The 112,968-nt window shown below is 41.0% G+C and overlaps 6 protein-coding genes and 1 long non-coding RNA gene across 25 annotated transcripts in view; 3 read left to right on the plus strand and 4 right to left on the minus strand.

The window, feature by feature from the left end:
• eva1a (eva-1 homolog A (C. elegans)) overlaps positions 1 to 4,506 on the minus strand; it is an 11,839-nt gene extending 7,333 nt beyond the window's left edge. For both annotated transcript variants that reach the window (XM_057025770.1, XM_057025769.1), the window contains exons 1-3: positions 4,364 to 4,506; positions 913 to 1,091; positions 481 to 846 (exon numbers count right to left, since the gene is read on the minus strand). In XM_057025770.1, coding sequence (XP_056881750.1) covers positions 481 to 846; positions 913 to 1,003 — 457 coding nt within the window. In that variant the 5' untranslated portion in view covers positions 1,004 to 1,091; positions 4,364 to 4,506. The remainder of the gene's footprint in view (positions 1 to 480; positions 847 to 912; positions 1,092 to 4,363) is intronic.
• Positions 4,507 to 8,882: 4,376 nt separating this feature from the next.
• Positions 8,883 to 52,222, minus strand: LOC130516242 (intersectin-2-like). 8 transcript variants are annotated; one of them, XR_008947402.1, is made up of 42 exons: positions 51,932 to 52,222; positions 48,580 to 48,646; positions 48,108 to 48,200; positions 47,934 to 47,997; positions 47,655 to 47,842; positions 47,273 to 47,533; positions 46,903 to 46,972; positions 46,614 to 46,750; positions 45,782 to 45,845; positions 45,501 to 45,638; positions 45,258 to 45,334; positions 40,136 to 40,398; positions 39,885 to 40,034; positions 39,661 to 39,801; positions 39,492 to 39,579; positions 39,208 to 39,347; positions 38,313 to 38,516; positions 29,230 to 29,384; positions 28,271 to 29,127; positions 27,952 to 28,073; positions 27,630 to 27,884; positions 27,316 to 27,500; positions 21,225 to 21,280; positions 20,915 to 21,081; positions 20,787 to 20,817; positions 20,581 to 20,702; positions 20,108 to 20,204; positions 19,834 to 20,028; positions 17,440 to 17,561; positions 17,245 to 17,351; positions 16,934 to 17,117; positions 16,450 to 16,548; positions 16,253 to 16,336; positions 16,088 to 16,171; positions 15,908 to 15,970; positions 15,471 to 15,620; positions 15,264 to 15,382; positions 14,943 to 15,025; positions 14,782 to 14,865; positions 14,497 to 14,670; positions 11,162 to 14,363; positions 8,883 to 10,928 (listed from the first exon to the last, which is right to left on the minus strand). XR_008947402.1 is itself a non-coding variant. In XM_057017171.1 (41 exons), the coding sequence occupies exons 2-41, from the start codon at positions 48,584 to 48,586 to the stop codon at positions 14,215 to 14,217; spliced, it is 5,727 nt and encodes a 1,908-aa protein (XP_056873151.1). In that variant the 5' UTR covers positions 48,587 to 48,646; positions 51,932 to 52,222; the 3' UTR covers positions 8,883 to 14,214. The 8 variants fall into 8 exon arrangements, 5 of the variants coding, with proteins under 5 accessions (XP_056873151.1, XP_056873131.1, XP_056873166.1 ...); XR_008947401.1 differs by having other exon boundaries at positions 8,883 to 10,305; positions 10,670 to 14,363; XR_008947400.1 differs by having other exon boundaries at positions 8,883 to 9,437; positions 10,113 to 14,363.
• On the minus strand, positions 23,622 to 27,309 carry LOC130516322 (uncharacterized). The gene is made up of 2 exons (XR_008947416.1): positions 25,012 to 27,309; positions 23,622 to 24,785 (listed from the first exon to the last, which is right to left on the minus strand). It is a non-coding gene; the product is annotated as an uncharacterized LOC130516322 (long non-coding RNA).
• Positions 52,223 to 60,080: 7,858 nt separating the features above from the next.
• Positions 60,081 to 67,362, plus strand: gcfc2 (GC-rich sequence DNA-binding factor 2). 8 transcript variants are annotated; one of them, XM_057017220.1, is made up of 19 exons: positions 60,081 to 60,556; positions 60,844 to 60,945; positions 61,123 to 61,317; positions 61,389 to 61,634; positions 61,705 to 61,805; positions 61,905 to 62,068; positions 63,203 to 63,386; positions 63,572 to 63,695; positions 63,794 to 63,845; positions 63,951 to 64,048; positions 64,159 to 64,358; positions 64,437 to 64,581; positions 64,701 to 64,822; positions 65,062 to 65,138; positions 65,323 to 65,389; positions 65,580 to 65,726; positions 65,820 to 65,956; positions 66,284 to 66,448; positions 66,614 to 67,362. In XM_057017220.1, the coding sequence occupies exons 1-18, from the start codon at positions 60,235 to 60,237 to the stop codon at positions 66,414 to 66,416; spliced, it is 2,616 nt and encodes an 871-aa protein (XP_056873200.1). In that variant the 5' UTR covers positions 60,081 to 60,234; the 3' UTR covers positions 66,417 to 66,448; positions 66,614 to 67,362. The 8 variants fall into 8 exon arrangements, with proteins under 8 accessions (XP_056873200.1, XP_056873191.1, XP_056873218.1 ...); XM_057017211.1 differs by lacking the exon at positions 66,614 to 67,362 and having other exon boundaries at positions 66,284 to 66,606; XM_057017238.1 differs by lacking the exon at positions 66,614 to 67,362 and having other exon boundaries at positions 61,123 to 61,302; positions 66,284 to 66,606.
• A 304-nt stretch (positions 67,363 to 67,666) lies between these two features.
• LOC130516315 (saccharopine dehydrogenase-like oxidoreductase) lies at positions 67,667 to 76,775 on the minus strand. Its single transcript, XM_057017344.1, has 12 exons — positions 76,229 to 76,775; positions 75,347 to 75,459; positions 75,019 to 75,099; positions 74,562 to 74,691; positions 74,383 to 74,432; positions 74,085 to 74,215; positions 73,718 to 73,835; positions 73,520 to 73,639; positions 69,839 to 69,895; positions 69,629 to 69,740; positions 68,217 to 68,298; positions 67,667 to 68,125 (listed from the first exon to the last, which is right to left on the minus strand). The coding sequence occupies exons 1-12, from the start codon at positions 76,425 to 76,427 to the stop codon at positions 68,035 to 68,037; spliced, it is 1,284 nt and encodes a 427-aa protein (XP_056873324.1). The 5' UTR covers positions 76,428 to 76,775; the 3' UTR covers positions 67,667 to 68,034.
• A 267-nt stretch (positions 76,776 to 77,042) lies between these two features.
• On the plus strand, positions 77,043 to 80,929 carry tfb2m (transcription factor B2, mitochondrial). The gene is made up of 10 exons (XM_057017331.1): positions 77,043 to 77,201; positions 77,647 to 77,979; positions 78,180 to 78,360; positions 78,484 to 78,575; positions 78,750 to 78,903; positions 79,064 to 79,212; positions 79,288 to 79,377; positions 79,892 to 79,951; positions 80,039 to 80,187; positions 80,307 to 80,929. The coding sequence occupies exons 2-10, from the start codon at positions 77,704 to 77,706 to the stop codon at positions 80,494 to 80,496; spliced, it is 1,341 nt and encodes a 446-aa protein (XP_056873311.1). The 5' UTR covers positions 77,043 to 77,201; positions 77,647 to 77,703; the 3' UTR covers positions 80,497 to 80,929.
• A 136-nt stretch (positions 80,930 to 81,065) lies between these two features.
• On the plus strand, positions 81,066 to 99,122 carry LOC130516295 (consortin-like). 4 transcript variants are annotated; one of them, XM_057017288.1, is made up of 13 exons: positions 81,066 to 81,217; positions 83,874 to 83,933; positions 84,037 to 84,432; positions 84,907 to 85,550; positions 87,623 to 87,653; positions 88,276 to 88,362; positions 89,143 to 89,224; positions 89,659 to 89,680; positions 89,829 to 89,913; positions 90,174 to 90,688; positions 91,100 to 91,258; positions 92,305 to 92,446; positions 92,610 to 99,122. In XM_057017288.1, exons 2-13 carry the CDS (start codon positions 83,921 to 83,923, stop codon positions 92,816 to 92,818), a joined length of 2,385 nt encoding a protein of 794 aa, XP_056873268.1. In that variant the 5' UTR covers positions 81,066 to 81,217; positions 83,874 to 83,920; the 3' UTR covers positions 92,819 to 99,122. The 4 variants fall into 4 exon arrangements, with proteins under 4 accessions (XP_056873268.1, XP_056873278.1, XP_056873287.1 ...); XM_057017298.1 differs by having other exon boundaries at positions 89,847 to 89,913; XM_057017317.1 differs by lacking the exons at positions 81,066 to 81,217; positions 83,874 to 83,933 and adding an exon at positions 84,521 to 84,554 and having other exon boundaries at positions 84,190 to 84,432.
• The last annotated feature ends 13,846 nt before the right edge of the window (positions 99,123 to 112,968 follow it).

Consider the following 112,968-nt stretch of genomic DNA (forward strand, 5'->3'; position numbering starts at 1 on the left):
AAGTGCTGGAGAACAAGCAGGCAGTTCTCGGAACCTGAGAAGCTGGAGAAGTACCAAGGGCTGAAGGAGAAGATCGAGAGAATGTGGGGCATGAAGGCAACAGTGATCCCAGTAGTGATTGGGACACTAGGGGCAGTAACACCCAAGCTGAGTAGATGGATCCGAAAGATACAAGGAACCACATCAGAGATCTCTGTCCAGAAGAGCGCAGTCCTAGGAACAGCTAAGATCCTGCGCAGAACCCTCAGACTCCCAGGCCTTTGGTAGAGGACCCGAGTCTGAAGGAAGGAGGCACCGCCCAGAAGGAAGGGCGAGGAAGAGATTTATATACATATATACACACACATATATATACCCTATATACTGTATATACAGTATATATATATATATATATATATATATACACACACACACAGAAAGAGAGAGAGATGCATGACATACAGTATGGGTACAGTATGTTACAGTATGTTTGAGAAATACCCTCAGTGGATGTGAACATGGTAGCATTCAACAGAGCTCTCTCAAACCGTCTGCGCCTCCTCGCCGACAGGCTCATCATCTCATCCCAGTCCTCTGATTCGCTGTGCCTAATAGGCTCTGTTTTTCCGGAACTGACAAGGGCACTGCTGTCTGGGTTGCTGGTAATGGCCTGATGGTAGGGGCAACAACGACGGTGGTAATGGTGATGGTGGCGATGCCTCTTCTTATGGTGAAGTTGCAGTTGGTTACTGTTGCGATAGTGGCAGTCAGCCCGGCAGTTTATCTGGAAGACGATGGCACTGAGTGTGACAAGAAGGCCAACACAGACGCCACCAAGAAACACCAAGGCTGTCCTCTCTGGCTGGTCTAAAAGAAAAGCAGCATGAGGGAAACAAATTCAAATGTTTTACATAGAAGAGCTTGAGGACTCACCTTCAATAAAGGTATAAGTTGCCAGTATGTTGCTAAGCAATGCCATTTCATTCGCCTCCATATTTCGGCTTCCCGTTGCAGCGGTGCTCATGTTAAGCAGTTTATTGTGCCCTTCTGTGGTCGACAAAGCTCTAGCATATCTCACTACTCCACTAAATTGTAGGTTTGGCTGATGGAGGCTGAGAAAGAAAGAAATGAAATTTTTTTAATTAAATTTATTTTTAATTACATTTTATTCAAATGAAATTATGAATGTGTGCGCTGAAAGGATACAGCAGCAACTACAAATATAACAGCCCAATAAAAAATGCACAGCCTCATAGCTTTTACATATAATTAAAATCATAATATTGCATTAACTTAAAACAAAATACAGGTCCCAGACCATACATTACAGTTAGGAAGTTTTGATCTGTGATGTTTGAAGGAACAAATCACACTAAAAATAACAGTTATAATAACTTAAACCGCATTGCTGATAGGTTTATCATCAATAAAACATGTCCTGAATGCAGACAAGAACACTTCTTAATACAGAGATAATTTTTACGACATTCACATTCTTCTTAACATAAACAATCCTGAGGTGCTAGCCTGCAGGGTTCTAGCCTGCAGGGTTCAGACGCCATTTACATAATTCACACACGTCAGACACAAACACAGACTTGGACGGCATAACGTTTTTTTTAAAGGTTTTAATGTGCCATCAAGGAGGTTACAGTAAGATGGTAGCTCCCCTGACCACTCTGACGTCAACGCTCAAGCCATTCTGCTGAGCCCCTGAAACCGGTGATCTTCTAGTCAAGCATGTTTTTTTTTTGCTTCCATTGACTACCACAGTACCATAGTTTCTTATTGTAGGCCTTAATTCACATCTCAGGTCTGGAAGGCCTTCTGTAATGCATTGGGGGCCACGGTGAGCCTCTCTTCAGGGCACCATCCTCAGTCAAATGGCCAGACTGAAAGGGCCAATCAGTCCTTGGAGGTCCCTGCGCTGTGTCTCGGCTCGTAATCCTGACTCCTGGAGCTCTTTATAGCTGTGGGTGGAGCATGACCACAATTCCCTTGTGTCAGCCTCTACTGGGATGTCCCCTTTCCTGGCCTCCCTGGGGTATCAACCCCCATTTTTCAGGGTGCAGGAAGAGGAAGTGATGTTACCATCAGTTCAGGCCAAACTACGATGTTGTCGAGCTGTTTGGCGTCAGGTTTGGGCTGCCCGTCTCCGTTACACCTACCAATCCCAGAAGCAGGCCAATCGCTGAAGAGCTCCAGCACCTCTGTATCAGCTAGGCCATAGGGTCTGGTTGTCCTCTAAGGACCTTCCCGTCCAGGTGGAATTGACTAAACTTGATCCACAGTTTATCGGTCCATTTGAGGGGGATTGGATTATGAACCTACCTGCCGTGTGCATCAAGTTGCCTTCTTCCCTCAACGTGTGCCCTACATTCCATATGTCTCTGCTGAAGCTGGTTTCAGAGTCAGACCTGGTGCGGCCTTCTGTGCCCCCTCCTCTTCCCCTGTGTGATTGACAGTGGTCCAACTTACACCTTCCGATGGATTTTGGATGTCTGTTGTCAAGGACGTGGTCTACAGTTCCTGGTTGATTAGGAGGGGTCTGGTCCTGAGGAGAGGTCATGGTTTAATAGGCGCCACATCCTGGACAAAGATCTGGTGAGGTACTTTTACCGCGATCACCCCAATAAGCCAGATCGGTCGCCAGGAGGCGACCGTTAAGGGGTACTGTTATGATCCAGTTTTTGGTCTGTGTGTTTGGTTTGTGGTGTTCTGTTGACCCATCTCACGGGCTTGCTGCCTCCACACCTGAGACTAATTAGTGTGATTAGCACACCTTTTAAGCAGCCAACATCTGCTGTCCAGTGTCAGATCATTTTGTCCTTGCCAGCGGTAACCTGAGCATTCCAGACTTCCAGTTCTTGTGATTCTGCACTTTGCTAACTTTACTTTCATCTCTTGCATTTACATCAACATGTCTTCCCTTCCCGACGAGCACCGCACTGTTTCAACTTTGCACTCACCACCATATTCATGAGCAGCACATGCACTTTTTCTCACAGTTGTAAATATCCTGTAAATAAACTGTTTGTTCACTGGAAGCTGCCTTCCCTGTTGTCTTCTTAGGTCCTGCCTTGAATTTTGGCTGTGAGTTGTAATCTATAATCTGATCACATCTAGATTAATGCTACAAAGATGATAAAACAGACACATTAAACATAGATGATAATTGTACATACAGCCAAACTCTGAATTTGATATCAGTGATCTCCAGTTATGATTGACTGTAAAGGATTTTCATTTATATTACACATTCATGTTTACAATTGTCACAATCATGTATTCTAAAATGAAAATATAACATCCCCTTTCCTCACTGTTCATAAACTTGGTGCAAATCCCTGATTTTAAGCTTTGTAAAAAAAAAAAAAAAAAAAAAAGAAGTAGTATTTAAATCTAAAACACACAAGAGGGCGCAGGCGCACCCGGACGGGAACAGGCCATCGTTGGCCGCTACTCTGTATATATTTTAGTTGTTGCTTACAGAGATTATATGCAGGCCAATGTATAATGATAAAACATGTATAATGATACAACAAAATGATGCTCTCAGAGATCAAAATGATCAAATTGTTGAGGTTTTCTGCTGCAGAAACAGAATCTCTGGTACACTGCACACCATTAATGAGAACAGAGATGACACAGGGAGCAAATGTGTGTCACATCTGCCAGCAAAATGCACTGTTTCTTCTAGTGTCGCACGCTCATCTGCACAGACATTGCCCTAGGCCTGCCATTGTGCTGTAAAACTAGCAAAACAGAACAAAATATGGCAGCACATCAGTGCAGAAATTGCAACCGGAAATAACAGAACAACAAATCACAGGCATCCTGATGTGACTCAACACAACAGAACCTCCAGGTGATGCAGAGTGAACCCCGAGTGTCAGGGTTGTTTCATCTCATGTGTCAATGCTGCAAGCTAGATCTGTCTTTTCTAGAACAGTTTCGTTCATCTGAACACTTCCACTTGTATAGCTTTGATAACTGAGAAAACAGCTCATTAGTAATTACAGACAACACATATTGTCAAGCAAAATAAGCCAGTCACAGAGGGTTTTTTTGCTTTGTGAGACGGAGCCAATTTCTGAGCACATACAAGAGCAAGTGAACAAGGATAATAAAGTTCCATTTGTGTCACAACTGGTAAATCTATTTTTAAAAAATCAGTTATGCATATGGATATGACTGTCATATTCTAAACTATTAATTACCCCATGAGTGAAAAACAGTTTTATTTGTAGATTAACATTGCAGACTGCTCCAGAGTAATTTTTTTTTCATACCAACTCGAAAGCACATTAACTGGAAATACAAATTTCTTCTACCATTTCTTCCTGTAAGGTTAATAAATGGGGCTTTACCTATTAACACTTACATTTATTAATGCCATGAAGATTCCATCAGTACTGCGAAGACTTCCACCCCTTCTCCTCTTTCTCACCATTCCTCTCCTGTATTCTATGTTTCTTTTCACTCACTTTTCTGCCTCTCTTTCCCTCTGTTCTGTCCTCTCCTCTGCTGAACCCTATTATCCTCTCATGACTGCACTCCTCTCGCTCTCTCTCTCTCCCCCCGCCCTCCCAGTCCTCTCTTGACTGAAAAACCATAGAAAGCTAGGCCATCAGTCAGAAAATGTTTGTATTTGCTTTGTTAAATGAGACAACCAGCTATTCAGCCAGCCAGCCAGCCAGCCAGCCGGCCTGACAGAAAGACAGACAGGCACATAGATGGACAGTGTCATTATTTGATAGCGGGGTTCCCCTTCAGGCTTGATCATTTTACAGGATCATTTTGAAGCAGTAAACCTCCTCCAGTTAGGAAAGAAGAAATACCACTCTTGCTAAAATCAATAATGATATAAAAGTTTATTTCTATAGCATCTTTTACAGAAGAACTGCAGGCAAAAGTGCATCACATTACTAAACACATTAAATGAGCACAATAAAAAACAATGGTTTGTGTAAACGACAGAACATAAACTTAAAATGCCAAAGTGCAGGGATTAAAAAAGTAATAGTAAAATAAGATAAATTAAAAATACAAATATAAGTGAATAAATAAAATATAGCAGTGATGGAGTAAAATTGCAGACTGCATTAAAAGGTAGATTTGTTTTCAGTTTACTTTGAAATCATTTACTTTCGTAGTCTTGGTTCGTAAGTGTCAAAGGCTGAGTACCCAATTTTGTTTTGGCTTGTTTTGGGGTCCTTTAAAAAAACAGTGGTTGATGACTGAAGTGCTCTTGATGGCTCATAGTTAACAATAGAAGCTAACATTCTCTCTTGGGATTGCACAAGGAAGTACTCAAAAACGAGTGCTTGTGTCTGTCTTTTTATACTGTTAAAACCCAGCCCACCTCATGTCATTCCGCAGCATTGTTATTGGGCCAATGAGCAGGACTTTGGTTTTGAAAAAGTGCTGAGAACCTCTAGTGTTTTTTGTTTTTCCTCAGTTTTCATCAGTTCTTTTCTTAGATCATTATATTCATGATTAAGGCCCTCCAGCACCTGCCTGAAGTAACTTTGACATTTGGTCAGTAGTTCACACTACTGTAGTTTCTCACTCTTGTCTGTGGTGTGTCTCTGTGTTTTTGGGTACCAAGGTGAGACTCGACATTGCTGGTTTGCTCCTTCTAGCTGCTCAGATCACTACTAAGGTTTCCCTTCCATGTGTGCACTCGTTTCAGGTCTTGACGCAGAAGCTCTGTTTCTGGTGCCAACCTCCCGGTACTGCTTTCGATTGGACGGCCTTTGTTGAATTGTTTACCACCAACTTCATCATTTTTTTCAGCTTATTGGCTGTCTTGATGTCAATTTTTCTTCTCTCTTCTTTAGTGTTCCATATTTTTAGTCATCTTTTTTTATTAAAGGCTCCATCCCCTGAGGGTCCTGAGCCTTCCTACCAGCCTCAGAGCTTCCCATTTAGCTGCCAGCTCTTTGTACATTGTTAACATTTCCCTTTTGTCATTGTTGTGGGCCAGCTCTGCTTCATAATCCTTTCATCTCACAAGGAGGTCCATCTATTCTTGAAAATCTATTTATTTCAGCAGGTACTCATTTGCTGTTTTTATAGTGAAATACTCTTTCTGTTTTGAAGGGCACATTGATTCATTGGTCTCCTTTATAAAGTCATTTTTTTCCTGCCCTTTTCATGAAAATGTTCATTCCTTTCAGGGTCTTTCTAATTCTTGACTTTGAGACATTTATGTTTCATATAAAAGTGTCCATTGTTGGGGTGATTTCCTTTTAGCTCCCAAGGAATCTCACTAACTTTTTTCCCCCTTCTAACCTTCTAATAGTTTTGCCACCTTTTGCAAACATGAACAAACATTTTAACAGAAGCAAACAGGTCAAGTTGTCAACTTACAAAGGAAACTCTCATTGCAGAATCTGAAGCAATGAATTTCTGTTTCACGGCTGATAGTGATTCATACAATGTTTGGAGGGCATTGAGTGTGTTCCTCACGCTCACAGATGGCCCAGTTCATCTGACACGGCTGCACAGCTGTGCATGGTTGCAAATCTGAGTAAAGTTCCCTAACTGTTGCTCCTGTGGTTCCAGTGCCACTGGAGTGTGAAGAGGGAATTAATGAAATCCACTGGTGTGCAATAACAAGTCTACAATGAACTTCAGTGACCATGGCTGGATGTTAACAAGTGAGATGACTCCTTGTTATCTCCATAAATTCTAATGCGATTACATTTCAGACAAGAAATTATTAGAAGCAACATATTTAATCATTTCTGAGACAACTGATGCCTTTAAAATAATTATCCTGCCACATAAAACACTAAATAAGGCTCCAAAATAGAAGGAACTGCAGAACATGCCTAAACATCCCAACAATGACAGATTTAAGTGAAATTTCTAATGTTAACCAAGTAGCAGGACTGCTGTCGCGGAATTTTTAGCTGTTTGGAGAAGAAAACAATGGGCCAGATTCACGAAGCGTTCTTACGAACAAATTTGTTCTTAAGTCCCACTTACGAACAGTTGACGAAGATTGTGGCATTCACCAATTTCTTCTTATCCTGGATTTATTCGTAGGTAAGAACAAATCCTACGAACACTCAGGAGTACTCTTGCGCACATTTCAGTGCCGACATGTTGGCATGGTTGTGTTTTCTTCTCTTGTGCAGTTCAATAAAATTCAATATTACAATGATAATTCTGTCATATTTATTTATTTATTTCCTATTTTTGGTGATTTACGGAGAATTTTAAAATTACGTAAATGTGCCAATGACTTAACATTAATCAACCAAATTGGAAACCATGCCAAAACTGTCTTTTTATTTGATTTTATCTTGATTTATTTTATTAGGGGATCGAGGATATGCCCTGGCTCCCTGGTTGTTGACACCACTGACCAACCCTCAGACTCCACAGGAGTTTTATTCAATCAGATGCATGCGCGCAGTCGCTCCACCATTGAACGCACCATCGGCATGTTAAAGGGGCGCTGGATGTGTTTAGACACAGAGCCACAACCCCGTGAGGATGTGCGTCCTGACGCAATGATGGGGCCAGACTGCAGGCACGCGGTTCACGTTCGAGCGCGATTAATTGCCCGTTTGTGAATAAAATGCATTATTGTCACAATCCGAGCACAGCTTTTACACGTTTATTTTTTTTTACATTCTTCTTTTTTTACATTCTCGTTGATTTCTTTAAGCTTGTTGGCTATAGTCATCAGGGTTGAGGCAATTTTATCAAGCGTGTTAGCCATCCTTTCTTGATTGTTCAACACGGCGTCAGAAATCAGGCGTGGAGAGGCAAGCTTTGGGCATTTCGCTTTGGGCATTTGGCTGCTTTTTGCTCTGTCTACAGGGTCCTGCTGCAGTTCCTTTTATGGGCATTAGTGGGCGGTGACTTATGCTAATCGTATGTTAATTAGACTCACCTGGCACGCGCTTTCAACTTACGAACAGATGGCATTCATCAATCTAAGAACACAGCTGCGAACAATTCTGGGGCTTACGAACGCGTTGATGAATCCGACGTAGGGTTTTCTTAAAAAACTTCTTAAGGACAACTTAAGAAAGAATCTAAGAAGATTCGTAAGAACATATTGGTGAATCTGGCCCACTTAATCTAAGTTACTGCGTAGGAGATGGTTTTATTCCAGTCATTCGGTCAGGATACACACACAGAAGCATGCGGAGAGATCTCTATTAAGCGTACACAGTTCTGATCTTATATAGCTGAAGGCCCGCCTCTGAGGCGCGGACACAGGACGTCTTCACAGCATGTGTGTGCTGCATGCACAGGACACAGGACGTCAACACAGTAGGTGCGCGCTGCATGCACCACAGGTGTTTGGTGCCTTCACAGCATGTGTTCTGGCTGGCGCAAGAAGTTGAATGACTGAGAATGCCCCCCCCCCCCCCCCCCTCAGTCGTTTGACGCTGGTCTCCTTTGAACCTTTGGGCCAGATTCACCAATATGTTCTTAAGAATCTTCTTAGATTCTTTCTTAAGTTGTTATTAATAAGTTTTTTAAGAAAACCCTACGTCGGATTCATCAACGCGTTCGTAAGCCCCAGAATTGTTCGCAGCTGTGTTCTTAGATTGATGAATGCCATCTGTTCGTAAGTTGAAAGCGCGTGCCAGGTGAGTCTAATTAACATACGATTAGCATAAGTCACCGCCCACTAATGCCCATAAAAGGAACTGCAGCAGGACCCTGTAGACAGAGCAAAAAGCAGCCAAATGCCCAAAGCTTGCCTCTCCACGCCTGATTTCTGACGCCGTGTTGAACAATCAAGAAAGGATGGCTAACACGCTTGATAAAATTGCCTCAACCCTGATGACTATAGCCAACACGCTTAAAGAAATCAACGAGAATGTAAAAAAAAGAAGAATGTAAAAAAAATAAACGTGTAAAAGCTGTGCTCGGATTGTGACAATAATGCATTTTATTCACAAACGGGCAATTAATCGCGCTCGAACGTGAACCGCGTGCCTGCAGTCTGGCCCCATCATTGCGTCAGGACGCACATCCTCACGGGGTTGTGGCTCTGTGTCCAAACACATCCAGCGCCCCTTTAACATGCCGATGGTGCGTTCAATGGTGGAGCGACTGCGCGCATGCATCTGATTGAATAAAACTCCTGTGGAGTCTGAGGGTTGGTCAGTGGTGTCAACAACCAGGGAGCCAGGGCATATCCTCGATCCCCTAATAAAATAAATCAAGATAAAATCAAATAAAAAGACAGTTTTGGCATGGTTTCCAATTTGGTTGATTAATGTTAAGTCATTGGCACATTTACGTAATTTTAAAATTCTCCGTAAATCACCAAAAATAGGAAATAAACAAATAAATATGACAGAATTATCATTGTAATATTGAATTTTATTGAACTGCACAAGAGAAGAAAACACAACCATGCCAACATGTCGGCACTGAAATGTGCGCAAGAGTACTCCTGAGTGTTCGTAGGATTTGTTCTTACTGAAGAGAAATATTTTATCTTGTTAGCATCTTTTATCCTATTAGCATGTGTTATACTATATGTTTTGTTTTATGTTACAGTTAGTTTAGAAGTTAGGAATACTATATACTCTTTAGTAGGAATACACATAAGCAAGTCAGTTGACCCTTCCTTGACCTGAAGACTGGTCAGACAGTTGGAGCCAGCCAGGCAGGAAATGGTAGATCCCCATCGTAAAACATGACAACGTAGTTTACTGGTGTTGATAAGTTCCTTGGCAGGAATATGACTTCGGACCTGGACATCTGGAGAAGATAATGGACAAGAAGGACCACACCAACACCAAAGGAGGCTGGAAGAAGAAGATGGGGTCATCCAAGAAGAAGGACTGGATTGGACTGAATTAGCATCAATAATTTACATATGTCTTTCTATATAAGACTGGGTCAAGGGATAGTTAGGTCGTCAGACTTCATGCCCTGACAATTGACTTTGTTGTTGCTAGGGTTATGAACTGGCCCAGAGCTCTGTAATATTTGTATCTTGAATTGATTCTGTTTGCTAAATACATCTGTTTGCTAAATACATCTGTTTGCTAAATACATTTTGAAATTGACATTTGTTTACTTGAAGTCTTCATTTAAAGAACACGCGGATTGGCAGTGACACACGAGAGGTACTGCGATCCAACATTACCTACGAATAAATCCAGGATAAGAAGAAATTGGTGAATGCCACAATCTTCGTCAACTGTTCGTAAGTGGGACTTAAGAACAAATTTGTTCGTAAGAACGCTTCGTGAATCTGGCCCTTTGTTTCTTGCAAATGCATGAGGTGGCAAACGGACTTCATCTGCTCTCCTAAATTTCCCATTTCAACCCTTCCTTTTGCACTTAATTTACATTTCACAATCAAATTCCATTTCAATTTCCCCCTTTTGATCCTACTTGGATCAACCTGATTTTGGCAGTAAACTTGAAATACATCAGCAACTTAGTCCATCTTTATAACCCTCTTCCAATTCACATTCGGATGAATTGTAAAGTCCGGTTTCTTGTGTGGTGCTAGGGAGAAGATGAGTAGTACTGCTGCGATTGATATCACACCCAGGACACACAGGAATTTCCTCAGGATCAGGTCGGTCCGTCGCCTGGGATGTAAAGGCTTTCCTTGGAGGCTCATCTTGTTCTTTCGTTGGTGGCTTGGCACGCCACTTGGAGCAGCAGGGACGCTAGTTTCACTGCCTACTGACCGGCTCCTTCGGTTCTGGCACCTTCTTGCAGTGGAACGCGTGTATCCACGCTCTCTCGGCTACTTTCACCGCGGTCTGAGTCATCAGCAGGAATTGGAATGGGCCTTGCCACCTTTTCTGGTTCCACCTGGTCCTCCGGAAGTCCTTGATCACCACGTAGTCCCCTGGATGTAACGGATGGAGCTGTTGGTCCACTGAGACGGCAGTGCTGCTTTCACTCGTGCCCGGATTTCTGAAAGAGATTTAGTGAGATTTCTGCAGATGCAGGGTCAGAGAGATTAGTGTGAGTGGTGCATTTACAGATCGCGATCTGTGAGGGGAGAAGGACAGCGTCCAAAGCGTGCTCTGTCTGACTCAATCCAACCCTCAACTATTTTAAGGCTATATAACGTCTACTGCAGGTACAGCTGCGACACACATAAAAAAGCATCAAAAATAACCTGATAAAATTGTAATATTATTTAGGAATATAGCAACATTTTACTCACCAAAAATCCTGATTTGTACACAAAATCCATCCTCCTTTCCTCAAGATTTCAATTACCGGTACTCTATTGTGCAGATTATCCGTGCGTTTCAGTTCCATCAAGAAGTCCTTTTCTATCGCCATCGAAGCTAATGCTGAAAGTCGAGCCTGCCCTGTCGTATTTCTGGCATAAGTTTTAATTCACTATAGGGCTTCACCTTTTTGTTGTGGAGCTCCGTTTCCCTGCACACTTGCTCACTCAGCTGTAGATCCACTCTGGTTTTCCCAAAAGTCTTGGAAAGCACCGTTGCTTGTTAGTGTCCGGCAGTGCTTTGCTGCCTTAGTTAGGCAAGTCAAATTTACAAATCCAGTGTGGCTCCAAACACCATGTCGATCAGTGGCAAAATAACAAGCACTCCCATTGTGGGTTGACAAAACAGCTATTAAATCAACACAATATCTTTGCTTGTGGAGCTCGCTACAGATGCAGTTTACTAGCTCTGGCTAGTACACTCTGACTATCCAATCAAAGCGTGTGAAGACGCTGACTTTTCCATACGCCTGCTAGAGGGCCTTGGTGTCGCCAACTCGCCAATTGGTTGAACAACAGTTTGATCGAAATTTATTATATGCTACAGGGTCCGCAGAACTGATTGTGAAGGCCTACAGGCAGATTTCTCTGACCTTGGCAACAAATAGTGGCTGAAATGTGATTGGTTAAATGCTTAAATATGAAAATACACGTCTGGAAGCAGCGCAACCAGGGGGCTAGCAATGAAAGGAAGCGGACAGACCATTTGGAATTATTTAATACGTATTCATGGACAAAATATAATTAACACCAGTCTGTGATTCAGATATTTTTAGGCCAGCAGAGAAGGCCTTGCAGGCCCTGACGGCCCACCACTGCCTGGTCTTGCCTCTTTTCTTGCTCACAGGATTTACACTTTATTACCTGGTCTTGCCTCAATGATCTCACAGGATTTACACTTTGATACCTGGTCTTGCCTCAATGATCTCACAGGATTTTCATATTTATTTAAGCTGTTTAGCGGCACTCGCCGGTTAGCGTCTATCCTACGCAGTAATTCGTTCCAAATATTAGGATAAATACGTCTTACCAATTTAAATTCAGCCGTGGAATTCGAGGAATCCTGTGACCGTCGATCGGGACCGACTGGGTCCTCCTCCTCCTTAAGATTGCGGGGTTTGAGGATGAATCACCTTTGGTGGATTCAGGTGGCAAATGGACCTCATCTGCTCTCCTAAATTTCCATTTCAACCCCCCATTTCCTTTTGCACTTAATTTACATTTCACAATAAAATTCCATTTCAATTTCTTCCTTTTGCACTCAATTTACATTTCACAATAAAATTCCATTTCAATGCACAAAGAATTAGCTCTCTAGCGTGTTCATTGTGCAGAAACTATCATTTAAACAACCCTTTTTTATTTTTGAATGTCTTTAATTTGATTCAAAAAGCCCCGTTTTTTTAAAATAAAAAATGCCACAAGGAGGAAAAAGTTAGCACAAACAGCAGGTTAAAGCAGACTCAGATTGATCTGACAAACTGATTTACATACTTACACCCCAACACAGAAGACAAAAAAATGACACCGCAAATTTCAACATTTCCCACAAGTTTTGCAGAGGATTCAAAAAGTGTCGAAAGAGATAAACTCAGTAACAGGCAAAACAGCAAACCCAACATCAAACACAAATCAAAACCATGCCAAATAAAATCATCTCCAGTAATATGTGAGGCATGAGCTCATACACGAACACTGATTATCCAAGATGACCAAGCAAGTCGAATTGCTGTCACACGAAAGCAATAAATACAACACTTCGGTATTATCCACTTAGAAAGAAAAATAAATTGGATAGAGTAGAAATCAATATTAAATTCAAAGCAATGCACAAAAACAGCCAATAATATAATTTATGACTCACACATTTAGATTTTAAGAATGATTTTTTGCAAAAGAAAATTTTGAGGCATCAAAGACTTAAAGGGATTGAAGTTAACAGATATCTGACACTCTGGGCTGCCCAAAAATACTGACCTCTTGGAATTGTTTCCTACTGTGAAAGAGAGCAGGAACAGCTTCTGTGACTCAGGGGGTGGACCAGAAACTACCCCAGTTTTGAAGATCAGCACGCCCCCCCACTACTTTAATATGCACAGTAACTACATGGCACTAGCAGAACAGAAATTAAGGGGGAAAAGGTGAAATAAATTAATCTCATTAGTAAAATCACAACCAATATCCAACATTAGAACTTGCATTGAGGCCGAATAAATGTAAAAGGCTGATAGAAGTAGTTGGGGAGAGGGAAGTCTGGGCCTCTCTGCTTAGGCTGCTGCCCCCGCAGTGGTAGAGGATGGATGGATGAATGGATAAATGTAAAAGAAATTCAGCCTCAAAATGCCTCTGTGTAAAATGTCGGCTTCTATTTCCTGAACACAAAGTTCAACCAGACTAAAGACACACACACACAAATCAAAAGCCTGGACACATCCTGAGATCTACAGTAGTAAACAGACTGCATACTGAACTTCTATCCCTCATTGTATTTAATATCAGTCAGAATCAGTCAATAACCAAATATTAGCAGATACGTGCTGTGTTCAACAACTGTTACCTTAATTCATAGCTCTTAAATGGCCTCTTCTTTAACTTAAACAGGCCACTATAATTAAATTCAACATTATTAATAGAATTACGATGACCTGTCCTATTCTAGCCTTCTAAAGGTCATAAATTATTACCGCAAAGAGGGTCGTAATGCACCGCTTATTCCTGCTTCTGAAGCTATGAGCGAGGACAGAAAAAAGGGGTCAGCGATCCTTACAGAGAAGGCCAACAGCAGAGGAGGAGTTATAAATGCTGAATGATAATGAATTATTAAGGCATGATGCACAAAGCAAGGCTCAGGTGTGTTAGTCAGTATTAAGCCTGTTAGGACTGGATCCCTCCCTGTGTGGCTGAAGCGTAGCTCTGTTAATTGCTACTAAACACAAAGAAAACAAACAAATTTAAAATTCTCAGCAGGAAGTGGTATCAGGGGTTCATTTGCTGCAATAAAGCTGCAGGTCCAGGCGGATCCACACTTCTCCTGTAGGAACTTCATGAAGCAAAAGACGACGTGTGACAGCTCCCTTGTTTTCAAACTCTTTCTTTATGGTTGCCACAGGCACCTCAGTCCGACCAAGGAATTCTGAAGAAACATTAGAAAATGAATTGGATTAACAGGACCTGAATTTCTTCCTTTTTTTGAGTCGAAAATTTGTAGAAGACAAATAACAGGACGATCAAGAAGTTATAGCATAGAAAACATGTTGAAAACTGACCGTCAGGTGAAAACTGGTCTCTCTCAAAAATAGTGATGCAAAGGACATCCTGATAAATGTCTTTAATGTGAAACTGACAGTTGAAGTTCCACTTAGGGTTCAAAGTGTCATTAAGTGTCCTGGACGTGAAGATCTGAGCTCCCATGGTCACCTCGCAGTAAGGGTTACTTTTACCTAAATTATTTTATTCAGGACAGATCATCATTCACATTTGGATTCTGCTGCAATCGTGATTTTTTTTGTCATTAAACACAGGAATCTTGATATATGCATGTCCACACTCACCGTTGGGTTTGGCTGCTTTTAGCTCTGTTGCTTCCAGAATGGTGACAAGAAGTCTGCCTATTCCAGTTGCTTTCACTGAGCGTGCTGGAAACACACCCAGGCAGGTTAGTCTACTGGATCTATGCTGCCATCATTAAAGTTGTGTGAGTTTGGTGACAAACCTTGGTAAGCCTTTTCCCGTTGCTTCTTTTCAGTCTCAATGAATTCTTCAGATGCTGCCTTGATCTTCTGAACCCACGCTGTCCTGCAAACACATAGTCATCGTGAATAAAATTAGAAAAAGTCCCATCATTCATCTGTCTACAGAAACATCTTTGCATATAAAAGAAAAACAGTTCTTCACCAGTTTAAGCCAATGTTAATTAACCAGATTAGATCTCCCAAAATATAATATAAAATATAATACATTTCCTATGTTGAAACACTCTTTAATTTCAGAGTCATGCATTGGCTCAGATGTTTTTTCTATGTGGTTCTATTACCGTTCATTGATATTCTCAGTTTTGAGTATGTAAACTCGGTCAATGTGTGAAATGTGGAAGATGGGCTCGTCGCTGGAAGGGTCGGGCAGCTTCACCAGTACTTCATTGAGGAGCACGGGCTACAGGAGAAGGTCAACATCATATAGGGGTAAATACGATATCAAAAATGAAAGAAATCTGATAATGATCAATCACTGTGTGATATACCGGCTTGTACATCTTGAGCTGGACATTGTTCTTGTTGCTGAACAATTTATCGGGCCCAGATGATGTGAACTGTTTAGTCGTATAAGTTAACAGCAGAAAATCATTTAAGAGGAAAGCCCAGAGTTCCTTGTTACTCTTGGCTTTGTACATCTGGAAAGACACATGTAAATTATTTACCATTGCATCAGCTTAATAATTTAACTCTATTTCACTACTTCAAGTGGAATGAAACACCTGTACTTTGCAGTGTTGCTTCTTTAAATAGTTAATCCCCCAGTTTCAGCTTCTAGGTTTGTGTGTGCATCATACTATAAAATGAGTGCTCCTGCTGCATTTCTGCTACTTTAAAACACTGTGTCCCTTGCAGTAACTCTGATGTGTCACATGAAATAATAATAAAGAGTTACTTTTTCGGTCACATTGGACTTTTCCCCTACCTTGCCACTGTGCAGCAGCTTTCTGGGACCCAAACAGTTGGTGAGGGAGTTAAAGACCAGGTTCTGTTCAAAGAATGCAAACAAAATGCAATATTGTTAAATGCAATATTGTTTTTTTAGAGCAACTTTTTTCATTTATTGCTAACTGACAATGATTAAAATGAAAAATGAACATAATACCTCTGCTGTGCCTTCACATTGTACATGTGTCTGAATCCACTCCAATCTGTCAGAGTTTTCTTTTTCTCTCACGCCTTCATTTACCTGGTTCATGCAATTATGCAAACATGAAGAACAAATTTTCAAAAGAATTTGAGCAATAAGGAAAGCAGATGTAAGCCAAACCTGCTGGCAAAGCTCTTCTGCCCTCTCCAGAGCCTCTGTCAGAGGAATCTGGTCAGTGTGGCCTTCTGCAGTGCACTCCAGGATCTAAACACACACAGCATGAACTGTCAAATCTTTAATATATTATGCACAATAACACCAAAAAGTCTATTCTTTCATGAGGAGGAGAGAACAAAAAAACACTTAGGATGACCCACATTTTTGATGTGCAGTGGGTACCGCGTGATTCTCTGCATGGGCTTCAGCAGGAAGCTGGACAGTGGCATGCCTTTACACCTGTAGTCTGTAGCAATCTTCTAATGGTGGAAAAAACAGCACAACAGCAGTGTATTAACAACATTTACTTAGCTAAAATTCAAATTCACTTCTAATTAAACCTTAAAATAAACCACATCAGTAGAACTTCTTATGTCATATAAGAAATTACAATCAATAGGAAGAAATGCATTTGATTTGAAGAATCCTCTGCGTCTCAGCCCAGTTCCCCAAAAAACTGAGCTACCATTGTCCAAATTTCCATATGATGACAGTAAATATACAAGTTGTATATCTTTACCATATTAACAATAATCATACCATTGACGCAGGTTATTTCTACTGCCATTCAGCGAGTATTTATGCATTTATGTCAATGTAGATTCTCTATGCATTTACCTTCATCTATTCCTCATCACATCTCACCTTAAGGAAAGTCTTGAAGTCTGGATCATTGTTGATGCGAGTCTGAAGCAATGTGGCTCCATTGATCTGACAGGAGCAGAAGCGGATGTAGGGCTGCATGTGGGAAAGCTCTGCAGCAAGGATATCTCCAATCATCTGTACTGGCGTGTTCTCCCCTGCTGTTTTCTTACGAACTCGCAGTGCCCTGCACAAGTTAAAATTGACAGCTCAAAAGACTGAGTGCACTATGCCAAAGCATTAAAACAGTGTATGATTTATTGACTACAAGAAAGACTGCCTACACAAGACCTCATTCACTTGATCATACATACTTTACAAGTTTAGTGTTGCAGGCCAGCAGTTCTTTCCAGTTAACGAAGATCATGGCCATCTCAAAATCCTTCAGCCGCCCTGACTCTAACATTGGTCTGTGGAAAACCTACACAAACACATGACAGAAAAGTTGGGAATTATGCTGTAAACTATGCCGTTTAAATGAGTACTTCAATAGCACCCAAATCCATTACTTCTAGCACTATCTGGAGGTCTTCCACATATCGCTCTTCAGTCTCTATCAATTCATGGATGTAACCTTGTCTCTTTTTCTCCTGAAGGCTCAGAGAGTCCAGACTGTTTGGGTCAGCACACCCTGAAGAAAAATGGGAAAACAAATGCAGGGTTTATTTGCTTGATTGTATCAATTCAAGAAAATATGACAACCTAAAGCACACCACTTGCTAGGAATGAAAATGTTCAGAGGGACAATACAGTGAGGGAGAAAAAGGACACTAAGCAGTGTATCAGACCAAAATTTTGGCCATATAGAGATGATCAGGCCCCAAGGTTCAGACCCCACATATGTAGATAAACAAACAAAAAAAAAAACCCACTTACCTGATACCAAGCGCTCATTATGCCATTGTGAAATGTCCTTATTAGCTGACTGATGGTCCCTCTCTGTCCCCTCTTTTTCCTCATCTGTTCCTTCAGTTTGACAAGGTAGCTCATTCCAAAGATTTAGAAAGTGAAATCTGCTTTGTAGTGTCATCGCTATAATCCCAAATCTGTCTCAACATCACAGGCAGTTTCAACAGTGGGTCCTGTTGCCCTTGTTCTAATTCCATGTTGTTATCATCTCACTGCTAAAACTTCTGGTCAACCAAATCTGTTTGTACCAAAACAGGTTCCTCCCCAAAGAACACATACTTTCCTCCTCTCATTCAGCAATTTCACACTCTCTCTCTCTCTCTCTCTCACACACACACACACACACACAACATGAAGGTGTTATGGCGCGCGTGTGTGTATGTATGTGAAATTGCTGAATACGTATGTATGTATGTATGTATGTATGTATGTATGTATGTATGTATGTATGTATGTATGTATGTATGTATGTATGCATGTTAGAGAAAATCTCAGATGTCTCAGACCTTTCCATAACACCTCCTTTACCCTGAACTAACAAAAATGATGGTCAGTGTTGTTCGTGTGGTGTAATCTGACCATTTTAATCAGGTGCATTGTTGACAATACAAACATCTCTTAATCACACACACATGCAGACACGAACGCACCAGCAGAGTTAAAACTGCTTATGAATTGAACAAAGGAAACATGTCAAAGGTGGGCATCACTTTCTTTTCCGGCATCAAAACATTGTAATTGATAATGTATAGTGTTTAATATCCTCAGTATTAATCAGAATGAAAATAATCCCAGTAAAATACATGAAAAAATACATATACACGCAAAAATCAAAGTGAATCAGTGAATACTCTAACCAAAAGCAGATGCTTTCTCCAAAACAACAAAACCAAAAACGCCAATCAAGATATCAATCTGAATATCATCTTGTATTTTTTCAAAAAGAAGATATTGCTGTAATGAGAGATAGATGCTCTGGAACAAAACTGAGAAAAAAGATAAAGATTGAGGGGAAAAGGGGCAAAGTAAAAAGGAAAGAAGGTGAGGCAAGAAATGCATTAAGGGGAAAGAATTTAACTAAAGAAGAATCAAACAAGGACAAGAGAGACAGAGGCCCACATACAGTCCCTTTGGCTTCATTTTCTAAACAACTACAAGGATGATTTACCACCTGTTAAGACTCCAAACTGTAACCAATGTGTTCAGGCTCTAATTTATTTACAGGAAACACATACACTGGTTATGGTAGCTTTTCTCTCTCTCACTCTCTCACTCTCTCACTCTCTCACTCTCTCACTCACTCACTCACTCACTCACTCACTCACTCTCACTCTCACTCTCTCACTCTCACTCTCACTCTCACTCACTCTCACACTCTCACTCTCACTCTCACTCTCACTCTCACTCTCACTCTCACCTCACTCTCACTCTCACTCTCTCACTCTCACTCACTCACTCACTCACTCACTCACTCACTCACACACACACACACACACACACACACCACACACACACACACACCCACACCCACACTTTAATTTTTGTGGGGACACTCATAAGCATAGCAGATCCCCCAGGTCCTTATCCTAACCCTCCCAGCAACCCCCTAACCATAACCCTAACCTTAACTCAACTGTATCCTCAACATTAAATGTACAAAATTTTCTCACTTTGGTAGTAGAATGTGGATTTGGGTACTCAGTTTGTAGCAAGTACAACACACACTGTGTCATTTCAGACAGAAGTCAACGAGTACAGGATGAAGAGGAGGGCTTTCTATCATCCTAGAAGAGGAAATAGAAAGAGGTGAAAGACAAGTATATAAACAAATGAGTAAAAAGAGAAGGAGGAACATAGGGCTTGTAAAAACTAGGCTATGGTGACAAGAGAGAAGCTTTACTTGATGGTTTAGTAGGATAGAGTGGCTTAAAGCAACTGCCCTTTTGTGTATCATTCATTGTTTGAATAATCATGACACTGAGGGATTTACTTACACTGTTGACTGAAGTCAGAATCTGCTGTGGTCATCTTCACATAATTTGTTGGGAAGAGACCGGTGACCCCATTGAGCTCTCCTTTCCACCAATCAGGATCATTCTTGTCTAAAACACTGATGATTTGACCTTTCGTGAAGCTCATCTCGTCTCTGTTGGCGGCTGTGTAGTCGTACAGGGATATCACCTGACAGACTGAAAGAATAGCATGATTGAGGTCAGCAAAGGACACTAGAACACTGGTTGCATCATATCAGGTCTGTATGTGTTTTACCAGGTTGCGGGGCTGATGTAGACTTGCCACTCTGAGATCCCAGTACTTTCACATGAGAGGCAGGGAACCAGCCCTTCTGACGCTTTTTACCACGGGCCTTAAGTGAGAGACACAGAAATAAAGATTAAAGCTCCATTCACCCACTCCAGCCTTGAGCGTGGAGTTTCATCCATACAGTCCAGGTGTAGTGGCCTGTCGTCAGGTTGAAGTTTAATAATCAAACTAAATTTTAATTTATGTTCATAGTAAAAGACAGTGTGTTATTTTCATTGCAAAACCCTGCTACTACCACTAAATGGGGCTTAAGTACTGGGTAGGCAAACCAGAAATTATCTGTAAATCCTACTGCAGCATAGTGATTTCATAGTTGTTTTCAAGGCATTACACAGGCTTGAAATGCACTGCTGCCACAGTGTTGTAAAATAAAGCAAGTGAATGACAATGTTATCCACTGAACAGCAGTTTACACTGACCTGTAGTTCTCCAAGCCACCAACCAGAGGCATTCTTGCTAAGAATAAGGATGAGCTGGCCATTTTCAAGAGTCAGATGTTCAGGGTAGGAGGAAGAGTGGGCCTTGACCACCTGGGCAATCTCTACTCATACAAATGATCTTGTATTAAGCTTCAGATTGCATAAAAAATCTTATAAAAGACATTGAGATTAAATGGCAAACTTACCTGGTTTCTTCTTCCCAGATGTGCTTGACATCTAAAATAATATAGATAACAGCATTTAAAATTTTTGATAAGAGTACACTAAATTCAAAGCACGGATGGGTCAGACTGGCTGTCTTGACTGTTCTTACATCAGTCTCTTTTGGTTTGACATAGTTGCCTGGAAAGAGCCCCATGCGATCCCCTTCTGAGCCACTCCACCACTCGCCCTCCCTCCTGCTCACTAAGATCACATCACCCTCTCTAAATGTCAGATCACCAGGTTCAGGAGACTCATAAGTATATAGTGCCACATATTCTGTGAAATAAAAAAAATCAGCTTAGGCAGACAACTGGATAAGAAAAGCTAATACTCAAACAAACATGTGCTACAGTATATACAGGAAGATCAAATACTGGTTGAAGCAAATCAAGTTGTTGATTCTGTAGATGTTTTTGTACCTTCAAGTTGCAGACTGTCACTAGACTCTGAGGCATCAGGAGGAGAACCCTTCATGCTGTAAAAACAATGGCAAAACAATACATTTTTATGCTTTTAAATCACTTCAAATCATTTCAAACATGCAACCTTGTGGCTTCAACAACTGGAGAAGGACCAAATCATTGACACTTCATATATATGGCCTCCCCAGGATCCATATGGAAGGCATCCTCCTCAGACCAATTATCAGCAGCATCAGGAGTGCAGGCCTGCACCCCTGTGCCTCATCCTGACCAGCAGCTTGGGAAAACTGAACACCATGTTAAGAACGCCCCAGATTTTGCCGATAAGGCAAGGAACCTCAAATTAAACACAGTTTCCTATGATGTCACCTCACAGTTCACCTGCATCCCGCCCTTAGACGCAATTACCGGGCAAGTCGAGTGAAGAAACGACTTTCCCAGGAATTCACACTCTCCAACAGAACTTGGCTATCTCGGCAATGAAAGATCACTGACCTCTTTCTCTGGGACTATGCCAAGCCACTGGTTTAGGCATGTGGACAGGTTAAAGTGGTTAAAGTCAAGACAAAAGAAGTGGAAGCCTTTAATGACCACATCAATGCAATGGATTATAATAGGGTCAGCAAAGGTTGGTCAATATTAACTGAGGACAGTTTCTGAAGGCAAAACAAAAAAGAAAGGTCACACCATCCAATAAAATCCTCATAGACTGGAAACTCACAATAACAGCATCATCTGCAAATTTTAAAATATGCATTTTTATCAAAAGTCGACATGTTTGTCTAAAGAATAAAAAGGAAAATGGAGTTGAGTTAGTAGAGAAACATGACTCAGAGAAGATGCCATTCACTCTGTGTTCTAATTAAATCAGTTCAGCTAATGTACTCAGTAAGCTTCATAGCTACAATGTGAGTGGATGTGTTGGATGGTGTTAAAAGCTGATGAAAAATTAAAGAAAGGCATTCTAACATGGGATTTTTTTTCACTTCCAGATGTTAAATAAAAGGTTTGGTGGGATAAGTATGGCATCTAAAACACCTCTAAGGGTCCTGTAATGATCGATCGATCGATCGATCGATCATTACAGGCTTTTTTTACATTGAAAAAGCTTATTGTTGTTAATTCTGTAGTTCCAGTTACTATCATAGACAAATTATCATACTTAGGGGGTCGTCTAATCGTTAGGTCACATCTTAGCTATGCTGTTATAGGCCAAGGCTGCCGGGGTCCGGAAACATGATCACCTGACAGTCCTCTGTCACCCCACTGGGTCATGGTTTCCTCTCCTCTCCTCTCCTTTCCTCCTCCTCATCAAGCAGACTAGTTATGATGATTCCTGTGTAGTTTTTCTGCTTCTCCCCCCCCCCCCCCTCTCTATTTATTTACAGGTATCGCCGCCTTCGGAGCTGCATGATGACCTCCGGCCCCGCTGGCCCATTGTATAGTGTATTTTTGTGTGTGTTTCTGTGCCTCTCCTCTCCTCTCCTCTCCTCTCCTCTCCTCTCCTCTTCCCCCTCCTTCTCCTTCTCCCTCTCCTCTCCTCTCCTCTCCTCTCCCTCTCCTCTCTCTTGACCCAGCCGGCCATCAGCACAAGGGTCCCCCGACATGAGCCTGGTCCTGCTCAAGGTTTCTTCCTGTTAAAGGGGAGTTTTTCCTTGCCACTGTTGCTTGTCTGGAGTTAGGCCCTGGGATTCTGGAAAGCGCCTTGAAACAATTTTGATTGTATAAGACGCTATATAACTAAAGATTGATTGATTGATTGATTGAATCAATCTTTATTTATATAACGTCTGTTACAATCAAAATAGTTTTTAGGTGCTTTACAGAATCCCTCAGCAGATTCTTGAGAATAATGTTCAAGAGTCTGTCACAAAGTTGAAGTTGCGCCGGGGATGGGTGTTTCAACAAGACAATGGGCCCGATTCACCAATATGTTCTTACGAATCTTCTTAGATTCTTTCTTAAGTTGTCCTTAAGAAGTTTTTTAAGAAAACCCTACGTCGGATTCACCAACGCGTTCGTAAGCCCCAGAATTGTTCGCAGCTGTGTTCTTAGATTGATGAATGCCATCTGTTCGTAAGTTGAAAGCGTGTGCCAGGTGAGTCTAATTAACATACGATTAGCATAAGTCACTGCCCACTAATGCCCATAAAAGGAACTGCAGCAGGACCCTGTAGACAGAGCAGAAAGCAGCCAAATGCCCAAAGCGAAATGCCCAAAGCTTGCCTCTCCACGCCTGATTTCTGACGCCGTGTTGAACAATCAAGAAAGGATGGCTAACACGCTTGATAAAATTGCCTCAACCCTGATGACTATAGCCAACACGCTTAAAGAAATCAACGAGAATGTAAAAAAAGAAGAATGTAAAAAAAAATAAACGTGTAAAAGCTGTGCTCGGATTGTGACAATAATGCATTTTATTCACAAACGGGCAATTAATCGCGCTCGAACGTGAACCGCGTGCCTGCAGTCTGGCCCCATCATTGCGTCAGGACGCACATCCTCACGGGGTTGTGGCTCTGTGTCTAAACACATCCAGCGCCCCTTTAACATGCCGATGGTGCGTTCAATGGTGGAGCGACTGCGCGCATGCATCTGATTGAATAAAACTCCTGTGGAGTCTGAGGGTTGGTCAGTGGTGTCAACAACCAGGGAGCCAGGGCATATCCTCGATCCCCTAATAAAATAAATCAAGATAAAATCAAATAAAAAGACAGTTTTGGCATGGTTTCCAATTTGGTTGATTAATGTTAATCTCAGTCCCCAGATTTGAATATCATCGAGAATCTGTGGGATAACCTGAAGCAGGCTGTCCATGCTCGGAATCCTTCAAACATCACTGAATTGCAGAGGTTTTGCCAGGTGGAATGGGCCAATATACCATCATCCTAATATGATTTTTCTATTAAGGTGCCCAAATTTATGCACAGACCTTTTTTTGTTTTGGGGCATATTGCACATTTTTGTTAACCCAATAAACCTCATTTCACTTCTGAAATATGATTGAGTTCATCAGTTATTTGATATATCAAAATGAAGTTGTGAATTAAAACACCCAATGATTGGTGAATAAAAATAATGCCAATTGTCAAGGGTGCCCAAACTTTCTCATACCACTACACTTTTAAGATTAGACTTAAAACCCTCCTCTTTCAAAAAGCTTATCACTAATTCTGTAGTTCCAGTCATTATCCTAGACAGACAAATTATCATACTTAGAGGGTCATCTAATTATTAGCTTAACATCTTAGTTGTGCTGCTATAGGCCGAGGCTGAAACATGATCACTGAAAGACCTCTGTCACCCTGCAGGGTCATGGCTGCCTCTCCTCTCCTCTATTCATCTATAGGTATTGCCGACCACACTGAGCCACTCAACTCCACTGTCAGTTTATTATAATTAATATAATTAATGTATTTCTATGATCTCTGCCTATTCCCTCCTCTACCTGTCCTCCCCCTTCTCCTCTCTCTCTACCCAGCCGGCCATCAGCAGAAGGGTCCCCCTACATGAGCCCGGTCCTGCTCAAGTTTTCATCCTGTTAAAGGGGAGTTTTTCCTTGCCACTGTTGCTTGTTGGGGGTCAGGGCCTGGGATTCTGTAAAGCACCTAGAAACTATTTTGATTGTAACAGACGCTATATAAATAAAGATTGATTGATTGAATAGGCAGAGATCATGGAAATCGTTAAGTGCTGGTGTAGGAGTTGAATGGGTCAGTGGGGTTTGTGGTGAGTAGGTCAGCATACAGCTATGGAGGCAGTGATAGTACCTGCAGATGGATACAGAGAGAGAGAAGCACAAGAAATAACATCATCACTGATCTACTCGGAGAGGAGAGGAAAGGAAGCCATGACCCAGCAGGGTGACAGAAATGAAGCCATTTGGAAAGCCAAGCTGTCATTTACAATGTCTTCATGGATATTAAAGTCTCCAATAATAATGACTTTATCTATTCTGAGGACCAAGTCAGATAAGAGGTCAGAGAACTCAGACAGGAACTCTGAATGTGGCCCAGCAGGGGGCCGCATATACAACTACAAACAAAAGTGGCTTTTCTGTACTCCAGTTCAGATGGGTGATGCCAAGAGTCAGGCTCTCTAATGAACCAGAGCCATGTTTGGGTCTAGGATTAATTAATACCTTGGAATGATAGATTGCTGCCTCCTTGACCAGTACCATGCAGAATATGATAATTAAGATGGGTAGGAGGAGTAGATTCATTTAAGCAAACATACTCCTCCTCCATAAGACAAGTCTCAGTTAGACAAAATAAATCAATGTGATGATGCTATCAGGTCGGGCACTAACAGGGATTTACACAAAAGAGATCTTGCCTTGCTCTATGGTTACACTTCCTGCGAACAGTCACCCAGCCGCCCTGGTTAGCCGACTGCTCGGTTGCTGCCGGGGGACAGCTGTAGCTACGCTAGGCAGCTCCGCCAGCAGCCAGCTTCTCCTGGCTACCTGACGCAACTCCAGAAAACTTCAAGCTGCAGAACCGTGTCTCAAGTTCACTAAGTCTCGCCTCCAGAGCCACAAATAAACTTTCTGCACCTATTACCTTCCCTAAAGGAGGCAGAAGAGTAGCTAAACATTTCACACACTGAACAGACGCAGGGTGAGACACCGGGTGAAACAGATGGTGAGGCCATGCTAGTGCTAATGATGGGTCAACTCGGCAGATAAAAAGAAATATCCAGAGACAGTTGTGTTTGTTTAGTTTGAATTATTTCCCCTTGTTGCTGGCAAGTAACTAGAGTTGCCCGAGTATTTAATTTTAAATAAAGTGGCTTCAACAATCGTCTTGCACAATGCACCAGCGAACTGTATTGCGAAAACAGGAAGTGACGCACTACGTTACCCAACAGATGGACCAATCCGTTCTTGTAAGCAAAATGCATAGGGCCAAGTGTATGTGTATGTTTGGTCCCCTCCCCTCTTTTTTATTTTATTAAAGAGAGGTGACAACCGCCTGTCTAAAATCAATTTATATCTGTTTATTTCAGGAACAGGTATAATCTCAGGTTGTTTTTACAGCCTGGGTACCCTTTGTTGACTTTGTGATACATTAAAAATGTAATGAAAGACAGAAGTTGTTTTGCACATGACTTATGTACAATTGTCCACTGATTTAATCAGGGCCAGAGATTTTATTTGTTTTGAAAGAGATGATACAAATTTTCTTCTTGTGCAAAGTGCTGATCATTTCTAAGACTGTTTCAGAAACTCTTCATTTCCTCACTGAAGTTGAACTGGTCAAATCGTAAAAAGAATTTATAAAGAACACTAAATCAGAGTTTGACCCAAACCCATTGATGATGTAAGTGCTCTTTGTCTGTTTTATACCTGCCATTGTCTTCTTAACCAGACCAGGTAGCAGAAAGAGTCTTCTCCGCTTGTTTGCTCCCTACTTTGAATTTGTGTTGTGTGTTTCAGCCATAAAATTTCAATTCTTAGCCCTCTTACTTGTAAACAGCAGGTCCACCCTTTATATTCAAAGGGGGCACTACTGATGTATAGTGCCCCGTCCATGTAAATGACCACATCAGATGTAATTATGTGTCATTCTTCACGAGCTTGGCAACTCGCAAGAAGATAGGAATATTTTAAATTCATAACAATGTCAATATAATGTAATGGCGTATGCTGCACCTGCACAGACTATTACAACTAACTTCACAAGTTTTGTAATTTGTGCATCATCCTATGACACCTGTGCCTACCCAATCAACCTATGACAAAAAACCCTAATGTGGTGAATGGGGTTTGAAATTGCAAGTTGTGCTACTGAGCCAATTCTCTGTGAATGTGTTGGAAACCTTTAAAATATCAAAATTTTAACCAGACCTGATATTTTTGCAATCTTTCATGAGTTTATGAACATGTTCAGTCCCCCCATAATTGCAAATCCTAAGAAGGAACAATAGAGTCCTCACTGGACCTTGTCCTGCTTAGGTCCAAACAAACAGTTCAGAAACAATAGTGCCCCATTAAACATTACAATTACAAAAGGTTTCTTACGCACCATTAGTGGCTCGGGCCCTAAAACAAAAAGCAAACAAACAATAAAAAACAGAAACAACTTACTCTTCTTCCAGCAGTGTCACATATGTTTTGGGAAACCAGCCCTGATCATCCTTTAGTTGTCCCAACCACCAGTTCTCTTGTTGTTCCAACACATGAATAACATCATCCTTATTGAAGTTGAGATGATTATCTGTCTTTGCCGTCCAGGAACACAGAGCTTGGGCCAACAGGTTACCCACTGCTTTCTGACAAAGACACAAGAAAGGCAAAGGCCAATTTTATAACATTTGTATTATTTAAAAAGGCCGGTTGTTAAAATAGTGGAAGGACCTGTAGAGTATGCATTAGGTATAAAAGTGCTTTAATATTTTTACCTGTCCGGGCGTGTCAGATGGAGCAACACTGGTGGAGTGTGTCGGTGTGAAGGCAGATTTTGTGCCTGCTGCCTTGGCAGCCTCGAGGGCACTGACAAGCTGGGACTGGATAGACAGTTTCTGAGCAGGAGTGGATGAATCATTAGCCATGTCTGCTGTGGTCACTCTTTCTACGTAGCTCTCTGGGAACCAGCCCATTTTCCCCTGTTTGCTGCCGTACAGCCATCCCTCCTCCCGCTGAGTTGTCTCATCAACCTGTCAGGAGAACACAAAAAACATTAATACCAAATATAAAGGGGAGAAGAATAGAGTGCTTCTTTACCTCAATGACATCATCAGCATCAAAGCTGAGCTCCTCAACATTCCGAGCAGTGAATGGATAGAGCGCTTTAAATTGTGTTAGAGCTGCTGACTTCCTGCATTGGGCTGTCCTGTGTTGCCCACCTGGTGTGAGGAGAGGTTCCATTTTGTGTAATTAAACATGTGCATTTGATTGACAGCTGAACATAATTTATTCAGACATTGTTTGTAACATAGTTTTGCTGTTTTACAACTGAAATGTGATTTCTGAAGTGTTAAGAGAGAATATAAATTCAAGGTTAGAGTGTACACATAGTGTGCATGTGTGTGTGGGGGGTTACTTTTCCTCTCTTCCAGTCCTCTCAGAAGAGCATGAACATCCACCTTTCTTCCTCCGCCTGGAGGCTTCTGATGAGCTGTCTCATCTTTTTTCAGTCTCCTTTCTTGAGCTTTCCTTTTCTCCTCTTCCTCCTGTCTTTTACACTCCTCTTCAATGATTTTCCTTTCCAACTCCTGCTTTCTGTTCTCATCTTCTTGCTGTTGCTGAAGTTTCCTCCTGTCTTCCTCCCTCTTTCGCCTCTCCTGATCCTCCCGCATCCTCTTGTCCTCTTGGTCCCGGATGGCAGCCTCTGCTGCCCTCTGTCTTCTTCTCTCCTCCTCCTCCCTCTCTCTTCTGCGTTCTTCCTCTTTCCTCTCCTCTTCAAGCTTTTTTCTTTCATCCTCTGTCCTTCTTCGCTCCTCCTCAAGCCTTTTCCTCTCTTCTTCTCTTCTACGTCTCTCCTCCTCAAGCCTCTTCCTTTCATCTTCCCTCCTGCATCGTTCTTCATCCTCTTCTTTCCTTCTTTTCTCCTCCTTCCTCCTCTCTTCTTCAAGCTTCCTTCTTTCTTCCTCCAACTGCCTCCTTTCATTCTCCAGCTTCATTCTCTCCTCCTCCTGCCTCCGCCTCTCCACTTGTCTCTGTAATTCTTCCTCTTCTTTTCTTTTTCTCTCCTCCAGCTCTCTCTTCTTGCGCTCTGCCTCCTCCTTTGCCCTGAGTTCTCGTTCTGCCTCTTCCTTAGCAGCCTGGATGAGTGCTTGTATCTCTTTTTCCTCCTCCTCCCTTTTCTTCGCTTCTTTCTCCTCCTGAAGCCTCTTCTGGTGTTCTTCATCCAGCCTCAACTTATCCTGCCACTGACGTTCTTTTTCCAGTTGAATAAGCCTTGTGTAAAAAGAAGGCAGTTATTGTGTTGTACGGACCAAGCCCCATGATGCACTCATGAATTTTCTGAGTTACAAGAATTTTATGTGAATTTTATGTCACCTCTGAGCCTCCTCCTCCCTCTGCCTCCTGTCCACCTCTCTCCTCTTCTCTTCTTCCATCTTCTTCCTTTGCATCAGCTCACGCCTTTTGTCCTCTTTGATACTACGGAGTTTCTCAAGTGATGTTTGCTGATTTTGTTGTTTCCCTCTCAGGTCCTGAAGGATGCATATACAAAATCAGCTCATTTGAGACTAAATAAAGAACTGAAAAATTATCATCATGCTAACAAGAACAATGCCTTGTAAGGGTATAAAATGTGTGTATTACATAGTGTGAAGTAAACTGTAAACATATAATAATGAATAGAGGTTTAACAAAAAATAAATAAAATCAGGCTAATGGCCTACGGACATGGGAAGTGACAAGTGCTATTAAGTACACCTAAAAAGAAAACCTTTAGTAAATATAAGAGATCACAAAGGAAGGCCAGCAGACAGAAGACAGCCCAAACCATAGATTTCTCAGGAACTACAAACTGTAAAATTTGGGAAAATGATAGGAGATGCATAAAAGCAAAGGACAAATAATACAAAGAACAAAGGCAATCATGAGTCAAATAAATGATGAGCACAGATGGAGCAGAATCAAAAAAAGAGGAAGATTAAAGTTCATAAGGTGTGCGAAATGAAGCTTGTGCGTGCTACAAAAGTGTGTTATATTTAGTCTGACACAAGACACAAACATAAAGTGCTATTAAATAAAGCACAGGGGCAAAAAGCACATGGACAAATGGACAGAATTTCTGTCCATTCATAGATTGTGAGCAACATTTACCTCAAGTCAGTTTTATGTCTTGCACAACTCAGGTAATTTATCCCAGACTAAAGAAGTAAAGATAGTTTTGCATGACCATTTTGTTGTTTTTTTATATGGCTTCAACAATCATGCAAAAAGTTGGCAGTATCTTGTATATGTGTTGAAGTGGTACTGAAACATGGAGCACACACATGGAACACATAAACTCAACCTGTTTTACAAGTACTTCATGATTCACCAATCATGCAAATGCAAAACAGTCGTTGGGTAACAAATACACAACATACTTCTAATAAATCATGCTTAGAAACAAATATAACATTTATTACAAGCACATAATATATGTCTTATAAATATAAAAATCCATATCTCTCAAGGCAAAATGAAAAATGACATTGAAGTGGGTTTTTGCCAGTTTACTTTTGGAATGCCAACGTAATAATGAAATGCAAAAGCGTACCAAAACATCAGGGCGCCCAACATACCCAACCTACGATCCTTCTTGCTGATTTGTTGAAAAGTAGCAAAGGAGGACAAAGTAGGACAACCTTCTTGCACCACAGCATCCTTGAGCTTGAGGCCTGTACACAGGATTTCAGGGTCGACAGGCTGGTTGGCAGCCATGTCAGAAAATTTCTCTCCAAGGTGCACCGGGCATACCAGCACCGGCAACGTGAACTCAGATATGGCCGCGAGGTGGCGCTGGTGGCGAGCAGACCACAGACCACCACTGGCCCCATGGCCACATCTGGTGCAATGTTTTCCAAGAGTAACATGTACACCAGGGCAGACTTTGCTAAAATAAGTGCCTGGGTCTGGTTGGGCCCCTCCTGGGCTACCACCTTATCGTGGTGGAGGGGTTTGCGTATCCCAATGATCCTAGGAGCTCCGTTGTCTGGGGCTATATGCCCCTGGTAGGGCCACCCATGGCAAACAGGTCCTAGGTGAGGGATCAGACAAAGCGTAGCCCAGACCTCCTAATGACGAAAAACAACATTGGTACCAGGTTTCCCTTGCCCGGAATGCGGGTCACCGGGGCCCCCTCCTGGAGCCAGGCCTGGGGGTGGGGCACGTTGGCGAGCGCCTGGTGGCCGGACCTCTGCCCATGGAGTCCGGCCGGGCACAGCCCGAAGAGGCAACATGGGACCCCCTTCCCGTGGGCTCACCACCTGCAGGAGGGGCCAAGGTGGTCAGGTGTATTGTGTTTTGGGTAGCAGCCAGAGGCAGGGACCTTGGCGGTCTGATTCCCGGCTGCATAAACTGGCTCTAGGGACATGGAATGTCACCTCTCTGGTGGGAAAGGAGCCTGAGTTGGTGCGCGGGGTTGAGAAGTTCCGACTGGATATAGTTGGCCTCACCTCGACGCACAGCAAGGGCTCTGGAACCAGTCTTCTCGAGACGGGTTGGACTCTCTACCACTCTGGAGTTGCCGATGGTGAGAGGCGATGGGCAGGGGTGGCAATTCTCGTTGCTCCCCAGCTCAGTGCCTGTATATTGGAGTTTACCCCGGTGGATGAGAGGGTAGCCTCCCTTCGCCTTCGGGTGGGGGGACAGATCCTGACTGTTGTTTGTGCCTATGGTCCAAACAGCAGTTCAGCGTATCCACCCTTTTTGGAGTCCTTAGAGGGAGTGCTGGAGAGTGCTCCTTCTGGGGGCTCCCTCGTCCTCCTGGGTGACTTCAATGCTCACGTTGGCAATGACAGTGTGACCTGGAGAGGTGTGATTAGGAAGAACGGCCCCCCGATCTGAACCCGAGTGGTGTTTTGTTATTGGACTTCTGTGCTCGTCTCAGATTGTCCATAACAAACACCTTGTTCAGACATAAAGGCGTCCACATGTGCACTTGGCACCAGGACGCCCTAGGCCACAGAACGATGATCGACTTTGTGGTTGTGTCATCGGATTTGCGGCAGCATGTTCTGGACACTCGGGTGAAGAGAGGGGCGGAGCTGTCAACTGATCACCACCTGGTGGTGAGTTGGCTCCGATGGTGGGGAAGGATGCCGGACAGACCTGGCAGGCCCAAACATGTTGTGAGGGTCTGCTGGGAACGCCTGGCAGAGTCCCCTGTCAGAAGGAGCTTCAACTCACGCCTCCGGGAGAGCTTTGACCATGTCCCGGGGGAGGCGGGGGACATTGAGTCCGAGTGGACCATGTTCCGTGCCTCCATTGTTGAGGCAGCTGACCGATGCTGTGGCCACAAGGTGGTTGGTGCCTGTCGTGGCGGCAATGCCCGAACCCGCTGGTGGACACCAGCGGTGAAGGATGCCGTCAAGCTGAAGGAGGAGTCGTATCAGGCCTTACTGGCCTGTGGGACTCCTGAGGCAGCAGATAGGTACCGGCGTGCCAAGCGGAGTGCAGCTACAGCTGTTGCCGAGGCAAAGACCCGGGCATGGGAAGAGTTCGGTGAGGCCATGGAGAACGCCTTTCGGACAGCCTCGAAAAGGTTCTGGACCATCATCCGGCATCTGAGGAGGGGGAAGCAGTGCACTGTCAACACTGTGTATAGTGGTGATGGTGTGCTGCTGACCTCAACTCGGGATGTTGTCGATCGATGGAAGGAATACTTCGAGGACCTCCTCAATCCCACCAACACGCCTTCCAGTGAGGAAGTAGGGCCTGGGGACCTGGAGATGGGCTCTCATATCTCCGGGGCTGAAGTTGCCGAGGTAGTCAAAAAAATCTCCTTGGTGGCAAGGCCCCGGGGGTGGATGAGATCCGCCCGGAGTTCCTTAAGGCTCTGGATGTTGTAGGGCTGTCGTGGTTGACTCGACTCTGCAACATCGTGTGGACATTGGGGGCAGTGCTGCTGGATTGGCAGACCGGGGTGGTAGTCCCTCTTTTTAAGAAGGGGGACCGGAGGGTGTGCTCCAACTATAAGGGAATCATACTCCTCAGCCTCCCTGGTAAGGTCTATTCAGGGGTACTGGAGAGGAGGGTCCGCCAGATAGTCGAACCTCGGATTCAGGAGGAGCAATGTGGTTTTCGTCCTGGGCGTGGAACAGTGGACCAGCTCTACACCCTCAGCAGGGTCTTCGAGGGTGCATGGGAGTTTGCCCAACCAGTCCACATGTGTTTTGTGGACTTGGAGAAGGCATTCGACCGTGTCCCTCGGGGGGTCCTGTGGGGGGTTCTCCGAGAGTATGGGGTGTCAGACCCGCTGATACGGGCCGTCCGCTCCCTGTATGATCGGTGCCAGAGTTTGGTCCGCATTGCTGGCAGTAAGTCGAACTCGTTTCCGGTGAGGGTTGGTCTCCGCCAGGGCTGCCCTTTGTCACCGATTCTGTTCATAATTTTTATGGACAGAATTTCTAGGTGCAGTCATGGTGTTGAGGGGGTCCAGTTTGGTGACCTCAGGATCGGCTCTCTGCTTTTTGCGGATGATGTGGTCCTGTTGGCGTCATCGGCCCGTGACCTCCAACTATCACTGGATCGGTTTGCCGCCGCATGTGAAGCGGCTGGGATGAAAATCAGCACCTCCAAATCCGAGGCCATGGTTCTCAACTGGAAAAAGGTGGAGTGCCTTCTCCGGGTCAAGGAGGAGATCCTGCCCCAAGTGGAGGAGTTCAAGTACCTCGGGGTCTTGTTCATGAGTGAGGGAAGAATGGAGCAGGAGATCGACAGGCGGAAGCTCTCGATTTACCGGTCGATCTTCGTTCCTACCCTCACCGATGGTCATGAGCTTTGGGTAATGACCGAAAGAACAAGATCACGGGTACAAGCGGCCGAAATGAGCTTCCTCCGTAGGGTGGCTGGGCTCTCCCTTAGAGATAGGGTGAGAAGCTCTGCCATCTGGGAGGAGCTCGGAGTAGAGTCGCTGCTCCTCCGCGTTGAGAGGAGCCAGATGAGGTGGCTTGGGCATCTAGTTACGATGCCCCCTGGACGCCTCCCTGGTGAGGTGTTCAGGGCGTGTCCCTCCGGTAGGAGATCCCCGGGAAGACCCAGGACACGTTGGCGAGACTATGTCTCTCGACTGGTCTGGGAACGCCTGGGGATCCCTCCGGATGAGCTGCAAGAGGTAGCTGGGGAGAGGGAAGTCTGGGCTTCTCTCCTTAGGCTGCTGCCCCCGCGACCCGACCCTGGATAAGCGGTAGAGGATGGATGGATGGATGGATGGTCTGGTTGGGAGTCAAGTGGACCTGGTCATTGGCCTTCCTCAGGCTCTGGGCCTTGTAAAGTTTACCATGCTCAAGAACTGCTTCAGGGCCTTAACCAAAACCAGACCGTGTATTTCTGCCACCGTCTGCACCAGAAGGTAAGGGAAATGCAATGACCCAAGAAGTCAATCACTGGCAGTCCAAACTGGCACTTTGCTGGTTTATTAAACAGGCCACGTTCCTCAAGATGCTGAAAAACCTGTATAAAGCACACCCGGTGTTCATAGCCGATAAGCTGGCCACGGAAATGTTGTCCAGATAGAAGAATACAAACACGAGTCCATCAGCCTCTGAAACATCCCTTCTAACCAAAATGTATGCTCAAGAACTCAAAAAGCCTGAATGGAGTAATCACAGTGGTCGTGGGCACGTGTAGATTCTCAATCATCCAGGTCATAGTGTTCCAAGGTAAGTTTTCTGTGTCAACTGGACTGTTTTTCTTCTCTTGAGGATGTTTTGCCATCTATCCAGAAGGCTTCTTTAGTTGAACTGAAGGAGAAGATTCTTCTGAGAGCCAGAGTCCATGAGGAATGATCTACCAGAAAGGGAGTCCTTGACAAAAAGCAGCTCCTCCTGTTCACCAGCACCCACAGATCATACTGAGCACTAGCTTTGTCATTCCCTTGAACCTTGTCCATGCACGGAGGGATGCAGTGTCGAGCCTTGGAACCAAAAGGCTGGTGGAAAAAAAACAAAACATGTCACCCAAACTTCCTCTAAATGGAAACCTCAGCCACCAACATTGGGTCCATGTCCTCCATAGCAGGCTGCAAGGAATCCAATGCCGCACCGTGACTGGAAAAAAGGTCTGGAAATCAGCAGAACCCAATCCGCTTCTTCAGCAAAACCCCAGAAAACACAAGAAGGCAAACAGGGAGTTTGAGCTGTGCGTACTGAAGGCAGGAGCTGGTTGAGGAAAATGTGCAGGAAAAGGAAACCACCTTCATCCAAGCCCAGCCATGACAGCATATTGTCCATAAGATCCACTGTCAAAACTTCGCCCAAACCAGGCACAGAAAGCAGCTTATCCACTCAGGATGTAGTAGAACAGGAGATGCTTGAGCATGGCATAGTTTCCGACTCGCAACAGGGCTCATAGCAGCTGCATGACACAAGTGTGTGGACTTCTGTTCTAGAGCCGTTATCACCAAGTAATACCTAGAGCTGTTGGCAGCAATTCCTTGTTGGTGAAAAAGCACTTCAATGTGCTGAAACCACAGAATTAGGCCACTCTGCAAGAACTCACGAAGCTTTACAGATGCAGTGAAGCTGGGGGAGCTGAGCGGGATATGGCTGAAGAGGAGACATGGTCTTCTGTTCCCTCATACATGTACACTTTTGGATCACCAATGTGACAAAAAGAAGGACTCCAAACATGAAAGTGGAACACCAACATAAGAATTAAATACACGCAGAAGCACACCAAGAAATCAGGGCACCAAACATGCCCTCCAACCCATGATCCTGCTGGGTGAGAGATACACCTGGCATGTTCGATACAATTGTCATTTGGAACCTTTTTATAGATTAGGCCTGGCCAACCCGCATATGGAAGTTTGGGTTTGTGTTTTTTTAATGTGCGTGTTCGCTTCGCTTGAGTTCAATACGGTACTTTCGCCAAAAGCGCATGCGTGTTAGATGAAAATACTGCAAAGTTTCTCAGTAGGGACAAGATCTTTTGAGTAAACAATTAGTGTCAAGTTCACCTTCAAAATGCCAGGGAAAAATGCACAGCCAAACGAGAAAACCTGCACGAAAGCTTCGTGACCCGGTTCCGTGATCTACAATTGAAAAGGTCACAAATTGCATTCCTCGTTGCCCCATTTAATGTGGAGCCGCACTGTTGGAAAGCCCCGCTAGTCACAGATGAGGCTGCAGCTGAGTTGGAGATTATCGATATTTGTGAGGAGGACCAACTGAAACCTGCTTTAAGGGAAGGGGCCATTGAGTTCTGGAAAAGTGTGCCAATGGAAAAATACCCCAATGTCAAACGGGCTGCACTTAAAATACTGTCAATATTTGGGTCAACATACATCTGCGAGTCTGTGTTTTCTATCCTGAAACACGTGAAACCAAAGCATCGATCTGTTCTGACTGACACCCATGTGAAAGAATTGCTTCTCGTGGCAACAACTGAATACAAGCCAGATTTGAAGAAGATTGTTCAAAGCAAGGAATGTCAGAAGTCCCACTAAGCAACATGCATAGTAAGAGGAAAAAAATATATTTTAATTATTATATTTTTGTGGACTTATTTGAATTGAGAGTTTGTGTGTGTGAGACAGTGCACAATGTTCATTGTTGAAAATGACTGGCCCGTGGTCTGTAGAAGTCAAATTCTGTCATTATCATGTTGGTGTGTGACATTTCAATAAATCTGGCAAAGCAGAGGTCTGTGTGTGTGTGAGGAAGGGATGAGGTGATGTTCATGTGTGCCCATGTGTATGATGTGGCTCTTTGCGGTAACACAGTAAAAAATGTGGCTCTTAGACTCTGACTGGTTGGCCACCCCTGTTATAGATGCTCCCATTGCATATATGATGCAATGGGAGATGCCTGTGCTTGATCTCTCTTTTACGCCAAAGACATTTCCCTCTAGTTCTCTAAGTAACATGAGTGATTGTTTCACATTAGGAAGGCCTACAACTTGACCTCAACGGATGCTTATATTGCATTCTGCAAGCCAGTATTGGCTGGGATGAGATGGTTCAGTCTCACAGTTTGACACAGTGATATAAGTAATGCAAAAACAATTCACTTCTTGCTCTCTACGAAGAGCAAGGAGGATGGTCTGGTGAGATCCTCACTCAGCTACTGAGAGAGCCAGGGTTATGCAAGTAAGTGCCTCATATTGGGAAATACTGATAGAAGCTATATCAACTGTATGGTGATAAAGCTGGTGATTTACACACTACTACCAAGATGGCTGACCCTACGTGGTATTCAGACCATGTGCTGACTGACATCACATGTGCATGTGGAATGGGACAAGGACTGTGTGAGTGTGTTTCATGAGGCAATGGTTAGTTTATTATGCAAGAAACCTTGATGTATTCATGGATTGCAACTTGACTAACATCAACTTCACAAAGGGGCAGAGCCAACTAATACAAACTAACACAAATGCAACATCAAGTCCAACTTCTGTGCTTAGCTTAGCTTGACTAGGCCCAGTTAGTGTTTCCAGTCCTGGAGGGAGAGACACTCTGGCCACGTGTGTTGCTCTTTTAGCTAGTGATCCTGGTGGAAGAAACAATCTGGGATAATGTGTAATTCCAGTCTGAAAGCAGTGTTTGTTGTGCAGTCCTGGATAGCTGCTGTTGATTCGAAGATAATCCTGCAAACCTTGGTTTCGTGGCTAAATTATCTTGTTTGACAGAGTCTTGAAATATCATCTGCAGGCTCACACATCATTGCTGTGAGAAAAGGCAGTGTAGCTGCTTTTGTTAGCGGGCTGCCTGAGACAGTGAGCTGCATCTGAACACCTGGGGGTCCTTGGGAGTGGTAGAAGAGGACAGAGGACATAAGGTAAGAGAGAGAACAAAGGCTGAGCTGAGCCTTTTAATGATGTGATGACCTCTGAGTCACATGCCATAATCAACCAGTGGCAACTGCTGCATCATTTTTTCACACCCAGAGGATTGTGGGACATTTGGGGTGCTGGTGCTTTCCTTTGTCACCAAGACAAAGAAACCCATGTGACCAACTTGGTAATGCATGGGGAGACTCCATTGCTCACCCACAGGTCCAGGTTCCAACAAGTTAAAACAATACAATGAACACACCAGTGAGAGTGCCGCTCCTTTGAGACTGATTTTCCTATTTGAATCTCATCTACACATTTAGCTCTTGCTTTTTGGATGGTCTCAATAACCCCGAGGTGTTGTTCAGTCTTTACGGTTAAAAACTCAGTGGCCAGGCCCACTGGCCCAGCCCGTCTGGGCTGGGAAAGGAAGCTGAGCTGATCCCAACCTCATCTCGGTCCTGTTCCAGTATCGGGACTGACGAGCCAGTCACCGTAAGAGCATTGAGAGGTGGCTACAGTGAGAGCAATCATCAAAGGAAGCTTGGGTATGTTTCAGGCTGAGACACAACATACAAGTGTCAAGTGCCCAACTCAAAATCATACTCTTACAAGGAGAGGCAGATGTCTGTTGCAGATGTTTTCACCTCTGCATCGGAGGGGACATGGTCACCAAGAAGGCTTATTAGCTGTGAAGCTATGGTTTCAGGAACTAAGACTCCACTTAAGTTGGTGTTCTTTAATTGCCTACAGAGGGTCTCCCTCTTCATGATCCTGTGCACCTGATTCCAGCTAATCCTAGCTGGCAGAATGCAATAGGAGCTTCTGATGAGGTCATGCTGTAGGCGCTCCTAAAGTGAGACACGAAACAAATGCAAACGAATGGAAACAGAACGGGTGTTTTAGATGGTAGTTTAGAGTGACGTACAGAGCCACCTGCTGTTGAGTGGAGGAAATTACTCACGTTACTTGGAACATGCCAAAAGTCGTGACGTTTTTTAGGAGGATGTGTCTTTGCAGGATAACATTTTTGACTTGAAGGATGGATTTTTTTTGTACTTACTTGTACTTTTTGTACTAGATATATATTTTCAATATACTGTTTTTTGTTCTTGACCACTTTATCACTTTTGGGTCATGGGGAGGGTACTCAAACTTATCCCAGCGAACTAAATGTGTCACCAGGTCATTGCAGGGCCCTATATGAGCACATGGTGGTTTGGTGTTTTACTCAAGAGTACCTCGGCAGTCCTATGAAGGTGTCCTGGCAACTCCCCCTGCTACCAGAACACCTCCCAAGATTTAGTTAATACCAGGGCTTTATCTAAGAACCCTTCGCTTCCCAATCCAGTCTGCAATACCACTGCCCCTTATTTATTTTTATATTAATATGATATATTCTTTTGTCTTTGGACACATTCTTTTGTCTTCACATCTTAATGTGTTGTCTGGATGCATGTGAGACTGTTGTCATGATAATGCAAAACTGTTCAACATTGAAAATCCATTCTGTGTTATATTACGATAATGTATTAGCTTTACCTGCATTACTTTGTTATAATGATTCATTTCAGCTAATTTAGCAGCAGTTTCTTTCTCTAGACTTTCCAGCTCTTGTCGAAGTTTAGTACACGTTGCTTCTGTCTCTGTGATTCCAACTTTCAGGGCAGACATAGCCGGCACTAAAACACATCAAATACCAGTTACACTAAGTTTGCACCACAAATATTGTCCTAAAATGCTGATTATGAATTACGTAATTTGATCTACTTCTTTTGACTACTATCTTTGTCTAGAAACAGTGTTCAATAATCAATCCAACTAACCAGATTTGTTACTGAGAGTCATCTTTTTGAGTTTCTCAGTCAGTTTCTTCTTTTCTGGGGTCAGCTGGGACAGCTTCCTCTGGAAGTCCTCAAAAATTGATGAAAGGCCATGTTATTGTAGCCTCAGAAAGCAGTGATGTTCAAAAACACAGGACAAATAAATACCAACCTCTAACTCTTTCTGAAGGGTGTTAAGGTCTCGCTGGCGTGTTGCTATCCTCTGATTGGTCAGCTTCAGTTCTGCCTTATGGAACTTCTGCTTGTTCTGAAAATCCTGCAAGCGCTCTGAGATTTGACGGTGCTTGTTACCCTGAGAAACGATGACAGAAATCTATAACTTGTGCATATCCCTGTGGTTGACAAGCACCTCTGGTAGTCCTTTTTGTGGCTCACCACAGCTTCCAGTTCCATCTCCAGATTCCCTTTCTTGGCTTTTAGTTTGGCAATATCATCCAGCTCCTGTTCCTTCTTTAGCAGTAGCTCTCCTCGCCGTTGTTTCTCCCACTCCTCCTTCCTTTGCTGCTCAAGCTTCCGCTGTGCAGCCTGAAAACAACCCATACAGAACAAAAGAAATGTTTAGAAAAACCACTACAACTACTAAAAAAGGAATAGAAACTTCCTCATAGTTACTTTATAAACCTCACCTCTTTTCTCTCTTTTTCTCTCTGATGTTCCTCTTCTATTTGCCTCTGCAGCTCTCTCTGTCTCTCCAGCCTCCTCTCCTCCTCTTTCTTCTTCCTCTCCTCTGCTTCCTGAGCCTCCCTCTCTTTTCTCTCTCGCTCCTCTCTCTCCTTCTGAGCACGCTGCTCCTGCTCCATTCTTTCTGCCTCCTTCAAAGCCAGTCTTCTTTTCTCCAGCTCTGCCTTCCCCCGCTCCAGATTAGCTTTGAATTTATCCTCAAACGTATCTGAAGATAAAGGTTTGGATGAAGTCTATTGAAGTTGAGGAAGATAATGAAAGTTGAAACTAACACTGAAAATCATGAAATCAAGTTTTATGAGATTTGTCCATTTTAGAATCCAACTGTAATTTGCCTTACATGACCTTAAAATATACCCTGCTCAAAAAAATTACAGGAACACTTCGAAAACACATCAGATCTAAATTGGGGGGGAGGAATGATCTTGAATATCTTTCCTGATAAAAAGTAGGTGATGTATTAGTAACAAAAAGATGCCACATAATTTGATCGAAATGAAAATGATCACCCTATAGAGGGGGGAAATCAAAGACAGCCCAAAAATGAAAGTGAAAAAATGATGCAGCAGACTGGTCCATTTTGCCAAAATGTCATTGTAGCAACTCAAAATGATTCTCAGTAGTTTGTGTGGCCCCCACATGCTTGTACGCATGTCTGACAACATCCGGGCATGCTCCCAATGTGACGACGAATGGTGTCCTGGGGTATCTCCTCTCAGATCTGGACCAGGGCATCACTGAGCTCCTGGACAGTCTGAGGATCAACCTGGCGGTGCCAGATGGACCTAAACATAATGTCTCAGAGGTGTTCTATTGGGTTTAGGTCAGGTGAACGTAGTGGCCAGTCAATGGTATCAATTCCTTTATCCTCCAGGAACTGCCTCCATACTCTAGCCACATGAGGTCGGGCATTGTCGTGGACCAGGAGGAACCCAGGAGAAACCCAGTTCCCATTGCACAAGCGTAGGTTCTGACAACAGGTCCAAGGATTTCATCCCGATACCTAATAGCAGTCAGGGTGCCATTATCTAACCTGTAGAGGTCTGTGTGTCCTTCCAGGGATATGCCTCCCCAGGCCATCACTGACCTACCACCAAACCGGTCATGCTGAATGATGTTGCAGGCGGCATGACGTTCTCCACGGCATCTCCAGACCCTTTCATGTCTGTTGCATGTGCTCAGGCTGAACCTGCTCTCATTGGTGAAGAGCACAGGGCACCAGTGGCATGGTTGCCAATTCTGGTGGTCTATGGCAAATGCCAATCGAGCTCTACGGTGCCGGGCAGTGAGCACAGGGCCTACTACAAGACATTGGGCCCTCAGGCCACCCTCATGGAGCCTGTTTCTGATTGTATGTATGTATGTATGTATGTATGTATATATATATGTGTGTGTGTGTGTGTGTGGTGTGTGTGTGTGTGTGTGTATATACATATATAGACAGTGGAGATGATTGTGGACTTCAGGAAAGTCACAGCCCCTTTGCCCCCCCTTGCCCTCATGGACTCCCCCATCACTATCGCGGACTCCTTCCGCTTCCTGGGCACCACCATCACCCGGGACCTTAAGTGGGAGCCAACCATCAGCTCCCTCATCAAGAAGGCCCAGCAAAGGATGTTCTTCCTACGGAAGCTGAGGAAGCTCAAACTGCCTCCCAGGATGTTGGCGCAGTTTTATACGGCCATCATCGAGTCCATCCTCACCTCCTCCATCACCGTGTGGTATGCTGGCGCCACTGTCAGGGACAGACTAAGGCTGCAGCGCGTCGTGCGCGCTGCCGAGAAGGTGATGGGCTGCAGGCTTCCATCCATCCAGGACCTGTATATCTCCAGGACCCCGAGGCGTGCAGGTCGGATCACGGCCGACCCTTCCCACCCTGGTCACGGACTGTTTTCCCCCCTCCCCTCAGGCAGGAGACTACGGTCCATTCGGACCAAAACCTCCCGCTACATGAACAGCTTCTTCCCCTCTGCCATCAGGCTGCTGAACACCAAGTGACTTATCACTTAAGCACCATGTACAGCAGCCAGTCGGACTCACGAACAATACATCACATTACTCCTGCATTGACCTGCACTATTTCTTACTATTTATGTATATACTGTATATATGTCTTATTTTATTTTATTTATCTTATTCTAGTGTTGTCTTCTTTATGTTGAATGTCGCAGCGTCACACCAAGACAAATTCCTAGCTTGTGTAATACTGTGTATTACATGAACAATGGCAATAAATCTGATTCAATTCAATTCATGTGTGTGTGTATACATACATACGTACATACATACACACACACATATATATGTATATACATACATACCTACGTACATACGTACGTGTGTGTGTGTGTGTATGTATGTATGTATGTATGTATACACACATATATATGTATACACACATATATATGTATACACACACATACATACCTACATACATACATACAGACATACATACATATGTGTGTGTGTGTGTACATACATATACACACACATATAAATACACACACACATATATATATATATATAAATACACACACACACACACATACATACAGCAGAGCTGAGTAGAGGCGTGAATCCAAGGACAGAGTGGCCCAAAAAGTACAACAAACTGTCCATACCTGAGGCACTGGAGACTGCTAAGCAAAGGCTCACAGCCCTGTCTACCCGACTAAAGAGGTACACAAGAGAAGTACAGGAAAGGAGGATAAACAGGGTGTTCTCCACCAACCCGGCAAAGGTCTACTCTCAATGGCAGGGCAACAACATGACAACAGACCCCCTCAGGGCTGAGACGGAACAATACCGGAAGAGTATCTGGGAGAAAGAGGCAACACACAACACTACTGCCCAATGGCTGCAAGACCTACAGACTGAGCACAGCCAACTCCCAGAACAAGTCCCAGTAGTCATCACCTTAGCAGACATACAAACAAGAGTTTCCAAAATGAAGAGCTGGACAGCACCAGGGCCCGATAAGATCGATGCCTACTGGCTTAAGAAGCTGACTGCACTCCATGAACACCTGGCAGCACAGATGAACCAGCCGCTAACATCAGGGGACCACCCAGAGTGGCTAACCCAAGGCCGGACAGTCCTCATAATGAAGGACCCCCAGAAGGGCACAATACCGTCCAACTACTGGCCCATAACCTGCCTCAGCACCACATGGAAGCTTCTATCAGGCATCATAGTGGCTAAGATCAGCAGGCACATGGATCAATACATGAGCAGAGCACAGAAAGGCATAGGCAACAACACAAGAAGTGCCAAACACCAGCTACTGGTCGACAGGGCAATTGCCCAGGACTGTAGGACGCGGCACACCAACCTGTGCACTGCCTGGATTGATTACAAGAAAGCCTATGACTCAATGCCGCACACATGGATACTGGAGTGCCTAAAGCTGTATAACATCAACAGGACACTAAGAGAATTCATCCAGAACTCCATGAAGCTGTGGAACACGACTCTGGAGGCCAACTCAAAGCCAATTACGCAGGTGAGCAACAGATGTGGCATTTATCAAGGAGATGCTCTGTCTCCCCTGCTGTTCTGCATAGGCCTAAACCCCCTCAGCCAGATCATCACCAAGAGTGGCTATGGATACTAGTTCTGAAGTGGAACAAGCTGTATGCCAAGAACGAGCGTGACATCGACTCTCTGAATAACCTCACTAGGATCTACAGCAAGGACATCGGGATGTCATTCGGGCTAGACAAATGTGGGCAGATGATATCTAGAAGAGGAAAGGTGATCAAGAAAATATACCAGTGGCTGACAAAGGCTGGACTGAAACACAGCACAGAGGCACTACTCATGGCTGCACAAGAACAGGCCCTGAGCACCAGAGCAATAGAGGCCAGGGTCTACCATACCAGACAAGACCCCAGGTTCAGAATGTATGGAGATGCCCCTGAGACAGTCCAGCACATCACAGCAGGGTGCAAAATGCTAGCAGGCAAGGCATACATGAAGCGGCATAACCAGGTGGCTGGCATAGTGTACAGGAACATCTGCACTGAGTATGTACTGGAGGTCCCAGGGTCCAGGTGGGAGACACCCCTGAAAATGCTGGAGAACAAGCAGACCAAGATCCCGTGAGACTTCCAGATCCAGACGAAGATGGTGGTGGCCAACCAGCCTGACATAGTGGTGATGGATAAACACCGGAAGACAGTGGTGGTGATAGATGTAGCAATCCCAAGTGATAGCAACATCAGGTGCATCAAGAAGGAACACGAGAAGCTGGAGAAGTACCGAGGGCTGAAGGAGAAGATAGAGAGAATGTGGGGCATGAAGGCAACAGTGATCCCAGTAGTGATTGGGACACTAGGGGCAGTAACACCCAAGCTGAGTAGATGGATCCAACAGATACAAGGAACCACATCAGAGATCTCTGTCCAGAAGAGAGCAGTCCAAGGAACAGCTAACATCCTGTGCAGAATCCTCAGACTCCCAGGCTCCCAGGTCTTTGGTAGAGGACCCGAGTCTGAAGGAAGGAGGATTTTTTTTTTTTTTTTTTTACACACACACACACACCACACACACACACACACACACACACACACACACACCACACACACACACACACACACATACACACACACATACACACACACACACACACACACACACACACACACACACCTATACATATATAAATTTAGATATTTAATATATTAAGTCTTGTTTTTCTTTTTGTGTGAAACAGAAATTGGTGGTGATGATTGGTACCTAACATTTGGAATAAAGTACAATCTGAACTTCAACTTCAAGTTACATTGAATGAGTTTAAAGTGCTGGTGAAATCATTGCAGTCTACCTTGTCTCTAGGCAAGTATTTTGTGAGCAAGATTTAATGTTAATCTAATGTTATTAATGTAGCTGTTGTGTTGCAGCCCTCTTGGCCAGGTCTCCCTTATAATAGATCGTTGATCTTGATGTGAGTAACCTGGTTAAATAAAGGCAATAATAATAAAACAAACAAGAATACACGGAAGAAGTCTAAATATGATGTAACATGCCAGAACACTACATTTTGTTTTGTTTTGTGCAAGTACTGACAGTTGGCTTTGGCATTTTGTGAAGATTCTATGTCCAGGTCATCAATCAAAGCCGAGACAGATCCATTCACTGCAGTTCTGGAATGCAGATGAATAGAAACTCAAATTAATTCAATATACACATTACACATTCAAATATGAAATAAAAACATAATTATATATATTATTATATATTACATATATTTAAAATGTACAAAACAATTCAAATATACTGGGTATAAAAAGCTCAAATGTGTCAACTTACCTTTGTGAGGGTGGAACCAGATCAGTTGGCAGTGTAAGTGGCAGTGCTTGTCCAGACTTTACCAAGTCTACAAGATGCATTGCCAGAATAAACTCTTCAGCTTTTAACTTGCCGTCTTTATCGACATCAGCTAAATTCCTGCAGGAGGCATGAAACTGAATTTACTTTTAAATACACTGCAGCTAGAAAGAGTCTTGGGAGTGACTATAAGAAATCTGGGAAACACAATTGTGATCAAAATAACTTAACATGCAATATGATAGAAACACAATGAATCCTACCAGATAGAAGCCAGCTGTGTCTGACTGAGCATTGTGGTTGCCATAGCAGCTCTCACTTGCTGACCTGAGAACAATGTAAACTGTCAGAACATCTGTATTTTATTTAAATGATAATAGTATAAGAGTATATAATAGTATTAGGAATTTTATACAATTTTATTAGATACAGATTTTATTCTGCAGAGTATAGACAGGGCCATAATTAGCTAAAGGTTAGCCATAGTTTTTGGATAGATAAATCCACATAGGAATAATTGTCTGTGTATAGCAGTAATACATTCACATGGCTGATAAGAATAGTAACAAATAAACATGTTTCAGGTTTTATACCAAAACTATTTTCTATTTTGTTCTATTGTTTTGTCTTATAATATTAATTTAATATAAAATTCCAATCTATGTAAGTGTGACAATAACATCTAAAAAATGTCTTACAACTTGATAATATTGCTGACTGGCTGTTAAGTACAAAGTCACGCTGTGATAGATGATTGAAGTCTGTATGTTTAACTGTATCACAGCTATTTATTTAAAAAAAACAGAAAAACAGGTCCATCGAGGCTTAACACAACATAAGGAAAAATACATACTTGACCAAGTGTGTGTCTTGGCAATGAATGAGTGTGACAAAGTGTTTCTGGGTCTGAACACAACCACATTTTACGTCATTTAACTCACTGGCACAAAGAAAGAATGAGGGAGGTACTGTAATGATTATGAAATCACAAATGGGTTGAAATTATTTGATGCTCGATTCTACTTCAAGGTTGCTGGATATTTTTAATGAACTATAAAAAGTGATGTCATGCAAACAGATGCACACAAGTCATACCAGTGAGGTATCCAGTCATGTGTTTATCCAAGCTGTTGAACTGCTGTCTGTATTTAAGTCGGGAGGCATGTGGCACAGGCCAATCACTGGGACCAGCGATGATGGGGGACATTGTAGAAGGGGATGAAGAAGCCAAACTAACAGATGAACAGAGCCAATATAAACAAGCACCTTGATTATTCAACCTTCAGGTAGATCAACACGTGTTTAAACTTTAAATGAACACAAACTGCTTAAGATTAGGAAGCAAATGAAATAGCTTTCAAATGTATCTACACCTGAATGTTACCTGCTAGAACCAAGGTCCAGGAGGGCTGGTGCTTTATTCACACCAGGTGGAGAGAGTCCTAGTGGTAGGCCTGAAAATACAGCATCCATTACAGTCTCCTGCAAATATCTCCTCTATTCTTGTTCTGTAATGTCAATCTAAATTCCACTATGGCTGTTAACATATAGATTTTTATAGTTTCAAAAATAAACACTGAAAGGGAGAGTTGTAATAAGAGGATGCTGGAAAAACCCTAAGAAAAAAAAACCCTGTAAAACCCAGTTGGAATACATTTAATACTTTATTCCTTCAGTTTATTTTCATCTTAAATAAATTCAAAATGACTTACTTTGACACAAGATATTACTCCTAAACTTAAGAAGCCAGTTACCAGTTGTTAGAGTTCCAGCTGGAAATGGTTGTAGAATTCCCATGGTGCCATTAGGCAGTGTAGCATTTCCAACTGTGGGCAATAGAGGGTGTGTGGGAACAGCAGGTATTAGAGGACTCAGGCCTGTTGCTGTAGTAACCAAAGTGGTGAGGCCTGACATCGGTGTCAAAGTAGCGTGTCCAGCAGCGGACATGGGAATCGGAGTCAACATGGTGATGTTTTTCCCAGGCATCATGGACATGTTAGGCACAGTGCCCATTCCTACAACACAAATACATGCTGTAGTCAAGTACAATGTCAATTACTGACAAAAGTAATTTTGGTAGATGGAGAATTGGGTATCTAATCAATAGTTAAAAATAAAGAATAATAAGTTATTTACCATAGGATGGGTTAGTCATGGATGGGATGGGATTATTTATGGTGGGGGCAGGTACAGGAGGCTGCTTCATGATGATTGGTAGTGCTGATGGAAGTGATGTACCCTGGAGTTTCAGCTTGATGAGCTTCATGGCAATGGAAAACTCTAACCGGTCCACCTTTCCATCTTTATTCATATCAGCCAGAGACCTAGGAGGCAGCGGTGAAAAGAGGCATTAAAAACAATTCTGTTACTGGTCTTGACGGGAACTACACTAAGGTCTGTGTCTGCGCATATTACCATATCTCAGCCAAAACTGAGGCAGAAAGGCCAGATTGGAGGAAAAACTTTCTTGCCTGCTCCCCTATAAATGAGAAGAGAAGAACCTCAACTACTGTGCATTTCTCTAACAAGTGAAGGATGTGATAATGTTAGATAATGTGATAATGTTCTGATAATGTGTGCGGTGTGGACCTGAGACATAGCCCATAGATGGGGAGAGTGTGTCAAACTTCTGGTCATGTTTGTTCCTCTCCTCTGGAGAGATTGCCCAGATACTTAGACCACCTTGCATTAAAAAAAGAAAAGAAATGTGAAAAACACTCCAAAGAAAATGAAAGGCCAGTTCAGAAACAATAAGCAGGGAGGTTTTTTAAGAGTAGCCAGTTTGTAAAACACTGGCACTGACTTCTAAATGAAGTCTTTGAGATGTAGATGTAGACTGAAACACATCAGACAGTAACAGCTACTAACCTTACAAATATCAATTACCGAGCTGCACGGTACCACTATTAGACTGAAATCTGACATCTGTGCACACCTACAATGTAGAATGCTACAGGAAATGATCTCCCAAATGGAAAAACAAATAAAAAACATGTTCAACAGTCAACCACACCCACTGCCCGTTTTACACACCCATTCACAGAACATGCAGCATTCTTACCATTCATATTTGCATGTTGAGGTACAGAAAACTCTTGGCAGTGTTCTCAGCTACTGTTTGTAGCCATCTGTGAGAAATAGAGAGAGAGAGAGTTACTGTCCAATCACTAGTTAATACTGTATCTAAAACAAGACAGTCGTATCACAGTAGAGAGGCATGAGACACAGAGGAGAGATAGCTTTTTGTTCAGTCAGCAGAGTCAAACAGGGAATCTCCTGTTTTCTTTAGAACTCTGGCTACATTCTTTAGCTTAAACCACTGGGATATTTCAGTGCCAGCCACACTGACTTTGTATTGGCAAAACACCAATACTGTTCAAGCTGCCCTGGGAGTAACATTGTGTGTACAGCCATCTTCACCAGTGCTGGATTAAAGCCTTGTTTGTCACAAAAGTTCTTTACATTCCTTCCAAGTTGGTTAGATGGTTCTTTAATAAATATGTATAAAGCTGCAATGTCTTTTGCCCGATTGTGATGAATGATGAATGAATAATGTTCAATACAACTGCACATGTTCACAGATGAATGTTACCTGCTGTTGTCCAAACAGTTTTATCATGATAGTCTTGTTGGAGAAGAATATAACTTATTTATAACTATGGGGCTGTTTAAGCTGAGCTTGCAGCTACCACAAATCAGCTATGTGCTTCTGATGACATGAAAAGGAGCTTCCAGTAGACACATCTAAGTACTCTAAAGTACACGCGCAATAATATAATGATCAAAATTCAAGCAATTATTAACAACTGAAAAAGATGATTATCTCATGATTTTTTCCCATATATCTTCAAGTATTTTCAGATTTTACTATTTTATTGCACTCTGCTAAAACTGCTGTCATACAGTACATGGTTCAGGCACATTAAATATGATTTCATGATATCTTTAACTTCTATCATCATTTCTTGTAATCTAACGTAACAATCCATCCAGTATGTCAATGTTCATTTTGAAGCAGGTTTGCCAGTCAAAACCACAATATGTAGCGCCTTCTAATTAAAATTCATGGTACGGTACTTATAGTATCAGTATTTAGTGAGAATAAGTATGTAAATAAAAGCCAGATATGCAGTTTTGATACTGTTATACAGTAGAAGTGCCTTTTATTATTGAGTACAAGTGTGGTCTGTGCGTCATGACAGAATGAATTAAGGCCAGGGTTGCAAAATACATAACTTCAGCTGCAACATTACAAGACGCTCCAGGATGCAAGAGTTATAATATCAACTCAACCATGTTTTACTGCAACTTTTTTTTACTGCTCTGAAAAAGGGAACTGCCTTTTCGCAACTAATATATATATATACATACACAGTATATATATATATATAAATGAAATTTACTTAAAGGCAGAAATTTACTTAAAGGCAGCCACTTTACACCCTGTTCATAAGTATGAAAAATAGATTAATCTGAAACTATATGATTTGTTTAAGTAATGTTAATGTTAATGTTTAAGTGTCAGTGGCAGAATCAGTGGTCAATATTGGAGTACGTATTCAGGTTTTTCCAGATATTCTCCATCCTTGAATGGAGTTCAAGTTTTAGAATAAATTTCCCACTTAAGATGAATGTTAATCCAAATAGCACACTTATACAGACATCACACTTATACATTTCCACATCTGTCTGCCAGGCCTGATCTGCTTTAGATCTGTATTCTTCCATTAGTATTTACAATACAGAACAGTGTTGGATAAACAGCTGACCTGTCTCGGAACTCAGCTTTGGCCATCATCCACAACTCTTGTGGTCATTCTGTGCATCTGAATTTTAAACTAATATTCTGTTTGACTTGCAAATAATGGCCGGGCATGGATGGATCATCCTCTGGAAACTCTCAACTGACCATTTGGTTAATGTCTCAGTCTCTATGTCACACACTTCTTAATTCCTTGAGTGTTTTGAATGATCTCTTACTCAGTCCATTTATTTATGCGGCTGCAATTGAATCTATATTATTAAAAAAAACTGTGAGGTGTCATATCGAGGCACTTACCCCTGTTACGGAAATAATTTTGCTAACAAGTCACAAGATGAGCTCACACCAATAACAACAACTCTGTCCAGGACTGTATTGCCCTCTCCACTCCTGATTGTAAAAATATACTTCAAATATATTTAAATATGGGTGATTGACATATATGTCAGGGTTGATTGACCTATAATATAGGTTGATAATGGTTGATTGACCTATAATATAGGTCAATCAACCATTATCTCTTATTTTCCTCCTCAAGCAAACTATCTAAATTGTCATCATGGTGTTTTCAAAGTACAGCAAAGGCCTTTTGGTTTGTCAGATCTTAACATTGGCTGATGCCATTTTCGATTCCAGGCTTTATGTAAACATCATGTTTCTGTTTGTTTTCTTTGACCATATATTAAGGTGTAACAAAAATAATTCATTGCTTCTACTGTCAAATGAGATTCAACAATAATTGTAGACAAGCCATGAATGTATTTATAGAATTTGTGTACACATGGAGACGTGTAATAAACCCGTCAGGATGAGTACAGAGATGGTGTCTGCTCCTAGTGATGCTGATGTACTGATGGGTACATAGATGGATTCACAGCACACGCTGGGGGTGTCAAAATCAGAGCAGCTGAGAGGCCATGTTGAACTTTAAATATGTAAAAGATTAATATAAAATTGCATGGTTGCAACTAATTAATTAAACTAATTATGATGCAACCAGCTAATGGGATTTTACATTTCTTTTATTTTGCATCATATACATTTTGTGTCATATATATATATATATATAAACTGGCATGGCAAATGACTGTTGAGCTTTGTACAGTTGGTTTAAAGGTTTAAATCGTGACTTTATTTACATCATTAAAATAATAAAAATGTTTTCTGAATAAGGAGTCTATTGGAGGACCATACAACTACAGCCTAAATGTGGATGAAATAATCTTACTAATTTAAAGTAGGTGTTTCGGAGGCCTCTTAGATAAACTGATAGAGTAACATTCCCTGATTACTTGTCAACAGCCAGGCTGAGAAATGCCCGGAACCTGCATTACTAGTTTTAAGCGAGATGAATTACCAAATCTGTTTACTGCAAATGTGCTTTTACAGCTTACAACCATCATGAATAAGTATCAACACATTAACTGAACGTGCTAATCTGACCCCCGTTTCCAGATTGTTTTGATGACGAGTATATGAGCAACATCACCTTCAAATTACTATTTTGGTTTACGGCTGCGTCGAAAACAAGGTCAAAGGGCGATATTGTACGCACGTCTCAAACGTGAGAAAAAGCTATAGATTGTGTAGGGAAACTACTCAAACAATGACAAACTTATCGGAGCTCAGTTGGGCAGTTTCGCTTGCATACCTCATTTGCCGCGACGATAAAACCGTGACGTCCGAGGCTTCTGGAAACCTTCCAGGTATCCACAACTTGGTGAAGGTTCCTTGGACACACTGGATAATTTTTTTGTTCCAAAGGAGTCCAATTTGGAGGGGAAACGTCAAAGTTTGGGATCGTCGTTTCGCAGAGAACCTGTTGCTGACAGCTCCGACCGTCACCCCAACAACATGGCTGACGACGAGTGTGAGTCTCTGCGTTTGCGTATTCGCGCGAACGCGTGTCTGCGTGTGACCGTCCTGAGAGCGAATGTGGGAGGAGAGTCACGGAGGAGCGACGCTGAGTAGATTAGGGCGTTGATAGGAGAACCCAGCGGCTGCAGAAGGAATCGGAGGCCAAACATTATTCAGACTATCAGGGTTTAATATTAAAATTACATAATAGTTTACGCCTCTATCGTATCGCCAGTCCGTAAATATAGTAAAACAGGGCTCTCCAGTGTATAATATTATAAATGTATCTACACTGCTCAAAAAAATTAGAGGAACTCTTCGAAAACACATCAGATCTAAACGGGGGAAATGATCTTGAATATCTTTCCTGATAAAAAGTAGCTGATGTATTAGTAACAAAAAGATGCGACATAATTTGATAGAAATGAAAATGATCACTCTATAGAGGAGGGAAATCAAAGACAGCCCAAAAATGAAAGTGAAAAAATGATGTAGCAGATTGGTCCATTTTGCCAAAATGTCATTGTAGCAACTCAAAATTCTCGGTAGTTTGTGTGGCCCCCACGTGCTTGTACGCATGCCTGACAACATCGGGGCATGCTCGTAATGAGACGACGAATGGTGTCCTGGGGTATCTCCTCCCAGATCTGGACCAGGGCATCACTGAGCTCCTGGACAGTCTGAGGGTCAACCTGGCGGCGCTGGATGGACCTAAACATAATGTCCCAGAGGTGTTCTATTGGGTTTAGGTCAGGTGAACGTGGGGGCCAGTCAATGGTATCAATTCCTTATCCTCCAGGAACTGCCTGCATACTCTAGCCACATGAGGTGGAGCATTGTCATGGACCAGGAGGAACCCAGATCCCACTGCACCAGCATAGGTTCTGACAACAGGTCCAAGGATTTCATCCCGATACCTAATAGCAGTCAGGGTGCCATTATCTAACCTGTAGAGGTCTTGTTGCGGAATTTAGCCGTTTTGAGAAGTAATCGATGAGTCTAAATTACTGCGTAGGAGACGGTTTATTCAGTCAGTCGGTCAGGATACATGCATAGGCAGAGAGATCTCTGCCTATGCGTACGCAGTTCTGATCTTATATAGCTGAAGGCCCGCCTCCAAGGCGGGACACAGGGCGCTTGCGCAGCATGTGCTCGGCACCTGCACAACATGTGCTAGCACCTATCTGGCTGGCGCCAGAAGCTGAATGGCTGAGAAGATCCCCCTCCTCAGCCGTTGGATGCAGGTCTCCTTTGAACACCAGGGTGCCTTTGTTTCCTGTGACTGCATGAGGTGCCAGACAGGCTCACGTGCTCACCCAATCTCCACCACCCCATTCCAAATTTCCATTTCTTTTCCTTTCTTTTGCACTCAATTTCCATTACAGTCTGTGTGCCCTTCCTGGGATATGCCTCCCCAGACCATCACTGACCCACCACCAAACCGGTCATGCTGAATGATGTTGCAGGCGGCATAACGTTCTCCACAGCATCTCCAAACCCTTTCATGTCTGTCGCATGTGCTCAGGTTGAACCTGCTCTCATCGGTGAAGAGGGCGCCAGTGGCGTGGTTGCCAATTCTGGTGGTCTATGGCAAATGCCAATCGAGCTCTACGGTGCCGGGCAGTGAGCACAGGGCCTACTACAAGACATTGGGCCCTCAGGCCACCCTCATGGAGCCTGTTTCTGATTGTTTGGTCAGAAACATTCACACCAGTGGCCTGCTGGAGGTAATTTTGTAGGGCTCTGGCAGTGCTAATCCTGTTCCTCCTTGCACAAAGGAGCAAATACCGATCCTGCTGAGGGTTTAAGGACCTTCTACGGCCCTGTCCAGGTCACCTGGAGTAACTACGTGTCTCTTGGAATCTCCTCCATGCTCTTGAGACTGTGCTGGGAGACACAGCAAACCTTCTTGCAATGGCACGTATTGATGTGCCATCCTGGAGGAGTTAGACTACTTGTGCAACCTCTGTAGTGCCCAGGTACCGCACCATACTATCAACAGAGGTGTTGATCCAAGCCAAATGAATAACTACAGCAATAGAAACTCAGTCAGTAAAAAATCAGCCAAAAGAGATGAGAAGGGAAAAAAGTGTCAGTGGCCTCAACCTGGAAAACCATTCCTGTTTTGGGGGCCGTCTCATTGTTGCCCCTCTGATGCACCTGTTGTTGATTTCATTAACAACAAAGCAACAGAAACTGATTAACAACCCCCTCTGCTACTTACTGACCAACTGACCAGATCAATATCCCAGAAGTTTGACTGATAGGTTGCTATACTCTGATTAAAAAGTGTTCCTCTATTTTTTTGGAGCAGTGTATTTATGACAAGGCTTTCAGGGTAGGCTTCTATGAATTGAACACATAGCAAGACTAAAAACACGGGACAATAAAGAAATGCATGAATATAAATAATATTTTGGTGTAATACTGATCATATCTTTGATATAAAGGTGGGTGGGGCTATGAAACGTTTTAGGTTGTATTTACATCAATAAACACTAGAAAAATGCCCATTCCTGCATCCTTTCAGTTATTAGAATTTATTGGTATCATGATCAAAGACAGGATTAAAGAGTCAATCTTTTGACAGATACATTTTAATTCATAAGGTTGAAAAGATATTCAATCTAAAATATACTGAAATGGTTGTATTTACATGTACAGTGGGGCAAAAAAGTATAGAGCGGGTCACCAATTGTGCAAGTTCTCCCACTTAAAAAGATGAGCGAGGCCTGTAATTTTCATCATAGGTATACCTCAACTATGAGAGACAAAATTGGGGGACAGAATCCAGGAAATCACATTGTAGGATTTCTAATGAATTAATTGGTAAATTCCTCAGTAAAATAAGTATTTGGTCACCTACAAACAAGCAAGATTTCTGGCTCTCACAGACCTGTAACTTCTTCTTTAAGAGGCTCCTCTGTCCTCCACTCGTTACCTGTATTAATGGCACCTGTTTGAACCTGTTTGTTTAACACTATGGCCAAGACCAAAGAGCTGTCAAAGGACACCAGAAACAAAATTGTAGACCTGCACCAGGCTGGGAAGACTGAATCTGCAATAGGTAAGCAGCTTGGTGTGAAGAAATCAACTGTGGGAGCAATTATTAGAAAATGGAAGACATACAAGACCACTGATAATCTCCCTCGATCTGGGGCTCCACGCAAGATCTCACCCCGTGGGGTCAAAATGACAAGAACGGTGAGCAAAAATCCCAGAACCACACGGGGGGACCTAGTGAATGACCTGCAGAGAGCTGGGACCAAAGTAACAAAGGCTACCATCAGTAACACACTACGCCGCCAGGGACTCAAATCCTACAGTGCCAGACGTGTCCCCATGCTTAAGCCAGTACATGTCCAGGACCGTCTGAAGTTTGCTAGAGAGCATTCAGATGATCCAGAAGAGGATTGGGAGAATGTCATATGGTCAGATGAAACCAAAATAGAACTTTTTGGTAAAAACTCAACTTGTCGTGTTTGGAGGAGAAAGAATGCTGAGTTGCATCCAAAGAACACTATACCTACTGTGAAGCATGGGAGTGGAAACATCATGCTTTGGGGCTGTTTTTCTGCAAAGGGACCAGGACGACTGATCCATGTAAAGGAAAGAATGAATGGGGCCATGTATCGTGAGATTTTGAGTGAAAACCTCCTTCCATCAGCAAGCAGCATCACTGCTCTAGAGGAGATCTGCATGGAGGAATGGGCCAAAATACCAGCAACAGTGTGTGAAAGCCTCGTGAAGACTTACAGAAAACGTTTGACCTCTGTCATTGCCAACAAAGGGTATATAACAAAGTATTGAGATGAACTTTTGTTATTGACCAAATACTTATTTTCCACCATAATTTGCAAATAAATTCTTTAAAAATCTGACAATGTGATTTTCTGGATTTTTTTTCTCATTTTGTCTCTCATAGTTGAAGTGTACCTATGATGAAAATTACAGGCCTCTCTCATCTTTTTAAGTGGGAGAACTTGCACAATTGGTGACTGACTAAATACTTTTTTGCCCCACCGTAGTTATTCACAAACTATTATTGTTGTGTTAAACTCGGTGTGAGTTTTGCGACTTAGGCTATTTCCAGCATGGCAAGTTACTTATATAGTGTTACCTTTTTTGGCTTTTCTTTATTAACATATTTTATATACAAAACATTGGATCTGTGTATCCCAAAAACATGTTGAGTAACATATTGCTAATCTACATACTACATAGATATTAACATAAAATAATACAGGGGGAAAAATGAAAGGAAACATCTGCAATTTTAATGCGTATAAACAAGAAACAGCAAACAACATATACCAAGAATAAACTGTATGAGGAAAAGCAGAAACAATGTATTCCCTGATCAATTGTTATATATCACAATTTAAGGTAAATGAATACATCTAATTTTATTAATTATTTGAGACATTTTAAAAGCTGAAGAGAATTTGTGTTTATCTTGTTATCATGTGTTCTGTCATATGTTCCTGTCTTCTCTAAGAAGTACTTTAGAAGTTAGGAATGGTAGAATCATTAGCAAGTGTAATAAAGATCAGTGACCCTTCCTTGACAGGATTGTTGTTTAGAAAGTTGTAATCACAGGAGGAAGTCAGGCTGAAGGTGTTAAACACCCATCGTAAAACGGGACAGCATGGTGGTGTTGAAGCTTATCTGCAGGAAGAATGTTAACTTTGATCTATCCATCTGAGAAGACAACGGAGAACAAGGACTGTACCAGTATCCAATGGGACTGGAAGAAGAGGACGAGGTCATCCAAGAAGAAGGACTCGATTGGACTGAATTAGCATAAATAATTTATTTAAGATTGGGTCAAGGGATAATTAGGTTGTCAGACTTCATGCCCTGGCAAGTGACTCTGTTATTGTAGGGTTATGAACTGGCCTGGAGCTCTGTAATATTTGTATCTTGAATTGGTTCTATTGCTAAATACATTTTGAAATTGGCATTTTTCTTCTTGAAGTCTTCATTCAAAGAACACGTGGATTAGCAGTGACACATGTGAGGTATTGCGATCCAACAATGCTTATTTGTTATTAGCTAGACAGAGGCATTAAGATATTGTAGCTCAATACAAAATAAATTTATATTAGATTTAGTCTGAGTAATTTATGAACGTGAAACTTGCCATTAAGACATTTGACTTTGAGAGCATAGTTCATAGATTTTGAGTCTGTATTGCAGTCTAGAAACAAGAGAATTCTTTCTGAAATTGTTGTCAAAGTGTTAAAAGATGGGGGAATCATATTGCTAATCTACATACTACATAGCAACTTCAACTTCAATCCAAGATTCTTGAGAAAGAGAACAGGTAGAGAATGGCTCAGAGATTGATTCACTTACATATCACCAAAATTATTTTACATAAAATATATTGCAAAATATTTATGTAAACGTTTCCCTTGACACAGAAGGCAATTCTCGGATTAAGTGAGTGTGTCTGTCTGATATGGACAGAAATCTTGGTATCCTGGTGGCCTGTCTTACTGCAGATCGGGTGGTGAGAGCACAGTGTCACTACATGATCCATCACAGAAACACGAGTTGCACTACGTCCGCTCAGCAGCCTATCGAGGCATAAAATTGGAAGAAGTAAAGGATGAAGTCAGAGTGCAGTCAAGTCAGGAAGCTGTGTGTGGGGTGATCATATTAATCATGCTTATCCTGCAATGGACTACAGACTAAGTTCAAATGTTGGACTAAGTTCAAATGTTGCAAATAGACAGGATTTCAAGAACTTTGGAGGTAATAGAAGTGAGAAACCAGATATTGTATGCGTGCAAGAGTAGTGGTTAAAATCATCACCTAATTTTGTTTTGTATGGGTATGAGGCAATTAGATAGAGTACAGGGGGCAGGTGGTGGGTGCATCACATTTGTGAAGGAAGGAGTTACATACACAGTCGTTGGTATAGGTAGGGAGGAAAAGTATGTGGTGGTAAAAGTTGAGGCTGAAAAAAAAGAACTGGTCATTGTAAATTATAATCCGAGCAGAAGACTAGCGTTCAAGAGACTTGAAGGGATAGAGGGACAGTGTGGCGATTTTAATGGGCACAGTACGCTATGGGGAAGTGATCAGACAAATCATAATGGCCAAGTCATTGAAGACTATATGGATGAGAAAAATATAGTGTATTTAAATGATGGTAGATATATAAGAGTTAATATGAATACAAGAAAAGAGTCCGTAAAGGACTTAACACTGGTGTTGAGCAGCATTGCACCTTAATGAGATTTTCAGTGCAGCAGAGAGGAATGATAGGGAGTGATCATTATCCTGTATGATGCAACATAAAGTTCAGAGTATGGGAGGCAAATGGATCATTAAAAAAGCAAATTGGGAGACATTTATGGAGGAAAGGGATAGACTAAGCAAAGAACTAAGCATAGAGATGCTCGATTCTAAAAAAAGAATCTAAGCAGCTGCCGCAAAAGCTATTCCAAAGAGCAAAGGTCATGGGAGAAAGAAGGCAATGCCGTGGCAGGATGAGAAGTGCAGGGAGGCAGTGGGAAACAGAAATAAGACATTTAGACACATACAATTTGTAACATTTGATTCAAGAATGCTCAGGCAGCACTGTGAAGAACAATAAGAACTTACTGGAGACAATACTGTGATTCAATAAGAAATAGAGGTATGGGGGATGATTAAAAAGATAGAGACTGGAGCTACCCTGTTTTTTGGTGGAGGATGGTGTCACAGCAATGACGGACAAAGAAAAGGCAGAGCTGATAGCAGATTCCTTTGTTAAAGTACATAGTTCAAATAATTTGTCAGAGGAAGGAAAAGGCACAGACATAATTAAAGCAGAGTATAGAGAAGTGTTAAGGAGGGAAGTGAATTTAGGTGGGGATGAAAATGCCCCTTTTACTATAGATGTGTTACGATCTGTGGACACGAATTGAGACCCCAAATGCAGACACACACGATAGGGTGAAGTTCTAAAACAAGTTTACTGAGGTCCAAGTTCTGAACAGAGCCAAAGGGTGCAGGTGAGAGACAAACACAGTCAGACTGGAGCAGGCTGGGCGGCGCGAGCAGGCATCCAAGAGACGATGTGCGGGAAAGACGAACGATTAGTTCCAGACAGGTAACAGGTTCGAAGAAACAAACTTGCAAACAGCATTTTAGGAGCCAGGCTGTACCACAGGGGGTTAAACAACAAATCAGCAAAGAGTGGAGAGATGAACAGGCTTTTAAAGCGAATGGCAGGTGTGGATAATGACAGGAGATTGTCTTCAGGTGTGCCTTGCTCGCCCCACGGAGGAGAGGCAGGAAACCGCTCGGCCCAGCCTGAAAACAGACAAACAAGGGAAACAGGCAAGACACAGAAAGGGAGGGGGAGAGGAAAAACACTCGGGACTCCTAACAAGATGAGCTTATATTGGGCAAACTAACCAGGGGAAGATGAAATCAGTTATTCTATGATTAAATATTTGAGCGAAAGAGGTCTTGTTATGCTGCTACGTTTATATAACAGAGTGTGGAAGGAATGTAAAATGCCAAAGAGCTGGAAAGAAGCAGTAATTATATTCTTAAAAAAGCCAGCTAAAGATGCAAGTAAACCAGGCAGCTATCGACCCCCTTCATTGACGTCACATATTTGTAAACTGATGGAAAGAATGATAAATGACAGATTAATATATTTAATAGAAAACAAACACATGACTGCCCCATATCAAAATGGTTTTAGGAAAAGAAGTCAAACAATAGATCCAGCTGTGTGTTTAGAGGATGAGGTAAGGAAAGCTCAAGTCAATAAAAAAAATTGGAGGTGCAGTTTTCTTTGATGTGAAAGAAGCATATGACATTATGTGGAGAGAGGGGTTGCTAGTAAATATAATATAAAATAATAAATATATTGCAGTTAAAAATAAAATAAAATTCGTATTTATTATGCGACGCTATGACGTCATTTAACGTGCGCCGGCGTAGTGTACGAAAGAGAATTTCAATTCAAAGCGCAACGTAGTTCACTCTATCCAACTCCCCTATGTGGTGAGTAGTGAATAAGGAACGAGTTGTGCAACCCGCCAATAAACAGAAGAAGATGAAGACGACGTAAGCTAATTTTGCTGCTAAATGCTAGAGTCCACAATTATGTTCAATAAAACGACTCGAAGGAATTTTCGGCAGAGAAAAGAAACATCTAGCGAAGAAGAGGACAAGCAGGAAAATAATGTAGATGAAGAGGAAAAATCCGAACCGGCTCAACTAAAGACCCAGAGCCGGGGAATCTCCTGTAGCGCTAACAGGCAAGAGAAGCCTCCGAAGCTGCACAATAGTGCTGAAAACGACGGCGAGGCCTTTATCGGGGCAGAAGAAAGAGAAAGGAGGGAAAAAGTCAAAGATGGAACTGAGACGAAAACAAATATAGTTCTTAGTTTTTCTGGTGACAAAGAAGGTAATGGTTATAACGTCAGTATGTTCCACCTTGAAGGGTGCATAAAATAAGTTTTCATAGAGTAAAGATGGAATATGTACTTTATTACAGTTCAGAAACAATCTTATTTATTTGGTTTATTATTTAAAAAAAATCACCATGCAAAACTCGTTAAATTTAGTTTTTGTATCAACAGTATTGTCACAAACAGCTTCAAGTCACAGACTACATAAACGCTGTTCAGTGTGTAAACGTAGTTTGTTGGTGACTTTTTTTAGTTGATTTCTGATGTTCTTGTTCTGTTTCAGTGGAGGAACCAGAATTTAAAGTAAAAAAATCGTCTGATAAAGAAGTGTTGTTCCAAGTTCGGAAAAACGATAATTCAACTTCCTGGACTAGCTACAGCACAGGTGACCAGTTCATGGGTCTACGTGATAGCTGTGGTGTTGCCATTATACATATTTTAATTTTACTGTATGTGTACACTGTATATGCATTGCATGTAAATCCATGTTAGTTAAGATTCATGCATCTGACTGTCTGACAGATGTCTTTGTTTGCTCTCTTCCACTCCTCTCTTACAACAGATTGCAATGTCTCTCAGTCGACCTTCCTCAGGAAAGGCTTCAGTGACAGTCAGTCTTCAGCTCATACTCTGCTGTATAGTCATCATGAGGATAAGAGTTCTGATAATGATGATGATGGTGGCTCTGAAAGCGATGGTGTATCTTCACTCAGTTCAGGTTCAGATTCTAGCCGCTCTTCTGGTGCATTTTTCAGTTGTATGCACAAATTACTAAAGTAAAATTGATTAGTGGTGATCTGCATTTATTTTGTCAATTTATCTTTAAAGTGATTGTCTCAAGTGCACAAGATATCCAAGAAGCACCGAGGCAACACTGTGCCATGCGAGCACAAATGGATTTCATTCCCCTGGGTCGAGAAGGCCACAATTCTGGTGGTAGTATCTCTAATGACTACATCAGAGGGAGTGATGAAGACAGGATTGGTGATGATGATGAGCAAGATGATCATGAGCGAAGGATTGCATTTGCCCCAAGACTAAAGAACATCAGGCAGAGGATCTTAGCAAAACTTGGTATGGCAGTGAAAAATAGAAAGTTGAGAAAGTTTTTTGAATTGTTTATTTATATTTGTGTTTAAATGAGAAGGGAGTGATGACAGTTTGTCAAGCAGTGATGAGAGAGAGCAACAACTATGGGAAGAGACACAACTTGGGAAAGGAGTCAAGAGACATCTGAGAGTGCTGGTAGGATTGGATTGAGATGGGCTTAACACTCTTTCAAGGCTGATTTTTTATTTTTTTATTCACTCATTGATATTTTTCTTCCATTTACTGTAAATTCAGCCAAATTTTCCTCACCCCTGTCAGAGCTCAGCTGTGAGTGAATCGAGTACATCCAGCAGCGGTAGTACCAGCAGGTCAAGGCAAAAGAAGAGATCAAAAGAAGTCAGAATTCCAAAGACTTTTCCTCCTATTGTATCTGTGATAAAGAAGAAGATAGTTGAAAGGTATGTCTCTTCAGTTTTATTACGCTAACAGTTACAGACAGATATACCGTATTTTCATGACTATAAGGCGCACCTAAAACACTGAGATTTTCTCAAAAATCGACGGTGCGTCTTATAATATGGTGCGCCTTGTGTGTGGACTGAGTTCCAACATCTGCTGCCTTTGGTGGGTGCACTACGGTAAACACTCCGCCATTCGATTAGCGGCACACCTACGCGTAAGGATCCCCTAAAATGGCGCCGGTCAAGCGAGACGCGTATGAATGAGGCTTACTTTAAACTGCAGGCCATCGAATATGTGGCTGAAAATGGCAATCTTAGTGTTTTCGCTTTATGAGGAGGCGGCATCTCTCCATACGCGCAAGGACAACTGTTGCGCAGCGACTGTCCGCGGATTACCAGGAGAGGGCGGCCATCTTCCGCACCTACTGCCACGACAAGATAACCGCGCCCAGCCACATCACCAACATGGATGAGATCCCTCTGACTTTTGACATCCCTTTGACCCACAAAGTGGAGAAAAAGGGACCAGCACGGTGGCGATACGCACAACGGGTCACGAGACCCGTTCACCGTGGTTCTCGGCTGCCACGGAAACGGACAGAGCGCTGGATGACGGAAGGCAAACACTCCTTCACAAAGACTATGAGGCAGCGGTGGGCAAGTTATGCCACCATATGCGGGTGGATTGTAGAGGCATGGGCTATGATACCGTCTTCATGTATTGTAAGAGCTTTCACAAAATCAACGCTGAACCAGAACCAGTTGGTGAGTCCGATTCAGATGATTAAGAAGAGGAATTCGGGATGTTGGACATTGAAATAGTGCAGCTGTTTCATTTAGATGCAGAAGATGAAAACTTTGATGGTTTTGTGGCGGAAGAATAAATATTTTGTTCAATAAATGTGTCGAAACTCACTGTTTTACTTCCGTTGTCATTTTTTACTGTATGTTTCAGCATGCGCCTAATAATACGGTGCGTCTTATGTATGTTTTAAATACAGAAATAGCACCCATAACTGAGACTGCGCCTTTTAATACAGTGCGCCTTATGGTCGTGAAAATACGGTCATAAATTAAACGGTCATAGTCATAAATTAAACAGTGGTCCAATATATCCTTTTTCTTCTGTAGACTAGACTCCCTTACAGAGGTTCACAGGACACGGCAAACAGAATTGAGGAAATTGGAGGCTGATATTGAGTGGGCCCAAAATTCTGTAGAGACTCTGGTGGAAATTTCCTTTGAGAAACGTTTGCATTTTTTTAGGTCCCTAGCGCTCTTTGTCCACACCCTGACTGAGTGTCTACAGGAGAAGGTCAGGATTCGCAAATCTGTTCAGAAAGTATATTCTAAAGTCTGAATTCTGTTTATGATTATAGACATGGCTTATACTTTAATACCAATGATAACACATTCTGTGAATTATTGCGTGGTTGAATTATATAAGTCAATTTATGTCCTGCCAAAATAAATCGGAAATATGTTTTTGAATGTTTAAAGGTTGTTGAGATTAATGCCCTGGAATTGGAATTGCATGTCCTGCTGTCTGAACAGTGGGGGGCGTTGTTGAATCGAAGACGGCATAAGGTCACGGAGCAGGCTGACTGCCTGCAGCACTTGAGCTGTGAGTAACACCTGTATTCATTTATCTGTGTATGTTTTTGTGGTTAAACTATTGTGTAGGCTGTTTATTTACTGTAATAATTAATCCCAATGCTTTAGTCAGTACAGATGAACAGAGTGGGAATAGAAACAATGGAACAGAAACCCAATGGTGAGTATTAAAAAGCTTCATCTTTAAAACCAACTTTCAGTAATCACAAAATGGGCCCGACACTGTATGGACGCACACATTTTGTGGTCATTTGACATGTTTCAGGGAGATAGAAACTGGGGTTGAATGTAATAAAGTTGTTCGAGTACTTGAGGACACAGAGGTTTCAGAAGAAGAGGATGAGCAGCTACAAAAGATGAAAGGTGAGGAATTTTACCTGTTAACTGCTTTAATAAAAGGCATCATTGTCTGCAATTTAATCTTTTGATGCTATGGCATACTTCATAATCTATGTCCACTCCTCGCCCTCAAGATGATATCCTGCTTAGGTCCCAGGCAGTGTTCTCTAGTGTCCAGGATGAGTTCTATGATGTGAAGAAGATTCTGTCCCACTTTGAAGAGTGGAGGGGTTCTTACACTGACTCGTACCACAGTGCATACATTTCTTTTTGTCTGCCAAAGTTGTTGAGCCCTATCATTAGACATCAGCTGCTTGTGTGGAACCCCCTAAAGGTATACATGGGAAGAAACTCCACCTGGTTCCGTGCACCCTAGGGAATCATGTGGCTGATGTCATTTTATGCGTTTTAGGATGACAGTGAGGCTTTTGAAAAGCTGCCTTGGTTCACAGCAGTAGAGACCTTTTGCCATGGTTATGGCCATGAAGAGTTGGAGCACTCAGACAGACAGACTCTGTCTGATGTTGTAGAAAAGACTGTCCTACCCAAAATAACAGGTAATAACCATCTGTGACTAACTGTCATTATAGATTTCTGAATGTTTACACTTACTGTCTTACTGTCAGCTATTATGTCCCTTCAAATGGTAATTCCTAACCCTTTTTTTTTTTTTTAGCTTATGTGGAGCTGGCATGGGATCCTGAATCTAGCCATCAGTCAGTCTGTTTGTTTGGGCTCTGTCACAAACTGAAAGAAGACTTCTCCATCTTTGACAGGAAACAGAGCAAACCAGTCAAAGTGAAGTCAACACCGTGCCTTTCCCACCCTTTTCGTGCAATGCAGCTCAGAGCCCGATTTATTATTTGTAACATTCAGAAAGGAGAAATGGCATGAAAAAATAGGATAAATACACCATTATCAGATAACTGTTTGCTACAGGCTGATGCACATGCTATTTAATGAAGACTTAAAATTTCTAATCACATTGTCATATGTTGGTTTATATGTGTATTTATGTGTATTTATGTCCCATACAGGCATTCGTAGAGGCTGTAATCTCCCGGCTGAGGAGCACTGTGGACGAAGATGTCTTCATTCCTCTTTACCCCAAAAAGTCTGTTTCTTTTTGCTTGTTAATATTGATGAAAACTTCAAAAAAAATCAGTGAAGAATAGTATAATAGTTATACCATTATGGTATAATACTCATCTATGTAGCCTTCGTTAAATATATCATAAATCTATGAAACTATAAAACATTAAATCATCAAATTAATTTAATACACATTTTTCTTTTAGGGTTCTTGATGACCCTTCCTCGCCTCAGTGTCATTTCAGGGATCAGCAGTTCTGGAAAGCTATAAAAGTACAGTTATCTTTAAAATTCCCATCAAATATATTTTTGGTATTTCCAGATTTGAAGATTTCTCAGACTTTTTGCTTAATCTCTTGATTATTTCTGTGTTATTTCTCCACAATGCTCACTTCACTATATCACTATCACTATATTGTGAGTTTGTCCCGTGTTAATCTGAGTTGTTATGTGTTTATATTAGCTGTTTGTTAATATAGGAAAATGGGATTTGCTGCTGCCTGAGTCAGCTTTAAAGGAACTTATGTTGGACAAACTGCTGAACCGATACCTTATGATTACTCTGTGCAGCCAGACCCTGCATGGCAATGCTGTCCAGGCTTGCAGAAAGGTGTGTACCCTTATTTTTAAAAACCAGAGGAAATGTTTCCTTGTTGTTTTTTTTGGGTCACTTTCCTTTATCTGATGTTTACCTATTTTCTAGGTAGTAGACAGTCTGCCGCTTTCATGGCTCAAAGGAGAGACCGAATGTTTGCCTCAGCTTCAGAATTTCAGAAACCATCTTGTTCAGAAAATTCACACTATTTTCAAACAACATTCTCTAGAAGACCCTAATACAAGGTAATAAGTCATTTTTGTTTTCGACGTAAAGATTAGAATTGAGCAAATGTTACAAACTTGTAGGAAAGTCAATGAAGTCCATTTTGAGGGGACATGTGACAGTAACCAAACAGTGCATTACAGGCAAGAATTCCAAGCAAATTACTGAATTCCAAGAGTTCAACCAGCCAAATCATATAATTAATGCAAATAATCTAATGCAAAATGTAGTCATTTTTTTTCAATAACAGGCCAAAGAACATTGACACAGTAAGAATTTGCTCGGAAGTCACTTTGTAAAGTTTACAATGACTAATGCAGACAAATGTCCTTCACTGTCTTCTTTAGGTCCGCTGTGGTTGAACTGCTACAGATTTTAAGCACAATTCGATGCAATGACTCCATCATGGCTATTGCACAGAAATACCAATGTGAAGATGTGATCTACTCTCACCAGCTACTCAATCAGGAGACAGTGTGAACAAAAGTGGAATATTTAATGGAAAATGAGTGGTGAGGTGCAGACCATTTCTCGGACCAGCACCCCAGTATATTAACAAATTATTATAAATGTGACTTTTTGAGCAGCAAAGTTAAAATCATGTTTTGTACACAAGAGGTTTACTGTACTCTTAAAGTATTTTTATTAATAAATTTTTGAATTTTGCTTATATGCAGGTCTTTATTTCATCAGGATACATAGAAGAAAATAACCAACACTTTCTCTGCTCTTCGGCTGCAAAGTGGAACAAAACCATTGCAAAAAGATTGCAATAGTAAAGAAGCAGCATAAAAAGATGTACAGAGGTGAAAAATCAGTTGTTCCATGGGCAACTTGAGCATTTCTGAAATCTATGATGGAGGAACAAGTGCTCTCTGGCCTTAACTTTCCTGATCTCTCCTTTTGGACTTTACAACTTTGGATATGTTAACTTCAGTTGGAACTTTCTGATGGGCGTTTTTGACACTTTGTGGAAGGTTTTGGTTCAGATGCCTGCTTTGGAACTTATATCCAGAAGCAAATTCCACACTTAAGCCCCTTTCACTGCACGAAAATGGCGCATTGTCCTGGGTCGTTTCAGCACTGTTAAAAGCTTGTCGCAGCATTTTAGTCTCAGATCGAATACCCTGATCCAGTTGAAACGGGTCACCTGCAATATGAAAGGAGTCCTGCTAAATTACCTGAATACACCGGTGTGTTCCAGGGTAAAACTACCTCCAGCCGGCAAATTCCGGCTTCTTAGCCTGGGAGTCTCAGCCCGGGAGTCAGCCCAAGCACCATCCTCAACGACAACCAATCGTTTGAATTACAAGCTCGCGACGTTTGCTCCAATTACGAAATCATCATTAGCCATCCAACCACCCTGCATGGCACAAGTCTCCAGGCAGCTAAGTGAATTTTGAAAATAAATATGCAAGTGAAGAAACTTGTTTGGCTGCTTGATATGCACCGACTGCAATGCCAGCGTTAGCTAGTTTGTTGATACAAAAAGGCACCATCCTTCAAGGCTTGTTAAAAAGCTGACCATGATTTCATATTGCGTATATATTTTCATTTTCCAAATCTAGCTCTTTTTTCCATCAGTTGATATATTATTCACATTCTAGCAGTGATGTGGGCTGTAGGGATTTCGTACTTTCAACCATTGGTCCTGCTGTAGCTCACGATTTGATTGGTTGTCATTGAGAAGCCTGGATGGAAGTTGTTGATCTATTAAGAGACATGACAGATGTACGTGATACATTTATTTATGAGGCTCTACAAAGAAATGAACACCAAAAACAAATTCCACAGCTCATCTTATGCACAGATACTCCAGCCAACACATTTGCCATATACTTGCCAATTATTCTGAGGCAGCCAATATATGCACAAAGTCACGTTAATGTTCTCTAACAATACTCTTCTGTTGCTTTAATCAGATAGAAATACTGCTACAAATGTCTCATATTTATTTTGCAAATTGTTGATTAGTAAATTAAAAGCTGAGTGAGGCTGGCTAACTAGGCAAATCAAAATTTGGGAAAAGTCAAATGTTTCTTACAAAAACTGATAAGCGCTGAGGAAATTGGGGGTTGACAAATTGAGCAAGGAAGATTTATATGACTGAGAACTGGATGCCATGTTTTTTGAGGCGGTCAATGAGTGTGGTTTTTGCAAAAGCAGCTCCTGGGGTATAAACTCCTCCCCTGGAAGTAAAGGGCAGAGTCGATGGTCAGCTTCAAAACAAGTTGAATCAGTCATGAATCAAACAGAATGATCAGAGATGAGACATCTCACTTGTTGGGTAAAGCTGAGGGCTCACTGAGGAGGGTCAGAGCGGCCTGTACCATGGTGATGGGCGTGGCCACATATCCACATTCTGAGTAATAACGTACAAATTTAAACAACCATGGGAAACATAATATAATGGCCAAAGACCAAACTTAAAGGCAGTTTGTAGTACAGGTTTGTATGAAAAGTGCCATATAAATAAACCTTGATTTGAATTGACTAAAAAGTACTAAATTGCATTGTCACTCTTCCACATTGATTATAAATCTATATTTATTTTATCTCTCGTCCTAAACAGACCTGATAAAAGCATCTTTGGTTATGAATCAAACCAGTTGATTGCCAACGATTTTGAAAAGGCTGTTATTAAATTAGTCTGCTTATTACTGTGATTAAGCCGTTGCTTAAAAAACCATCACTGGATCCGGACGTACTAGCAAATTATAGGCCAATATCCAACCTTCCTTTTATCTCTGAAATTCTAGAGAAGGTTGTGGTGACTCAGTTACTGGAGCACCTGCAGAGAAACAGCCTGTTTGAGGTGTTTCAGTCAGGCTTTAGAGCTCATCACAGTACAGAAACAGCATTTATTAAAGTTACTAATGATCTTATAGCTTCAGATCATGGACTGGTTTCTATGCTGGTTCTGCTAGACCTTAGTGCTGCTTTTGATACAGTTGATCACAGAATACTGTTACATAGATTGGAACATATGATTGGGATTAAAGGGACAGCACTAGACTGGTTTAGATCGTATTTATCTGATAGATACCAGTTTGCTCATGTCCATTGCGTTCCCTCTTCATACAGTAGGGTTAGCCATGGAGTTCCGCAGAGTTCTTTACTTGGACCAATCCTTTTCACCTTGCACATGCTTCCCTTAGGAAACATTATTCAGCAGCATGGGATAAATTTTCATTGTTATGCTGACTACACTCAGCTCTATTTATCCATGAAACCCGAGGAGACAGAGAAGTTAGTGAAGCTCCAGACCTGTCTTAAAGACATAAAGTCCTGGATGTCTTCAAATTTCCTCCTCCTTAGCGCAGGAAAAACTGAGGTCATGGTGTTTGGTCCTGAACCTCTCAGGGATAGATTAGATCACATGATCACTAGATGGTATCTCATTAACATCTAGTCCCTCTGTGAGGAATCTAGGAGTAATTTTTGATCAAAATCTCTCCTTCAACTCACACATTAAAATAGTCTCTAGAAGTGCCTTTTTTCACCTGAGAAACATCGCAAAGATCAGGAAGCTACTAACGCGACATGATGCTGAAAAGTTAGTCAATGCATTTGTTACTTCCAGGCTGGACTATTGTAATTCTTTATTATCAGGGTGTCCAAACACCTCTTTAAGACACCTCTTTTTGTAGAGTATTCTTTATTCCTTCGGATGAATGTTTATTTCTCTTTACCTGGTCCCTGAACCACAGTGCGGATCTTGCTGTTTGGTTGTCCCTGAGAGGGGTCCTGTCCATCTGTGTAACCCTCCCCGTAAAAAACAAACTGAAAAGAGGAATCCTCCAACTTAAACACACAAACACATACAGAACAGGTATTATATTAGAAAACAGCACTTTTTTAAATTTAGAGTAAAGACATTAATCATGCTTTAAGAACTCTACCTGCTTTCTACTTGGTCCTGCTTTGGAGAACAGTCCAAATGAGAAGAACTCTGGAAACTGAGAACACAGAGAGAAGCAATCTTAGCACACGGGATGTGTACATTACTGTAGCTGTGAGCATGGTATTACCTCCACCAGGGAGCTCATCGTATTTTTGTGACTATAAGGCGCACTTAAAAGTCTTAGATTTTCTCCAAAATGGATCGGGCACCTTATGTGTGCACAGAGTTCCAAAATCTGGAAATTCTTTTCGGCTTTCGCAAAAGCCATTTTGGATTCATTTTGGATACAGAAGATGAGGACTTTGATGGATTTGTGGATGACGATTGACCAAAAAATAACGTGAGTACATTGCTAAATACACGCTAGCATGCATGTTTTAAGATAGTGTACCAGTATGTTTTACCATGCCCGCGCCCTATAATCCGGTGCGCCTTATGGTCGCGAAAATATGGTATGTAACAGCCGGTGAGTCTGTTTTCAAATCTTGAATTACCAACTAAAAACTCAGCTTCATGTGTTTTTTTTCTAAGCTTTAGAAACTTAGTTTAGTTGCATTGAATGCTCATTTCATGAAACAGAATTCAAATTTTATCTAGTCTTCCAAGTAAAATAATCACATAGCAAGCTCATTTTCTCAAATAGTGCGCATCTAAATTCCTTACAGAGGACAGAAGAAGACAAATCAAATCTCATTTTCAATCTGATCTAAATCAGAGCAAGCAGAGTCTCACTGTAAAGGACCCATTGTCCTTATTTTCTTACTTGTTTATTTTGTTTTTACAAATATTTATATTTTCATCCCTTTTCTTTAATTTAAAGATGATAGAAAATTTATTTTGAAAATGTGACTTTTATTTTGAATTTGCGAATGATATCCTTGATCGCGGTTTCCTGCCTTTTTTAAATTGCTGTCGTAGCCAAGTCAATGTGTATGTAAGGTGCAAGGAGACATGGAGAATCCTAGGTTACATATTTTTCTCTGTTTATAGTGCCTCAGTTGGAAATGCAAAATGTAATTTGTCACCAAATATTTCATTCTAAAGTTCTAGCCATCAGAGAAAAAGCTAACCAGGCCATCCCAACAACTGGACCATCACCAGATGTGCTGACCGTGGGAACATACAGGTTCTCCAACAAGCCCTTAAACTCCTTCAGCCCTATATATTTTTCTGAGGCGTCATCGCTAATTCAGAAATCCAAGACCACCACGTGTCTTTTAGATCCCATCCCAACACACCTGTTGAAGGATGTTTTACCATTGATAGGCAGTTCTATCTTGGACCAGATCAATGGTTCTTTAGTGACAGGTTATGTACCCCGGTCCTACAAGGTGGCAGTGATTAAGCCGTTGCTAACCCTAAAGTTCTTGAGAAGGTGGTGGTGACTCAGTTACTGGAGCACCTGCAGAGGAACAGCCTGTTTGAGATGTCTCAGTTAGGCTTTAGAGCTCATCACAGCACAGAAACAGCACTTCTTAAAGTTACTAATGATCTTCTCATAGCTTCAGATCATGGACTGGTCTCTATGCTGGTTCTGCTGGATCTCAGTGCTGCTTTTGATACAGTTGATCACAGCATCCTGTTACATAGACTGGAACATGTGATTGGGATTAAAGGGACAGCACTAGACTGGTTTAGATCATATTTATCTGATAGATACCAGTTTGCTCATGTCCATGGTGTTCCCTCCTCATACAGCAGGGTTAGCCATGGAGTTCCTCAAGGTTCTGTACTTGGACCAATCCTCTTCACCTTGTACATGCTTCCCTTAGGGAACATTATTCGGCAGCATGGGATAAATTTTCATTGTTATGCTGATGACACTCAGCTTTATTTATCCATGAAACCAGAGGAGACACAGAAGTTAGTGAAGCTTCAGGCCTGTCTTAAAGACAAATTTCCTCCTCCTTAACTCAGGAAAAACTGAGGTCATGGTGTTTGGTCCTGAACCTCTCAGGGATATATTAGATCACATGATCACTCTAGATGGTATCTCATTAACATCTAGTCTCTCTGTGAGGAATCAAGGAGTAACTTTTGATCAAAATCTCTCCTTCAACTCACACATTAGTCTCTAGAAGTGACTTTTTTCAGCTGCGGAACATCACAAAGATTAGGAAACTACTGACGCAGCATGATGCTGAAAAGTTAATTCATGCTTTTGTTACTTCTAGGCTGGACTATTGTAATTCTTTATTATCAGGGTGTCTAAACAACTCTTTAAGAAGCCCCCAGCTGATCCAAAATGCTGGAGCCAGAGTTCTGACAGGTATTGACAAAAGAGATCACATAACTCCTGTAATAGCGTCTCTTCATTGGCTGCCCGCTGAATTTAGAATAATTTTTAAAACCCTTCTTTTGACCTACAAGGTCCTCAGAGGCCTAGCTCCATCCTAACTGGAGGAGCTAGTGATACCTTACCAGCCCAATAGACCGCTCCGTTCTCAGAATGCTGGTCTACTTGTGGTTCCCAGAGTTTCTAGGAGTAGAATTGGGGGCTGAGCATTTAGCTACCAGCCCCCCCTGCTATGGAACCAGCTCCCTGTCCAGGTACGGGAGGCTGACTCCATCGCTACTTTTAAGATCAGACTTAAAACCTACCTCTTTGAAAAAGCTTATTGTTACTAATTCTGTAGTTCCAGTTACTATTATAGACAGACAAATTATCATCGTCTAATCATTAGGTTAACATCTTAGCTGTGCTGTTATAGGCCAAGGCTGCCGGGATCCGGAAACATGATCACCTGACAAGCCTCTGTCACCCCACTGGGTCATGGTCTGGTCTCCTCTGGTCTCCTCTCCTCTGGTCTCCTCTCCTCTCCCTCTCCTCTCCCTCCCCCTCTCCTCTCTCTTTACCCAGCCGGCCATCAGCAGGAGGGTCTCCCTACACAAGCCTGGTCCTGCTCAAGGTTTCTTCCTGTTAAAGGGGAGTTTTTCCCCTGCCACTGTTGCTTGTCTGGGGTTAGGCCCTGGGATTCTGGAAAGCGCCTTGAAACAATTTTGATTGTAAAAGATGCTATATAAATAAAGATTGATTTGATTTGATTCTAAATGTTATGTTTATTTAAAGAGTGTGCGTTAAATGAATGTCTGTTTACTGCACAGCTCTTACCGGTGGAAGAAGGAAATGAATAAACTCCTGAACATCTGTAGAAGACTGACCATTTCTACCTGAGGACACTACACTCACCACTAAATCTGTCTGTCTCAGTGGCAACAGGCAAAGTACTAGAATCCAGCTGGACAGTGGGATTTTTGGGTTTTGAGAGCAGACCATTACAATGTAATCTACTAAAATACAAATCTCATATAGGAAGTGAAAGATCATTAGCCCAATTAAATACTTTCATGTTTCCCAATTGAAAATCTTTCTAGTCAGCATATATTCTGACATATTTACCAATCTGTTCCATAATGGGAAGGCATATCACATCTGTGTTCAATATTTGGTGGCTCCCAACCCATATCTCCACAGATGGCTGCTATTGGTGCAAGTTTCTAAATGCTTAAAAAGAGCAGATTGCTTTGTATTGAACTGCGTTAGATCCAGCCTATTATATATACACTATGCTACAGGTTTAAGTTACAATATGTGGGGAAATGATCTGCATGGTAGAGTTATTTTCCCCCCCAAGTGCTATTTGTAGTTTACATTGTTCTCAGGCATATTTGGGTTTACCTTAATGAGCAGGTTACGTCCAAAATGGAACTTGACCAAAAGCCAGAACATCATGCCTGCAAACATCAGCTTAATGATGCTCCCAATGCCTCCGATTCCTGCGTAAGCTCCATACTGAACCTAAATTTAACAGTTTGTTTAGCATACAGAATAGAATAGAATAGAATAGAATAGAATAGAATAGAATAGAATACTGACTGGTGTGGCCTGATACTCCTCCATCAGGTAGCGCTGAGTTCTTTTTACAACAGATGGGTCAGAGCCAATAAAGGGCACCGTATACTCCCGGATCTCATTACTAAAGAACAATGCACCCCTAAAAGCAAGACCCCCCCCCGCACACACACACACACTAAATGCCAACTCCACTAAATACATTACAAAATTCCAACTGAAGATACTGCTTCATCCAATTAATCTGTATATAAAAACAATAGCATGCCATTTTAAACTTGAGATGTGATGCTATTTTTTATTATTTACCATTTTTATACATTTTTTGCAGTTTAAAATTTTAACATATCTTTAAAATATCTAAAAAATACTGGAATATAACTTCCAATACCTGCGTTTGAGCTTTGTACCAAATATAGGAAGAGGATTATGATTAAACTTCCTCCTGAGACTCTGGAGACTCTGACTGTCAGCAAAACCATAGACGGCCGACTGCCATGTACCATCATGGACACATCCACCCTATAAGTGCAGACAGAAAGAGATATAATCCAAAGAACTTTCACAGAATGAATAAATGATAAATTTCCTCCGTTTCATGAATAAATGTAGGGGAACATAAATTTGGAAGATTAAAGAACAAAACTGGATGATCTGTTTGTTCCATTACCTTGAATAAAGCTACTTACATTGGGTCCTGATTTGATGGTCAGGAAGCTCTCGACTGTAGTCAATATACCTGCAGATGAACAGATAAGAAGCAACACAATTTTTTACAGGCTATGTACACTGAATATGCCGCATCTGACTGACTGAATGGCTCTGTTTGTGTTCCATTATCAGTGCCTGAGTGCACACATGTTCATACCTTTAAACTGATCCCTGGTGTAAAGGACACCCATGTCTGCTGGGATAGAGTCAAACCCACAACTTCCTATGATGTACACCCCGTTTTCAGCTGCCTGGCTGTTGTAATTCAACTGCATACCCTCAAGAAACTGCAAACAACATACTTTTTATGCAAAAGATCATAATTCAAAGCATCATAAAGGCCATGCAACACTTTAAATGCAACCTTACATAAAAATAAACTCAATAACAACTATAAATCTTGTTTTGTAATGCAGCAAAACACATAAATCAGTGGAATGCCTGCTGAAATCAGCTAGACATCAAAATAACTATCTTTAAATAAGAATTTTTTTGGATTCAAGTTAGAAAAAATTAAATAAGTAACTACAACTTCACATTCTAAATGAATAATGTTGGTAGGATCTCTTTACAGCAAATGTACATGAATGAAGATGCATCGTTGGCGAATATACCTGAGGCTCTCCACTGATGTCAACATGATGGGTTCCATTTTCCACACAGGCCTTTACCACAGGTTCACCAAAGAACCTGTACTGTATACACAAACCACACTTTAATTTCAGGTTAAATTGTATGTTTTACTGTGGAAAACACAAACATAATTGACAATGGGAAGCAAACCAACACTGAAAACCAATTCCATCGTGACATGGCAGTAAACACAATTATATTTATTGTACGCTATGAGTCACTAGCTCCCTTTGCATAACTGAAGGCTCCTCTGTTTGTATGTGCGTTAGACACGGGGTACATGGACATATGTTGTGGTGTGATACTTACAGGCCCAACACAATTAAGAATTATCACAGCTTGTTTGCACAGGGATGCCAATGAGTCTGGCTCTGCAACATCTGCCACGATGATATCCACCTCTGAGCTGAGCTCAGGCTTACCTGCATGTGAATACAGACAGGCACGCATGGGCGAGCAAGTGAAAACACATACACAAATAATCATTACTGTAAGACAGCTATCAGGTTGTGAGCATTGGCACAACAGGGGAACTGAACAGAGTTTTGTTATGTTCCCTCAGTTGTTTCATTACTGCCAAAGCCTAAAACCCTACTAAAATTCACATCACTATCATACCAGAGAATAGCTCCCTGATTTCCATCAAGTGGCAGAATTTCCCATACTTGTGCACACACATCACTAAATAGAGAAACAAGAAATCACCCTAAGTAGTTGCTACTTTAGTCCCTATTTACAGGGTGCAGGCGATTTGTATTTATCATAGTTGAAAATAAATTAATATGGAATTGATTTAATATTATAGAATGTATTTGGTGGATATAGTTCATCAGGCGATTTTGTAATTTAAAACTCTAAAACATTTCTGCCACTTTTCGCCCATATTTAATGAACAATTTCGCAGTTGCAAAGACTATTAAAATTATTTCCCCTCATCTTGCTACAAGCTTTTATACTGAATTGAAATTTGCATTAGTTGAACGCATGCAATAAATTATTTGCAACCTCGATTTTTCTCCGAAGTTCAGTCGCAGTTTTAGGGTCATAGTAACACAGATAAGATATCCTGAACTGGAGAGAGAGCAATTAAAAATAAATATAAATAAATAAATAAATATTATATATCGAATTAAATGTCTTGTAATGTTCAAAACACTTGAGCTGAGATTGCTGAATTACTTATATACATACCGAGCACACAAGCAGCCTGTTCCACTACTTTTTCGAGCTTCTGCTTGCTCCTGCCAGCCACGGCCCACTTTAGGGTTCCTTGCGGTCCTTCGGACACAGTCCGGGCCACCTCTTCTACCACAAACTGTCCGGTAAACCCAGACGCTCCAAAGATAACCAGGTGATACGGACGGCTGGAAGTCGCTTCAAAACGAGCCATCTTCTCGACTGTTGACCTCTGCTGCCACTGTATATTCTCTTTATGAAGTCGAACCGATCAAGGGGTGGTTCTGACTGCGCTTCACTCTATTTCCGTAGCAACAATTCGCTAATAGGCTAACACTCTGACAGTGACGTTGTTTTTGGATACTTTGATAATTACCTGCATTGTTTTTCCACTTCTAACAGTTTATATGTTCGATAAAAGAAATACTGCCATCAATATCAAATATGACACTTCTTAGCTAGCAGAATCTGTGTATCCTTTGTACATGTGAGTTATTTTTCAATCGAAATAATATACATGAAAAGTCCAAAGATTTTGAGGATAAAGTGCAGTTACAAAACTGGAAATAATCAAGGTACGGAACAACAAATAACCAAAAGCAATATAAAAGGACTCGTGATAAGAGTTCAGCCAATGTTTTTCCACACAAAATTCTTGTTTTGATCAGGGAACCCCCCCCCAAGAAAAATAAATAAATAAATAAATAAATTTTATATATATATATAAATTACGATGTAATCAATATCTGTTATTTGTTTTGGTACTTAATATTGACGTCGCAGAAAATAGTATGCTAATGATCTGATTGGTTCTCGTAATTGTCGTTTTTTTTCGTCATAAACATGCGACTAGCGCCGCGAGAGTCGCGATATGTGTAGTCGGGATGCAGCGGTCTCAAAGTCACGCAGGATATCAAACAGACAGTTTGACAAAAACCCTTTAAATCACGGATGTTTCCCGAACAAGATTTACAGGAAATCATTCAAGGTAAGGTATCTAAAAATTTGACACCTGAAATATTACCGCATTCTATTTATTACGACAGTTAGCCCCCGGCTAGCTAGTCAGATAACTTTAATATTCATTGTAAAGTATTGCATTTGGTTAGTTCGCACTCCACTTTTAACACCAGAGAGAGAGAGAAAAAATATATACTGGATCTAAATGCATGGAAAACCATAAACTGTTTATAGATTGTAAAATGGAAAATTCTAGTTCTGTACCTATACCTAAACAGATTAAAATTCATAAACACAAATTCTACTCCTTTTGTCGGTACGATTTTATTTCAAGTGTTAACATTTTTGTGTTTTGTCTTTTTTGACACCATTCATACATACATACATACATACATACATACATACATACATACATACATACATACATACATATTTGGCACCGTTATCCTGTTCTTTTACCTTTTGTTTTGTAGTGATCCTCATATCCACATAGCTCCTTTGCATTGTACATACAGATACAGACTTCCATCATGTCAAACAAAATGTGCAGGTTGGTGGAGCTAATGCAGTCTGCTTTCAGCCATGGCATCAAAAGTAGATCCTGGTTGTGCAAGCCAATGTTGCTTCCCAAAGCTTCGTCCTGCCTCGCTGATGTTGGGGTCCCCGTGCTTCATAGAAGGGCCTACAGCTTGGACCCCCTTTCTTTTGGGCCTGGTCGGCCCATACTTGGTTCATTCTCTCAACAGCACTGGACATCACCCTCCTCAGCACTCGCACACAGAAACCTGTCTGCTGTGGCTATACAGGTAGGTAGATTTCTCTGGTTGTTTTTAGTGTTTATGCTGAAGAAAATAAAATTAGCTAAATAGCTTCGGGTTTTGTATTACAATACAAATTTACAGTCTATAGATTTTTCTCAAAATATGACCTAGCATTTTAAAGAAGCTTGCACATTAATTTGATCTATTTTATAATTACATCTATTTTATTTACCAACTCTGTTCAGGGCCAGCGTTGTCTGTGCCGGTATGACTTCCTGGACCTTGGAGAGTTTGAGGATAATGTACGTCGTGCTCAGTCCTGTAAGAAGATGAGACATTTTATTGTGAATCCAGATTTGGCCAAACTAATTACACAGCATCTCCTGCCTGAAAATGCCGCCACAATTATCTTTGAATGTAACCCAGGTATGCGTTCGGTCAGTTTTTCAGAAAAAGTGTTGTGTGATGTGATAGATTTGCAATTATATAGAATTCTGCTTTGCATGTTTTCCCCATTAAACAAAAACTGAGCAGCTGTGTTTGCTTTAGGTCCTGGGGTGTTGACGAGGACTCTGCTAAATTCTGGAGTTCAGAAAGTCGTGGCTTTGGAAGGAGACAAGGTCTTCCTGTCTGAGTTACAGGTGACTGAAGACAGTACCTTCACTCAGAAAAAACACTTCTTCCTGACAAATGAGTAAAATAACACTTCACCTGTAGTCATTTACAGTATTATGATGTTTTAAAAGTAGGTTTGTACTACCGGTAATTATTGGTAGTCTTTTCTGTCCTAAATGGCAATCTTTTTTTTAATGTAGGCATTGGAAGTTCAACTTGATGGTCAGCTGGAAGTGGTTAACTGTGACTTCTTTAAATTGGACCCCATTGGCAGTGGAAACCTTAAACCACCTGCCATGTTCACTGACAAGCTGTTCACTGATCTTGGGATATCAGAAGCAAGCTGGACTGATGGTGAACAACCATGTCTACACACTGCTGATCCATACTAAGAATGCGTCATTGTCTCCCAAATTTTAAACACAAATAAAAGTACAATTAGGGCACATTAGTAGAGCACTCTTAGTTTGTGACTGTGTTGTTGTAATATAATTTTGTGTGTGCTTGTTTGTAGACATCCCAGTGAAGGTAGTGGGGGTGCTTCCCATGAGCAACGAGCGTGGAATGCTGTTGAAGATGGTTTATGCTTTATTTGAAAGACTGTCCATCTACAGATATGGAAGAATCGAGCTCAACCTCTTCATGAGTGAGAAAGAATACCTGGTAAAAGAAAAAAACAGCGGTTGATGTAGAGAAACATTATTTGAATTAGTCAATATTTCTTATTACTCCCATCAGAAACTATCATCACAGCCAGGTGACATGATGAATTACAGAGCCTCCAGTGTCCTCTGGCAGATGGCCTGTGACATTGAACTGCTGCACAAGGTACAGAATTAATGCACAGGATTACATATATACAGTACATGTCTAAATTACTGTATTTTTGTGACAATAAGTCGCACCGTATTAAAAGGCGCAGTCTCAGTTACGGGTGCTATTTCTGTATTTTACACATACGTAAGGTGCACTGGATTATAGTTCGCGGGCATGGTAAAACATACCGGTACGCTATCTTAAAACATGCATGCTAGTGTGTCTTTAGCAATGTACTCAAGTTATGTTTTGATCAATCCTCATCCACAAATCCATCAGTCCTCATCTTCTGTATCCAAAATAAACAAAATTTAATCTGAAATGGTTTTTGTGAAAGCCGGCAAGCCGAAAAGCATTTCCAGATTTTGGAACTCGGTGCACACATAAGGCGCCCCATCCATTTTGGAGTAAACGTTAGACTTTTAAGTGCGCCTCATAGTCGCGAAAATATGGTAGTAGTAATTAATAGTGCAGATATATTTTCTGCTGATGAAAAGGTCAGGTCTAATCTGCGTTTGTGCTGCAGGAGAGCTGGGATTCCTTTGTGATGTCTTCAAGACCGAGAATACGCAGTACTAAGAGCAAGGTAAGACGGATAATATGATATAAAAGTTGTTTATAAAAGTCATATTTTAAAATATATCTCCCCCACCATCACCACACACCCATACAGTTTCCCAATGATAGTTTGTGTCTGGTGCGATTGCGGCCACATGCCAATCTGTTTTCGGCGGGCCTCACTTCTTCCAATGCTTCCACTCTCTTGATGATGGTCAAACAGTGTCTGGCAAAGAGGAAGGTCAAGCTAATTGACAGACTCAAGTAAGCATTGATAATCACATGCAGCTCAAAGCTGGACATTTTGTGTCAATCCACATAATTGTAACACTTCCCATAAATCATGCAATCATCCCATGCGTTCATGTGTTTTTCTTTTGCAGCCTGTGGTCACCAGATAGTGGAAGTAAGCTGTTAGCAGAGATGGGCATGCAGGAGGACATACTGACAGGTCATGTTCATCCCGAGGAATACCTGCAACTTTTCCAGATGATGGACAAGAGTCAAGAGTTCACACAGAGCTGGCTTTATGAGGAGATTTTGGAGAACACACAGAGAGAGGGCTGGGTTTAAGTGCGAATGCATAATTGTTACCTGGATTTAACAGCTGCATGAGTTGAACTATAACACCATTCACTCTCGTCTCTTTGAGTCCATGTGTACACCTGTGCACAATGTGCAATTTTCAGAAACCAACAGAATCTGTGCATTGGTAGATCCTTGTGTGTGGTTTCACATCTTGTATATTTTTTACATTTTGTGTGCTAGCATCCAATGTCTGAAGGATTAAAATAATTACACTGTTTTGAATAATCTGAGGGATGTGGGACTTGGAAATATAACATTTTCAGACTTGTACAACAAAATGAATAATTAATATTCATGAACTGTTTATTGTATGCATGCTACGTCTGTTACATTACAATATCTAAGGCAATACAATATTCTTCATTTCCTATAATAGAAATAGCTTTGCATTAAATATTGTGTGCGCTGGAGTAAGCCATTAGTGAGCATATTGAGTGTTATTGACGCTATCTTTTGTATTTATATTATTTTAAAATCTCCATTTTCACTGTACACTGAGGTTACTTTATTTATTTATTTATTTATTTTTGTTATAAATCGACGCACTTACCGTGTCTAACCAGAAGGGTACGGCTGTATGTCGACCGCGGCGGTAGTTCTGTCATCCCGCTGTCAGACGGCTTCACCAACGGTCAACATTGTCAACAGGAAAAGCGTCGTGTCTGAGCTGATGCTAGGTCGTGCTGCCCATTAAACCCTTTAGATCGTAAGTACGCCACTGTCGCCTCAAGGGTAAAGGTGTCATAGGTCGAACGATTGCCATTAATGTCAATGTTATTTACAATGAAAGTGTTGTTTTCCCCCTTGGTGTTTTTACAAGCTGTGTCTCCTTCTGGACTAGCTATCGTTAGCTTGTGCATCATAACTTGCCTTTGTAGCTGCGTCGTTATATTACTGTGTGACTAGATTCAAAAGAGAAGAAAAACAGTCAAATTATCACAGAAAACTACCTTGGATTAATGTGTGACTAGCTTCATTAATCGGTAGCTAACCATTCAACGTTAGCCTTTCTTTTTGTAAAATTTGGTTCATGTCCTGAAAAGGTAGCACGCCTTACAACTTGACAAAAATAGGAGTTCCTGTTATTTTCTGTCCGGGGCGTAGTAAAAGCTCTATAAAAATCTTTTTTTAAATTTTTTAGATCAAAACAACCTTTACATTAACTAGAGAATATATAGCTGACCAGCTAACATACGTAACTAAACTAGTCATTAAACCATGTTTACACGGGATCACCTACAGTATAACCTTTAGCTCTTATATAGTCAGCATATGTAATCTGTTATACAAGGTAGTTTTCTGTGTCAACTAAACTGTTTTTGAAGACGTTTCACATTGAAAATATAGCCCTTGTGGACCATTAGCATGGTCAACTGAGAGTCGTTGGTGAGGTCCTGTGAGGGGAGACGCACCAACTGAAACTAGATGAACGACCCTACCAACAACCCTGCCAAGGACTCTCAGGTGACCACCCAGATCATTAGCATGCTAATGGTCCACAAGGGCTATATTTTCAAGCTCTGCCCCCGGCGAGTTTAGAACTGAAAAGTCTTCTGGATAAAAGGTGGAACGTCTTCAAAAGAGAACAAAAATAGTCCAGTTGACACAGAAAACTACCTTGGATAACTATGACCTGGATGATTGAGAATCTACACGGATATTTTATCTGTTCTACACAGCTATGCCTTATTTAATGACAAATCTGTCTTTGTTGGATGTCACCATATGAATTATGTCCCTGTGGAGCTTCATGCAGACATAAAGAAAAAGAGGATGGACAAAAAAATTCACAATGATCCAAAAAATTGATATTGGGTCCAGTAATAGCTGTGTAACCTAACTGGGACATGTCACATAAACATCCCAGGTGTTGGCGTCTCCCTCTTAGGAGATAGGTAAGGGTTGTCATGTAGAAATACCTAAAGCTTATGCAACCTATAGGTAAGATCCGTATCTCCCTTAGCAAGGAGTTCATGAGGTATTTCTAATTATGTGTTTCAATGCTCTGGTGTTTATTGTTCATTCACCTTTCTTTTACTTTTCAAAGGTTGTCTGTATTGTGGTTGTACAATACAAACATATTTATGAACTGATCAGCATTCAAGAAAAGCTGGTTTAATCATAACAGGTGGAGGCTCTGTCATTGATAACACAAAAGGCTTTAGTTTTTAATCTTGGCTTGGTTTTTTTGTATGTAGTTTACATCTTTCCTGATGGTATTCTAGTTCTAGCTAAGTCAAATACATGATCAGAGAATCTGACTTTCACTGCTATACATTATGGAAATTGTGATGGACTGTTGACTTTCTCAGCATATGTGTCTGCTTCTCGTCCAACCAGCATGCAGATCCACATATTGTAGCCAAATTAAATCCCTAACTGCATTTTATGTGTCTTATAATACAGAGACTTTAAATTAAATACAAGCTGATTTTTTTTTATTATTTTTGACTGCAACCCTGAATTGCAGAGCTGAGCCACATTTACAGGATTTATGAACATTTTCCCTGTGAACAGTGTGTATATGTGCAGAATAGCTCCAAAAAGCAGTTCTGAGTGTTTGTGCTCTATGTCTACTGTGAGCATTAGTACAGTAAAGATGAATAGCAGGCTGTTGCACAATGTAGATGTGTGCTGTACACTGATTTAGATAGATGACTTTATTGCCGTGGTGACTAGTGTACAGTAACCAGTGTGTCTACTTGCACCACAGTGTGTTTTCGAAGCAGTGTTTTTAAAAAAAATTCCTAGTTTAATTCATGGGGCCATTATAGCTTTTGCACCCCGTGTATCTTTTTGCCTGGTTTTACCGTGTGTGTGTGTTGCAGCTGTTCAATATTTTGGGTCATGAATTTCCAAGCCACAAGTTGTTCACCACAGCTAACATGTTAATAACTGTGTGGCTGTCTGCCTCTGTCATTGCCCGACTAAGTTATTTTCACTGAAATACACACAATTTTACATCAGCTATTCAGATAAGCTAGTAGATGTTCACCACAGTGTGTGATTTACAGATAGATTGTGGTAAATGCTTTTGAAAGATAAACATTTGCCAAGTTTAAAGTTGGTAAAAGTGTTTCGAACTTTTTCTACTGTACATTTTGTCTGGTGTCTCATCAGTTTTTTTTTTTGTTTTGTTTTTTAACACCTTTGAGCATTGGGCATCTCGTTGGTTTGACAGCTTGGGAATGATGTTAAACTTGTTTTGGGTTACTTTCCCTCTTAGCACTCCTTGTTTGTACTGTTGCTGCTGTAGCTTTCTCTGTGTTTGTCACCCAGTCACCTGCCCTTCTCTCTGTTTCCCTCAGTCTTTGCAGATCTAAAGAAAAATTGTTTTATTTTTATTTTTTTTAAATTGATAGGACAGGACTTCAGGCTGGAAGGTGATACTTTGTGAGAAAGGTGCCTGATGGATAATGGTGGTAAGAAAATGTTGTGTGTGGAATTAATTTAAGTTCAGTAAAATGGAAAAACATTACATAGAGGAGTAGTACGTTAAATTACTTCACTGCATTCCATTTCCAGGTCATTCTGAGAGGGAAGGTGAAGTAATGACTCAAGTCTGGGGAGGCAGGGATGAACGCTATGATAATGCGCCCACCATCAAGCCTCTCACTGCCCAAACTGGAAATATCAACGTGACAAGCGCACTTAGCCAAAATCTACATCTTCAAAAAGGAGACACCGGAGAACAAGAGGTCTTTCATAAAGCCCTCTTTGGCAACACTGGCAGGGGCAGGGATGAGGAGGAAGAGAAAGAGGGAAATGCAGAAGAGCATATAGATGGTGAGGAAGAAGACCTGGATGAGGTGATGAAGGAAGAAGATGAGAAGGAGATTGATGCGTCAGAGGGATCAAGCTCTCTAAATTGTTGTCAGTCTCCAGACCCAATCATGACAGATTGTGCCTATTCCGAAATGGGTACGGAACACACACAGCTCAACATTGCTGCACTGCCATTTTTCTGTGCAATTTTTATCTGCCACATGTAAACACCCTCTGATTTCAGAAATCTGCATATCTGGGATCTGTTGGTTCAGGAGGTAATCAGTGTGCTAATATGCTCCTAATCTTTGTAGATCTATAGGCTGGCTGGTATGATAATCTGATCAAATGACTGACATTCAAGTCTGACATGTAACAGGATAAATCGTATATGAAGATAAAAAATATAGAGGGAGAATTTAAAGAGATGTATAACCTGAAGTTGGAGAAAGCAGAATGTGGTTGTTTCAGTTGTGATTCCTTCCATCCCCTCATGGCTTTGTCCAGAGTAATAGTTTCAATATGGTGTTTAGCCATCTGTGTGGTTGACAGTTATTTCAGAGCGATCATGCTTCAGCGTGTTATCCTCAACCTAGTAATTATCTCATCTTTCTTACTTTACCTTTCCAGCTAATCTTTTGGAAACTCAATATCCATTCAGCCCCGGGACCAGTCCAGAACTGTCCTCTCCTGTTATAGCGATGGCCACTCCAGAAACCTCGTATCCCATCAGTCAAACCTGTGTGTGTGAGAGTGTTGTCAGAGTAAAGCCTCTTACCTTCAACAATGTGTCAGTATCCTCCAGAATGGGTTCTGTTCCCGTGGAACACAGCCTTCCCCCATGGCTTGAAGACCCTGCAACACTGACCTCAGACTGGGGCTCTCCCAGCCCACGTGATCCCACATATATCACAGAACACTTGACCCCAGTCACACAGTCCATCAGAGAGTTTTTTACTTCAGCCCCAGTAACGTTTACCATAACAGCTAACACCGCCGACCTCAGTGCTACTGCAGGATACACCCTTGCAACTGCAGCCGCTGGACCCTCACTGTCCCTCGGCCTGGATTCTACCAGTGCCCGGACACAGTGTGCTTCCTCCAGAGGAACTCTGTCATCAAACTGGGAACCAATATTGTCCTCTTCAGGGCCTGCTAGTATCATAGGGCCAATGTGTGACACCAGACATGTTCCAGGCCAGGACCTGTTGAAGTCCTTAGAGGATTTAGCACAGAGAGGAGATGACGCTTACCTTCCACAGTACATTCACAAGGTAACCACTTTAATGTCTTTACCTGCATTGCATAACTGACATGGCACCTTATATCACGAGGCCTGGGTATCTTCTCACTCTATTAACATGACTGCACATGTGTGTTGTGGGTGTGTGATTATATCTGTCAGTTTGCAGCACAAACTGACACACCTAGGTATAGAGATGTATATTCATAGCTCTACATAGGTATGTATGTAGATATTCATAAATATAGTACAACAGCACATAAGGTTAATAATAAACAGGTTCAGATCATAGCAACACTAAAACCAAACAGTAACATTCACCCAAATCTGTATTTAAACCATACAGTCATCTATCATAAAAGTGATATTGCAGCAAAAGCTCCTATTGACCATTGAATGTTTTCAAGTAACTGAGCCATCAACCACCTTTCCACAATAGCCAGGCACTTGTTGTTCGTATGATAAATTCAACATAGTCGAAGAATTTCCTTATCGAAAGTTGTGCATGTAACTTCAGTGTTGCAAATTATTTTTCTTTTGGACCATTGGAGGATCCTGAGAAACCCAGCTGCTCCTCCTCGCGAAACCTGGCGAAATGATTCAAATTTCTGGTGGCACATACAGTATTTCAGCCCATAGGTCCAAGTACCATTGTGGATCTTGCTTTCATGACCGCTTGCTGGATCTCCACCCACTTAGTGTAGTGTCGAACTCATGAAGGTTCTGGGTGAAGAGGTACATGTCCTGGTGACCCAAACGGGAGATCTCTGTTGTTGTCTTGATTCTTTTTTGAAGTTCTCCAGCTCTCGTGGTGCAGTCCAGTTTCCAGGATTTCTTCTCAAACAGTTTGCATGCATACTTGCAGGTGTCTTTATTTTATTACTGTTTTGCCACAAAGTCTGTTTTGCTCTCATCAGGTTGTCTAGCCTGGATCTTAACTGTCCCAGAGAACGTTTAGACCGTCCTTCTCCAGCTGGCCAGCTTTCCTCCTTGCTTTGGGCAACATGTGGCTGTCCTTTACCTGCTTTAGAATTTCCATCTCCATTTTCCCTGAATGTGTTCTTTTTTGGGGCATCTCTGGACTTTCTGTTTGCCTTCATATATAATGCTATCAAAGAGGCTGTGTCTGGAGGTTGGGTTGCCTACAAGTGCATCCAGAAGTATGTCTCCCTTTTGCTGGCTTCCGGCCACTTAATTTTGGGTAATTGAGTTGGCTGCCCTTTTTGTGTTTCATCTGTTAACAGTTTGCTGCTTGCTTACTGTACATACCGCCCTTCACGGGAGAGGTGCTCCTGCTGCTGGTGGAGCACTTCCTGCTGGGTAGGCTGGTGAAGGATCTCTTCTCCCTTTGCAACTGTGACCTCCACAGCTCTGTGGTGCTCAATCAGGCTCTGAGCCCTCCTTGTCTAACCCATTGCTGTAGTGCAAGTTAGCAGGTGGTTTTGCGCTCTACACTTGATGACCTTTCCTTGGTGGACTTGCAGGCAGCAAAGGGTCCTCACTTTAGACCAGCCACAACCACATTCTCTGATGATCTTTGTAACCAGAGTCATTCCAGTTGATTCTGTGTTGTCCATTCTGAATTGCCCATCTTCCATCCCACCTATTGGAGGGCTGCCAAGTTGTTAATTCCATGTATTGTACTTGTGGTTAGATTAGATAGATCCCTGAGGTGGGAGCTTCACTTCACCTATCTGTGGTAAGGACCATCAGACTGTCCTCCCCTGGTGAAGTCTTTCTCACCATCAATCTACCATGACCTCCCCCAGTAGTTCCTGGATGCCAAGTGCCCTGTTGCAGTGCTCACTGGTAATCCAGGGTGTAGCACTTTGAAGCAAGACCACAATAAATATCTTTTTCTCTACGTTGGCTTTGCTGGTGGTGTAATCACTATAAAAAAAAAATGTTTGTTTTTCTGTTGAGCTGCACAGTCCACTGTCACATGACACTACGTCATACTACATCCCAGCTTTGGCAATGTCATGCAGGTTTTCCACCATATAAATGCACAGCTCTCTTTCTGTCTGTCTGCCTGCCACTCTGTCTCATGTAACATATGTACGTTGATGCTCCCGTAAATAATCTATATTTGTTTCTCCACAGATTGCTGAGGCCTTTGTTCTTAAGAAAAACTGTATCCTTCTCATTCCGTGTGGTGGATTGAAGCTGCTTATTTAATGGCAGGTGTGTCTTGCTGTTTGATGGTTGTTCTATACACATGCCCGCACTTCAATGCATGATGCTTTTGTTGTTTGGCAAACAATTTCTGACAAATTTCATTTTGTAAACTGACTTTTGGAAATAAGGCTTAAAGGTTGTTTCTGCACCACACATCACCATTGTCATCTTCCATACTTTGTTTTCAGTTATTTTTTGGTCTCTTAAATCTGAGTCTGCAATGATCAGGGACAAAACAAAGCAGCTTGATGAGTAGGAAAAGCATAAAGACATAAAAAAAAGTATTTTTTTTACATATGTGTAGAATCTGATGAAAGGTGGGATGAATGAAGATAAAGTGTAGACAAAGCTTAGATCTGTCACACATGCATAACAGTTTGTTGAGTGGGAGCGGAAAAGCTCCGAGCCATGTCAGAGGATTGTTTCTTATTAGATCTATTATTAGATTAGATAAACATTAGACACTGCAGCCTGGACAGTCTTACAACTTTACATTTATGAAAAGGAAACTGAGAATTGTGTGCCAGATGTAGGATGTGTTGCTTTTGTATTTTTGTTTCTTAACATGTGATATTCAGATCACTGGGCGCTTTGGTGCATCCAACTGGAGAGACTCTATCACCAGAGGCTACTGGACAACTTGAATGTACTTCAAGAACAATGGGGTAACACACACACACACAACACACACACACACACACACACACCACACACACACACACACACACCAATATTACTGTGATAGTAGTAGTGTAATGTGTGCTTTATATTTTCTCTTCATTTGTTATTTAAGAGTTTTTCTAATGATAATTTTTCATTTAAACGAAATACTTTCCGGGCTTCGTCAGTAATCCCACAATTTCCAATTTCCACAAAAAGGATTTGCAACATAGTAAGATTTTTGGAGTATTCCAGATGCTCTGCTGTATTATAGATATGCTCCAGGTCTATTTTTCAGCAACTGCGCTTCCACAACTTGTCAATTCACGTTGAACTGCTTACACCACACAAGAAAAACACATCACCTCTATTATTCTTTGGTCATTTAATAAAAAAAATAAAAAAAAACATTACATTGCATTGTGTTACACAAGTTGTAAAAGCTAGGTTCCATGGAAAGATTGGCGAGGAGAAGTTGATAATTTAAGTGGAAATATTTAATATGAGACCAGATATCCTTTCCAAAAGGATGAAAACTGAAAGAAGACAACATGCTGTAAAACCAGAGTTTTTATTCTGAATGCCAGTTCAACCACAAAGTTAATTGTCACCCTTCTACTTTCTAATGTCTTTGAATTGCATGACCTCGAAGGAGGAGTAGTAGTGGGTCACTTCAGTGGGTAGGGGTGTGCACTGTCGGTTGCTCCAGATCCCTGATGCTGCGCAGATGCTTTATGTGGAAATTGGGAGTGAGGATCTGCCTGTGTCTTTTGTGTTTCTTCTAGAGAGTCAGCGTAAACCTACTTCTTCTGAGCTGGAAACGCGACATCTGGACAGTCTGAAGCACATCTGCCAGACACACAGTCGGTCAGTCTGTGCAATTTTGTCTCATTGTAAAGATAGAAAAACAATAATATTATCATAATTATTACACTTTCAGTTATTTTTGTAAAAATTGTAAAATGAACATATGAAAGTCTGCTGTTTTTGTGGCATATAAAGGGTTACAATGATAAAAATTGGACTGAAATTATTGCAGACCTGACTGTGGCGATCTCTGCCTTGATAGAGATTTTCAGCATGGTCCTTTGCTGTTGCCTCACTTAATTGAGCCATCCTATAGCTGGGGGCTCACTTCACTTAAATATGCACACCCATGGCACTTGCTGAAGTTGTAACGTCAAGGAAATTTGTTTTTTTTTTATATTAGAGCTTCAGTTAAACAGTTTTTTCTCTGCGTCTTCTAATGAGTTTAGAAATTTACCATCCTCTCACTGTCTATTTTTATTTTCTATTCCTAGACCGAGAGTTAAAGATGATTTGGTAAGCTGTTTTCCTTTTTGTTGTGCGCATGTCTGACATTTAATAAGTGCTCTTCTCATACATTCACAAAAAGGATTTTTTAAATATATTTATTATTATGAAATAACTATGCAGCTATTGTGAACAATATGAGTAACGGCATGTATAGTTCTGTTTGTGTGTTCAGTGTGTCTCTTGGGATATATTGAGGTCTGCAACAGAAGGAGGTGGTGAACTGTCTCCATGTGTGTCAGGTAAGTGTGTAGCTGACTGAGATCTGAAGTGGGCCAGAGAGGTTTATTGAACAACTAGCTAGAGAAGCTAACAGATCTTTTACTGGGAAAGAGATGTTGAAAAAATTGGATATACTAAGACAGTGAAGCACAGTGAAGATAGTCTGAAGCAGTAAGGCTGAAATTGGTATATTATCAGCAATGGCGTCACAAGTTGAATTAAGAGTGTTCAATATGATAAATGTTGGCTCCTCACTTAGTGTTTCTATTTTTAAATAAAGGTGGTCATGTTGATGGAAGAATGGAAACCAGAGATAAGGAATCCTGTCATTTTGAGAGTAATCACCCTATTTTACCTTCATGTAAAATCACTGATATCGAATCCCCTGGCATTGCCGAGAAAAGAGAAGACCCAGAAAGAGAATTAGTGGGCAGAGAGGGAATCCACAGATCCCAGCTGACTGACAGAGGGGGAGGAAAAGCCATAGAAGTGGAGAGATGCACCATTTCAGCCGTAAGAAATGAACTTCACACCTCCACAAGTGTAGCATTGGAGCAGCCCGGACCTGCAGAGCAGCAGGGAGGAGATCTTTGTCTCGCACAGGTAAGACTGGCAAAGCGGGAAGCACAGGAGAGTTGTGAGAAAAAAGCAGTCAATGCTTTGAAGATGAATGTGAAGGCAGAAGCTGAAGAAGAGAAGGTTAGACAAAGAGTATTGCAACTGAAGGCTGTGGTCAGTGGGACAGATGTGGCACAACAGCAACTTTACCAGGAAGCCCTAGCTGAGAAGAGCCAGGTACATCAGAATCTCTTGTTTTTATGTTTTCAGTGTATTTTGGCCATTTATTGTATCTATAAAACAATAATAAAAGAATGTATGAATGTGTACAGTTTTGAAAGATTATGTAAATATTTGAGTTTTTATCCATGTATGTCTTAGCTTTGGCATGGAATTTGCTATATAAACAAGTTTTTTAGGAGTTTATCAAGCTTATTACTACTCAATTTCTTTAATATTAAACATGATTTAGCTAAAAATGTTGCAGTTCAGCAATAGACCGTTTACTCTTTGAGAGGTAGACCTTGCCAAACTCACATAGAGTAGGTTTTAATTTCTTCAGTCAAAGAGCTCAAAGGAGGAAAGCAACAAATTTTCCACTTCCCATAATATAATATTGATCCATGAGCTATAACATTCTTTCTGTAGTTGCAGGAGAGCTCTCAAGGCTTTGTTTACCAAATGGTGAGTCTTCCTTCAGATGATCATATAAAGCAAAAAGCGCATGGGGAGGTAGAAGACGTGGAAGATGCTGACAGGGAAGCTTCATCATTGGATGACTTGGCTAAACTCATCACTGTAGAGGAGGTGTGTACATCTTCCTTTACAGGGCTTCCCTGTGTTTAGTTGCCTCCTAAACCTTTTATGTTTGACATAACTGCTTCCTGTTGAGTTTCTTGTCCTAATAATATATGGTACTAGTTTTACTACCTGTATTCTTATTCATCACCATAACCCCCTCTTGTGATTTAGTAATCTAATGTCCTGTTTTTTTGTACACAGAAAAGAAAACAGAAACTTAGAAAAGGTTTTGTTGTTCCTTTTTTTTAAAAGGTTTGCGCTGAAAGTGAGCAGAAAAGATCACAACTTGCACAACTTAAATTCAGATAAGATAGAAATCAGCTTAGATGGAAACCTGAGCCGTAGCTCTCCTAATTAAAATATAATTCTGGCTTCCTGTAATATGAGACAAACTAAAGACAAGACAAACTAAAACTCATGTAATTTTCCCCCCTTATTTAACAGATTAGAAAGGCCCTAATGTCATTTTAACATTTCTTTCATATTTTTTCATATCATCAATTAAACTGCTTTCAGTTGAAAATGTACAATATACTCAATAGCCTTAATTAGTTCACTATTTGTTCACTTTAAATCATACCACATCATAAATTCACTGAATATGACCTCGTGAGGATTATTTAGCATGATTGATAACTGTATAATGTTGTTGGAAATTACTAACATTCCATTCATTAAAATTTCTCCTTGACTTACTGCAATAGCACCACATGGCCAAAGTTCCATCACATCACATAGTCTTGTAATTAGGGCCCGAGCACCGACAAGGTGGGGTGCGAGGACCACAATTGTTTTTAAACGATTACTATTATTCTTATTAGTAGTAGTAGTAGTAGTATTTCATTTATTTTATTATTTTTCTTAACAAAAATTGTCAGGGCCAAAATATGCGCGCAACACTCATTGCATTTGGTACAATTGTCAGAGCTGGCCAAAATTGACTTTTGATAGAGAAATGTGCGTGCAGAATTGGCGCTACAATCCCACCTAATTTTTATTGTATTTATTGTAAACACAAATAATTTCCATGTTTAAAAATACTCTTTTCTTAGATATTTCCTCCGTGTGGCCTGGTCTCCATATTGAAAAGGCAAAATGAAACTGTGGACTGTGCTCCTATGAACTTCCGATCTAGCAAAGCTTCCTCAAAGAGATGTGTCCGGTTTAAATTACCTGATGACAGCTACGAGCATGGTTGGTTATATTTATTGTTCAGAGACTGCAGTTAGCGAGTTTTCTTGCTAAACCAATATACGATCACATTTCTTAAAGTCTATTAAATTACCTACCTTAAAGGAAACTAGTGAACTAAATACACACCAACCACCCGCATCCTTCCTTCTGTGTTTCTCTGTAGATGTTGGCGGGGGAGACTCCTGCTTGGTGCTCTTCTTGCTTTGCCTAGTGACTGTCATGATCAGTTTGGGTGGCACTGCCCTTTATTGTGCTCTGGGTGATATTCACTCCTCCATTTGTCAAGACTTCACCAGAAATGCAGACTTCTACATGGACCAGATACAGCGTGGGATATATTACCTCCAGAACTGGTTTGGCCCTGGCTCATAGCAGCAACAGTTTGCTCCTCAGTTGCTGTACCTTCTGACAGCCTCTGCAAAATCAGTAACGGTCTCGCGCAACTGCAGCAAGTGTCTTTTTTACTGCCAAAGTTGCTTCAGGTTAAAGATTGTATCAGCACATTAGAGCATGTAGAACATTTTTAAACCTTTTCTTTTGTGAAATGTGTAATGCATTTTAGAACAAAGTTTTCACTTTGTCAATGGAGCCAAGCCTTTTTCCCCCCACAATGTTATTTTGACAAGTTAGTGTTTTTTAATTTATTCACTTACTTTCTTATTTTAAGGCAGGAGCGGGCAAACTTTTTGGCTCAGGGGCCACATTGACTTTAAAAATTTGACACTTGGGCCGGGCCAGCACCAGGTGGATACATATCAAACATAAACATAAAAAAGACATTACAGTGGTATTACTTACATTAACTTTTAGTGGGAACAATGTTGTTGGTCACCCTTTTTTGCCATTGCATCAAAGTCCGGTGTCCGTTTTGTTGTGGCAATTCTCAGAACAGATCTGAGTTGTTCATCACTCAGCTGGGATCTGCGGGGTGCTTTGTTGGTATTCCTCACACTAAAAGTTTGCTCTTCTGGCACCGTTTCAGCATATTTTGTGAAGGGTCATGAAGTGACTTCTCAATTTTTCCAAAATCAGTGAACCAACGGCAGAATTTTCCATGCAGGTCATCCTGTGATTTCCTGTATTTAAATGTAACCAGTGTGGGGAAATGAGCGAATGACTTGTTTGACATTTGTTTTGAGAATAGGGAGAGCTTGCTTTTGAAGGCTCTGACGTTTGTGTACATTTCATGCACGAACTGGTCTTTCCTTTGTAGCATCACATTCAGCTCATTCATGTATAACAGTATGCCCACAGCAAAAGCTAAATCACAAAGCCAATCCTGTGTCTCTCATCTCAGGAAAAACATCAGTTCTCTCAAGTAGCTCCAAAACTTAGCTCCTGTTTGAGCTCCCACATTCGTAGACACACTTTCCCCAAACTTAACCAGTGGACATTGGAGTTGTAAAGCAAGTCCTGGTGATCAGTGTCACTTTCTTCAAGAAAATTAATAAAATGACGATGCTGAAGCCCCCTTGTTAGAATAAAGTATACAAGTTTTACAACTGACTTCACTACGTGGTCAAGCCGCAATACAGATTTACACAGTGCTTCCTGGTGGATTATGCAGTGTAAAAAAATTACCTGCCCAGGGTTGGCCTCTTTCACCTAGATTCTTTTGAGCAATTCGACATTTTTTTTCCACTCAGATTTGGCGATCAATCTGTGGTAATGGTGGTGGGCGTACTCCAAGGTAGCGTGTGCCTTTCCATGGCCGCCGACATGCTGTCATACAAATCCTCTCCTCTCGTTTTCACCTTCAGGGATTCCATGGTGAAAAAGTTCAGTGAAAAAGTATTTAGCTGTCCATTCCTTACTAAACACTTGGCACTCACTGTCGACTTTTCTTTTCTTTGGCCCACTCATTGATTCAGACGGGTTCAGAACAGTACCAGAATGATAACAAAGTAGCTCGGCAAAATCAAGTCAATCGATCGCTGTATGTAATGCACTACTTGGTGGAATGACCAGGTATTACAGGAAAAGGTTGTTTTGAGCAATTCTGTACCAATCTTTGGCAGACCGGATGAAAAAGGCAAACGGGCCGGATGTGGGCCGTAGTATGCCCACTCCTGCTTTAAGGGCTTGGCTTGATGTCCTTATGTTTATATATACTACAATGTACAGTGGGACCTCTGCTCACGAGATTAATTGGTTCCGGAAGTTGTTTCGTAACCTGAAAATTATGTAAGTAGAGACGCGTTTTCCATGTAAATGCCCTAATCTGTTCCAAGCTCCCAAAGATGCGGACATAATTTTTTTTTATAAATCATAAAAATGCATCAAAACATGTAACAAATACATGTTACAATTAGATTACCGCACAATAAATGTAGGAATTCAGTGCAAGGCTTCTCCAGGAACAAAATGAACTTTATTACAGGCTAATTTTACATTAGCCGTCATTACTAGCAACGAACGTTAACACTTGTGGTAACACCACCATCTAATGGACAAACATACGAACACCCACAATAAATCCCGAAGAAGATGCTGGGATACACACAAACTTGTACAAATTGACGTCCCTCCTAGCCAATGGGATTACAGGAAGATGCTAGGCGATAGCCAACGGCAGAGCAGCTACAAGCATGTTTGCGTTTGCTAAACTCCGCGAGCTGCGACTAGCAGCAGTAGTGTATTTTTGCCTTTCGTATCCTGAAATTTCTTTCGTAACAAGAGGAAATATTTTCCCGTTGAGACGTTTCGTAACCTGAAAATTTCGCATTTAGAGACGTTCGTAAGTAGAGGTCCCACTGTATAGTGTTACATTGTTTTCCTTGATTTTGCTGTGGCGGGAGATGACATAAGGTCTGAATTGCAGCTACTTTTTTTAACCTCTGTGTCTTAACAATTCTATATACCGTAATCTCCGGACTATAAGCCGCTACTTTTTTCCTACACTTTAAACACTGCGGCTTATTCTACGGTGCGGCTTATTTATGTTTTTTTTCGTGGTGCACTATCACAACTATTGTGAATCACTCATTTTTACTAACCCTCATCAACGTGGAAAATACTAGAAGAAAAGCATATGATGCGGCTTTTAAGTTAAAAGCGATCACTCTGGCGGTTGAAGAAGGAAATCAAGCTGCCACGCGCAATCTTGGCATACATTACGGTAATCAATGGCGAGAAGTTGGAGACGCCCGCCTGAAGAACTGATCCAAGACGACAAAAGCGTTTAGACGTAAACATCGCAGGTGGCCCGAGCTTGAAAAGGTTCTGGAAGACTGGGTGAACACACAGAGAACAGGCGGCCGTGGTGTTTCCGCTGTACAAATCAGACGGAAGGCAAAAGCAATCGCCACCGCGATGAAAATAGAAAATTTTAGAGGTGGGCCATTGGGGAGTTTTAGATTGTTCATTGTTTGAGTAAAAAATCAAACAACGTAATTTGTGTGTAGCTGATACAAACATATATTTCAAGGTAGCTGCATTACAGACACCGTTAGAAAAAAAGCATTTACCGGTACAATATATTTATGTTGCTAAGCAGATTAAATTAAAAGAAAAGTTAAAAAATCCTGACGTGATGAAAATTGGATTTAAGGTCTCTGTATAAACATACAAGTGAAAAGAGTGGCTGTTGTTTCTTACCTGGCTGTTTGTCACTAGTCAGTGACTCGTCTCTTATGGTAATAAAAACTTATACCGGTACTGAATGTATTCGATCTAATTTTTCATATTACTACGTGGGATACCTGCGGCTTAAAATCCGGTGCAGCTTGTATAAGTACAAAATTGATTTTCTTTCTAAAATTAGATTATGCGGCTTTTAATCAGGTGCGCTCTGTAGTCCGGAAATTATGGTAAAGCTTTAGTTTTTTCCCTCGTTCATCACAGTGCCTACATTTTTGTTTGAGATATGAATTTTCTCTATATCTTTATGTATGAGTTATAGCCAGTCTTATTTTTATTTGCACGTGTTGTTTGGCTGGTTCAGATTATGATTTGAAAATAATCTACAATTCAATGATGATGAATATTTATACATATAGTGATGGAAAAAGAAATCTGTTTTTCTTTTCTTGAGTTATTGTTTTTAAGATACATCCTGTTTATTTTTTCCAAAAAAATGCGACCCAGAGTACCAGAAGGTTGTTCTTTTCAAAAAGCATAAGATCAAAAAGGAGTCAGAATTACAGCAGGCAATGAGTCAACAAAATGAAATAAACAAAGATGCACAGAGCAAAAACCTAGTGGAAAATCAAAACCAAAAGGTCAGTCGACTGGAACATAAGTAGCCGCTGCACCGTCTCTGGTCTCCAAGGTACCTGAACACTCACCAGGCCAACTGTACCTCTCTGTACTAACAGCCAGTTTTTTATAGTCACAAAGGAATGCACTGTAACACAAATTCACAACCAGATCCAGCCTATCCTGTACATATGTGGTGTGTTTGGAACAATTTCTGCCTGTTCCAGCCTCTTCCATGAACATGAGGCAACGGAGGCCTAGCAGACCTTGTTGTTCAAAACTCAGCATGAGCTGTCAGGCGGTGAGTGAATAAGACAACATTTATTGCCTAAACTAAGCAAAGACACACCAGTACATACTTACATGGATCATTTGTAATATACACAGGGCCTTAACTGTTAGCAATCTCAGAGTTTTAACTTTAGCATTGACTTTTTTAACCCTTCACCACTAACCCCAGTGCTCCTTGGGAGCCTTGTTGTTAAAGTGGCTGCAAATCATATCCAGTCTCTATGTGGAACACCTGTGTAGGCAAGCCATGCAGCTTGGTCTCAGCTGCTAATTCTATGTTTATGCTGTGCTTGTGTCGAGGCCTCATCAACTGCAGACTCCAATGGAACTTTAAATTCCACAATGTATAGAAGCTTCAGAAAAGTTGTGCACAAAATCAAGTTGGCTTGAGATTAGTTGTAGAAGCTTGGAAAGATGAGCTAGGGAAGCTTTTCATTCTTCCACTCTTGGCCTAGGTCTAGGTGGGTTGTTTCCACTCTTAAAGGTGGTTTTGCCAGAGGCTGACCTACTCTCACAAAGGTACTTGTGTTTGGGAGTCAAGGTATAGGAGGATGGGGGAATTTATCCAGAATGGTTGTCAGTCGTCATGAGACCTGGTTGTACCTCCAGCTGTGGCGGCCCTAAGACAGACTAATTTACAACACAAGAGGATGTGTCTAAATCATGCTGGAGCCTGGAACTCATGGGATCTTCTCCAACCCACTGGTTTAGATTCTTTAGTGTGGGAAGAATGACATAAGTGGTTCCGATGATAACACTGATGTGGCTTCCTTCCATCTCCCTCCTAGTGAGTTACGATGTGGTATATTGTCACAGGTGGTCCATTTTTCTCTGTTTGGGCTGTGAGACTGCCTTTGCACATCTCCCTGTCTACGTTTGACCTAATCAGTCACTTGCCACCTTATCTGGATGGGTGTTGCTTTTTGCCACGCTGGTTGATTTGTCCTGCATTAAAAGCCGCCTCTTCCCTGCTGAACCTTTCCTACTATCTTTTGATGTCTGTCAGCAGCTTGCTGCACAGCCTCTTGACAGGGTCTACTTCCTCCCAGTTGCCAGTTTGGGAGGAGCTACATATGTTACTTTGTCCTCAGCCTACATCAGGGTCATAAAGATAGTTTAGAGGCCGTACCTAGTTGGGGAGAACCCTGAACTGACTTCATAGGCAGGTTTTGTCTGTGGTGGCAAGGCCTTTAATAGTCTCCTTCCTCAGTTGATCACTGTAGTCTGTCTTTGAGGTTTGTATTATACCTTTGGCTACTAGCTCTTGACCGGTTCCTTCATTGATGTAAAATCTGTGGTCCATGAGTTTTTCTCTGACAATAGATATGCTGATATCCCAGAAATTCTGGACTATAAGCTGCTACTTTTTTTCTACACTTTAAATACTGAAGCTTATTCTACGGTGCGGCTTATTCATGTTTTTTTTTTTGTGGTGCCAAAAACATTTTGCCTGGCAACAGTAGACCAATAAAATTGGTGAGAGATCCAGACAGAGGTCCAATCAAATTGTATGATAGTCAAGCGCACTATCAGAACTATTGTGAATCAGTCATTTTTACTAATCCTCATCAACATGGAAAATACTAGAAAAAAAGCATATAATGCGACTTTTAAGTTAAAAGCGATCACTCTGGTGGTTGAAGAAGGAAATCAAGCTGTCGCACGCATAAAGAACTGATCCAAAGCAAAAAGATGACAAAAGCTTTTAGACGTAAACATAGCAGGTGGCCCAAGCATGAAAACTTTCTGGAAGACTCGATCAACACACAGAGAGTAGGCGGCCGCGGTGTTTCCGCTGTACAAATCAGACAGAAGGCAAAAGCAATCACCACCGCGATGAAAATAGAAGATTTTAGAGGTGGGCCATCGTGGTGTTTTAGATTGTTCATTGTTTGAGTAAAAAAGCATAAGCAACGCAATACTGTATGTGTGTAGCTGATACGAACGCATATTTCAAGGTAGCTGCATTACAGACACTGTTACGAAAAAAGCATTTACCGGTACAATATATTTGTTTATGTTGCTAAGTGGATTAAATTAAAAGTTAAAAATTCTTACATGTGATAAAAAATGGATTTAAGGTCTCTGTATAAACATACAAGTGAAAAGAGTGGATGATGTTTATTACCTGTTTGTCACTCGTTGTCAGTGACTTGTTTCTTACGGTAATAAAAACATATACCGGTAATGTTTTTGAGCAAATTTTTCATTATACTACGTGGGATACCTGTGGCTTAAAATCTGGTGCGGCTTGTATAAGTACAAAATTGATTTTCTTTCTAAAATTAGATTATGCGGCTTTTAATCAGGTGCACTCTGTAGTCCAGAATTTACAGTATTTGAAAACACACAAGAACCACAAATGTCCCACAATCCTTAAGATGTGAAAATATGTTCCAAAAGTCACACATTCACAACGTCACCATTCATCTAATCTACCACAGGAGTGGACTTCAATTCTACTTACAATTCTACTTACAGTTGCATCCTTTTGATATTTACTGTCTTCTAAAAGGAGTAACTTATTAAAAATAACAAATATTACTGAATAGCTAAATAAAGAAACTGCCAACGACTGCTCTGCCATTTTTTGCGGATTTTTTTTTCAAAACAAAAGTGAATGCAACATGATCATATGAAAAAAAAAATGCTGCAATCACATTTTGACTCTTGACATTTGCCCATGGTGAAAACGTCACTTTGGGTCACGATACACTTTTTCTCAAAACAAAAGTGAATGCAACATGATAATTTGAAAAATAATGCTGCAATCACATGTAGACTTTTTTGACGTATGCTCATGGAGAAAACGTCACTTTGGGTCAGGATACACATTTTTTTCAAAGCAAAGGTGAATGCAACATGATCATATGAAAACTTATGCTGCAATCACATTTTGACTGTTTTTGACGTTTACTTGTGGAGAAAACGTCACTTTGGGACAGGATACACATTTTTCTCAAATTAAAGGTGAATGCAACCTGATCATATGAAAACTAAGACTCAAATCTCATTTTGACTTTTTTGACGTTTGCTCATGGAGAAAACGTCACTTTGGGCCAGGATACACATCTTTTAAAGGAAAAGTGAATGTAACATGATCATATGAAAAAAAAAATGCTGCAATCACATTTTGACTGTTTTTGACATTTACTCGTGGAGAAACCGTCACTTTGGGTCAGGAGATACTTTTTCTCAAAACAAAGGTGAATGTAACATGATCTAATAAAAACTAATGCTGCAATCACATGTAGACTTTTTTGACGTCTGCTCATGGAGAAAACGTCACTTTGGGTCAGGATACACTTTTTCTCAAAACAAACGTGAATGCAACATGATAATATGAAAACTAAGGCTTCAATCACATTTGGACTTTCTTGACATTTGCCCGTGGAGAAAACGTCACTTTTGGTCAGGATACACATTTTCTCAAAACAAAAGTGATTGCCACATGATCATACTGGATGAACGGTTATGCTGCAATCACATTTTGACTGTTTTTGACGTTTACTCGTGGAAAAAAGTCACTTTGGGACATGTTGGATCGCAATACCTCTCGTATGTAGCTGCTAATACGCGTGTTCTTTGAATGAAGACTTAAAGAAGAAAAATGCCAATTTAAAAATGTATTTAACAATAGAACCAATTCAAGATACAAATATTACAGAGCTCCGGGCCAGTTCATAACCCTAGCAACAAGAGTCAATTGCCAGGGCACAAAGTCTGACAACCTAACTATCCCTTGGCCCAGTGTTTTATAGTAACACACATGCAAATTCTCAATGTTCATGCAATCCAATCCAGTTCCTCTGCTGGGATGACCTCGTCCTCTTCTTCCAGTCCCATTTGGTGTTGGTACAGTCCTTCTTCTTCATTATCTTCCCATGTGGCCAGATCAAAGTTCCCATTCTTCATGCAAATAAGATCACCAACCCCACCATGATGTCCCGTTTATAATGGGTGTTTAACACCCCCTGCCTGACTGGCTCCTGAGATTACAATGGAACAAACAACAATCCTGTGAATGGAATGTCTCTGATCCTTGTTATAGTTGCCAATGAATCTACCATGCCTAACTTCTAAGAGAAGACAGGAACATATGGTAAAACACATACAAGATAAAGACAATTCTCATCAGACAGGATACCCATTTTTCTCAAAGTAAAGGTGAATGCAACATGATCATATGAATGCTTATGCTGCAATCACATTTTGACTGTTTTTGACGTTTACTCATGGAGAAACCGTCAATCTGGGTCAGGATACACTTTTTCTCAAAACAAAACTGAATTCAAAATGATCATTTGAAAAATAATGCTGCAATCATATGTAGACTTTTTTGACGTATGCTCATGGAGAAAACGTCACTTTGGGTCAGGATACACATTTTTTTCAAAGCAAAGGTGAATGACACATGATCATCTGAAAACTTATGCTGCACTCACATAATGACTTTTTTGACGTTTGCTCGTGGAGAAAACATCACTTTTGGTAAGGAGACACATTTTTATCAAAACAGAGGTGAATGCAACATGAGCATCTAAAAACTTATGCTACAATCACATTATGATGTTTTTGACGTCTGCGTGTGGGGAAACCATCACTTTTGGTCAGGAGACACATTTTTCTCAAAACAGAGGTGAATGCAACATGATCATCTGAAAACTCATGCTGCAGTCACATTATGACGTTTTTGACGTCTGCTCGTGGGGAAAGCATCACTTTTGGTCAGGAGACACATTTATTTCAAAATAGAGGTGAATGCAACATGATCATGTGAAAACGTATGCTCGATTCACATTATGACTTTTTTGACGTTTTCTTGTGGAGAAAACATAATTTTTGGTCAGGAGACACATTTATTTCAAAACAGGTGAATGCAACATGATCATCTGAAAACTCATGCTGCAGTCACATTATGACGTTTTTGACGTTTTCTTGTGGAGAAAACATAATTTTTGGTCAGGAGACACATTTATTTCAAAAAAGAGGTGAATGCTACACGATCATGTGAAAACTCATGCTGCAGTCACATTATGACGTTTTTGACGTTTTCTCGTGGAGAAAACATCACTTTTGGTCAGGAGACACATTTATTTCAAAACAGAGGTGAATGCAACATGATCATGTGAAAACGTATGCTGCAGTCACATTATGACGTTTTTGACGTCTGCTCGTGGAGAAAACATCACTTTTGGTCAGGAGACACATTTATTCAAAACAGAGGTGAATGCAACATGATCATGTGAAAACGTATGCTGCAGTCACATTATGACGTTTTTGACGTCTGCTCGTGGGGAAAGCATCACTTTTGGTCAGGAGACACATTTATTTCAAAACAGAGGTGAATGCAAAATGATCATCTGAAAACTCATGCTGCAGTCACATTATGACGTTTTTGACGTTTTCTCGTGGAGAAAACATCATTTTTGGTCACGAGACACATTATTTCAAAACAGGTGAATGCAACATGATCATCTGAAAACTCATGCTGCAGTCACATTATGACGTTTTTGACGTTTTCTTGTGGAGAAAACATAATTTTTGGTCAGGAGACACATTTATTTCAAAAAAGAGGTGAATGCTACACGATCATGTGAAAACTCATGCTGCAGTCACATTATGACTTTATTGACGTTTTCTCGTGGAGAAAACATCACTTTTGGTCAGGAGACACATTTATTTCAAAACAGAGGTGAATGCAACATGATCATGTGAAAACGTATGCTGCAGTCACATTATGACGTTTTTGACGTCTGCTCGTGGAGAAAACATCACTTTTGGTCAGGAGACACATTTATTTCAAAACAGAGGTGAATGCACATGATCATGTGAAAACGTATGCTGCAGTCACATTATGACGTTTTTGACGTTTTCTCGTGGAGAAAACATCACTTTTGGTCAGGAGACACATTTATTTCAAAACAGAGGTGAATGCAACATGATCATGTGAAAACGTATGCTGCAGTCACATTATGACGTTTTTGACGTCTGCTCGTGGAGAAAACATCACTTTTGGTCAGGAGACACATTTATTTCAAAACAGAGGTGAATGCACATGATCATGTGAAAACGTATGCTGCAGTCACATTATGACGTTTTTGACGTCTGCTCGTGGGGAAAACATCATTTTGGTCAGGAGACACATTTATTTCAAAACAGAGGTGAATGCAAAATGATCATCTGAAAACTCATGCTGCAGTCACATTATGACGTTTTTGACGTTTCTCGTGGAGAGGAAAACATCATTTTTGGTCACGAGACACATTTATTTCAAAACAGGTAAATGCAACATGATCATGTGAAAACGTATGCTGCAGTGACATTATGACGTTTTTGACGTTTCTCGTGGAAGAAAAACATCAATTTTGGTTAGGAGACACATTTATTTCAAAACAGAGTGAATGCAACATCAACATGTGAAAACGTATGCTGCAGTCACATTATGACGTTTTTAACGTTTTCTCGTGGAGAAAACATCATTTTTGGTCAGGAGGAGACACATTATTTCAAAACAGAGGTGAATGCAACATGATCATCTGAAAACTCGCTGCAGTCACATTATGACGTTTTTGACGTTTTCTCGTGGAGAAAACATCATTTTTGGTCAGGAGACACATTTATTTCAAAACAGAGGTAAATGCAACATGATCATCTGAAAACTCATGCTGCAGTCACATTATGACTTTTTTGACGTTTTTCGTGGAGAAAAAATCATTTTGGTCAGGAGACACATTTATTTCAAAACAGAGCTGAATGCAACATGAACATGTGTGAAAACGTATGCTGCAGTCACATTATGACGTTTTTGACGTTTTCTCGTGAGAGAAAACATCATTTTTGGTCAGGAGACACATTATTTCAAAACAGAGGTGAATGCAACATGATCACCTGAAAACTCATGCTGCAGTCACATTATGACGTTTTTGACTTTGCTCGTGGAGAAAACATCATTTTGGTCAGGAGACACATTTATTTCAAAACAGAGGTGAATGCAACATGATCATGTGAAAACGTATGCTGCTGTCACATTATGACGTTTTTGACGTCTGCTCGTGGGGAAATCATCACTTTGGTCAGGAGACACATTTATTTCAAAACAGAGGTGAATGCAGCATGATAATCTGAAAAACGTATGCTGCAGTCACATTATGACATTTTTGACGTTTTCTCGTGGAGGAAAACATCATTTTGGTCAGGAGACACATTTATTTCAAAACAGAGGTGAATGCAAGTGATCATCTGAAAACGCATGCTGCAGTCACATTATGACGTTTTTGACGTTTTCTCGTGGGGAAAAGAATCACTTTTGGTCAGGAGACACATTTATTTCAAAACAGAGGTGAATGTAAAATGATCATCTGAAAACTCATGCTGCAGTCACAATTATGACGTTTTTGACTTTGCTCGTGGTGAAACATCATTTTGGTCTGGAGACACATTTATTTCAAAACAGAGGTGAATGCAACATGATCATGTGAAAACGTATGCTGTAGTCACATTATGACTTTTTTGACGTTTTCTCGTGGTGAAAACATAACTTTTGGTCTGGAGACACATTTATTTCAAAACAGAGGTGAATGCAACATGATCATGTGAAAAAGTATGCTGCAGTCACATTATGACTTTTTTGACGTTTTCTCGTGGTGACAACATCACTTTTGGTCTAGGAGACACATTTATTTCAAAACAGAGTGTGAATGCAACATGATCATGTGAAAACGTATGCTGCAGTCACATTATGACTTTTTTGACGTTTTCTCGTGGAGAAAACATCATTTTTGGTCAGGAGACACATTTATTTCAAAACAGAGGTGAATGCAACATGATCATCTGAAAACTCATGCTGCAGTCACATTATGACGTTTTTGACGTTGTCGTGGAGAAAACATCATTTTTGGTCAGGAGACACATTTATTTCAAAACAGAGGTGAATGCAACATGATCATCTGAAAACTCATGCTGCAGTCACATTATGACGTTTTTGACTTCTGCTCGTGGGGAAAGTATCACTTGGTCAGGAGACAAATTTATTTCAAAACAGAGGTTAATGTAAAATGATCATCTGATGAAACTCATGCTGCAGTCACATTATGACGTTTTTGACTTCTGCTCGTGGTGACAACATCACTTTGGTCAGGAGACACATTTATTTCAAAACAGAGGTGAATGCAACATGATCATGTGAAAACGTATGCTGCAGTCACATTATGACGTTTTTGACCTTTTCTCGTGGAGAATACATCACTTTTGGTCAGGAGACACATTTATTTCAAAACAGAGGTGAATGCAACATGATCATCTGAAAACTCATGCTGCAGTCACATTATGACGTTTTTGACGTCTGCGTGGGGAAAGCATCACTTTTGGTCAGGAGACACATTTATTTCAAAACAGAGGTGTAATGCAACATGATCATCTGAAAACTCATGCTGCAGTCACATTATGACTTTTTGACGTTTTCTCGTGGAGAAAACATCACATTTTTGGTCAGGATACACATTTATTTCAAAACAGAGCTGAATGCAACATGAACATGTGAAAACGTATGCTGCAGTCACATTATGACGTTTTTGACGTTTTCTCGTGGAGAAAACATATTTTTGGTCAGGAGACACATTTATTTCAAAACAGAGGTGAATGCAACATGATCATCTGAAAACTATGCTGCAGTCACATTATGACGTTTTTGACTTCTGCGTGGAGAAAACATCATTTTGGTCAGGAGACACATTTCTTTCAAAACAGAGCTGAATGCAACATAATCATGTGAAAACGTATGCTGCAGTCACATTATGACGTTTTTGACGTTTTCTCGTGGAGGAAACATCACATTTTGGTCAGGAGACACATTTATTTCAAAACAGAGGTGAATGCAAAATGATCATCTGAAAACTCATGCTGCAGTCACATTATGACGTTTTTGACTTTGCTCGTGGAGAAAACATCACTTTTGGTCAGGAGACACATTTATTTCAAAACAGAGGTGAATGCAACATGATCATGTGAAAACGTATGCTGCTGTCACATTATGACGTTTTTGACGTCTGCTCGTGGGGAAATCATCACTTTTGGTCAGGAGACACATTTATTTCAAAACAGAGGTGAATGCAGCATGATAATCTGAAAAAGTATGCTGCAGTCACATTATGACATTTTTGACGTTTTCTCGTGGAGAAAACATCATTTTTGGTCAGGAGACACATTTATTTCAAAACAGAGGTGAATGCAACGTGATCATCTGAAAACGCATGCTGCAGTCACATTATGACGTTTTGACTTCTGCTCGTGGAGAAAACAAAACAATTTTGGTCAGGAGACACATTTATTTCAAAACAGAGGTGAATGCAACATGATCATGTGAAAACGTATGCTGCAGTCACATTATGACGTTTTTGACGTCTGCTCGTGGGGGAAGCATCTTTTGGTCAGGAGACACATATTTCAAAACAGAGGTAAATTCAACATGATCACCTGAAAACTCATGCTGCAGTCACATTATGACTTTTTTGACGTTTTGTCGTGGAGAAAACATCATTTTTGGTCAGGAGACACCATTTATTTCAAAACAGAGCTGAATGCAACATGAACATGTGAAAACGTATGCTGCAGTCACATTATGACGTTTTTGACGTTTTCTCGTGGAGAAAACATCATTTTGGTCAGGAGAGACACATTTATTTCAAAACAGAGGTGAATGCAACATGATCATCTGAAAACTCATGCTGCAGTCACATTATGACGTTTTTGACTTCTGCTCGTGGAGAAAACATCACTTTTGGTCAGGAGACACATTTATTTCAAAACAGAGGTGAATGCAACATGATCATGTGAAAACGTATGCTGCAGTCACATATGACGTTTTGACGTCTGCTCGGGGGGAGGAAAGCATCACTTTTGGTCAGGAGACACTTTATTTCAAAACAGAGGTGAATGCAACATGATCATGTGAAAACGTATGCTGCAGTCACATTATGACGTTTTTGACGTCTGCTCGTGGGGAAAGCATCACTTTTGGTCAGGAGACACATTTATTTCAAAACAGAGGTAAATGCACATGATCATCTGAAAACTCATGCTGCAGTCACATATGACTTTTTTGACGTTTTCTCGTGGGAACAGAAAACATCATTTTTGGTCAGGAGAGACATTTCTTTCAAAACAGAGCTGAATGCAACATGAACATGTGAAAACGTATGCTGCAGTCACATTATGACGTTTTTGACGTTTTCTCGTGGAGAAAACATCATTTTTGGTCAGGAGACACATTTATTTCAAAACAGAGGTGAATGCAACATGATCATCTGAAAACTCATGCTGCAGTCACATTATGACGTTTTTGACTTTGCTCGTGGAGGAAAAACATCACTTTTGGTCAGGAGACACATTTATTTCAAAACAGAGGTGAATGCAACATGATCATGTGAAAACGTATGTGCTGTCACATTATGACGTTTTTGACGTCTGCTCGTGGGGAAATCATCATTTTGGTCAGGAGACACATTTATTTCAAAACAGAGGTGAATGCAGCATGATAATCTGAAAACGTATGCTGCAGTCACATTATGACATTTTTGACGTTTTCTCGTGGAGAAAACATCATTTTTGGTCAGGAGACACATTTATTTCAAAACAGAGGTGAATGCATGCAACGTGATCATCTGAAAACGCATGCTGCAGTCACATTATGACGTTTTTGACGTTTTCTCGTGGGGAAAAGAATCACTTTTGGTCAGGAGACACATTTATTTCAAAACAGAGGTGAATGTAAAATGATCATCTGAAAATCATGCTGCAGTCACATTATGACGTTTTTGACTTCTGCTCGTGGTGACAACATCACTTTTGGTCTGGGACACATTATATTCAAAACAGAGGTGAATGCAACATGACCATGTGAAAACGTATGCTGTAGTCACATATGACTTTTTTGACGTTTTCTGTGGTGACAACATAACTTTTGGTCTCGGAGACACATTTATTTCAAAACAGAGGTGAATGCAACATGATCATGTGAAAAAGTATGCTGCAGTCACTTATGACTTTTTTGACGTGTTTCTCGTGGTGACAACATCACTTTTAGTCTGGAGACACATTTATTTCAAAACAGAGGTGAATGCAACATGATCATGTCATGTGAAAACGTATGCTGCAGTCACATTATGACTTTTTTGACATTTTCTGTAAAGAAAACATCATTTTTGGTCAGGAGACACATTTATTTCAAAACAGAGGTGAATGCAACATGATCATCTGAAAACTCATGCTGCAGTAACACTTATGACGTTTTTGACGCTGCTCGTGGAGAAAACATCATTTTGGTCAGGAGGACACATTATTTCAATACAGAGGTGAATGCAACATGATCATGTGAAAACGTATGCTGCAGTCACATTATGACGTTTTTGACGTTTTCTCGTGGAGAAAACATCATTTTTGGTCAGGAGACACATTTATTTCAAAACAGAGGTGAATGCAACATGATCATCTGAAAACTCATGCTGCAGTCACATTATGACGTTTTTGACGTCTGCTCGTGGAGAAAACATCATTTTTGGTCAGGAGACACATTTATTTCAATACAGAGGTGAATGCAACATGATCATGTGAAAACGTATGCTGCAGTCACATTATGACGTTTTTGACGTTTTCTCGTGGAGAAAACATCACTTTTGGTCAGGAGACACATTTATTTCAAAACAGAGGTGAATGCAACATGATCATCTGAAAACTCATGCTGCAGTCACATTATGACGTTTTTGACGTCTGCTCGTGGAGAAAACATCATTTTTGGTCAGGAGACACATTTATTTCAATACAGAGGTGAATGCAACATGATCATGTGAAAACGTATGCTGCAGTCACATTATGACGTTTTTGACGTTTTCTCGTGGAGAAAACATCACTTTTGGTCAGGAGACACATTTATTTCAAAACAGAGGTGAATGCAACATGATCATCTGAAAACTCATGCTGCAGTCACATTATGACGTTTTTGACTTCTGCTCGTGGGGAAAGTATCACTTTTGGTCAGGAGACAAATTTATTTCAAAACAGAGGTTAATGTAAAATGATCATCTGAAAACTCATGCTGCAGTCACATTATGACGTTTTTGACTTCTGCTCGTGGGACAAACATCACTTTTGGTCTGGAGACACATTTTTTCAAAACAGAGGTGAATGCAACATGACCATGTGAAAACGTATGCTGCAGTCACATTATGACTTTTTGACGTTTTCTCGTGGGACAAACAAACTTTTGGTCTGGAGACACATTTATTTCAAAACAGAGGTGAATGCAACATGATCATGTGAAAAAGTATGCTGCAGTCACATTATGACTTTTTGACGTTTTCTCGTGGTGACAACATCACTTTTAGTCTGGGACACATTTATTTCAAAACAGAGGTGAATGCAACATGATCATGTGAAAACGTATGCTGCAGTCACATTATGACTTTTGTGACGTTTTCTCGTGACGAAAACATCATTTTTGGTCAGGAGAACACTATTTCAAAACAGAGGTGAATGCAACATGATCATGTGAAAAAGTATGCTGCAGTCACATTATGACTTTTTTGACGTTTTCTCGTGGTGACAACAACACTTTTAGTCTGGAGACACATTTATTTCAAAACAGAGGTGAATGCAACATGATCATGTGAAAACGTATGCTGCAGTCACATTATGACTTTTGTGACGTTTTCTCGTGACGAAAACATCATTTTTGGTCAGGAGACACTTTATTTCAAAACAGAGGTGAATGCAACATGATCATCTGAAAACGCATGCTGCAGTCACATTATGACTTTTTTGACGTTTTCTCTGTGGAGAAAACATCATTTTTGGTCAGGATACACATTTATTTCAAAACAGAGGTGAATGCAACATGATCATCTGAAAACGCATGCTGTAGTCACATTATGACTTTTTTGACGTCTTCTCGTGGAGAAAACATCATTTTTGTCAGGAGAGACATTTATTTCAAAACAGAGGTGAATGCAACATGATCATCTGAAAACTCATGCTGCAGTCACACTATGACTTTTTTGACGTTTTCTCGTGGAGAAAACATCAGTTTTGGTCTGGAGACACATTTATTTCAAAATAGAGGTGAATGCAACATGATCATGTGAAACTGTATGCTGCAGTCACATTATGACTTTTTTGACGTTTTCTCGTTGAGAAAACATCATTTTTGGTCAGGACACATTTATTTCAAAACAGAGGTGAATGCAACATGATCATGTGAAAACGTATGCTGCAGTCACATTATGACTTTTTTGACGTTTTCTCGTGGAGAAAACATCATTTTTGGTCAGGAGACACATTTATTTCAAAACAGAGGTGAATGCAACATGATCAACTTAAAACTCATGCTGCAGTCACATTAACATTTTGACATTTTTGACGTTTTCTCGTGGAGAAAACATCAGTTTTGGTCTGGAGACACATTTATTTCAAAACAGAGGTGAATGCAACATGATCAACTTAAAACTCATGCTGCAGTCACATTATGACTTTTTTGACGTTTTCTCGTTGAGAAAACATCATTTTTGGTCAGGAGACACATTTATTTCAAAACAGAGGTGAATGCAACATGATCATGTGAAAACGTATGCTGCAGTCACATTATGACTTTTTTGACGTTTTCTCGTGGAGAAAACATCATTTTTGGTCAGGAGACACATTTATTTCAAAACAGAGGTGAATGCAACATGATCAACTTAAAACTCATGCTGCAGTCACATTATGACATTTTTGACGTTTTCTCGTGGAGAAAACATCAGTTTTGGTCTGGAGACACATTTATTTCAAAACAGAGGTGAATGCAACATGATCAACTTAAAACTCATGCTGCAGTCACATTATGACGTTTTTGACGTCTGCTCATGGGGAAACCATCACTTTTGGTCAGGAGACACATTTATTTCAAAACAGAGGTGAATGCAACATGATCATCTGAAAATGTATGCTGCAGTCACATTATGACGTTTTTGTGACGTCTGCTTGTGAAGAAAACATCATTTTTGGTCAGGAGACACATTTATTTCAAAACAGAGGTGAAGTGAATGCAACATGATATGTGAAAACGTATGCTGCAGTCACATTATGACTTTTTTGACCTTTTCTCGTGGAGAAAACATCATTTTTGGTCAGGAGACACATTTATTTCAAAACAGAGGTGAATGCAACATGATAATCTGAAAACGCATGCTGCAGTCACATTATGACGTTTTTGACGTTTTCTCGTGGTGACAACATCACTTTTGGTCTGGAGACACATTTATTTCAAAACAGAGGGTGAAGCAACATGATCATCTGAAAATGTATGCTGCAGTCACATTATGACGTTTTTGACGTCTGCTTGTGAAGAAAACATCATTTTTGGTCAGGAGACACATTTATTCAAAACAAGGTAACAGATCAGTGGTGAATGCAACATGATCATGTGAAAAGTATGCTGCGTCACATTATGACTTTTTTGACGTTTTCTCGTGGAGAAAACATCATTTTTTGTCAGGAGAGACATTTATTTCAAAACAGAGGTGAATGCAACATGATCATCTGAAAACTCATGCTGCAGTCACACTATGACTTTTTTGACGTTTTCTCGTGGAGAAAACATCAGTTTTGGTCTGGAGACACATTTATTTCAAAATGAGGTGAATGCAACATGATCATGTGAAACTGTATGCTGCAGTCACATTATGACTTTTTTGACGTTTTCTCGTTGAGAAAACATCATTTTTGGTCAGGAGACACATTTATTTCAAAACAGAGGTGAATGCAACATGATCATGTGAAAACGTATGCTGCAGTCACATTATGACTTTTTTGACGTTTTCTGGAGTGGAGAAAACATCATTTTTGGTCAGGAGACACATTTATTTCAAAACAGAGGTGAATGAACATGATCAACTTAAAACTCATGCTGCAGTCACATTATGACATTTTTGACGTTTTCTCGTGGAGAAAACATCAGTTTTGGTCTGGGAACATTTATTTCAAAACAGAGGTGAATGCAACATGATCAACTTAAAACTCATGCTGCAGTCACATTATGACGTTTTTGACGTCTGCTCATGGGGAAACCATCACTTTTGGTCAGGAGACACATTTATTTCAAAACAGAGGTGAATGCAACATGATCATCTGAAAATGTATGCTGCAGTCACATTATGACGTTTTTGACGTCTGCTTGTGAAGAAAACATCATTTTTGGTCAGGAGACACATTTATTTCCAAACAGAGGTGAATGCAACATGATCATGTGAAAACGTATGCTGCAGTCACATTATGACTTTTTTAACGTCTGCTCGTGGGGAAACCATCACTTTGGTCAGGAGACACATTTATTTCAAAACAGAGGTGAATGCAACATGATCTGTGAAAACGTATGCTGCAGTCACATTATGACGTTTTTGACGTTTTCTCATGGTGACAACATTACTTTTGGTCTGGAGACACATTTATTTCAAAACAGAGGTGAATGCAACATGATCATGTGAAAACGTATGCGCAGTCACATTATGACGTTTTTGACGTTTTCTCATGGGGAAAACAATCAGTTTTGGTCAGGAGACACATTTATTTCAAAACAGAGGTGATGCAACAGATCATCTGAAAACGCATGCTGCAGTCACATTATGACTTTTTTGACGTTTTTTCCTCGTGTAGAAAACATCATTTTTTTTGTCAGGAGACAATTTTATTTTCAAAACAGAGGTGAATGCAATGATCATCTGAAAACGCATGCTGCAGTCAAATTATGACGTTTTTGACGTTTTCTCGTGGTGATAACATCAGTTTTGGTCTGGAGACACATTATTTCAAAACAGAGGTGAATGCACATGATCATGTGAAAACGTATGGTGCAGTCACATTATGACGTTTTTGACGTTTTCTCGTGGAGAAAACATCATTTTTGGTCAGAGACCATTTATTTAAAACAGGTGAATGCAACATGATCATGTGAAAAGTATGCTGCAGTTTACATTATGACGTTTTTGACTTCTGCTCGTGGAGAAAAC

The sequence above is a fragment of the Takifugu flavidus genome, chromosome 2 (genome assembly GCF_003711565.1).
Source record: "Takifugu flavidus isolate HTHZ2018 chromosome 2, ASM371156v2, whole genome shotgun sequence".
NCBI classification, from domain to species: Eukaryota; Metazoa; Chordata; class Actinopteri; order Tetraodontiformes; family Tetraodontidae; genus Takifugu; species Takifugu flavidus.

What these genes read in the sequence shown, in the direction of transcription:
- LOC130516242 (XM_057017151.1), bottom strand. An exon ending in CATGACTGGATACCTCACTG is followed by an intron (nt 45,846 to 46,613) that starts GTATGACTTGTG and finishes CATTGTTCTCAG; the next exon opens with GTCAGCAAGTGAGAGCTGCT. An exon ending in ACCCACTGCACATCAAAAAT is followed by an intron (nt 16,337 to 16,449) that starts GTGGGTCATCCT and finishes GTGTGTGTTTAG; the next exon opens with ATCCTGGAGTGCACTGCAGA.
- gcfc2 (XM_057017220.1), top strand. Translation starts at nt 60,235, where the DNA reads ATGCTAGAGTCCACAATTATGTTCAATAAAACGACTCGAAGGAATTTT. An exon ending in AGTTCTGGAAAGCTATAAAA is followed by an intron (nt 65,390 to 65,579) that starts GTACAGTTATCT and finishes TGTTTATATTAG; the next exon opens with CTGTTTGTTAATATAGGAAA. An exon ending in CTAGAAGACCCTAATACAAG is followed by an intron (nt 65,957 to 66,283) that starts GTAATAAGTCAT and finishes TGTCTTCTTTAG; the next exon opens with GTCCGCTGTGGTTGAACTGC.
- LOC130516315 (XM_057017344.1), bottom strand. Translation starts at nt 76,427, where the DNA reads ATGGCTCGTTTTGAAGCGACTTCCAGCCGTCCGTATCACCTGGTTATC. An exon ending in GGTACAAAGCTCAAACGCAG is followed by an intron (nt 73,836 to 74,084) that starts GTATTGGAAGTT and finishes TCTTGCTTTTAG; the next exon opens with GGGTGCATTGTTCTTTAGTA. An exon ending in GACGTAACCTGCTCATTAAG is followed by an intron (nt 69,896 to 73,519) that starts GTAAACCCAAAT and finishes CTGTGTTCTCAG; the next exon opens with TTTCCAGAGTTCTTCTCATT.
- tfb2m (XM_057017331.1), top strand. Translation starts at nt 77,704, where the DNA reads ATGTCAAACAAAATGTGCAGGTTGGTGGAGCTAATGCAGTCTGCTTTC. An exon ending in AGAAGCAAGCTGGACTGATG is followed by an intron (nt 78,904 to 79,063) that starts GTGAACAACCAT and finishes GCTTGTTTGTAG; the next exon opens with ACATCCCAGTGAAGGTAGTG. An exon ending in ACATTGAACTGCTGCACAAG is followed by an intron (nt 79,378 to 79,891) that starts GTACAGAATTAA and finishes TTTGTGCTGCAG; the next exon opens with GAGAGCTGGGATTCCTTTGT.
- LOC130516295 (XM_057017288.1), top strand. An exon ending in CTTTGTTCTTAAGAAAAACT is followed by an intron (nt 87,654 to 88,275) that starts GTATCCTTCTCA and finishes TGTGATATTCAG; the next exon opens with ATCACTGGGCGCTTTGGTGC. An exon ending in CGAGAGTTAAAGATGATTTG is followed by an intron (nt 89,681 to 89,828) that starts GTAAGCTGTTTT and finishes CGGCATGTATAG; the next exon opens with TTCTGTTTGTGTGTTCAGTG.